General features: G+C 47.7%; 1 protein-coding gene, 3 long non-coding RNA genes and 6 pseudogenes across 10 annotated transcripts; 4 read left to right on the forward strand and 6 right to left on the reverse strand.

Annotated features, from left to right (window-relative positions):
- The first annotated feature begins 12,579 nt into the window (after window positions 1-12,579).
- On the forward strand, window positions 12,580-27,529 carry LOC147350808 (uncharacterized). Of its 4 annotated transcripts, none has more exons than XM_086362307.1 (7): window positions 12,580-12,696; window positions 13,491-13,567; window positions 15,886-16,056; window positions 23,978-24,080; window positions 24,550-25,912; window positions 26,135-26,334; window positions 26,956-27,529. In XM_086362307.1, the coding sequence occupies exons 5-7, from the start codon at window positions 25,878-25,880 to the stop codon at window positions 27,213-27,215; spliced, it is 495 nt and encodes a 164-aa protein (XP_086218433.1). In that variant the 5' UTR covers window positions 12,580-12,696; window positions 13,491-13,567; window positions 15,886-16,056; window positions 23,978-24,080; window positions 24,550-25,877; the 3' UTR covers window positions 27,216-27,529. The 4 variants fall into 4 exon arrangements, with proteins under 4 accessions (XP_086218433.1, XP_086218435.1, XP_086218432.1 ...); XM_086362309.1 differs by having other exon boundaries at window positions 25,814-25,912; XM_086362306.1 differs by lacking the exon at window positions 15,886-16,056 and having other exon boundaries at window positions 24,550-24,763; window positions 25,814-25,912.
- A 589-nt stretch (window positions 27,530-28,118) lies between these two features.
- LOC147350809 (uncharacterized) lies at window positions 28,119-51,577 on the reverse strand. Its single transcript, XR_015149046.1, has 3 exons — window positions 51,325-51,577; window positions 30,524-30,646; window positions 28,119-28,254 (listed from the first exon to the last, which is right to left on the reverse strand). It is a non-coding gene; the product is annotated as an uncharacterized LOC147350809 (long non-coding RNA).
- A 103-nt stretch (window positions 51,578-51,680) lies between these two features.
- Window positions 51,681-66,412, forward strand: LOC147350810 (uncharacterized). Of its 3 annotated transcripts, none has more exons than XR_015149057.1 (3): window positions 51,699-51,915; window positions 61,644-61,975; window positions 64,854-66,412. It is a non-coding gene; the product is annotated as an uncharacterized LOC147350810 (long non-coding RNA). The 3 variants fall into 3 exon arrangements; XR_015149056.1 differs by having other exon boundaries at window positions 51,732-52,007; XR_015149058.1 differs by lacking the exons at window positions 61,644-61,975; window positions 64,854-66,412 and adding an exon at window positions 55,856-56,159 and having other exon boundaries at window positions 51,681-52,007.
- A 411-nt stretch (window positions 66,413-66,823) lies between these two features.
- LOC147350811 (uncharacterized) lies at window positions 66,824-82,147 on the forward strand. The gene is made up of 3 exons (XR_015149052.1): window positions 66,824-67,080; window positions 69,271-69,356; window positions 81,024-82,147. It is a non-coding gene; the product is annotated as an uncharacterized LOC147350811 (long non-coding RNA).
- Window positions 76,403-79,555, forward strand: LOC147350812 (liprin-alpha-1 pseudogene; annotated as a pseudogene). The gene has a single exon (XR_015149028.1). The product of XR_015149028.1 is annotated as a liprin-alpha-1 pseudogene (transcript).
- A 10,718-nt stretch (window positions 82,148-92,865) lies between the features above and the next one.
- On the reverse strand, window positions 92,866-92,985 carry LOC147350813 (5S ribosomal RNA; annotated as a pseudogene).
- A 3,441-nt stretch (window positions 92,986-96,426) lies between these two features.
- LOC147350814 (5S ribosomal RNA) lies at window positions 96,427-96,546 on the reverse strand (annotated as a pseudogene).
- A 3,441-nt stretch (window positions 96,547-99,987) lies between these two features.
- Window positions 99,988-100,107, reverse strand: LOC147350815 (5S ribosomal RNA; annotated as a pseudogene).
- A 3,436-nt stretch (window positions 100,108-103,543) lies between these two features.
- LOC147350816 (5S ribosomal RNA) lies at window positions 103,544-103,663 on the reverse strand (annotated as a pseudogene).
- Window positions 103,664-107,095: 3,432 nt separating this feature from the next.
- Window positions 107,096-107,215, reverse strand: LOC147350817 (5S ribosomal RNA; annotated as a pseudogene).
- Window positions 107,216-110,312: the final 3,097 nt, after the last annotated feature.

Here is a 110,312-nt window from a genome sequence, read left to right on the forward strand (position 1 = left end):
CCAAAGTGACTCAGCATGCATGCACCACACATATATACAGAATCTAGGAAAACAGTACTGATGAACCTATTTACAGAGAAGAAATGGAGATGCAGATGTAGGGAATGGACTTGTGGACACGGCGGGGGAAGGAGAGGCTAGGACAAATTGAGAAGGTAGCATTGATGTATATACACTCACTCACTCTCAAAGTCACTCAGATGTGTCTGACTCTTTGAGAACCCATGGACTGCAGCCCGCCAGGCTCCTCTGTCCATGGGATTTCCCAGGCAAAAATACTGGAGTGGGTTGCCATTCCCATCTCCAGGAGATCTTCCTAATCCAGGGATCAAACCTGAGTCTCCTTCATTGCAGGCAGATTCTTTACCATTTGAACCACCAAGGAAGCCCCATGTATGCTCATAACTTGTGGGAGGCTGCTATATAGCACAGGGAGCCCAACCTGGAGTCTGTGATGACCTAAAGAGGTGGAATGCAGGCCGAGGGAGGCTCAAGAGGGTAAGGGGATATATACATATATATCATTATGACTGATTAATACTGATGTATGGCAGAGAGCACCACACCATTGTAAGGCAATTACCCTCCAATTTAAAGATATATATAAAGAGAGAGAGGCAGGTGGAGGGTGCAGGTGAGAGCAGCCTGTGTGGGGCATCTCTGTGGAAGGAGAGGGACCCAGTTCACTGGAGACAGCAGTCATGGCTGAAGCAATTTCAGATTCAGTGAAAGCCTAAAGTAGGACTTTCCCTAGATTAATGGAAACCCTGTGTGTTGCAAACATATCCATCAGAGCATTAGAGGGAGGTAATGGATGACCTGACTCCTGGGGCCTGCCAGCTGAATATGGAGTCAGGAGGGGGACAATGTTTGGAGAGGCTCAGCCTCTGTACATCTGCTTGCTCTCCTGTGTTGCTCTGCCCAGTCAGGGCTGAGATAAGAGTGCATGTGCCCCTTCCTGGTCCCCATAAACTCAGCTCGTATTAGGTCTTTCTCTCACTCTCTCCCTTCCTCTGCATTTTCTGCTCACAGCCAGATGTTGAGAAGTCCTTCCTCACTGTGAGTTTTGGATGGAATGTCCACGTGTGACATCAGTCTTTAGTGCACATGCCCAGATTAGCAGGGAGGGTAAACGATGGGAACTCTATCAATACCCACCTGGTCTGAGGATCACGAGTCTCCGGGCCCAGGTCTAACACTTTTTAGCTCCTTGAATGCTGGCATTTCAACTACCTGCTCTTCAGTTTCATTTATTTGTAAAATGGAGACATTAATACCTCCCTATCTACCTCACACAATTTCCTTGAGGCTCAAATGAAATATGGTTGTGAAAGTGCTTTGGAGACAAAGAAATGTATTTATTAGGAGTAACTCAATACTTGAGGGGTGAATGAGGCGGAAGGTGGTAAAACTGGGACATCTCAATAAATCCCATCCCATCCTATGATTTTATAAAATTGTTTTACACTACTTTGTCGTTGGTCAGTAACTAGGTTCTGTCCGCCTTTGGCCAACCAGCCTCTCTGTCCATGGATTTCTCCGGGCAAGAATACTGGAGTGCAATGCCATTCCTTTCTCCCAGGGATTTTCCCAACCCAGGAATTAAACCCACATCTCCTGCTTGGCAGGTGGATCCTTTACCACTGAGCCACTAGGGAAGCCCTTTATATTCCTTCAATAAGTTGAATTAAATAGCTTTTTCTGCTGTTCTAACAACTCACTGTAGCGGTATCTTTTTTTCCTCCCTAGATCTCCTTAAATGCAGAACCCAGGGCCTCCCTACATGTTCCAGCTCACCAGCCACTGGGTCTCCCAGCCACTGAAGCAGCAGCAAAAACTCTCACACAGCATCTCCAAAAGCTCTCTGGACTTCAGTCATCACCCCAGGCCTTCCAGCAGCAGCTGATGTAAAAAATGTGAAAAGATTTTTCCTAAAACGACAAGATGCTCCACACAGAGACTTGGATGTCACTTGGCTCCTCGCTTAGAAACAGCTTAGGAACCTTACTGTGAAAGTAAGTCCTGCAGTATTTCAGGAACAGGTATTCACAACACAAACGTTGACATATTTATAAACTTAGGAATGTGATGATAGATACCGTGGAGTGGATAAAGGGACATATGATAAGTGTCCTTGGTGAGGTTGGCTGTGTGAGACCAGGTCCGAGAAGGATATAACCAGCACATCCCCAGGGCTCCACAAGTGGTTTAGTGATGGGACGATTGACCATGGTGTCATAGTTTGCTGGGGCTGCTGTAGCAAAACCTTAGTCCGTTTAGGCTGCTGTAACAAAAGTACCATTGATAAGTGGGCTTCCCTGATGTCTCAGAGGTAAAGAAACAGCATGCAATGCAGGAGACTTGGGTTTGATCCCTGGGTTAGGAAGATGCCCTGGAGAAGGAAATGGAAACCCACTCCAGTATTCTTGCCTGGGAAATCCCATGGACAGAGGAGCCTGGTGGGCTACAGCCCACAGGTTCACAAAGAGTTGGACACGACTGAGTGACTAAGCTACCACCACAATTGATGAGTGGCTTAAAAACAACAGACATTTATTTTCTGGAGGCTGGGAAGTCCAAGATTAAGATGTGGGCAGGGTTGGTTTCTTTTGAGGCCCCTCTCTCTGGCTTGCAGACGGCTGCCTTGCCCACAGACTGTCTTCCTTCTCTGCTTGTCGATGTCCTAATCTTCTCTTACTGTGTATATGCTAAGTTGCTCAGTCATGTCCGACTCTTTGGCACCCCATGGACTGTAGCCCGCCAGGCTCCTCTGTCCATGGGATTCTCCAGGCAAGAATACTTGAGTGGGTTCCTATGCCCTCCTCCAAGGTGATCTTCCAGACCCAGGGATCGAACCCACATCTCTTGTATCTCCTGCATTGGCAAGCGGGTTCTTTACCACTAGTGCCACCTGGGCCTCATTATATGGACACAAGTCAGATTGGATTAGGGTCCACCTGTATGACTTTGTTTAACTTTAATTACCTTTTTGGAGACACTCTCCTAAGACAGTCACTTAGGGGGTTAGAACTTCAACATAGGTCTTGGGGGGGTTAGAACTTCAACATAGGAATTGGGGGCAGGGGTTACAACTTAACCCTTAACTCACACTGTGGGCAAGGTAAAAAGAATCAAGATGAATGGAGAAGCCACTGGGAACTATTAACAGCAGAAGCTTCCATCATCCTTGGGCCTGGAGAAACAAAAGAGAAAGGGTGTGCTATTCCTAGAACCCATCCAGAGCTGTGGTCATAGGAGAGGGGCCACCCGGCATGGGTGCTATATGACAGAGGAAGGCACCCATGGTGGAGACCAGGCTCTGGCAAGGAGGGAGGGAGGGAGAAGACCCACCCCTCTCTCTCCCCGCCCTTCACACTCCTCTCTTCACACTCTAATAGTGCTTCCCTTTGGTCAAGAGCCTAGAAAGAGGCGCTGAGAACAGCGAGGCCTGGGGGCTGCAGCTTGTAGATGTCAGGATTTGAGGCAGGGAACAGGATGACAAGTGTGGCCAGGGGTGGGAGGGGAGTGGTAGGATTTGAGTGGGACGATGAAGAATCACCAGCTCAGTGGAGAAAACAAAGACATTTCCAAAGGAGGAATTAATTATGCATACTCAGTAACACAAATGGGCTTTAAAGTATCATTGGAAAACAGAAAATGCTACTTAGCTGCAAAAAATATTAGTCATACATTTGAAACTGAACCACGTATTCATGTAACCATTTCCAGTCCCAGAAGTTACTATTCTAAGATACTTGTTTGCAGAAGTAAAGCAGAATGATAGAAAAATAGGTTTGTCAATCTTGACATGTTGAACACTTATGTTCTTAAAATGGGATGGGAAGTATTATTGGAAGGGTTTTGGAATAGAAAGCAGCTCTCTGACTCAGGAGGGTACCTGTGTGACCACACCCATCAATCGTCACAGCATGGTTATATGAACTCGGTATGAGCCCTGTGTTATCGCGCTGGGTGTGCCATAACAAAATACCATAGGCTGGTGGCTTTGACTACAGAAATTTGTTTTCTCACCACTCTGGAGGCTGGAAGCCTGAGACCCAATGTTGACAGGGTGGATGTCTGCTGAGAGCTCCCTTTGGGAGCTCCTTTTCAGTGTGTGCTCACACGGTCTTTCCTAGGTGACTCTGCAGGGGGAAAAAGTGAGGGGGATGGAGGGAGGGGGAGAAAGAGCGATCTCTTGGTGTCCCCCTTTTTTTTTTTTTTGCTGCTGCTGCTGCTAAGTCGCTTCAGTTGTGTCCGACTCTGGGCGACCCCATAGACGGTAGCCCACCAGGCTCCCCCGTCCCTGAGATTCTCCAGGTAAAAACACTGGGTGGGTTGCCATTTCCTTCTCCACTTCTTTTTTTTTACCTAAGTTCAAATCATCCTGACTTTATGATCACAGAAATACTATAAATATCCACAGTTGGTGAACACTGTTATAACAAATACAGATAGAAGGATGAATAGAGAGCTACATAGATAGAGTGACTGTAACAGGAATAGGCTCAATCTGCACATGCTGTTTTTAAAGTATAGTGTTGAATTTAGGGTTACTTCAATTTTTAAAAAAATTTATTTAATCACACCAGGGCTTAGTTGCGGCATGTACAGTCTAGTTTGCTGACCAGGGATCAAACCCAGGCCCCCTGCATTGGGACACAGGCTTGATCCCTGACTCAGGAAGATCCCCTGGAGGAGGAAATGGCAACCCACTCCAGTATCCTTGTCTGGAAAATCCCATGGACAGAGGAGCCTGGCAGGCTACAGTCCATGTGGTCGCAGAGAGTTGGAGACGACTGAGCGACTTAGCACACACTCATGCATTTCCCTAAAGGATCCACGTCCAAATACAGCCGCTCTGGGGGTTAAGACTTCAACATATGAGTTTTGGAGGGGACCCAAACATTCAGTCCATAACATCCCATGTAGTCATATGAAATAGATGACACTTGATATGTTGATACTGATAGTCATTAAATCAATAAAACTTCATTGCACACCTACTGTGCACCAGAATCTCTGCTAGGCTCTGAGATTATAGGTAGAAGGGAAAAAAAAAACTGCCTCAGTCTTTAATGAGTTTATAACTTGAAGAGAGACAGAGAAGCTGTTAGAACACAGTGGTCACTGCCAGGAGAGCCTGAGCATTTGTGCTAAGTCACTTGGTCATGTTCAGCTCTTTGAGACCCCTTGGACTGTAGCCCGCCAGGCTCCTCTATCAATGGGATTCTCCAGGCAAGAATACTGGAGTCGGTTGCCATTTCCTTCTCCAGACCCAGGGATCGAACCCATGTCTCTTGGGTCTCCTGAACTGGCAGCGGGGTCTTTTCCACTAGCACCCCTGGTGACTCAGATGGTAAAGATTTCACCTGCAATGCGGGAGACCTGGGTTCTATCCCCAGGTCAGGAACATCTCCTGGAGGAGGGCATAGGTACCAGTATTCTCGCCTGGGATTTCCATGGACAGAGGAGCCTGGCGGGCTGCAGTCCATGGGGTTGCAAAAGAGTCAGGACATGACTGAGCGACTAACACTTTCACTTTCTGTTCAGTGCCTCCTGGGAAGCCCCAGAGCGCCTAGATAGGATGAATAAACCACTCCCTGGGGGCAGCAGAAGTGATGTGCAAGCAGAAACGGAGGATGAGGAGTATTGGAGAGTAAACACGGGATGGGACCGACAAGGGGGAGCATTCAGGATTGAGGAAGATGATACACAGAACTAGGGTGACCAGGATCCTGGTTTGCCCAGAGCTGTCCTGGTTTTAGCACTAAAAATCCCACATCTGGGAAAGCTCAGGGTTGCTGAGCCTTATATGCTGCTGCTGCTGCTAAGTCGCTTCATTCGTGTCCAACTCTATGTGACCCCATAGAAGGCAGCCCACTCAAATGAACTTGAAATGAAAAAGGAGACGTTTCAACAGACAACACAGAAAGAGAAAGGATCATAAGAGACAACTAGAAACAACTGCATGACAATAAAATGGATAACCTGGAACAAAAGGACAAATTCTTAGAAAAGTACAATCTTCTAAGGCTGAACCAGGAAGAAATAGAAAATATGAATAAGTCAAGCACCAACACCAGTCACAAGCTCTAACTATGAACAGATCAATCACAAGCACTACTAACTGGGATCAAAAGTCTCCAACAAAGAAATGCCCGGGACTTCACAGATGAATGCTTTCAAATGGTAGAGATGTGATAATACCTATGCTGGTCAAACTGTTCCAGAAAAATGTGGAGGGAGGAGCATTCCCAACTCATTCTGCGAGGCCACCATCACCATGAACCAAAAGGAAACAGAAATGCCACACAGAAAAGAAAATTACAGGCTAACATCACTGATGAACATCAATGCAAAAATCCTGGGGAAAAATTGTAGCAAAAACCAAACAAAAACACATGAAAAGGATCATACACCAAGTTGAAGTGGGGTTTATCCCAGGGATTCAAAGATTCTTCGCTATCTGCAAATCAATCAATGTGATACACTATATTAACAAACTGAAAGATAAAAAGCATATGATAATCTTGATCAATGCAGAGAAAGGTTTTGACAAAACTAAATACCAGTTTAAAAAGCACTCCATAAATGGGCATGGAAGATACCTACCTTAACATAAGAAAGGTCATATAGGAAAATCTCTCAGCAAACATTATTTTCAATGGTGTCAAAATGTAAGCATTTCCTCTAAGATCAGCATCAAGATCATGGGGCCCACTCTATTCCTATTAATCAATATAGTTTTTTTTAAAGTCATAGACATAGCAATCAGAGAAGAAAACGAGAAAGAACACATATTGGAAAAGAAGAAGTCCATCTGTCATTGATTGCAGATGACCTGTTTCTATTCATAGAAGACCCTATAGATAGAACCAGAAAATTACTAGAGCTAATCAATGAATTTAGTAAAGCCCAGGATACAAAATTAATACACAGAAATCCTTTGCAGACTTACAGCACAACAAGAAAAATCAGAAAGAGAAACTAAGAAAAAAGTGCCATTCCCCACTGCAACAAGAAGAACAGCATAGCTAGGAATGCTGCTGCTGCTGAGTCACGTCAGTCACGCCCGACTCTGTGCGACCCCATAGATGGGAGCCCACCAGGCTCCCCCATCCCCGGGATTCTCCAGGCAAGAACACTGGAGTGGGTTGCTATTTCCTTCTCCAATGCATGAAAGTGAAATGTGAAAGTGAAGTCGCTCAGTCGTGTCCGACTCTTTGGGACCTCATGGACTGTAGCCTATCAGGCTCCTTGTACATGGGATTTTCCAGGCAAGAGTACTGGAGTGGGTTTCCATTTTTCTTCTCCAATAGCTAGGAATAAAGTTATCTAAACAGACAAAACACATGTATGCAGAAAGACAGGCTGTATGATGAAAGATAGCCAAGTTGAAATAAACAGATAGAAAGATATGCCTTGTTCTTGACTTGAAAGAAATCAATGTTGTGAAAATGTCTATACTACCCAAAGCAATCTGAAGATTCAATTCCTCCCTATCAAACAACCAATGACATTTTTAAAAAGAACTAGGACTAATAATTTTACAATTTATATGGGGGGAAAAAAGACCCAGAAGGGCCAAAGCAATCTTGGAAAGAAAGGTGGAACTGGACGAATCAACCTTCTGACTTCAGACTATACTACCAAGACACTATGGTACAGACACAAAAGCAGAAACAGAGAGCAAAGGAACAAGACACAAAGCTGAGAGATGAACCCACACTCCTATAGGCATCTTTTCTTTGACAAGGGAGGCAAGAAGCTACAATGGAGAAAGGACAGAAAAGAGAGCCTCTTCAGTAAGTGGTGCTGGGAAACTGGACAACTACATGTAAACGAATGAAATTAGAACACTTCTTCATACTATACACAAAAATAATTCACAATGGATTAAAGACCAAAAGTAAGGCCAGAAACTATAAAATTCTTAGAGGAAAACACAGGCAGAACACTCTTTGCCATTTATCACAGCAAGACCTCCGAGAATGACTGAAATAAAAATAAAAATAAATGGCATCTAGAGAAACTTCAAAGTATATAAGCAGCAAAGAAAACTATAAACAAGATGAAAAGACAACCCTCAGAATAGGAGAAAGCAATTGTAAATGAAGCAATTGACAAAGGATTATCTACAAAGTACACAAGTAGATCATCGAGCCTAATATCAGATAAAAAGCAACCAACTGAAAAGTGACCAGAAGACATGAACAAATTTATCCAAAGACGACATTAAGAAGGCCACCAAACACATGCAAAGATGCTCCACATCACTCATTATTAATGAAATGCTAATCAAAACTACGTGAGGTATCACCTCACACCAGTCAGAATGGCCATCATCAACAATTCTACAAATAATAAATGCTGGACAGGACATGGAAGAAAGGGAACCCTCTTGCACTGTTGGTAGACATGTAAATGGATACAGCCACTATGGAGAAGGAATGTAGGTTTCTTTAAAAAGTAGGAATAAAGCTACCATATGATGCAACAATCCCCTACTGGCCATATACCCGGAGAAAACCATACCTCTAAAAAGACACATATACCCCAATGTCCACTGCAGCACTATTTAAAATAGCCAGGGCATGGAAGCAACCTAATGTCTATCAAGAGAACAATGTATAAAGAAGTCGTGGAACATATACACAATGGAATATTACTCAACCACGAAAAGGAACAATACGAGTCAGTTTAACTGAGGTAGATGAACCTAGAAACTGTGATACAGAGTGAAGTAAGTCAGAAAGAGAAAAATAAATATAGTAAATGAACGCATACACATGGAATCTTGTAAAATGGTACTGGTGAATATTTGAAGAGCAGAAACAGATACACAGATGTAGAGGAAGGACTTGTGAACTCAGCTGGAGAAGGAGAGGGTGGGATGAATTGAGAGAGTAGCACTGAAACATCACCTACTACCATATGTAAAATAGCTAGCTAGTGGGAAGTTGCTATATAACATGGGGAGCCCAGCACTGTCCTCTGTGATGACCTAGAGGGTGGGATGGCGGGAAGTGGGAGGCAGGCTCACCAAAGAGTGGATAATATACTTATGGCCTATTCATGTTGTTGTATGAGGAAAACAAACCAAACAATGTAAAGCAGTTATCCTTCAATTAAAAATTAATAAATACAATCTAAAAACTATCATTCAACACATTTGTACTGTCATCTAAAGCTATATGGGATCATCTTCTATTCCTAGCTATTTTTCCACTATAAGTGCTTATAAATGTCATTAAAGGTTTTGAAAATATGATTTTAAAATATGATTTTAATAGCTACACAGTATTGCTTAATATCTCACACATACATAATAACATTTCAGTCTCAACATAGAAACATAATACCAAAAAAGGTTTGCATTTTAAACTAAAGCTTGCATTTTAATTCAGTTCAGTGAGAATTCCTCTGAAGATCTAAAATTCTTATGAAAAGTACATTATGTCGAGTCCTTCTTGCTTTCATCTGTTATGCCATATTCTCATTTACTTCTAAGGACTCTTGGACTTTTGACATTTTTGCCTTAGGCTGTAATTTTTGACTGAGATAAAATCTTAAATTTAGATATTAAGAATGTCAAGAAGCACTCTTGTAAGTGTGAGTCACTCAGTCATGTCCAGTTATTCGTGACCCATGGACTGTAGCCCACCAGGTCCTCTGTCCACAGAATTTTCCAGGCAAGAATATTGGAGTGTGTAGCCATTCCTTTCTCAAGGGGCTCTTCCTGACCCAGGGGTCAAACCCTGGTCTCCCGCATTGCAGGCAGATTCTTTACCATATGAACCACCAGAGAACCCTAACCCTGGTGTACACGGATGTAAAAATCCTCAAAAGAATATTAGCAAACCAAATTGAAGACACATTAAAAAGAATCATACACTATGATCAAATGGAATTTATTCTGTGCCTGCAAGCATGATTTATTATTTGCACATCAATCACTGTGATACACAATATGAGCAAAATTAAGAATGAAATCATGTGATCATCTCAATAATTGCAGAAAAAGCTTTCAACAAAGTGTAACATCAATTTTGGTACAATCTCTCAATACAGTGGTTAAACATGGAACATCCTAAAGGGTATATAAGACAAGCCCACAGCTAACATCCAAGTCAGTGGTAAAGAGGTGAAAGATTTTCCTAAAAGATCAGGAATAGTACAAGGATGCCCACTCTCCCCAATCTTGTTCAACATAGTAGTGGAAGTGTCCTACCCAGAATAACTAGGCAAGAAAAGGAAATAAAAGCATCCCCATTGGAACAAATGAAGTTACACTGCCATTATTCGATTATGACAGGATTTATATGAAACCATAAAAACTCCACCAAGTAACAAGTATTAAAACTAATAAACTCAGCAATGTAGCAGGAAAATGAGCCATCAGAGAGAGAACAGAACAGTACCATATACAAATGCATCAAACAACAACAACAACAACAACAACCATGAAATAAAATTTACCGATGAGCAGAAACACCTGTACAGTCACAGGCTCCAAGACATAGAGTCTGGATTCAAATCCCACCTTACACTGACCTGCAGAGTGACCCAGGGCAAATCACACAATGATCTGAGGCTCAACATATTCAACTGTAAAATGGACACAAACCCAGTATCTCCTCCCAGGGCTGTGAAACTCCAAGGAAATGCTTATTTAGGCCCGGGCATTGGAGTGTCTCCTGGAGCCTCTCCCTGTATGAAACTCTTCTAGAACTGGGCTCTCCTGATCCTGTGGGTGAGGGTCAAGTGTAGAGCCTGGGAGCCAAATGGGACTAGACAATGACAAGGACAAAAAAAATACTAGTTCTGTGTCAGGGAGGGAAGCCACCTCCTTTCCAGATCTCAGAGTGGGGCCTGCACCGAAGGCCCGGGGGATGCACAATCAGATGTGAACCCCGACCCCACCCCACCCCCAGCAGGGATGGAGCCTTCCTGGCAAGAACCTTCTCTCTGGTCCGGGCTCCAGTGTGATGTGGGGCTGCTCCCTGAGTTCTCCAGGTCTCCACCAGGCAAAGAGCTCTTGGGACTTGGAGGTCTATTAAACCACAGGTGCCTGAGAGTCAGAATGACACAAGGACTAACAACATTGAAAATTAGCTATATTTAAAAAAATGACAGAAGTACAGACAGGTCAGGGGATGAGAAGCAGGAGGATTGACTACCTCTCAAGCCTTTAGCAGAAATATCTCCACAGCAGCTCAGCAGAGCCCACAGGAGGAAAATATAATGGAAAAGCAGGCTATGGGTATATCTCTACACTGCTGGACCCAGGGACCCATGTCCCAATCCACCAACATCCTTTTGCATATCCAGACAGCAAGAGGGAGAAACACAGACCTTGCCTTAGGAAGTCTCAGCCAGACTTAATATTGAGGTTGCTGAGCATGGTTACGTGGTCACTAGGGTCACTCAGTCCCTCCTCTGTGCTCACATCCTCTGTCCTCACAGAAACATACATGGTTCACTACAGAGAACCCTCTGAGGGTACTTGTGTATACTAGAAACAGGCAATGGTGAAGTGTGAAGAGAAGACACAGAAATGGAAACATGCTTCTGGGGTGCTGTACAAATTTCCAAAGATCTGAAGTTCTTGATACTTGGCATTGTTAAAAGAAGCTTCTTAATGTGTAAACGCAGAAAGGATATTTCCAGGAGAAAGGACAAAGGAATCGTCCCATTGGGACAATTTGGTATCCATGTGGGAAAGTAAGTTGGATCCCTTCCTCAAAAGACAGCACCAAATCAATTAGACACATACTAAAAACCAACAATTGAAGGAAAAGCTTTACAAAATTTCGAACCATTTTTGATGAGGGAATATCTTTTCTTTAAATTGAGGTATTGTTGATTTACAATAATTTGTTTAAGGTTTACAGCAAAGTGATTCAGTGATTCAGCCTCTCAGGTACTTCCTTGGAAAAAATTCATTCCCTTTGGGAGGCCCCTAGGCCATGCCCCTCTACTCAGAACAGCTAAGAATCCTGAATAGGCAAAGCAGCATATGGTGGTGCTCAGTGAGGGTTTTTAGACTGAATCAACTATTCTAACATGATACAAGGAACAAGCCCAGAGTTTAAGAGAGGATCTCCAAACCTACCTTCCAAAAGGAGGTCATGCTCCCTTGAATGTCAGTGCGTGAAACAGCGCTTGGGAAGGGAAAAGGTATGTCATGAATATTTGGTCTGCAGAGGAGACAAAGTGGTGTGTAGAGATGATGTGCAGGCATGTCCCAGGACACTGAGCACACGGACAGAGTGACCGGACTCTCAGCCCTGCTCTGGGGGCATTGCACTCTCTCCATCCCTGCCAGAGCGTGAGCAGCTCACACGTGTCTTGGAGAGTATGGTCACATGACCTGGACCTGGCCAATCAGTGTGCTCCATCCCTGGCCACCATGATTGGCACTGACCAATCGGGACCCAGGACCAGGCCTCAAGGGGGATTCAAAGGAAGAGGAGGGCTGGCTCTGCCGGAAGGGGTGGGGCCCTGTGAGGTCAGGCTGCAGCAGTGGGAGGGGGCGTGAGTTCACCTGGGGCAGTTGGTGACCTTCTTGCGCCCGTTAGGGCAGAGCCGCTGGCCTGATAAGGAGGGTGCTGCTGAGCCCAGGGGTTGAGAGCGCCAGTTCCTGCTGTGGTCCCGGAGCTCCACCTGAGACCGGAGGGAAGCCGTCTGCCCGTGAGTCCTCTCCTGCTTGACTGTCAGCTTGTTTGGACTACGCTGGGTTTTCTGTCCAGCTGGCTACGTGAAGACCCTGGAAATGCACCTGTGTGGGTTTTGGCTGGCTTCAGGGAAGAAATGCTAGATGACACTGGGAGACTCCAGTTTAATCTGGATTCAGGTCATATCTCTTGAAAGTGAAGTGAAAGTCCCTCAGTCGTGTCCACCTCTTGGCAACCCTGTGGGCTATACAGTCCATGGAATTCTCCAGGCCAGAATACTGGAGTGGGTAGCCTTTCCCTTCTCCAGGGGATCTTCCCAGTCCAGGGATTGAACCCAGGTTTCCCGCATTGTGGGCAGATTCTTTACCAGCTGAGCCACAAGAGAAGCCCAAGAATACTGCAGTGGGTAGTCTGTCCCTTCTGTAGCGGATCAGCATTCCCGACCCAGGAACCAAACCGGGGTCTCCTGCATGGCAGGAGAATCCTTTACCAGCTGAGCTGTCAGGGAAGCCCAGTATCTCTTAAGGCCAGCTATTCATTGTAGTATCACCCTAATTAGTCTTCATGGGATTAAGGTAGCAACCTGCTAAGGTAGCAATCGATGTCCTTTTTCTACAGGACAAAACTGGGGCTCAAAGAAGGGGGTAACACAGCTAGAGCAAGGAAGTGTGTACCTAAACAAAACCCCCAGATCCTGCTGTTAGAACTCAGGGAAGCCATATGGTGTGGCTTGTCCATGTGATGGGGGCTAAGACACCCAGCCCACACCGGATACTGTGGGGACCTAACTTGGTAACTGCCTTCTTGCAGCTCTGAGACTCAAAAAAGCGATTTTCACTGGAGAGAGGAAGGATACGTCCCTCCATCCAACCCACCACATCCTCCAGGTACTCCCACACCCTGCCCCCTTTCTCTTTCTTTGTGAGGGAATAAGCGTCACGCTCATGTGACCACATTGGCTGTCCACTGTTCACGAGCTACCACCTGGAGCTGCTACTGGAGAGGCCAAGTGCCTTTGCCCCCGAGTACCCCTCTTTCCTTTGCACTGTGGGGGCCTTTCTCAACACCTGCACACCAGAGGCCGTTTCTGAGACATGCAGGGACCCTCCTTCAGTTTGCAACAGATTGCATCCATCACTGTCCTTTCAATGCTTCCTTTGACACTCAGCTCCTGAGCTCCTTTGTCTGCATTGTGACCCACCTGGCTGCCACGGAGGGACAGAGCTGACCATGAATCCAAAGCTCAGATCTGACAGGCAGGAATCTGTGTGTAAAGGGCCTGATTAATCATGCTGTAGAGGCTGTAGTGGGCTCCAGGGATCCGTAAGTAGGACTTGGGCCAAAGTGACTCCACAGCTGTTTTAATGCCTGGGGAGGGTCTGGCTATAGTGGGGGTGGGGTGAGTCTCCTGAGGTTCTGAAGGCCCACTGTGTGCAGATTCATGGTGCATAGAGAAGAGAAGGCAGAGTCCTTTCCTGGAGGTGGTCAAAGCTCATGGATGAGCCAGACAGGCAGGCAGGGCACGAAAGCACCTGAGCTGCCATTATGAGTGAATGGTGTGGGGGCAGAGGAAGAGAACCAGGTTTGCTCGCTTATTGGAGCCCAGGGCAGGTTGTCCCCAGACTAAACACTTACTATGGTGATGACCGTCACTGCTGTCTGCAAAGGGTTTACGTTGGTGTGTGTCTTCATCGAGTGGTCAGGCCGTCTCTAAGCTACACTGGCCATGGGCATTGCCTCTCCTTGGAACTTGACATGTTTCGTGTCTTCCCTATGGAACATTCATTTCTGAGAGGGTTTTTGGACCACAAGGATGTTGGGTTTTTCTCTAGCTTTGTCTCATGAGGAACGCTTTTCCACTTGTTGATCTGGTTTGTTTTCCCAGCTCTCTTTCTTGCCTTATTTTGTCAATTTGTTTCTGCCAGAGGAAGAGCTCAGAATTTGCCTCTGGCTGATATGTGACACTTACAACAGCAACACCTACCTGGATATAATGACCACATTTGCCGAAAGGGCTTTGTTTTGCAGAAGACATCTTGAAAGTACCTACACTGTCCTTTCAGATTCCCAAAGGCTATTTGAAATGAAATAAAAACACGAATTCTCAAGTTTAGTCTTACAATATGTGGGGAGTCAGAAAAATCCCCTGGAGAAGGGAAACACCACCCACTCCAGTATTCTGGCCTAGAGAATTCCATGGAGTGTATACTCCGTGGGGTCACAAAGAATCGGACAAAATCTGATGACTAATCAACAACACCGAAGCTTCACCATTTGTCAGAGATAACAACAGTATTTACACGACTGTGTGCATGTTCAGTGGCTCATACGTGTCAAACTCTTGCAGCCCTGTAGCCCCTAAGATCCTCTCTCTGTGGAATTTTTCAGGCAAGAATACTGAAATGGGTTGCCATTTCCTCCTCCAGGGGATCTTCCCAACCCAGGAATTGAACCCAGGTCTCCTGCATCTCCTACATTGGCTGTCGGGTTCTTTTCTGCTGAACCACCTGGGAAACAAGTCATTACATAACTGGGTTATCCTAAAGTACTTAACTTGGAGTCTGGCACTCGGGAAATTCTCACTGGTGATGTGAATATTCAGTCATATATCATTATTGCTCATATGATAATGAAATGGCCATGCTCATGAAGGAGAAAGAAGAGCCTTTCCAAGTCCAATTAAATCCTTTGCCACACATATCTTTTTAAAAACTTCTGACTTTGAAATGAACATCAAACATAAAGACATTGGTTATGGCCTCCAGAAAAGATTGAGCTGTACCAATAAGTGACGAGGATTCTTCTCCCAGTTCCAAAATGCATGCGTTGTTTCCCGGGCACCAGCGAGCACTTCTCCGGTGGGCTCAGAGAGGCTGAGTCACTCACCAGAGACAACACAGCAGCAGACCAGGACTCCGACCCAGGTCGCTGAAGCCACAGCTCCCTCCTGTGCCCATCTGACCTGCCCCTTGAGGGCAGCAGGAAGATCTGGGCTCCCCTGGCCTGAGCCCCCGGGCCTGCCTCCCCTTGTCTGCGCTGGGATGTGTCCATTCCCAACCATGCACTGTGTCCCCCAGCCCTGGGCCGTCATATCAGGCTCCGGGCTCCCTGCAGGTGAGCCCCACGCCCACCAGCACACCTCCGAGCCCTGCCCATCTGGTCTCTGTGCCCGAGTGTCCTGATCCTAACTGTTTTCTTGAGGCAGCCCCAGGACTGAGCCCTGCTTCTTCGAAGCTCCCTTCACCAAGCCCAGTGAGGCTCTGCCCTGTGGCTTCATGACAAGTATGGTGGGCTGAGTAGTGGCTCCGAAAGCCATCCATCCTTCTGCAGCCTCCAGAGGTGGCCTTATTCCGATGAAAGGTCTCGGCAGATGGAAGTAAGTTCCTGACCTCTGCACCAGATCACCCGGGATGCATGTGGACCCTAAATCCAACGACAGATGTCCTTGGAAGAAAAGGGGGTGATCTGAGGCACAGAGCCACCCAGGGGAGAAGGTTTGTGCAGATGGACGCACAGGTCGGGGTGATGTGGCCAGAAGCCCAGGGTGGCCTGGCGTCCCCCAAGGACTGGACCAGGCCAGAGGGACCCTCCGCTGGAGCCTCTGGAGGGAGCTCAGCCCTGCCCACACCTTGATCACAGGTTTCTGACTCCAGAACTGGGGGGAGGGGGGATGAATTTGTGTTAAAGCTGTCCAGTCTGTGGCCAGTGGCTGCAGCCACCCCTGGACACTGAGAGTGAACTTGCTGGCTCCAAGGTGAGAACAGTGGCAGGACCCACCCCCTACCCCCCAACCCCAACACACAATCTTGTCATGAGGTTAAATGAGTTCATACACACAGATGGCTGAATCAGGGACTGACATTTGGATCTCAGCCCGCTTCACTTCCTCCTCCTCGTCACCATCACCGTCATTGTGAGGGGCCCTCATCCACTCATTCAGTGGACATACAAGGCCCTGATGCGGGCAGTGAGGCCAGCGAGCTGGGAGGCTCCACACAGGGCTCACCCTGCCTGCTGGGGCCGCATGGAGAAGGCTTGTGCAGTGACACGGAGACCCCGGGAGAGGCTGGATCCTCCGGTCGTGGGAGGCATGGGCGCCTCAGCATCAGAGGTGGAGGGTTGATCCGGGTTCATCCTGGGGGGGGTGCAGCCCTTCACTCAAAGTGGGGGAAGAACCCCATGTGGCACCCAGTGTCCGGTAGCCTCCCCTTGCCATGGCAGGCTGCGGGCAGAGCCATGGATGACAAGGAGTCTGCATCTCACTAGGGGCCGAGGCTGGCACTGAGGGAATCCTCAGTGAGGATTTTTTTTTTAAAAAAACCATCATAAGTGACTTCAGCTCCATTGCTTTTTGCCAAAAACCTACAATGATCCCAAGAGCTTTGTACACTCCAAGGGTGGTGACTTGGACATGGAGCCCAGCACAGACCCAAGTCAGTCCTGCCCTGAGTCCCACGGGCCGGCCACACCATGCCCCTTCCTTGGCCTGGCTTTCTTCTGCCAGGACCCCCAGAATGGTGGAAAGGCAAGTGTGGCCTCAAGCTGAGGGGCCCAGCCTGGGCTCCAAACCCCTGGGGGTCCCCTTGGGACGTCTGGTGGACCTAGTTCCCCCTGCCATGGGGCAGCTCTCTCTCGGGGACTGTCGTGTTTCTTTGCTTTCTGTTGTGATGGGGCACTCCAGTTATCTCGGGGTGATGGGAAGTCTGTTGGTGTTACATGCTCCTGCCTTAGATGGGGAAACGTTATTGCTGCATTGACACTGCTCACTCGATACTGGGAATCTGTTAAACACAAATGGCAAGGGGAACAGAGCAAAACAGAAAAAGAAAAATAGAGAGTTGCTGGGTTGCTTCAGGTCTCACCTGTGATTAAGAGTGTGTACAGCCTGCATGTGAACCTGGGTTCCCACACCTGCCAGCTACCAGGTGCCAGGCCCTGATTTTAGACCCCCAGCTTCACTAAGGAGTCATTGACAGATACAGTTTGTGTGTATTTCAAGTCTACATTGCGATGACTTGATGCCCATAGATATCATGGAATGATTGCCTTACATACGCATCACCTCACACGGTTAACTCTGTGTGTGTGTGTGTCTTTTATGTTGTTCTTATAATCCGTGAACACAATATAGATAGCTCTCCATTTTTTAAGATCTTCTTTAATTTATCTTAGAAGTTTATAGTTTGCCGTATGTCTTGCACATGTTTGATTAGATATCTTGATATTTTCAGTGCCATTATAAATTCCTAATAGATACAGAATTTACTTTTCTATATTCACTTGGTAAATCCATATATTTCAAATCATTCTAATTGTATTTATTTATGTACACACAATTATGTCTGCAAATCAGTTCTTTTTTCCCCTTTGAAACTGTGATAACCCTTTACTTTTTCTTGCCTTATTGTATGGACTAGGATCTCCAGTCCTGAGTACATTGGTGAACAGAAGTAGTAAGAATAAGTATCCTTGTCTCTTTCACATTATCAGAGGAAAAGCTTTCAGTATTTCACCATCACACATGATATTAGCTTTTTTGTAGATAGTTTAATCAAAATATGTAAATTCTTCTCTGTTAGTTTACTAAGAGTTTTTTCTTAGTTGTGAACTAAAATTATTACATTACATTTTCTTGTTTATTTTCTGCAGATTTTGAAACAGGTAATTTTTCTTTTATGTGATTATTTTTCTTTTATGTGATTTAACTTTAAAAAATTTTTGTGATTCTAAAACGACCCCAACCTGATCTCAATGTATTCTCTTTCAGTTGGACTTTATTTCTTAGTGTTTTATTTAGGGTTATTTCATCTATACTCAGAGTCTGTAATTTTACTTTCTTGTACTTCTTCCTGGTTGGATTTAGTATCAAGGTTATGCTAGTCTTATAAAACAAGGTTGGAGAGTGTTCCTTGTTTACTGCAAGAATTCCTGTGAGATTACTGTTTTCTTCCCTAGAATTTTGGAAGAATTGATTGGCAAAACCAGTTGGTTTTATTGTGGGGAGGCTTTTAATTTCAGATGTAATTTTTTTCATGCAAATAAAATTTTCTGATTTTGTATGTCTTCTTGGGTCTATTTCAGTAAAGCATTTCGCTCCTGCTAGAAAGTTATTGAGGCGAGCAGACTCTCCAGTTAGTAAGTGAACTGTGGTTCATAGTATCTTTCTTATCTGCAAGATGTGTTGTCTCCCCTTTTAAAAACCCCTGATGCTGGTGATTTGAGCTTTGTCTCTTTGTCTTAATAAGTCTCTCTAGGGGTTTATCAGTTCTTTCAAAGAGCAAACTTTTGGCTCTGTTTTTAAAAAACTTCATATTTGCTTTCTGTTTGCTTGTTTTCTGCTCCTTTTTTTTTTTTTTCCCCCATCTACCTTGTGTTTCGTTTGCTATGTTTTTTTCCTGGTTTCTTGGGAGAGAGGCTTAATTGATTTTTAGCCTTCCTTTTTTTCCAGTGTATGTGTTTAAGACTTTAAGTTAGCCTCTAAACACAGTCGCTGTGTCCCACAGGTTTGAATAAGCCAGATTTTCATTATCTTTTATGGAAAAGTATTTTCTAATTTTCATTGTGTTTTTTAAAATTATTATTCATGAAATTCTTCAAGCAGTGTGTCATTTAACTTCGCAATGTTTGGGGAGCTTTTTCCAGTGACCCTTTTTTGATTTCTAGCTTAATTCCATGAAGAGCCCCATTGTAGGCTTTTGGGGTTACTGTTATAAATCCCGTAGACTAGCTGATAAACAACAGAAAGTTGTTTCTTGTAGTCTTGAGGCTGGGGAGTCCCAAGATCACCAGCAGGTGCCACATCTGGTGAGGCCTGTTTCCTGGTTCCTAGACTGCCTCCTGCTTCTCCCTGTCCTCACAGCACAGGAGCCCATTCCCTCCTGGCCTGACCCTTCGCAGGGTGCCTGCCTCCTCGGATCATCACCACGTGCTGGGTGAAGTTTGAGGGCCCATAAACTGTCAGCCCATTGCAATCCCTAAGTATCCTCTGCATTATTTCAGTCCTTTGAAATAATTCAAGCTTTCCTAATGGCTCAATACATATTCTTTCTGTTATATGTTCCTTGGGCTCTTGAATATGTATCAGTGGGAATGCAGTGTTCCATGTATATCAGTCAGATCAGGCTTGTCACTCATGTAATTCAGATTCCGGTAGCCACGTTGAATAAAAGCAGAAGTAGGTGAAATTACCTGTAATATATTTTATTTTAACACACCCCAAATATTATCATTTCAGTGTGTAATCAACATGATAAAACCTAATGAAATAGTTCACGTTCTTTTTTTCATGCTAAGTCTTTAAAATCCAGTGTGAGTTTCATGCTTGCAGCGCATCTGATTGTAGAGCCAGCCGCATTTCAGGTACTTCATGGCTGCAGGTGACTACATACCAGGGCCCAGTTCCACGAGAGATGTGTCTTTAACGTCTCCCACTGGGATTATGAACTTGGCTGTTACTCCTTTTCTATTTCTATTGGTTTTTATGTATTGATATTTTGAAGTTATGTCATTAGGTACATTCAAGTTTAGAATCCTCATCTTCTTGCTAGATTGAACTTGTATCAGTATGAGATGCTCCTTTTTATTGCTAGAAATGCTTCTTTTTTAGAGACTATCTGACAGTGATATTGCCACATCGGTTTTCTGTCCTTGTTGGCCTGGGTATCTTTTAGGTTCACCTGTCTAAAAGATATTCCATCTTAACATGTAGCTCTGTGAATAGTGTACAGTTTTCATTGGAATCAGTTTGACACTTTATCTTTTAATGAGAGTGTTTGCTGTGTTTATAATGTTGATATTCAGTGTGTAGACACCATGTTGCTGTGTGTTTTCTGTTTGTCCCACCTAGTCTGTGTTCTTTGCTCTTGCCTTCTTTTAGAAGTTTGAAGTGTTTCTCTAGTTCTGTGCTCCTCTGTCAGGTTGTTGGGTGCACATTCAGAGACACAGCGTGTGTTTTACATTCAAGTCTAACTTAGTACTTTTACTGCCTCCCTGACACGACTGTTTCCTCCTTGTCACTGTTACACTTTAAACTGTTAGATGTATATTTGGCGTTAACATCATTGTTTTGTAAAGTTAGTATTTACCCTCACAGTTACCTCATTGTTGGTCTCTACTTGTTTTTTATATTTCCATCAGAGACTACTTTTCTTTTTCCCAAAGCACTGCCTGAATATTCTTTTAGTGCATGTGTGTGGGTGATGAGTTGTCTCATTTCCACTTGCCCTAAAAGTCTTTATTTTGCTTTCATTTTCAAAGAGTGTTTTTCTTGGGTATAGAATTCCAGGTTGGTGGTTATTTGTTTTTCAGCATTTTACAGATGCCAGTCCATTATTTTCTGACTTCCTTGTTCTTGAAAAGTCAGCTCTCAGTGTTGCTGTGCCATTAAAAGCCACACCATTTTTCCTCTGAGTGCTTGAACATGTTCTTCTAGCCTTAGGCACCCACAGAGCTGCTGAAACCAATGGGTGGTTATCATTTTTGAGTCAGTGGTCTGATTCTTGAACCAACTCTTACCACTGTCCCTGTCAGCCAGTTCAGTCGCTCAGTATCTGCCCCGTTGCAACCCCATGGACTGCAGCACACGAGGCTTCCCTGTCCATCACCAACTCCGGAGCTTGCTCAGACTCATGACCATCAAGTTGGTGATGCCATCCAACCATCTCATCCTCTGTTGTCCCCTTCTCCTCCTGCCCTCAGTCTTCCCCAGCATCAGGTTCTTTTCCAATGAGTCAGTTCTTTGCATCAGGTGGCCAAAATATTGGAGCTTCGGCATCAGTCTTTGCAGTGAATATTCAGGTCTGATTTGCTTTAGGATTGGCTTGTTGGATCTCCTGGCAGTCCAAGGGGCTCTCAAGAGTCTTCTCCAACTCCCCAGTTCAGAAGCATCGATTCTTTGGCATTCAGCCTTCTTCATGGGGCAACTCTTACATCCATACATGACTACTGGAAAAATCATAGCTTTGACTCAGTGAACCTTTGTCGGCAAAGTAATGTCTCTGCTTTTTAATATGCTGTCTAGGTTTGTCATAGGTTTCCTTCCAAGAAGCAAGCATCTTTTAATTTCACCATCTGCAGTAATTTTGGAGCCCAAGAAAATAAAGTCTGTCACTGTTTCCATTGTTTCTCCATTTATTTGCCATGAAGTGATGGGGCCGGATGCCATGATCTTCATTTTTTGAATGTTGAGTTTTATGCCAGCTTTTTCACTCTCCCCTTTCACTTTCATCAAGAGGCTCTCTAGTTTCAACCCCTGGAGGCATTTCTTATTCCCCTTTCTGTCTTTTCTCCACCATGAGGGTCCCCATTTATACTTTTTAACAACATAGTTTAACAACAGACTCCTTCAATATAGTCTATCCTTTTTTTCTCTCTCTTATATATATTTTTTACTCGACCAGTCCTTCAGTTCACTGATCCTCTCTTCAACTACGTCCAATTTGGTGTTAAGCCCAGAGACTGAGTTCTTAAATTCAGTCACTGTTATTGTAAAGTTCGAGAGTCGGTTTTGATTCTCAGAAATTTTTCCTTTTGTCAAGTATATTTTTGAACAGGTGACATTTGCATCTGATACCTCTAGCACACTTCTGATATGCTGATATACATCTGATACCTCTGGATCTGGTTCAGCTCTTTTTCTCTTGGTCTTGTTTGTTGTTACACCCTTTTTTGCTTCTTTGGTTGCATGTTGGACATTATGTTTGGAAAACCCTAGAGGTTCTGAGTGATGCTGCCTTCTCCAGAGTTTCCTCTGACACACACGTCCAGTGGGGACAGAGCTGTCTGTTCACTTAGGGCCTGAGGGACTTGAGGCTGGGGAGGGGGCAGTGTCCTTGTAAGCTCAGTCTCAGCAGCCTTCACCTACCTTCCACCACCACCCCAGGGAGGAGCTTTCCAGCATCTCGGTCTGGAAGCCTGGGCTGCCCCATAGGTTCCCCCCCCCCTCTCGGCAGGTCCTGAAGTCGGGGGCTGCCCCCATCCGCAAGAGAGTGTAACCAAAGGGCCCGCCTGTGGGCACTTTTTCAGTGTTGCAACCCCAAGGCAAAGACCAAGACCAGGAAGAACTTGGCCTCGGCCCAAGTCCTGGAAGCAGAGTGGCCTGAGGTGAGAGCAGCCAGGGGCTGGGCCCATCAGATTGGGCCTCACCCAGTGAAGTTTTGGGGTTGTGTTTCATTTTGTTAGCATAGTTGTGGGCCCTGCCGGCCAGGGCGCTTTGGCCTTAGTGGGCACGATCGACCCCAGCAGGATTACCTTGTAAGAGGTTGTGCAGGTGCCACGTGGAGGACAGGTGGGGGCCCCACAAGAAGGGAAACACTGCATGGAGGAGTCACTGGGGCACGTGGACTAAGCTATAAAGTCAGTCCTTGAAGCAGAAAGGCTAAGCCCCTTAACGTCTCCCTTCTTCCAAAGAAAGGATACACTGGCTGGAGGAGTCTCTGGGGCATGAGGATCGAGCTAGAGAGTCAGTCCTTGAAGCAGAAAGGCTAAGCCCGTTAATGTCTCCCATCTTACAAAGCACAGACCAGTGTGTCCAGTATTTTAATGTCAGGTACCTACTGCTTACATGTGTGACATACACCCTCATAGCTACACATGTCTACTACATGCCTCTTACAAGTGCTGGGCATTGTTCTGGGTGCTGGACACTCAGTATGTAGTAGGGGATATGTAGCCCAGGATTTTTTTATTTCTGCAAAGAAAAATAGAAGAACGAAAGATTCCATGTGGTTCAGTTTGAGAAAGTTCACCATGTGGAGGGCCCCATGTGCACGCAAATTGTGGTAAAATACATATAACATAAATTTAACATTTTAACCACTTGATTGAATGACTGGGTGGCTTCAGTGGAGTCAGGCTAACAGATGGCCCTGAGGTGTCATCCACCTTTCTCCCAGAGGAACACTCCAAAGCTTGGTGGCCTTGTAGACCTTCCCTTTATTCTTCACTCTCCCCAGTGGCTCTAGGTCATTGGTCTGTGTGTCATTTAAGAATCTCTTTATCCACTTTGTTGTTAGGTTTATATTTTGGAAAGCTTCTCAGATGCCCCTGGGTCTTGAGAAGGTAGGCTTGGATTCTACGTTCTCCCCTGCCACATGCCTGCCAGGTTGAGGTGGAGGCCGAAGGCTGGTCTGAGTTGTGGTGGTCTGTGTGCTCGTGTGGTCAGTGGACCCCCTCTTCTCTGGAGGGGCAAGGAAATCCTTTGTGTGGAGCCTGGAGAGACTTGACAGCGTCAGTCTTCACAGTCTCTCTCTCTTTTTAATTTATGTTTGCATTTAGTTTCTCATTTAACTGTTTTCTAGGAGATTCCAACTCCTACTGAAGAACTAAAAATATGCATGGAGCAGCTTCTTGAAAGAATAAGAAGAAATCACTGAGCTTAGAGTGGAAAGAAGCAATACCAGGGTCAGTAGGGGGATTCTCACGTGTTGACATTTGCCCCGCGGGGGTCACCGCTGGCCTCCGTGTGCTGTCTTTAAACTCTGTCTGATTTCCAAGTCATTTTTCACACCTTCCCACTGAGCAAACCAGGGTGGATCAGTTCGGGGTTCTCATACCTTGCTTCAAATTTATGATGAGAGCTAATGTAATTTTAGAACATTTGAGGGGGGAGTTCTCTTAACTTACATTTTTGTCCATGTTACACTTTGTGTGGGATCTTAGTTCCCCGATCAGGGATTAAAACCAATGACCCCTGCAGAAGTGTGGAGTCTTGACTACTGGGCCCCTGGGAAAGTCCACTCTAACTTTAGCCTGAACTGGCGGGATTCCGATGTGCCTTAGCATGTTTTCCGCTATAGGGTGAGTCTGAGAGGAGTTATTGGGCCTGAATCAAGCATGAGGTTGAAGGTGCTCCTTTGGCCCTGCCCTGCAGCTGCTACTGGAGCACCTGGAGTGCCTGGTTTCCTGGTATGTGTCATCCCTCCAGATGACGGTGGGCAAGCAGCAGGCGCAGTCCCTAGCCGGCATGACCAGCGACGTGGAGGTGCTCAGCGCACTGAAATTGCTGTTTGAGCACCACAAGACCCTGGACGAGAGGGTACCAGCCACCCAGTCGTCCTGGATTTGTACACTTGCTGTCTTGTTAGGTGGATGATGCATGTATTTATGTAACTACTTGACTTTTGAGCTTCTTGAATTCTTGTATATATATTTTTTCTGTAAGAAGTCAGAGTTTTATATAGTTAAAAAGCGTTGCCTGTGTACATGCTCAGTCATGTCCAAATCTTTGTGACACTGTGGACTGTAGCCCACCACGCTCCTCTCTTCATGGGGCTTCCCAGGCGTGAATACTAGAGTGGGTGTCCATCTTCCACTCCAGGCAGTCTTCCCAACCCAGGGATCGAACCTACCCTCTTGTATTGGCAAGTGGATTCTTTACCACTGAGCCACCTGGGAAACCCCCAGTTAAAAAGTGTTAGTTGGCATAAATGTCTCCAGATTTATTACATTCTGTATATCAACTTGCAGTTAAAAACTGGGTAATAGAATTAATTTAGGATAACATTTTGTTCTCTCAAATTTAGAATTTAAAGCTGTTAACAAGCAGATTTACTTGACGTTAAGATCAATGAGAGACATTAAAGGTATTCTGTGACAGTATCTATGTATTAGGGTGAGTATACACTAAGAAGTGTACTAATGTATATACACACATCAACACACAGTGACTTGGCCCCTTTTGTTTGAGTTGAGAGCGTGATTACGAGTAGCACTCGAAAGGTGTAGTTTGTTAGAAGAAGAATTAGGTGCCACACATAAAGAGGTAAGTTTGATCAGTCATTGTGTAATTTCCGTGAAGGGTTTGTCATTTGAATCCTTTCATTTTAAAAAAGAATGAAAGCTGTAGTGGTGGGCATCAGATGTTATTTATCGTTCTGATTGAGGACCTGCCCACCTGGGTTATTTTAATGACTAGTAAACTAGACTTGTGGCTCAGAGTTGCAGGATCTCTTAAGTACCCCCTTTTCCAGCAGAAGACAAATTCTGACTCTAATCACCTGGTGGTATTCGGGATGGATAGTATCACCATGTATTTTCTTTTTATGTTGCGTTTTCAGTTTAGACTTGAATTTTTCCAGGTGTTTTGCTGTCTTTACTTATTTCTTTACTCTAATTCAACTTTTTGGTTTTAGCAGATGATTCTTAAAGAGGAGAATAACCAGGAAAAGATACTAATGCACAGGGTGCTTGATGTAAATCATGAGCAAGGAAACATGCCAAGCGCCAATGGAAAGGCAAGTCCTTGGTCTCACTCTCTGTCTGGTTCTTGTCTTACCATCCAGTCTGTGTGGGGCTGTCAGGACCTCTCACCAACATACCATGTAGGTCTGAGTGGCTGTGAGGGTCTTGTGAGCTCCCAGAGAGCAGAAGGCAGTTTTGACCTCACCGATTGCCCGGAAGTGCTGTGGTCCCTCCCTCTCAAAACAAGGCTGTCTAAGGCTTCCTTTCCCCCTTAGAGACCCTCTAAGCCACGAGGAAGACCTGGCTAAGGTGATCGACCTCCAGGAAGTCATAGACAAGCAGGAGCAGAGCCAGATGGAGGAGCGCCTGGCAGCCCTCTTTGCCCATGTGACTGAAGGAGGACCTGGACATGGCCAGGAAGGACCTCCTCAAGTCCGAGGACGTGAACAGGAAACTGCAGCAGGATGTTCACGAAGTGAGTGACTGCAGCTGTGTCTGTTGTCCTGAGGTGGACTGTGAGTCCCTTGTTCTCCCGGTGATCTCAGCCTTGGCATGGCTGTGTGAGCAAGAGCAGAGCTCTGGTGAGACTGCAACTGGCTGCCTCCCCGCCTCTGCATTGAGATCTCTGGGGTAGAAGAGGCTTGGTCCAGGCATTCCGTTGGCAGTGAACCAACATTAGGGCAGCCCTAGCGCTGTGTTGCACCCTGGGTGTGGACTCCTCATTTCTACAAGTTCTAGGGTGCCCAGTGTGTTCCTTTTTTAAAAATTCATTCATCCATTTTTTGGCGTATAGTTGCTTTACACTGCTGTGTCAATTTCTGCTGTACAGCAAAGTGAATCAGTCATCTATCTATCTATCTACGTATCTCCCTCTCTTTTAGATTTCCTGCCCATTTACTTCACCACAGAGCACTGAGTAGACTTCCCTGTGCTATGCACTAGGTCCTCACTCGTTGACTTTATGTGTAGTATCAGTGCTGTATATATGTCAACCCGAGTCTCCCGGTTCTTCCTCCCCCACCCCCACCCCCACCCCCCGCAACTCCCTGTCAAATGTGTTCCTGATGATGCTGAAATTTCCTTCTGATTCACTCAGGCGAGTCTGGTGACGTCTGTGGAGCCCGTTCTCTCGGAGAGATGGGAGCATGCTGTGTGGACTCTGCTGAGGCAGTTTGCCTGGCCATCTTCTCTGGTTTTCTGAGGTTCCGCTCCTTGAAGGGATGTGTGACAGTGATACCGGCGGTCAGACAAGTCAAGTGGCATTTGCTAACCCTCAGATCCTCAGGCCCGAGTTGTGTAACCATGTGGAATCATGATGTTTCTGGCGGTCGTGTCTGCGGGTGTCATGATTTATAAGAAACTACCTAACGGTCACCGTGAAAACAGAAGAGTGCTGGGGGTTCAGGCCTCCTCCTGTGAGCCTCACCTCTCCTCTGTGCACAGACAGACAGCGCCCACCCTGCCCACCCCTCCCCCTTGAGACCATCTCAGAGAGAACCCCTCCAACATGTGGTACAGCAAGTGTCCTTGTTTAGTAGCTTGGTGTGAGTAATTCTGCATAAGAACTCAAAAAAGAAATATTTGCACAGGTTTGTATAAGCTATTCACACTACTCTTTGGCAACAGGAGATTAGGTGGCAGAGTTTAATACATACAGAATTCTGGAAAAAGCGTTTTTAAGACCTTTCACTTTTAATGTTAGGACTTTGCCCACATTGGTTACTTAATGACCAGGGAGGGACCTGAAATGGATTTTGAACTGGCACACAGGAGTTGTACCAGCAGCAAGTTCTGGTCCTGGTTTGAGCGTTTCATACATGTGGTGTAACTCTGCTTTAGAAGAACTAGGCTTGAGAAATCTGTGCCCAGTTGTGTTACACTTTGATCTGCTTGCCTCATTCACAAGCCAGGTGATTCCTCCCACCATAGTCGATGACAAGTCATGTCTCAGTCTCCATTCATGTAAAAAAGACTACAGGTTATTAACCTTCTGCAACTCTTAAGAAATGGCAGTGTCACAGTCTGTCAGGCCCCTCAAATAAATACACCCAAATATCAACTGGTCGCCCCCCCCCCTCACCCAGTTCCAAACCTCTGCCTGTGTTTTTGAGTGTTGTCAATCCTGTGACTACCACTCCGTGGTACCAAGTTTGACCCTAAGGAACAATGTTTGTCTCTTCTCTCTCGCTGGCCACGAAGCTACAGGCTCCTTGAGGTGCGACCATGAGCAACACCCAGTCATACTGTCCACACACCAGAGAGGCCCTTGTCACACTCGACAGCGCTGAGGGGAGCTGCTTGGGGGAGCGGCCTACCCATGGTGGAAGGGAGCCCCTCGTAGCCTCGTCTGGTCCAGTTCGGCTCTCAGGGTCTCCAGGTTTAGAATCAGCTGGGCCTATGAAAAAGCAAATGACACAGCCTGCACCGCTTGCTTTCTGGATGTAAAATGACTTGCACCAAAATGTGTAGAACAGGTTATAGGAGTAGTTATCAACTCCAAATATTTTAATTGTGAGAAAATATTCTCTAAGTGTCCCATAGCAAATAGAAGCACTCAGAACAGTATTAAACCCTATAAACCATAATGAATAAGAAGTTCCATCTCAGGTGTAGAAAAGCTTCTGGAGGAAACACGGCAAGCCATTAACAATGATGAAGTCTGTAGAGAGAAGCTGGACTTGGGACGGGGCTTCGGGTAGGGGGGCAGGACTCACTCTATTGCCCTCGCTCCTCTCATTGCTTTAAACTGTATCCATGGAGCTCACCTGCATTCCTGGGCATTCCTCACATTCATTCCTCTACACCCCACTTCTTCATGGGGTAAAACGAGTCAAACGGGCCAAGTTTCTGAGTCACTTGACTCAACCTGGCAGCTCTGTGCTGTCGGCCATGGCAGTCACTCGCCTCCTGCAGCCCCTGAGCACGTGAGACAGGCTGGTGCAAACCTCGATGTGGAAATCACACAGGATTTCAAGACGCGCAGTGAAAAAAGGACGTCAAATAGCCTGTTGGTTTTTAAGAAAGTTTAGATTGCATATGTGGCTCATATTATCTTTCTAACGGACAGCACAGTCCACGTGAAAGGCTCACGCTTTGTCTCAGCTTTCGGGTGAACCCAGAAAGGACTACTCAGAATTCTGAACCACACACAACGGCCACACACTCTAAATCCATCTATAATGCAAACACATTCAGTGTTCAAAACCAGAAATGCTATACATGTTACAGCAGTGGATTAGCCATAAGGAAAATGTAACTCGACATCTCCTAAGCATCTTTAGTGACTGGAACAATGAACCCAGCTCAATTCAGCTCTTAACAAATTGCTAAACGATTTAGAGATTTAAGTAGCTTGTTGTTTTGCATTTCTTCTAATTGCTTTTTAACATTTTTAGCTTCCCATAGGAGAGAATTCTGAAAAAGATACAAACAGCTTTAGTGTCAATTCTTACAGATGTTGCATGGACTGCGGGATGGCTACTCTTCTGTCTGAAAGCATAAAGCACCTTGGGATGAGTGGCGGACCTCGCGCCCAGAGTGAAGTGCCAGCAAGAGGCTGGATGACAACTTTTAACATTAACTTGTACACAGACAATCTCCTCCTTCCCTGACTGATCTTTTAGATACAAGGAGGCCAGGTCCCGGCAGAAGTGAAACTGCTTATAGCTTTTTGCAGTTCAGTGGTCACTCAGGAAACTGGCACAGGTTTCACATGCCAAATTCAAGCCTGAGACAAAACTATCCCCACCTCAGGGCCAGCCCACAGTTCAGGGTGAAGTGAGGGGACCACACTGTGTGGTCTCTAGTGAGGTGTGTGTTTCATCTTGGGTTTTGTGGGGGGAAAACGTGCCACAGAACTTGTAGTGACCATTGGTCTCTCTCAGACAAGCGTTGCCCAAACGCCAACCTCGGGGAAGGTTCTGGGCCTCGTCTTTAGGGCACTGGTGCAGGTGGGACAGGTTTTCACCAAACCTGAACCAGAATGTTGCCCACTGAGCTGCTCTGGTAGAGGTTCTCAGCCATTTTTCAAAGCAAATGAAAAGAGAGAAGGCTGGAGTTGGAATATGAGAATACTTGCTTTTAGTTGATTCAGTCTTTTCTATCACTTTATGTAAAAGATCCTGAACTAAACTTATTGATTTGACTGTGTCAGGCCTTAGCTTAGCTGCATCATGCGGGATTCCTTTGTCATGGTTGCCACGTGGTCTGTGGGATCTTAGCTCCCCAACCAGCCATCGAACCTGTGTCCCTGACCTTGCAAGGCAGACTCTCAGTCACTGGACTGCCAGCAAAGCCCCAGAAATAAACTTCTAAGAAAGAAACGAAAGGGTGAGGGTGGACCTAGAAGAAAGTTCTAGCATGGTGGCTGGTAACACTGGGGCCATCAGTGGATCCGGCTCTCTGACGCTTTCTGTAAAGGTTGCAGGCACACATCTATGTCTGTTCCTTTACACACTGCCTGTGGATGCTGTCACGCTTATTCACTAGCATGAAATGCTGCTACTCAATTATTCATACCAGTAAAGACATTCACTCCGGGGCCCTCTATGGGAAGAGTTTTCCAACTCCTAGGCTGGAGATTTCCCCCACACACAGGCCGGGCCAGGCCGGGCCAGGCCAGAAGCGCCTCTTTCTAAAGAGGCCATGGGGCTGGCTCACCTTACCCTCCAAAGCTGCCATTCTCTCCTTCAGATGAAGCTGAAGTTTCTCATCTGATTCGCATAGAAGCTTATCCAAGGTATCTGATAAGCATTTATTGTGCTCTTCATTTTTAGTCTCTGCATCGCCTAAAACAGGAAAAACAAAAACTCATAAACTTCAAGAGCAAGTATGGTCTTTCTTTTAAAACACCAGGGAGCCGCGACGTGAGCGGCCTATGTCTTGGTTCCCGAGGCAGTCCCCTCCCATGGCCACCTCTGGTGGGCTCTTAAGCATCACCAGAGCAGATGGGCAGGTGCAGAGGGAGGCAGGGACTTCACTTGTCAAAGGTCACTCCCAATGCTTCTCTTTGGCAGAGCACCTGGTGGACCTTACTGGCACCAGATATTACTCGTCGCAGGGGCTTGGGGAGCAAGCAGATTTACACTCAGAAACAAGCAGACTTTAAAGGGGATCGGCTTACACACATGTTGGTGGAGGAATTTCCCAGTATACAAACAGAATCTTGAGTCTGGATTAAGGGGGTAAAATGAATTCAATTTATAAAGCAAAAGGTGAGAAAATTCATTTTGGAAAAAAAGCCAGTGGAGATAGGCTTTCACATATTTGTCTTTACATGCAACATCACTTGAATTCTTTGAAATAATTGCTGTTGTTCAGTTGCTCAGTCGTGTCTGACCCTTTGTGACCCCATGGACTGCAGCACGCCAGGCTTCCCTGTCCTTCACTATTTCCCAGAAGTTGCTCAAACTCATGTCCATCGAGTCAGTGATGCCATCCAACCATCTCGTCCTCTGTCACACCTTCTCCTCCTGCCTTCGCTCTTTCCCAGCATCAGGATCTTTTCCAAGGAGTGTGTTCTTCGCATCAGGTGCCCAAGTATTGAATCTTCAGCTTCAGCATCAGTCCTTCCAATGAATATTCAGGACTGATTTCCTTTAGGATTCATTGGTTTGATTGCCATACAGTCCAGGGGACTCTCGAGTCTTTTCCAACACCTCAGTTGAAAAGCATCAATTCTTTGATGCTCAGCCTTCTTCATGGTCCAACTCTCACATCCGTACATGACTACTGGAAAATCCGTTTCTTTAAGTAGGTGGACCTTTGATGGCAAATGATGATCTTAGTTTTTTTTTTTTTTTTTAATGTTCAGTTTCAAGCCATCTTTTTCACTTTTTTTCACCTTCATCAAGAGGCTCTTCATCAAGGTCCTCATGGCTTTCTGCCATAAGGATGGTGTCATCTGCATATCTGAGGTTATTGATATTTCTCCTGATAATCTTGATTCTAGCTTTTTCTTCATCCAGTCCAGCATTTCTCATGATGTACTCTGGATATAAGTTAAATAAGGAGGACGATAATATACAGCCTTGACTTACTCCTTTCCTGATTTTGAACCAGTCTGTTGTTCCATATCCAGTTCTAACTGTTGCTTCTTGACCTGCATACAAATTTCTTAGGAGGCAGGTCAGGTGGTCTGGTATTCCCATCTCTTGATGAATTTTCCACCGTTTTTTTGTGATACACACAGTCAAAGGCTCTGGTGTAGTCAATTAAGCAGAAGTATGTGCTTTTCTGTAAGTCTCTTGCTTTTTCAATGACCCAACATATGTTGGAAATTTGATCTCTGATTCCTCTGCCTTTTCTAAATCCAGCTTGAACATCTGGAAGTTCATAGTTCACATACTACTGAAACCTGCCTTGGAGAATTTTGAGCATTACTTTGCTACCGTGTGAGATGAATGCAATTGTGCAGTAGTTTGAGCATTCTTTGGCATTGCCTTTCTTTGGGATTGGAATGAAAACGGACCTTTTCCAGTCCGGTGGCCACTGCTGAGTTTTTCCAAATTTGCTGGCATATTGGGTTCAGCACTTTCACAGCATCATCTTTCAGGATTTGAAATAGCTCAACTGGAATTCCATCACGTCCACTAGCTTTGTTCGTAGTGATGCTTCCTAAGGCCCACTTGACTTCACATTCCAGGATGTCTGGCTCTAGGTGAGTGATCACACCATCGTGAATATCTTGGTTGTGAAGATATTTTTTGTACAGTTCTTCTGTGTATTCTTGCCACCTCTTCTTAATATCTTCTGCTTTTGTTAGGTCCATACCATGTCTGTCCTTTATTGTGCTATCTTTGCAGGAAAAGTTCCCTTGGTGTCTCTAATTTTCTTGGAGAGATCTCTAGTCTTTCCCATTCTATTGCTTTCCTCTATTTCTTTGGATTGATCACTGAGGAAGGCTTTCTTATCTCTCCTTGCTATTCTTTGGAACTCTGCATTCAAATGGGTATATCTTTCCTTTTCTCCTTTGCCTCTTGCTTCTCTTCTTTTCACAGCTATTTGTGTGGCCTCCTCAGAAAACCATTTTACCTTTTTTGCATTTCTTTTTTTGGGGGGATGGTCTTGATTACTGTTTCCTGTACAATGTCACCAACTTCCGCCCATAATTCTTCAGGCATTCTATCGGATTTATTCCTTTGAATCTCTTTTATCACTTCCACTACATAATTGTAAGGGATTTGATTTAGGTCATACCTGAATTGTCTAGTGGTTTTCCCGACTTTCTTCAATAGAAGTATGAATTTAGCAATAAAGAGTTCATGATCTGAGCCACAGTCAGCTTCCGGTCTTGTTTTTGCTGACTGTATAGAGCTTCTCTATCTTTGGCTGCAAAGAGTATAATCTGTCTGATTGTGGTGTTGACCATCTGGTGATGTCCATGTGTAGAGTCTTCTCTTGTGTTGTTGAAAGAGGGTGTTTGCTATGACCAGCGTGTTCTCCTGGCAAAACTCTATTAGTCTATGCCCTGCTTCATTCTGTACTCCAAGGCTAAATTTGCTGTTACTCCAGCTATTTCTTGACAAATTAAGGTGCGTGAGTGTAAAGTCACTTCATTCGTGTCCCACTCTGTGCGACCCTATGTGCTGTAGCCTGCCAGGCTCCTCTGTCCATGGTATTCTCCAGGCAAGAACAATGGAGTGGATTGCCATGCCCTCCTCCAGGGGATCTTCCCGACCCACATAGTGGCACCTGTGAAGCTGCACAAATTAGGGGGGGGGGTCATATGTATTTTCATTTTGTAATCTATGGCTTTGTACTATTAAAAGACTCTTAGTTCTTGGAGGATCTCTTCAGTATTGAAATGTTGCTGCGATGAGCTGTGACAGATGCCAGGATACTTGGCCTCTGGAGGAAAGGAATTCGATCCAGTGCCAGTGATGAGGCTTGATTGCTCAGAGCTTTTTATGTAATAAAGTTTTATTAAAGTATAAAGGAGACAGAGAAAGCTTCTGATATATGTCAGGAGCCACCACGAGAGATCCCAACCATGACAAACGTCATGTGGAGAGGACCTGACAGACAAAGGCGAAACAGGACTCAAGGGATTCTCTGGATCTGCTCCAGCATCTACCCCAAAACTAAAATCTGTGTGTCTACTGTTTATTATATTATGCTTTTCACCAACTTTTTTGACATTTACAGGGGGCTATCCCTGACCACCTTTTTCTGAAACAAATCAACTTAGGGCTATAGTTACTAAGTCTCCTGGGCTTGAAAGGAACATTTTTCCTGTAACCCCTCTGTTACTATTTTAGCTTGTTTGGCAGGTTTATCCACATTCTTACAACTAATGCACATGATTGTTCACAACACCCCAAGCATAACCTTCGAGCGATAAAAAAGCTTTATTAAAATAATACTGCATTGTTGAGCCAATGTTTGCTGCTGAGTTTCCTTGTCCTTTACCCAATGTGCGCCTGGGAGTACATTAACAAAAATAGTTGGTATGCAAGAAAAACAAGCAGTAGCCTTGGCATTAGCAACATAAAACCCTTGAGTTAGTAAGTTCTTTCTTTGTTGTAACCCACTGTGCCTTTGTTCCATAAGAATGTATCTCTGTTTCTTGAGGGGGACTGTAGACCAAAACGATAAAGGGAAAACAGGTTTTCTGGGCGACCAACCTTTATCAAAAAAGAGTTACAAAATGTTAACAGGCCACAGGGCCAGAAGATGGTGTGCACAACATAAGACCCTTGTTTATAAAAAGCTATACAAAAAATGTCCTGCTTTTGATAAGGGTGAAACTGATGTAATGTTGAGCTGACTCTATATAACTCTGTATCTTTCACTTCTGGAAATATGCAACTTAGGGTATAAAAGCTCCTTTTGAAAATAAAGCTACAGACCTGGCTTCATCAGAGCTTGGTCTCCCTGTGTCATTTTTTTTTTTTTCCTTTTCATGCTTTTTTCCTCTCTGTTCTTTTTTTAGGATGACTACTTAAAACACAGGGGCTCTCTGTTCACTTTTTGCCTGGGCTTCTAAGAACCTATCGGGAAGGCGCCCTGTGTCTTCACCAGGGAGAGGGCGCCCTGCGTCCTAACCCCATCTAAGAGGGCGCCTGCGGACTCTGTGAACAGAACAAGTTCTGTGTCAGGAACTTTATTGGCTTTCTGTGTAAACCAAGGAAGATTAAGCCTATTTTTCCCCCCTTTTATCTATCTCCTTTACTTTCTCTATTTGCCGACACCGTTCTCCTGAGGGAATCCCTGGATCCAACTGGGGCTGGACCCCGCTAAGTGGCACCCGAAACAGGGTCCCGAAGGTAAGTCTCCCCCATTGTACAGTTTTTCGAACAGCTAGGACCCCACTCAGGATGCCGCAGACCCCCCTGCATAAAATAGGTAAAGTAAAAAACAGTGGGAAGTAAAAATCTTTTCGATGAAGAGATAAAAAAGATAATTTTCTGACACGGGTAACAGTGAGTCAAAAGAATGACAACTCTTTATAGGAGTAATCTTACAACTGTTAAACAAAAGAGGAATTAAGTTTAAGAAAGCTAATGTTCAATCCTTTTTACATTTGTACAAGAGCAATGTCCTTGGTTTCCAGAAGAGGGCACTGTTAACCTAGATATCTGGGAAAAAGTAGGGAAGCCCCTAAAAACTTATTACACTTTACATGGCCCAGAAAAGGTCCCCACTGACACCTTTTCTCTATGAAATATGATTAGAGACTCTTTAGATCCTGCTCATGAATCTGGTTAATCCACTACATTAATTGCCAATGTGATTTAGTAATAAAATATATAAATAACTTACATTAATTTATTAAAATGTATTATTATTATTTTGTAATTAAATAATATAATTTTAATATTAATAAATGTTTATGAATCTAATAATATATAAATGTATTACATTTATTACATAATGCTATTATTACATTATTATATTATATATTATATATATTAATTATACTTATGTATATACACATACATTATATATGATTAATATTTAATATTAGCTACGAATTACATTATAATTATTTACATTACATAAATAATATTACAAAAATTTATTGTAAATACTTATATTTACAGTATATTACTTTAATTAATTAAAATGTACAATTATATAAATACATATATTTATTTATGACAACGCGTAAATAATTATAAATTATTAATACAAACAATTCGTTAATTGTTTATAATTAATATACTTCACCTCAAGATGAAAAAGATTTAAAAGAGGCAGCAGCCCGATACCATTCTAATAAAGATTGGTCTTTTTTAGCTAAAAATGCTCCTAAGAGCTTAAGAGAAACATCCCCAACCAGACCATCCATAAGATTCAGTCACCAAACAGTTAAAAGATCTCCGGAACAGGGAAAGAGAAACATGAGCCAAAAAGGGTTCCTGTAGATGCTTTTGCTCTGTGGAATGTGATTAGAAATGTCCTGGACCCCCGTCATGAGGCTGTTAGATAGCCTGTGGGGGAGGCTATGGCGGTGGATGGTGGTGGGTCTCCACTTTCTGCGCAGATCATATTTTTCTACCATTGATGAAGAAAAGGAGGGAGACTGTGCTCTACCTCCTGAGAAAGGAGGGGGCTTACAGGGCACTGCAGCTGGGCGCCCTGGCGAGCCCCCTGCCCCTCTACGCAAACCTTTAAAAACTTATCCACCACTTTCTGATTTAAGGCGATCGCCGCCGCCTCCGTTTGCGCCTCCCAGGGCCCTCCCGATCTCTGAGTCGGGAGGCACCTAACAAGTCAAGAGTCTTCGGAATAGTGTTTTATGTAGTGGTATCTGAGCCAATAACGAAACTTGTAACAGTAGTTGCCTGGATTCTTCAAAAAAAAAATGATAATAATCCTGGCTTTAAAATCTGTCTTATCTCCTGGTAGGCCTTATCACACCTCATCACTGGACCCGGCTTTTTTCCCTCAGGCTTTCCTAGGTATTCTTGCTCATTTTTCATGTGAAACTTAGAATCAGTTTATCCTGAAAATCAGTCTGAATGGCTGTTAATTAGGATTGCATTAGATGTTAGACTAACGAGAAGTGACATTTATATGACATTCAATCTGATCATTGAGAATACTGTGTGTCTTCACAATGACCCAAGTGCTTGCAGGTGTGTAGTTTCCTCCAGATGGTGTTGAAGTTTCCTTTATGTTCCCTCTGGAAACACTGGGCATCTGTACTGGAGATGCGGCATGAATGCAGCAGACACAAATTCCTGCCCTTGGACTTTTGGCTACCTGAGGTCATGAAGATATTCCCCTATGTCATCTACCGGTTTTTCTTTCCTTTCCACTTAGGTTCACTATTCACTTGGAACTGACTTCTGTTGGATCGATTTTATTCCATCTAGATGGGCAGTTAATTAAGCAGCATTTACTTTAAATCTACTTGCCTGCTCACTGGTACTGAGTCAGTGAGTGAATGAATGAAAGTCACTTAGTCGTGTCTGACTCTTTTCAGCCACCTGGACTGTACACTCCATGGAATTCTCTAGGCCAGAATACTGGAGTGGGTAGCTTATCCCTTCTCTAGTGGATCTTCCCAAGCCAGGAATCGAACTGGGGTCTCCTACATGGCATGCAGATTCTTTACCATCTGAGCTATCAGGGAAGTCACTGGTACTAGTAGTGTAATAAAGCAAGTACTCATGTATGGGCAGAACTAGATATATCTCAAAGACAGAATCAACTTTATTTTCTTCAATTCATGTCTGGAACTGGTGGAAGGAAGGACCCAAGAATGGAATCGTTGTTTGGGCCTGAGAAACAATAAGCAGTGATTACTATGGGGGGAGGGGTGGGGGGGGCATCTGCAGGAACAGAGTAGAGGCAGAAAGTCATGGCTGTGGCCCTGCTGATACTGAGGCAGATCTTAGACTTCAGAATGAAGATGGGAGGTAGGCAGGTGGAGATGAAAGTATCAAGTTATATCTCTGAGCACCATTCCCTTTACAAAATTAGTTCTCTGAAAGCAAAAAAGTATTAAGATCCTCCATGTAGTCAAAAATCTGTGTACACTTTACAGTGAGCCCTCTATAACCTCGGTTTAATGTCTGTGGATTCAAAAACCATGGGACATGCCATAGTATATATTTATTGAAAAAAATACAGGTGTAAGTGGACCTGTGCAGTTCAAATCTGTGTGGTTTGAGGGGTAACTGTGTTTGTAATGCATTTTGCTTATCCATTGCCCATGGATGAACGTTTGGGTTGCATCTCCCTTTTGTCTGTTGTGAATGGTGCTGGTATGAATATTCGTGTACAAGTATCTGTTGGAGTCCCTACTGGCAATTCTTTTGGGTTTAGACCTAGAGTAGTTTTGTTTCAGGAAGGAGGACCCCTTCCAGGGCCCGAAGCTGGGCTCTTGTCTAACACTCAGAAATGAATTGTCCAAGGAGACACATGTGCTGACAAATCAAGAGATTTTATTGGGAAAGGGCACCCGGGTGGAGAGCAGTAGGGTAAGGGAACCCAGGAGAACTCCTCTGCCACGTGGCTCGCAGTCTTGGGGTTTATGGTGATGGGATTAGTTTCCGGGTGGTCTTTGGCCAATCATTCTAATTCAGAGTCTTTCCTGGTGGTGCACGCATCGCTCAGCCAAGATGGATGCTAGCGAGAGGGATTCTGGGAAGTGGATGGACACACAGTGTCTCCTTTTAACATTTCCCGAACTCTTCCTGTTGGTGGTGGCTTATTAGTTTCCTATTCCTTATCAGGATCTCCTGTCATAAAACAACTCATGCAAATGGTTACTATGGTGCCTGGCCAGGGTGGGCAGTTTCAATTAGTGTGCTTCCCCTAACAGTTTTGCCAGCTCATAGGTCAATTTTAACTTTTTGAGGAATGTGTGAATTTTTTTCCACAGTGGCCACATCATCTTCCATTCTCCCCAGCAAGATACAGGGTTCCAGTGTCTCCACGTTCTCCCACCACTTGTTAATCCTGTGCACTCTTGTCATATTCTGTTGTTTCTGATCTTTACATTGAAGCTATCTTAGATGTGAGATGTTTCTCATTGTGGTTTTAACTTGCATTTCTCTAGTGACAAACCATGTTAAGTATCGTTTCATGACCTTAGTATAATCCACATGCAGTAAAATTTAAGGGTATAGTTTTATGTTTTCTGACAGATAAATACACCCATGTACAGCCACCACAAGCAAGATACAGAATGTTTCCATCACCACAAATCTTCTCTTGTCCTTTTCCCAACCATTTTGATCAACACCAGGCAGCCAATGATTTGCTGGTTTCGAGAGATTAGATCTATTTTCTAGGATTTCATAAAAACCGGATCTTGTGTTTGCATTTGTGTCAGACTTCTTTTGTTTGGCATAATAGGTTTTCTGTTGTTGCTTTTTGTTTGTTTTTAAATTTCCTTAATTTATTTCTAATAACCATCAGGGCTTTTCCTGAAAAGGAAATGTCCCCATTTTTTATAACATTTATCAGAAATATATGGATACTATTTTATTTTTTATGCTGTCTGTGGCATTCGTAATTTTTCGTTTTTTTTACAATTTGGCTACGCTGGGTCTCAGTTGCAGTTTGTGGGATACAGTTCCCTGACTATGAATCAATCTGGGCTCCCTGCTTTGGGAGTGCAGAGTCGTAGCACCAGGACCACCTATATGTTTTCTCTTTTTAAAATTGTGTCATAGTCATTTTACAATGTTACATTATTCTCTGCTGTACAATGAAGTAAATCATTTATATGTGCATATATATCTGCTCCCCTTTGAGCTTCCCACCCACCCCCTCATTCCTCTTCTTTAGGTCAATGGAGAGCACCAAGCTGAGCTCCGTATATTAGACAGCTGCTCTCCACTAGCTGTCTGGTTAAAGACCTGAGGATTATTAGAAATAAATAAAGGAAATTTAAAAACAAACAAAAGCAACAACAGGAAACGTACATCTTAACAGGGCATGCATGTCCCTGCTGGCCTCTCAGTTTGCCCCTCCCCCCTCTCCTGCTGCGTCGTCAAGGTCCTTCTCTGTGTCTGTGCCTCTACGTGGGCTCTGGCGATAAGGGCCTCAGCACCATTTTCCATATACGCTGTGCTTAGCTGCTCAATCCTGTTCATTCTGTTGCCTGCAAGGCTCCTCTGCCAAAGGGGATTCTCCACACAAGTATACTAGAGTGGGTTGCCATGCCCTTTTCCAGGGTGTCTTCCCAAACCAGGGATCAAACTCAGGTTTCCCACATTGCAGGCAGATTCTTTACTCTCTGAGCCACAAGGGAAGCCCAACAATAGTGGAACGGGTAGCTTATCCTTTCTTAGGGGATATTGCCAACCCAGGAATTGAACCGTGGTCTCTGGCATTACAGGAAGATTCTTTACCAGCTGAGCTACTATGGAAGCCTACAGATAGACAGAAAAACGTATAAATTCATATATACAAATATATATATATATATATGAAGATATATATATATATATGAAGATACAATATATGTTTTTGTTTTTCTGTCTCATTTCACTTTATGACTGACCGTCCATCCACATGTCTTCAGAGGACCCACTTTCATTCCTTTAACGCCTACATAATATTACACTGTATATATGTAGCACTCTTCCTTACCCATTTCGCAGTTGATGGACATTTAGGTTGATTCCATGTCCTGCTGCTGCTAAGTCACTTCAGTCGTGTCTGATTCTGTGCAATCCCATAGACGGCAGCCCACCAGGTTCCCCCGTCCCTGGGATTCTCCAGGCAAGAATACTGGAGTGGGTTCCCATTTCCTTCTCCAATGCATGAAAGTGAAATTGAAAGTGAACTCACTCAGTCCTGTCCGGCTCTTCCTGTCCCCATGGACTGTAATCTACCAGGCTCCTCCATCCATGGGATTTTCCAGGCAAGAGTACTGGAGTGGGTTGCCATTTCCTTCTCCAGATTTCATGTCCTAGTTATTGTAAATAGGGCTGCAATGAACATGAGCGTGCATCTATCTTTTTGAATTATGGTAGTCTCAGCAAACCCAGTGGGATTGCTGGGTGGTATGGTAGTTCTCTTTTCAGTTTTTTAAGGAACCTACATACTGCCCCCCAAAGTGGCTATGTCAATTTACATTCCCACCAACAATTCATGGGGTCACAAAGAGTCAGACATGACTGAGCGACTGAATTGAACTGAACTGAATAGTGATAGAATAGTGAGTGATGTTGAGATTCTGTTGTGTTTGGTATTCCATCCTATGACTTACTTATACAATGAATAAGTACATTTGAATAGATTCTGATCGACCCTTTGCACTATATAAAATGACAGGCTTAGACAAATGCATATTGACAGGTATCCATCCTAAACGATCACTTCCAATTCCCCACTCCGTGATCTGCTTATCATCTATGTAGCTTTACCTTTCCAAGAATGTCACAATGGCGTCATACTGGGTGCAGCCTTTTCAACTGGATTCTTTCACTTAGCCATGTGCATCTAAGATTTATCCCTTTCAAGGTTGATGTTTCATTCCTTCCCACTGTTGAGTGTTATTCCTTTGCATGTATATAGGAGGAAAATAAATTTCCCTCTCCCCTTCCAGGTTCTTGGTTGAGCCCTCCTTCTCCATCATTAAACACAAATTATCAGGAGAAAGAAGTTTAATGAACATGTATACCTTTTGCATAGAGAGGAGATGCCAAGGAAAACTGAGTCCTCCCTGAAATGACCAAAGACTTCACCATAAATAGCTCTTCAACCCCAAACAGAAGAAAGACCTTGAGGGGAAGGCAGAGGCCATTTATGGCAGGTTATCATGCAAAGCACAGTAAATAAACAGAAGATTGTTTGCAGATTTAAGTCCTGACTTCCTCACTGATAAGTGTTCCTTCCTTGAGATGTAATTATTCCTCTCCTAGGTTCAAAGGGGGACACCCTTACAAATGGAGATTTCTCTCATAAATGTAAATGTACCTCACAAAAGGGTAACCTCAGTCTTCCCTGGCGAGCTAGCTGCTAAAAATCTGCCTGCTAATGCGCTGGACACAGGTTCTATCCCTGATCCAGGAGTATCCCACATGCCTCAGAGCAGCTGAGCTCATGCACCACAACTACTGAGCCAGCGCTCTAGAGCTGGGGAGCCACAACTACTACATGCAGGCGCCACAACTACTGAAGCCTGCACACCTAGAGCCCACGCTCTGCAACAAGAGCAGAACCAGCTCTCCACAGCTGGAGAAAGGCCTCTCAAAGCAACGAAGACACAGCATGGCCATAAAGAAATGAACACATTTAAAACAAAATAGGGGGCAACCTCTACTCAGGTTTTTATTATTATTATTTTAAATTAAACTAAACTAACTCATGTCAGACATAATTTGGGGTGGTGTGTTCTGGTCCCCTTGATATCTGTGTACACCAATTTGCTTGCACATTCATCTACTGAAAGATATCCTGATTTCTTCAAGTTTGTAGCCATTGTGAATAGAACTGCTGTGCAAAACTGCATCCTCATTTGCATTTGGATGTAGAATTTCAGAGCAACTGTGTAAATACTGAAAGCATGATTGTTGGATCCCAAGGTGAAACCTGTGAGCTTTGGGGAAAACTACCAGACTGCCTCTCATGGGGACTGTACATGCATTCCACCAGCAATGAGGAATTGCTGTTGTTCCTCACCCTCCAGCAATTAGTATTATCTTATATTTGGCGTTTAGCAGTCCTAAGAGGTGTGGTGTGATATATCATGATTTTCATTTGTAATTCCCTGACTGTACATGATGGTGAGCCTGTGTGCTATTTATTTTTAACAACTAAGGAAATTCTGACATGTGTTGCAAATTGAGTAAAGTTTGAAGTCATATGCCAAGTGAAACAAGCTAAACAGTAATGGACAAATAATCTATGATTCCACTGTGAGATGTCCAGATAAGTCCACTGCAAACACAAAGTAGAATAAGGCTGCCAGGGGATAAGGGGAGTTGGACCTGTTGGACTTGAACAAGGGCCAGTGACCGTGCACGATGATGGTGGTGGTCAGTCAGTCAGTTCAGTCGCTCAGTCGAATCTGACTCTGTGACCCCATGAATCACAGCACACCAGGCCTCCCTGTCCATCACCAACTCCTGCAGTTTACCCAAAGCATGTCCATTGAGTCAGTGATGCCATCTAACCATCTCACCCTCTGTGGTCCCCTTTTCCTCCAGCCTTCAATCTTTCCCAACATCAGGGTCTTTTCAAATGAGTCAGCTCTTCGCATCAGGTGGCCAAAATGTTGGAGTTTCAGCTTCAACATCAGTCCTTCCAACGAACACCCAGGACTGATTTCCTTTAGGATGGACTGGTTGGATCTTGTAGTCCAAGGGACACTCAAGAGTCTTCTCCAACACCACAGTTCAAAAGCATCAGTTTTTCTGCGCTGAGCATGAGACACAGGACACAGCCAGCAGTAACACCTTCTCACACAGATTTCCAGTCAGTGCCTGTCAACCTTCTACACCCTTGGTTTCTCTCCTTTGGGTCTGAGAGCTCAAGGCCTCATGAAATTGAGGTGTTCTCCTTCTCAGAAAATGGAACTTGGCACACAGCGCCATGCCTCATTCTGCCAGCCAAGGCTATCAGCTCCTCTTACTGAAGAGCCATGTGTCACACGTGTCCTATAAAAATCCTCAAATTAACAACAATGCCAACAAGAAGACCTAGGGTGGGGGAGGGCTGAGCTTAATGAAATTATCACCAGATGTGCCAGACTGCCAGCTGCTAAGGTATGTGGCATCAACTTCCCACTGGCCTGACATCTTGGAGGTCATATCCTCAAACTGGTGACAAGACACCTATGAGGGACACTGTGGCAACATGATCAGCAGGTAGTGAAACCTGGAGGGAAAAGTGGAAGTGGACAGAAGGTGGATCCTGCAGCAAGAGTAGGTTCTCCGAGTTGCTGTGCTTGGCATGTGCTATGCTTAGTTGCTCAGTCATGTCTGACTCTTTGCGACCTCATGAACTGTGGCCTTCCATGCTCCTCTATCCATGGGGATTTTCCAGGCAAGAATACTGGAGTAGGGGATCTTCCCAACCCAGGGATCGAACCCACGTCTCCTGCATTGCAGGCAGATTCTTTTACCGTCCAAGCCTTCCCAGAAGAGAGATTGTAAATGGAACTGAGTAAAGGTCAGGTTATTTGACCAGAGACCAAGCCCTTGGCCTCTGAAAGCTCTTGAATTTTTATTTGCTTTGCTCTCACTACTGTTTCTTGACTTTCCAAGAATTTCAGAAGGTTAGGGGGTAGGGAGAGGAAAGCAGTGAATGATCAAGGAGAATTGTAGTCCTACAACTAAACTATGATCCTAAGATATTGTCTTATATCTTATATAAGACATATATAAAAAGACTTCCACCTCCACGAACCCAACTCAGGAGATATTCAGAGTTTGAATGTTGCCAAAGAAATTTTCATTTCCTTCTTTCATATTGCATAATGCATCCTCCTTAATTTTCAGTCTCTAAAATCTAAATTAATGGGGACATCTGCTTCTAGCAAATGCAGTCAGTGTTGTCTTGCCACCACCAGTATGCAATCATAAAACCAAAAGAAGAAAAAGAGGAGTAAAAAGGACAACACGGTACAGCTTCCAGAAACCAGACCCTTTCCCAAATCACCCCCTTTCCACACCCATCTTGCTTCTTCCCATGTGTCACAATCTGCTGTCATAATTCAACTGCAAATACACATGTGTGCTCAGTCATTTCAGGCATGTCCGACTCAGTGCATCCCTATGGACTGTAGCCCACCAGGATTCTCTGTCCATGGGATTCTCCATGCAACAATACTGGAGTGGGTTGTCTTGCCCTCCTCCAGGCGATCTTCCTGACCTAGGGATCAAACTTTTATCCCTAGTCTTCTGTGCGTCCTAAATTGGCAGATGGGTTCTATACCACCAGAGTCACCTGGGAAGCACCCTGCTATAAATATACTTAACAGGAAATGCACTCCAGGCCTGTTTGGTCTCTCGTCAATCAAAAACCACCAAGATTTGGTCAGAACTGAAAAATTCAAACAATAAAATCTTTGTAAAGACAAACTCACTCAAGGAATCTATATGCCCCTGACCAGTTCAGCTACAAACGACTCCAAAGGGGAGAGTCTAACTCTTTCTGGGGAGAGGGGTGCCCCACTCCCAGCCCGATGGTCGTTAGGTCCCCCAGCATTGCTTTTGCTCTAGGCCAAAGCTGTCCAGTGAAGTGTACTATGGACTACAAACTCAAGCTCCATATAATACCTTAAATTTTCTAGTAACCACATTTAAAAACATAAAGAAGCAGATGAAATTAATTTTCAAATTATATTTTAATCCAGTAAACAAAAAGTATTATCATTTCAACATGTGATCAATATGTCACAAGTCATGGCTGGCGTGCAGGTAAGTCTGACCTTATTTTGATGACTAAATACATTCTTTTCTAAGACAAAGTGCCACTCCTAGGATGGGAAGCTAAAATGGGAACCCCTTTACCTTGGGAGTAAGCCTGTCAGGTAAAACACAAGACATCTAGTTAAATTTGGTTTTCAGTGAATAATTTTTAGTATAAGTACATCCCAAGTATTGCAGGAGATGGACTTCTACTAAACAAAAGAAAAAAAAAAGTTTTCATTGTTTCCCTAAAATTCAAATTTAACTGGGATTCGTGTATTTCTGTTTGGTAAATCCAGCCACCTAAAAAGCATGATTAGAATGGATTCCTTCTTTAGCTAAAAGAGAGTACATCAGTGGTGGGTGAACACAGCTCTCTCCCATCAGGGCCAGAGTTAACGATCACGGGAGGATGACGTGTCATCAGGTGGCCAGTAGGGTTCAGAAGTGCAAAGGTGCGTCTTCCTTGGCCCAGCACAGACCACAAGGTACTGGCACCCCCACAAAAGACCAGGCGATAAAGGCAGAGGAGATGAAGGCAGAGGGAGAAAACATGGCCAGTTCAGGAAGCAGCAGAAGGTGATGGTGCCCAGGAGGTCACAGGCCAGCCTGCTGGGGAGCCTCACAGTTCAAGGTGTGAAGCGCTCTTCCCAGGGTTCAGTGGTGATCACACCTGCAGGAAGGTGCACAGCTAAGCAGTAGGGGGTCACTGAAGCCCAGTGGCTACTCTGCTCCACCCTTGTTTCTTTTCCATGAAGGTAACAAACTATCTGTACATCCTGTACTCCCATGAACCTTGTACAAGACCTTGATCTTAATGCAGCATCTGCACCTTTCCAACATGCTGTAGGATTTTCTTTACCAATCAAATTGTTCTTTATTTTTACTTTATGTACTAAGAACTCTCACAATGGGTGACGAGAGAGAAGTATCGTGTCCAACTTATTAGATATTCCTTAGTATCTTCCAAGAGAGAGTGGTGAAACATGCCCCCCCCCAAATTCCTAAATTTCCTCAGAATTGCAAAACAGTAGTACCTGGTTAAAGCTAAGGGGCACGGTGGGCCCAGAACCTTGGGGAAGATGTGTTTCAGGTTAATTTAGTATTGAGCATGTGTATGGCTAGGAGGAATGATTCAGAGCGTCTCATACAGTAGATCAGGGTGGACCTTAGGAAACTCCAGTTTTAACCACTTCCCAGGTGATGCTAACACGGCTGGTCCAGTGATGGCACTTGGAGAACCACTGACTTACGCAAGGAGACAGCTTCCACAGAAACTGAAACAGCACTTTTTGAGACACTTACTCTATTTTATTCTGAGAGCTTCCTCACATGGAGAACCCAGATGCCAACTTGAAAATTAGCAGAGTAGCTCTTCCACAACTAAGGTTGTAAAGAAAAAACAATATGGAGATGCATTGGAAGGGAGAGATAGAGTCTAGTCAGGACCCATACTCCTGATGGGTAACCCAGAATTAGGAGGGGACATTACCAACTTGGTATCTTCCCTGGGAGGACATGCTGAGCACCTGAGCCCTGGTGACCTGGATGAGGAAGACAAGCCCCCATATCTTGATTTGAAACCAGCAGAGCTACATCTGGGAGAGAGCTGGGGGCTGTGGTAAGCCAAGACCCCATGCTTAATAGGTTAGTGCCAAACTTACTGACGCTGAATGTTGTCAGTAATGACGCTCAATGTAGCCACAGGTCACATGGGAAAGAGAATTATATACTAATTTTAGGACACGTGCCAAAGGGGCAAGGATTTCTTGAAACTTTATCCAGGGATGAAATCACTTGACATTTAAAAAAATCTTCCCTGTACCCAGCTGTCCCAGTGCTAGAAGGAGACTTTTCTGACATTCCTCACTTACCTTGCTAGCACTGCTTGCCCTGCTATGTCTCTGTGTTCCCTGTGGAACAGACATATCCAGCCCAGCCATGCCCACAACGCTCCTCCAAAATGGCTTTGCCCTCAAGGGCCTGGATTCCCACACAATCGCCTCCTTTCCTACCATTCACGGTGGGTGGACTCAGCTGTGACTTGCATCCCCTCAAGTTGATTCCCACTTCAGGTCAGCTCCAGCCAGAACTACACCTGCAACTGTTGAGGTGGGGCTTACATTCAGCTGCACTGGGGGCCAGCCAGACCCACCAGCATGCCCAAAGCAACGCATGCACATCTAACAGAACACCAAACTCAGCCTACACAGGAGACACCCTGGATTTCCTGTCTCTGGTGACCTGGGGGAACTGTTCCTTTGGGCCGCATAGGAGACACTCTACAAAAATCCACTTATTCAGACATAGTTCATCTACCTAATATTAATGCATAGAAACAAAAAGGCAAAATAAAGAGACAAAGAATCTATGCTAAATGAACAGCTAAGACATAAACTCAGAAAAAGAACTAAACAAGATGGAGATAAATAATCTACATCAAATGACTGCAAAGTAAGGGTCATAAAGATATTTACTGGGTCTTCCCTGCTGGTTCATTTGTTAAGATTTTTCAGACAATGTAGGCAACAAGGGTTCAACCCGTGGTCTGGGAACTAAGATCCCAGGCTGTGGGGCAAGTAAAGCTGCATGTCACAGCTGTTGAACTCATGTACCCTAGAGCCTGTGCTCCACAAGAGAAGACAGAATGATGGGAAGCCCACGCACCATAACTGAGTGCAGCCCCCACTCTATGCAACTAGAGAAAGCCAATGACACAGCAAGCCCCAGTGGACCCATTAAATAAACGAATAAAAGATATTTACTTGTATCAGGGGAAGCATGAAAGAACAGAGTGAGAACTCCACAAACAGGCAATAAGTATAAAAAAGAACTGATTATAATGGAAGAATACAATAACTGACATGAAAAATACAGCAGATGAGTCAAGAGATTGGATGATTCAGAGGACAGATCAGTAAGCTGACATACAGAGCAGTGCCGGTGCACTGGGCTGACCCAGAGGGAGGGGGCGGGGCCTCAGGATGGGGAGCACATGTGCACCCGTGGCGGATTCATGTCAATGTAGAGCAGAACCACTACCGTACTGTAAAGTAATTAGCCTCCACTTAAAATAAATACATTTATATTTAAAAAAAAGACAAAGAAATACAGAGTAGTGGAAATCACCCGATCTGAGCACCAAAAAGAAGAAAATAAGCCAAAAAATTGAGGATAGTTTAAGGCATTTGGTGGATAATATCAAACATACTAACATTCACATTATAGGAATTCAAGGAGAAGAGAGAAAGATAAACTCTCCCTTGAAGAAACAATGACTGAAAATTTCCCTATATTGTTGAAGGAACCACACCCAGGTCCAAGAAGCACAGAGAGTCCAACACAGAGTAAACCAAAGGAGAAACATGCCAAGACATATACTAATCAAACTAAGAAAAACTTAGCAAAAAGAGAAAATATTAAAAGCAGAAAGGGAAAAGCAACAAAGAACAAGGGAATCCCCATAAGTTTAACAGCTGATCTTTCTGAAGAAACGCTGCAGGCCAGAAGGGTGTGGCATGATATACTTAAAGTTATGAAAGGGAAAAACTTACCAGCAAGACTACTCCAACCAGCTATGACCTCACTCAGATTCAAAGAACTCAGTACCTTTACAAATAAGCAAAAGTTAAAAAATTCAGCACCACCAAAGTAGCTTTACAAAACAAATATTAAAGGATGCTCTCTAGGCAGGAAATAGAAGGGAGTGAATAGACATGGAAAAAAACAGAATAATAAAGTATATAATAGTATCATGCATAGCAATAATTACCTTACCTATAAATGGATAAAATGGTCCAACTGAAACACAGACTGGCTGAATGGAAACAAAAACAAGCCCCATATAAATGTTGTCGATAATACATGCACCTCAGACCTAGGGACACACACAGACTAAAACTGAGGGCCTGGAAAAAAGGTATCCCATGCAAATGGAAATCAAAAGAAAGCTGGAGTAGCAATTCTCATCTCAGATAAAACAGACTTTTAAATAAATACTATTACAAGAGACAAGGAAGGACACTACATAATGATAAAGAGATCGATCCAGGAAGAGGATATTGCAATAATAATACACACGCATCCAACACAGGAGCACCTAAATACGTAAGACAAATACAAATAACCAAAAAACAGGGAATCGACAGTAAGAAAATAATACTAGGGGACTTTAACACCCCACTTATACCAATGGACAGATCATCCACAAAGAAAATTAATATAGAAACATAAGCCTTAAATCACACATTAGACTAGATGGACCTTATTGATATCTTTAGCATATTCCATCACCAAACAGCAGAATACATTTTTTTTTTTTCTCAAGTGCACATGAAACACTCTCTGAAATGGATCACGTCTTGGGTCGCAAATCAAGCCTTGCAAATTTTAAGAAACTGAAATCACAGCAAGAATCTTTTCTGATCACACTGATACATGATTAAGGATCATTTATAGGAAAATTTGTAAAAAACACAAACACATGGAGAAATCAAACAGGTCACTGAAGAAATCAAAGAGGAAATTTAAAAATACCTAAAAACAAATGGCAATGAATAAATGATAACCCAAAACCTATGTGATGCAATAAATCAATGCTAAGAGGGAAGTTTATAGCAATACAAGAAGCCTACCTCAAGAAATGAAAAGAACATCAAATAAACAACCTAATCTAACACCTAAAGAACCTAGAAAAAGAGGAAAATGGCCACAAAACCTCCAAAGTGAGCAGAAGGAAAGAAATCATAAAGATCAGAGCAGAAATAAATGGAAATGAAGGAAACACGAGCAAAGATCAATAGAACAATAAGATACGTCTTGGAGAACATAAACAAAATTGACAAATCATTAGCCGGACTCATCAAGAAAAACAAGGAGAAGACTCAAAGCAACTTGAAATGACAAAGGAGATGTTACAACAGACCACACAGAAAGACAAAGGGTCATAAGAGACAATTAGAAATAACTGCATGACAATAAAATGGATATCCTGGAACAAAAGGACAAATTCTTAGAAAAGTACAATCTTCTAAAGACTGAACCAGGAACAAATAGAAAATATGAATAAATCAAGCACAATAATTGAAATATTATTTAAATTAAAATAAATTAAATATTAATTTAAATAAATCAATTTAATAGTTAACAGTTAATGTAATCAATATAATAAATTACTTTATAATATTAATACAATAAATAATTTAATATTTAATAATTAAATTAACTCAATAATTTAATTTAATAATTTCCATTATTAAATTAAAAAATATTCAATTATTCAAGTACAAAGGAATCGTCCCATTGGGACAATGTGGTATCCATGTGGGAAGGTAAGTTGGATCCCTACCTCACAAAACACCACCAAACCAATTAGGCACATACTAAAAACCAACAATTGAAGGAAAAACTTTACAAAATTTTGAACAATTTTTGATGAGGGAATATCTTTTCTTTAAATTGAGGTATTGTTGATTTGCAATAATTTGTTTGTTTAAGGTGTACAGCAAAGTGATTCAGTGATTCAGCCTCTCAGGTGCTTCCTTGGACAAAATTCATTCCCTTTGGGAGGCCCCTGGGCCATGCCCTCAGAACAGCTGCTGCTGCTAAGTCGCTTCAGTCATGTCGGACTCTGTGTGACCCCATAGACCCACCAGGCTCCCCTGTCCCTGGGATTCTCCAGGCAAGAACACTGGAGTGGGTTGCCATTTCCTTCTCCAATGCATGAAAGAGAAAAGTGAAAGGGAAGTCGCTCAGTCCTCTCCGACTCTCTGCAACCCCATGGACTGCAGCCTACAAGGCTCCTCTGCCCATGGGACTTTCCAGGCAAGAGTACTGGAGTGGGTTGCCATTGCCTTCTCTGTCAGAACAGCTAAGAATCCTGAATAGGCAAAGCAGCAAGCATATGGTGGTGCTTGTGGGGGTTTTTAGACTGAATAAATTATTCGACCAATATAAGAAACTGGAGAAGGCAATGGCACCCCACTCCAGTGTTCTTGCCTGGAGAATCCCAGGGACCGGGGAGCCTGGTGGGCTGCCGTCTATGGGGTCGCACAGAGTCAGACACGACTGAAGTGACTTAGCAGTAGCAGTGGTAGCAATACAAGAAACAAGTCCAGAGGTTAAGAGAGGATCTCCAAACCTACCTTCAAACAGGAAGTCTTGCTCCCTTGAATGTGGGTGTGTGAAACAGCGCTTGGGAAAGGAAGAGGTGTGTCATGAATATTTTGTCTGCAGAGGACAAAGCGGTGTGTAGAGAGGATGTGCAGGCACGTCCCAGGACACTGAGCACACGGACACATGGACTGGACTCTCAGCCCTGCTCTGGGGGCATCACACTATCTCTACCCCTGACACAGGGTGAGCAGCTTGCACGTATCCTGGAGAGTATGGTCACATGACCTGGACCTGACCAATCGGTGTGTTCCATCCTCCCTGGCCACCGTGAGTGGCTCAGGACTGGGGTGGTGACCAATCAGGGCCCAGGGCCGGGCCTCACACTGGAATCAAGGGAAGAGGAGGGCTGGTTCTGCCGGAAGGGGTGAGGCCAGGTGAGGTCAGGCTACAGCTGTGGGAGGGGATTGAGGTCAGCCTGGGGCAGTTGGTGGCCTTCCTGCGCCCGTCAGCGTAGAGCCGCCGGCCTGAGAAGGAGGGCACTGCTGAGCCCAGGGGTTGAGAGCGCCAGTTCTTGCTGTGGTCTGGGAGCTGCCCTGAGGCCAGAGGGAGGCCGTCTGCCCGTGAGTCCTCTCCTGCTTGTCTGTCAGCTTGTTTGAACCACACTGGATTTTCTGTCCAGCTGGCTACGTGGAGACCCTGGAAATGCTCCTCTGTGAGTTTTGGCTGGCTTCAGGGAAGAAATGCCAGATGATACTGGGAGACTTCAGTTTAATCTGGATTCAGGTCATATCTCTTGAAAGTGAAGTGAAAGTCCCTCAGTCATGTCTAACTCTTGGCAACCCCATGGGCTATACAGTCCATGGAATTCTGCAGGCCAGAATACTGGAGTGGGTAGCCTTTCCCTTCTGTAGTGGATCAGCATGCCCAACCCAGGAATCAAACCAGGGTCTCCTCATGGCAGGAGGATTCATTACCAGCTGAGCTATCAGGGAAGCCCAGTATCTCTTAAGGCCAGCTATTCATTGATATCTCTTAAGGCCAGCTATTCATTGATATCTCTTAAGGCCAGATATTAATTGTAGGATTACCCTAATTAGTCTTCATGGGATTAAGCTGGCAACCTGCTAAGGTAGCAATTGATGTCCTTTATCTAGAGGACAAAACGGGGGCTCACAGAAGTGGGTAACACAGCTACAGCAAGGAAGTGTGTACCTAGACAAAACCCCCCGATCTTCTGTTAGAACTCAGGGAAGCCATGTGGTGTGGCTTGTCCATGTGACGGGGGCTAAGGCACCCAGCCCACACTGGATACTGTGGGGACCTGACTTGGTAACTGCCTTCTGGCAGCTCTGAGACTCACAAAAGCAATTTGCACTGAAGAGAGGAGGGACACCTCTCTTCATCCTCCCCACCACACCCTCCGGGTACTCCCACACCCTGCCCCCTTTCTCTTTCTTTGTGAGGGAATAAGTGTCACGCTCATGTGACCACATTGGCTGTCCACTGTTCACGAGCTACCACCTGGAGCTGCTACCGGAGAGGCCAAGAGCCTTTGCCCCCGAGTACCTCTCTTTCCTTTGCACCGTGGGGGCCCTCCTCCACACCTGCACACCAGAGGCCGTTTCTGAGACATGCAGGGACCCTCCTTCAGTTTGCAACAGGTTGCATCCATCGCTGTCCTTTCAATGCTTCCCTTGACACTCAGCTCCTGAGCTCCTTTGTCTGCATTGCGGCCCACCTGGCTGCCACGGGAGGGACAGAGCTGACCATGAATCCAAAGCTCAGATCTGACAGGCAGCAATCTGTGTGTAAAGGGCCTGATTAATCATGCTGTAGAGGCTGTAGTGGGCTCTAGGGATCCGTAACCAGGGCTTGGGCCAAAGTGACTCCACAGCTGTTTTAATGCCTGGGGAGGGTTCTGGCTACAGTGGGGGTGGGGTGAGTCTCCTGAGGTTCTGAAGGCCCACTGTGCAGGTTCATGGCACACAGAGAAGAGAAGGCGGAGTCCTTTCCTGGAGCTGGTGGGCTGCGGGCACAGCCATGGATGACCAGGAGTCTGCATCTCACTAGGGGCCGAGGCTGGTGCTGAGGGAATCCTCAGTGAGGATTTTTTTCCTTAAAAGCCATCCTAAGTGACTTCAGCTCCATTGCTTTTTTGCCAAAAACCTACAATGATCTCAAGAGCTTTGTACACACCAAGGGTGGTGACTGGACATGGAGCCCAGCACAGACGGAAGTCAGTCCTGCCCTGAGTCCCACGGGCCAGCCACACCTTCCCCCTTCCATGGCCTGGCTTTCTTCTGCCAGGACCGGCAGAATGGTGGAAAGGCAAGTGTGGTCTCAAGCTGAGGGGCCCAGCCTGGGCTCCAAGCCCCTGAGCGTCCCCTTGGGACGTCCGGTGGACCTAGTTCCCCCTGCCGTGGGGCAACTCTCTCTCGGGGACTGTCGTGTTTCTTTGCTTTCTGTTGTGATGGGGCACTCCAGTTATCTCAGGGCGATTGGGAAGTCTGCTAGTGTTACATGCTCCCGCCTTAGATGGGAAAACATTATTGCTGCATTGACGCTGCTCACTCGATACTGGGTATCTGTTAAACACAAATGGCAAGGGGAACAGAGCAAAACAGAAAAAAAAAATGGAGAGTTGCTGGGTTGCCTCAAGTCTCACCTGTGATTAAGAGTGTGTACAGCCTGCATGTGAACCCCGGTTCCCACACCTGCCAGCTACCAGGTGCCAAGCGCCGATTTTAGACCCCCAGCTTCACTAAGGAGTCATTGACAGATACAGTTTGTGTGTATTTCAAGTCTACATTGTGATGACTTGATGCCCATAGACGTCGTGGAATGATTGCCCCACATTCGCATCGCCTCACACGATTAACTCTGTGTGTGTGTGTGTGTGTGCCTTTTATGTTGTTCTTATAATCCATGAACACAATACAGATAGCTCTCCATTTTTTTAGATCTTATTTATCTTAGAAGTTTATAGTTTGCTGTATGTTTTGCACATGTTTAATTAGATAACTTGATATTTTTAGTGCCATTATAAATTCCTAATAGAGATAGAATTGACTTGTCTATATTCCCTTGGTAAATCCACTTACTTCAAATCCTTCTAATTGTATTTTTTTTTTTGTATACACAATTATGTCTGCAAATAAGTTCTTTTTTTTCCCCTTTGCAACTGTGATAACCCTTTCCTTTTTCTTGACTTATTGTACGGACTAGGATCTCCAGTACAGTGGTGAACAGAAGTAGTGAGAATAAGTATTCTTGTCTCTGTCCAATTATCAGAGGAAAAGCTTTCACTATTTCACCATCACACAGGATATTAGCTTTTTTGTAGATATTTTTATCAAAATATGTAAATTCTTCTCTGTTAGTTTACTAAGCAGTTTTTTCTTAGTCATGAACTAAAATTATTACATTAAAAATTCTTAAGTTTATCTTCTGCAGATTTTGAAACAGGTGATTTTTCTTTTATGTGGTGATTTAACTTTTAAAAATTTTGTGATTCTAAAACAACCCCAACCTGATCTCAATGTATTCTCCTTCAGTTGGACTTTACTTGTTAGTGTTTTATTTAGGATTATTTCATCTATACTCAGAGTCTGTAATTTTACTTTCTTGTACTTCTTCCTTGTTGGTTTTAGTATCAAGGTTATGCTAGTCTTATAAAACAAGTTTGCAGAGTGTTCCTTGTTTACCCCGAGAATTCCTGTGAGACTACTGTTTTCTTCCCTAGATTTTTGGAAAAACTGATTGGCAAAACCAGTTGGTTTCATTGTGGGGAGGCTTTTAATTTCAGATGTAATTTTTTTCATGCAAATAAAATTTTCTCATATTGTATGTCTTCGTGGGTCTATTTCAGTAAAACATTTCCCCCTCTGCTAGGAATTTATTGAGATGAGCAGACTCTCCAGTTAGTAAGTGAACTGTGGTTCATAATATCTTTCTTATCTGCAAGATGTGTTGTCTCCCCTTTTAAAAACCCTCGATGCTGGTGATTTGTGCTTTGTCTCTTTTTCTTAATAAGTCTTTCTAGGGGTTTATCAGTTTTTATCATTCCTTTCAAAGTGCCAACTTTTGGCTTTCTTTTTAAAGAAACTTCATATTTGCTTTCTGTTTCCTTGTTTTCTGCTCTTTCTTTTTTTTTTTTTTTCCATCTGCCTTGTGTTTCATTCGCTATGGTGTTTTTTCTGGTTTCTTGGGAGGGAGGCTTAATTGATTTTTAGCCTTCCTTCTTTTCCAGTGTACGTGTTTAAGGCTTTAAGTTACCCTCTAAACATAGTTCGCTGCATCCCACAGGTTTGAATAAGCCAGATTTTCATTATCTTTTATGGAAAAGTATTTTCTAATTTTCATTGTGTTTTTTAAAATTATTAATCAGGAAATTCTTCAAGCAGTATGTCATTTAACTTCCGAATGTTTGGGGAGGTTTTTCTAGTGACCCTTGTTTGATTTCTAGCTTAATTCCATGAAGAGCCGTGTTGTAGGCTTTTGGGGCTACTGTTATAAATCCCGTAGACTAGCTGATAAACAACAGAAAGTTGTTTCTTGTAGGCCTGGAGGCTGGGGAGTCCCAAGATCACCAGCAGGTGCCTCGTCTGGTGAGGCCTGTTTCCTGGTTCCTAGACTGCCTGCTGCTTCTCCCTGTTCTCGCAGCACAGGAGCCCATTCCCTCCTGGCCTGACCCCTCCCAGAGTGCCTGCCTCCTTGGATCATCACCACCTGCCGGATGAAGTTTGAGGGCCCATAAACCATCAGCCCATTGCAATCGCTAAGTATACCCTGCATTATTTCAGTCCTTTGAAATAATTTGTGCTTTCCTAATGGCCCAATATATATTCTTTTTGTTATATGTTCCTTTGGCTCTTGAAAATAATATGTATCAGTGGGATGCAATGTTCCATGTGTATCAGTCAGATCAGGCTTGTCACTCATGTAATTCCGATTCCAGTAGCCACATTGAGTAAAAGCAGAAGTAGGTGAAATTACCTGTAATATATTTTATTTTAGCACACATAAAATATCATTTCAGTGTGTAATCAACATGATAAAACCTAATGAAATAGTTCACATTCTTTTTTTCATGCTCAGTCTTTAAAATCCAGTATGTGTTTTAGGCTTGCAGCGCATCTCATTGTAGAGCCAGCCATATTTCAGGTACTTCATGGCTGCAGGTGACTACATACCAGGGGGGCCAGTTCCACGAGAGAGGTGTCTTTAATATCTCCCACTGGGATTATGAACTCGGCTGTTACTCCTTTTCTATTTCTGTCAGTTTTTATGTATTGATATTTTGAGGTTATGTTATTAGGTACATTCAAATTTAGAATCCTCATCTTCTTGCTAGACTGAACTTGTGTCAGTATGAGATGCTCCTTTTTATCACTAGAAATGCTTCTTTCTTTAGAGACTATTTGACAGTGATGTTGCCACATCAGTTTTCTGTCCTTGTTGGCCTGGGTATCTTTTAGTTTCACCTGTCTAAAAGATATTCCATCTTAACATGTAGCTCTGTGAATAGTGTACAGTTTTCATTGGAATCAGTATGACACTTTATCTTTTAATGAGAGTGTTTGCTGTGTTTATAATGTTGATATTCAGTGTGTAGACACCATGTTGCTGTGTGTTTTCTGTTTGTCCCACCTAGTCTGTGTTCTTTGCTCTTGCCTTCTTTTAGAAGTTTGAAGTGTTTCTCTAGTTCTGTGCTCCTCTGTCAGGTTGTTAGGTGCATATTTGCAGACACAGCGTGTGTTTTACACTCAAGCCTAACTTAGTACTTTACTGCCTCCCTGACTCGACTGTTTCCTCCTTGTCACTGTTACACTTTGAACTGTTAGATATATATTTGGCGTTAACATCATTGTTTTGTAGAGTTAATATTTACCCTCACAGTTACCTCGTTGTTGGTCTCTACTTGTTTTTTATATTTCCGTCATAGACTACTTTTCTTTTTCCCAAAGCACTGCCTGAATATTTTTTTAGTTCATGTGTGTGGGTGATGAATTGTCTCATTTCCCTTTGCCCTCAAAGTCTCTATTTTGCTTTCACATTCGAAGAGTATTTTTGTTGAGTATAGAATTCCAGGTTGGTGGTTATTTGTTTTTCAGCATTTTACAGATGCCAGTCCATTATCTTCTGACTTCCTTGTTCTTGGAAAGTCAGCTCTCAGTGTTGCTGTGCCACTAAAAGCCACACCTTTTTCCTCTGAGCGCTTGAACATGCTGTTCTTGCCTTAGGCACCTGCAGAGCTGCTGAAACCAATGTGTGGTTTCATTTTTGAGTCAGTGGTCTGATTCTTGAACCAACTCTTGCCACTGTGCCTGTCAGCCAGTTCAGTCGCTCCGTATCTGCCCCGTTGCGACCCCATGGACTGCAGCACACCAGGCTTCTCTGTCCATCACCAACTCCCCGAGCTCGCTCAGGCTCATGACCATCGAGTCATTGATGCCATCCAACCATCTCATCCTCTGTCGTCCCCTTCTCCTCCTGCCTTCAGTCTTCCCCAGCATCAGGTTCTTTTCCAATGAGTCAGTCCTTCGCAGCAGGTGGCCAAAATATTGGAGCTTCGGCATCACTCTTTGCAGTGAATGTTCAGGTCTGATTTGCTTTAGGAGTGACTTGTTGGATCTCCTGGCAGTCCACAGGTCTCTCAAGAGTCTTCTCCAACTCCCCAGTTCAGAAGCATCGATTCTTCGGCGTTCAGCCTTCTTCATGGGGCAACTCTCACATCCATACATGACTACTGGAAAAACCATAGCTTTGACTAAATGACCTTTGTCGGCAAAATAGTCTCTGCTTTTTAATATGCTGTCTAGGTTTGGCATAGCTTTCCTTCCAAGGAGCAAGCATCTTCTAATTTCACTGTCTACAGTAATTATGGAGCCCAAAAAATAAAGTCTGTCACTGTTTCCATTGTTGCCCCATTTATTTGCCACGTAGTGCTGGGGCCGGATGCCATGATCTTCATTTTTTGGAATGTTGAGTTTTGCCAGCTTTTTTACTCTCCTCTTTCACTTTCATCAAGAGGCTCTTTCGTTTCAACCCCTGGAGGCATTTCTTATTCCCCTTTCTCTTTTCTCCACCATGAGGGTCCCCATTTATACTTTTTAACAACGTAGTTTAACATGGGGCTCCTTCAATATATTCTATCCTTTTTTTCTCTCTTATATATATTTTTACCTGACCCATCCTTCAGTTCACTGATCATCTCTTCAGCTATGTCCAATTTGATGTTAAGGCCAGAGACTGAGTTCTTAAATTCAGTCACTGTTATTGTAAAGTTCGAGAGTCAGTTTTGATTCTCAGAAAGTTTTCCTTTCGTCAAGTATATTTTTCAACAGGTGACATTTGCATCTAATACCTCTAGCATACCTCTGATATGCTGATATACATCTGATACCTCTGGATCTGGTTCAGTTTTTTTTTTTTTTTTTCTCTTGGTCCTGTTTGTTGTTACACCCTCTTTTGCTTTTTTGATTGCATGTTGGACATTATGTTTGGAAAACCCTAGAGGTTCTGAGTGATGCTGTCTTCTCCAGAGTCTCCTCTGACACAGACCTCCAGTGGGGACAGAGCTGTCTGTTCACTCAGGGCCTGAGGGACTTGAGGCTGGGGGTTCCTTGTAAGCTCAGTTTCAGCAGCCTTCACCCACCTTTCCCCCCGAGCCCAGGGAGGAGCTTTCCAGCGTCTCCATCTGGAAGCCTGGGCTGCCTCCCAGGGCCGCCCTCTTCTCAGCAGGTCCTGAAGCCCACCATCTGTCTCCTGAGCACCACGAGGTGACAGATAGTGCTCAACCAGTTCGGGCAGAGTGTTGGGTACATTTTCTGATATCCGAACTGATTCTCTAGGCCTGCACACAAATTTTTGTCTTCCCAGCCCAAGGAACCATCCAGAGCTGTGTTATCCAGTCCCCTCTGCTTGACTTTTTCCCTGCCTTTTCTTCGCAGAGTCGGCTTTGTTCAGATGGCCCAAGGGAAGGAGCGGGCCTCTCAGTCTTCAGTTCCCTCACTGGGCTTCCCTTTTGTTTGAAATCTTGGATTGTGGCTGCCTAAGGACCTCTTTTTAAACTGTATTTAGCTTTTCTAGTTCTCGGTAGGCTGACCTACAAGCTGCTTGCATCTGTCACTGGATGTGGGGACACCCTGGGTGTAGTCTGTCATCTGAAGCCACATGCAACAGTCACAGTACTTGTATTGATCAACTTTGATACTGGGGAAAACAAGAACCAGGTGTCCTTGCTAAGTACCCACGGTTGTGTTTCTGGTCAGAATCCCCAGCTTGCCCAGGCTGTTTCAGTGCCACGTGAACTTGGGAAGGAGGTGGAGCAAGCAGCCGACGTGGCCTGGAGACAGAGGAGCCGGTCTCCCCTCTTCCCTTGCCCCTGCCGGCCCAGGGCAGGCCTTGCGACGACGGGCTGCTGGTGGTGGAGGCCAAGGCTGAGGAGGGAGGGGTTACGTGACCTGTATTCTGTGACATGGTCACATGTGGGTTTTCTTTTTCAGTTTGAAAAAATGACTGCTTTTAGTTTTCCCTCCAGTTTTACTTTAAGGTGGAAAATGAAGATTTTATTCTTAAAGTTGAGCACAGTGATTTTACAGTCTTTTTGAAAGCAACAGTTGAGGTTTTAAAAACACATCTCAGAGAACTCCAGTAGATAAAGCCAAAAAAAGAGAACGTGTTCAGGGTGAACTGTGGGCAGGACCCCAAACTGTACTCTGTCTCTCCCAGAGTGTGTAATTGGTGAGATGGGTGGATATAGGACCCCAAGCACCCTGGGGACTGAGGCCCTCAAGTGACAGCAGAGGTCCAGGCTGAGCCAGGAGCAAGTGGCCTGTGCCCTGGCAAGTGGAGAGCCGCAAGGGTGGGAGTGGGGCCAGGAGAGGGGTGGGAGACTCGGGGGCGGAGGGTGGGGCAGCACCTGGTGGCGTCTGCGAGGCACTGGCTGTCACGGCTCGAGGCAGGGACATCCCTGAACCTCCACCTTGCAGCCCCCACGGAGCAGAGTCATCTGACAGCCCAGGGTTGAAGTTAAAAGGATGAGTTCACAGCAGGTTGAATGAACCCCTGTACCCACTGTGGGTTCATTTTAAGTACCTGGAGCGAGGTTGGTCAAGCCCTTGCTGAGCTTGAGTGAGGGAGTCAGTCAGGGAGGACTGAGCTCAGGGTGAGAGTGAGGGGCAGCTAGCGTGGTGAGTCCTCCTCAGCCGGGTGGATTCTGGGGACGCCCTTGAGTTCATGGGTGCCCTTTCAGTAGCCTCACTGGAGGCTTGTTTGGGGCTTAAAGGGGTGCAGAAGCCCACTTAGAAGACGTGCTCATTCCCAGGGGTGGTGGTTTCTGAAAGAATTTATACTGGTCGGTTCGACTGTGACCCAGTACCTTGCAGGGTCATGTTTGACAGGGGGCCTGAGCCATGGGCACGGCCTTCCTTCTCCCGCACCCCACACTCACCTGTCATCTTTTTGGCAGCCCGTCCCCCCTCTCTGTACCCTTGACGGTGGGCCTGAGCCCAGCCCCCCTGTTACGACAGAGCCCCTTGTGACTGAGTGGGTTCCGGTTCTGGGCTCCTGGGAGACGTGCTGGAGGCAGAGCCTTCGTGCCATTTCTCCTTGAGACAGTGGTGCTATTGGTCATAGTGTGAGAGCAGTGGTCATAGTGTGGGAGTGGTGTGTGTGAGAGCAGTGTGTGTGAGAGCGGTGGTCATAGTGTGAATAGCAGTGGTTGTAGTGTGAGATTGGTGGTTATAGCTCAGGAGCGGAGGTATCCTACCGTGAAACAGCAGTTGCCCCCGAGTGGGGGGCTGCCCCCATCCGCGAGGATGGGTTGCAGAAGGGCCCGGCTGTGGGCGCTTTTTCAGTGCTGCAACCCCAAGGCAAAGGCCAAGACAAGGAAGAACTTGGCCTCGGCCCAAGTCCTGTAAGGAGAGTGGCCTGAGGTGATGTCAGGATGCATTTAACAGGAGGCTTCCTGTGTGCTGTTTTGGATCTGTCAGGAATTCTCTGCTCCTTATTAATTCCTGAATACTCAGGAATTAAGAGGAGAGGCAAGCCTCTCCTGCTGGCCGAAGAATCCAGGCATTGCCTTCATTAATTTTTCTATATAGTGATAAGTACCCTCTTCCTTCTTGTGAACCATACGGTAAAAGTGACTGTTTACAACTCTCTCTCTCTTTAATATGGTTCGCCTATGTTTTGTAAGTCTGGAATTTTAATCTTTATCTTTGCTGAGAATAACTACCTTGTAAGACAGTATATATTTCCACACCATGTTGATTAAAACACCTTTGTTCCATCAGAGCTCTGGTCCCCGTGTCTTTCTCTCTCTCTCTCTCTATCTCTTTTTCAGGCTGATCCCTTGGAGCTCTGCAGAGGCTCTCTGAATTCACTTTCCTGCCTGGGCTTCTAAGACCCTCTCGAGAAGGCACTTTGCATGTTCACTCCATTGAGAGGGCACCTGAGGCCTCTGTGAACAGAGCAAGCCCTGTGTCGGGGGCTTTATTGGCTTTCTGCATAAGCCAAGGAATATCAGCCTCTTTCTGTCCCTTACCTTCTTGTCGTCAACTCCGGACCACCAAGTTCCGGTCCATTAAAGGACCTCAACAAGTGGCACCCAGAACAGGGACTTGGTGCACGTAGGCAGATTCTTGGACGGAGTGACCCCAGGGCCTATTGAGGCCGGTAAGTACTAAGACATGGGTAAAAAGGCTGGAAAGCCCCATCACTTTTCTACTTTAATTCATCACTTATTTAAAGTTCAGGGATCTAACGAAATGCATGCTGATTTTTTAGCTAGATTAGAAACTGCTATTTCCCGTAGTGTATTTGGAGAAGCCAAAAGGCAACTAGAGAAATTATTTGCTTTACAACTCTCTCTCTCTTTGATATGGATTGCCTATGTTTTGTAAGTCTGGAATTTTAATCTTTATCTTTGCTGAGAATAACTACCTTGTAAGACAGTATATATGCCCACACCATGTTGATTAAAACACCTTTAATTACTTGCAAATTACCTGCATTATGTGATAATGCAAATCAGGGATGTCAAAAAGCTATGGCTCCAATTCGTGAGAAAGGGACTATTGATTATTTGAAGGCTTGTCGCAATCTAGGATTAGAAACTCAAAAGATGCAAATGGTAGCTGAAACAATAGCTGCTGCCTTAAGAAAGGGAAATAAAGGATGCTTTACATGTGGAAATAAGAACCATTTGAAAAGGGACAGCCCTAAGAAAGCTTAAAAAAAAAAGAAAAGAAAAATATATAAAGATAAAAGACCTCCAAAAATCTGCCCTCGCTACAGTAGAGGAATGCATTGGGCAAAAGATTGTAAGTCTAAATCTGACATTGAAAGGAAACCTATTCCAGAAAACTGCAAGCAGGGACCCCCCAGGTCCCCTTCAGCAAAAACCTGAGACAAATTCCATCTTTTACCTGAAACCCTCAACATCTGGCAGTGCTGCCATCGATATACCAGCTTTGGTTTTAGATACTATGAAGTTAATGAGCTCTATTTAAATTCAAATTCACATGAACTGAAAAATATTAAATATATATAATTATTTACATATGAGTATAATTTAAATATAATTGTTTGCTAATCTAATTAAGACATGTCTTAAATCATCAACATTATATAATACTTTTATTATGCCTAGGTTTAAGGTAAACTAAATTTGTCAAAAAGGTAACTCTTCATATATATATATATATATATATATATATATGAGATAAAAACTTTTGGATAAACTATTAAAAGTTATTATATTTTTAATAGAATAATCTATTATTGTAATCTGTTATTATAATCTAAAATAGTCTCTTAGGATTGGAATAACTTAAATTTCTAGAGTTCTACTAAACTAAATAATAAAAGTTTATTAAATAGCTAGGTCATTTCCAAATAAAATAAGATTTTAAAACATTAATTACTAAACATTAAATTCCTCTTACAAAAAGTTTTTCTTACAGAAAGACTAAAGAGATTTTAAACTATTAATAAATATATTTTATAATGTATAATATATTGATATATATAAATATAAATATATATTTATATGTAATAAATATATTCACCAATCTATAAAATGCTAATGTACAAGACACTTCATAGTTGCTAAGGAAAAGTGAGATATATGCTTTTAATAAAAAGATATAAGATATGACATACTCAGATATACATTCCACATTTTCCCTGGGGGCCCCTCCTCATTTAACAAACAATACAATTATTAAAATAACTTGGAAGAATGACGAGCCTATTTGGACAGAGCAGTGGCCCCTCACGAAAGAGAAATTACAGGCAGCTAAGGAACTTATAGATGCACAACTAGAATTAAAACATATTGAAGAGTCTTGTTCTCCTTGGAACTCTGCTATCTTTGTCATAAAAAAAAACAACAAAAAACCTAACAAATGGCGTCTCCTAACAGACCTTAGAAAAGTTAGTGCATCTGTGAAACCTATGGGTGCATTGCAACCAGGACAAGATTGCTTTTTTAATAAACCTTTACACCCTTTAGACCAATAGAGATTCGCTTTCTCTCTCTCTTATCCTAATCATATTAGACCTCATAAACGGTACCAATAGACTGTACTGCCACAAGAGATGATGAATTTGCCCACCATGTGTCAGTACTACGTAGCCAAAACCCTTGAGCCTGTGAGAAAGCAATTTCCTAACTTTCTTGTTATTCAGTATATGGATGATATATTGTTTTCGGCTCCATCTATCTTAAACACTGAACACATGTTTGATATAGCTCAACTATGCTTTAAAAACTCTAGATGAATCATTGACCCTGAAAAAATTCAAACCTCTACACCATACTATTACTTGGGGTTCGTTGTTAATAGGCAACGCATTACTCCCCAACTAACTCAGATCCGTGCTGATAAATTATCAACCGTAAATGATTTTCAAAAGCTCTTAGGGGATATTAATTGGATTAGACCTTCTTTAGGCATTGCTAATTATCAACTGAATAGTCTATTTAGTACTTTAAAAGGAGATCCTGATTTAAATAGCCCTTGTTCACTTTCTCAAGAGGCACGAGAAGAACTCTGTTTGGTGCAAAATAAATTAGAAAAACAATTTCTTACTCGCATCAAAATAGATTTACCTCTAGAATTGTTTATACTCCCCTCTCATTCTCCCACAGGACTTATTGCCCAACAAGAAGACCCAGTAAAATGGATCTATATCCGTTTTATGGAAATAAAGTCAGTTACACCCAACCTTGATTTAATTGCTCTAATCGTTATCAATGGAAGAATTAGGACTAAAACTCTAATTGGCTCCGATCCTCATAAAATTGTAATACCTATCAATAAATACATATTACAGGTATTCCTTATAATCCACAGACACAAGACATAGTCAAAATAAACACATCACACACTAAAGTTACAAATAAAAAAAATTAAAAAGGGGAATACACAGGTACACTACTGTCTTCCTTATCTAAAGCAGACTTTACTAGCTTCTAACATATTTTCTAAACCTATAACTATTGTTACTACAGCTTTATTTGTTTTAAATTTTTTAACCTCTTCTTAAGATTCAACCCAAGGGGGCCCCCGGCATTCAAAATGGAGATGAAATAAGAACCCCAGGAAGAAGAAATTCCAATACGGGCCATGTCTGCTCCAAAGATCTCCAGAAAGCACCGCCTTCGACGGCATCACCCCGATGATCTCCTCACTTGGAGACAAATAAAAGCCCTACTAATCAAGCTGAAAATTTGGTCTCTCAACAGGGGTTGCCTCCGAGTCCTGAGTACATTCTCCCGGCAATGCTCAGTCTTTTGGCCTGTACCTCCCCCTGCTCAAGCTCAGACTAACACCCAACCCCCCTCTATTGCAGGTGGTCGAATGGACGGAGAGAGGACCAATCATTTCAACTAATGACTATACATATGCTTTCTCCCTAGTACATGAAAGGGCCTTCATACCCTGGGCAGGAAAGAAAACTAATTAATATTTCTTTAGGCTATGAAGTCCTTCCCTTGTGCACGGGCCCAGCAAAATTGTGCATAAACGTCAGCCGACAAATTTGGGCTGACAAATTTAGGCTTTCATCCTACCTCCAAAAGAAGACTTTCAGACACTGCTTGGATTATTTACTGCCCTTTCGTTGTCTGTAAACCATGTTTATACTACTGAAACTTTCGGGAAAGAGTTAGGGAAAGAACAAAGAACTTTATGCAAAGGGTTTACTTATAAAAACTTTACTTATACTCCCATTCCTTGGGACAAATGTCAAACCAATCAAGAAAATCAATGTTTGTGGCTAATCATACAATTGTTGCTTGGGGACCCCATGGTATGTGGTTATCTGACTGCTCAGATGATATTAACAACACTGTGTGTGATATGGAAGGTCACTGACACTATGATGGAACATTACTATGACAAACGACTTCTTGAGTGACTTGACCATGGATTAGCCCCACCTCCTCCTAAGATCGTCCTCCATAAACAGAGTGGGCCTGAACAATGGGCCATTTGGAAACTTGCTGCAAGCATCAGAGCACAGAACAACTTGGAACTTGGACCGGACATTTCATAGGGACCAGTCGTCACAATAACTATTTCTTTCGCTACAGTCAGTCATATTTTATACAGGCCTGTGTCCCACTTCCTTTTGTTATAGCCATAGAAAATTTACAATTTAATAAGACTTTTACATTCTGTAACTTGTATTAATTGCAAACTATATACTTGTATTAACACCTCTATTTCTTTAAGCTTTTTGTGTTATTCCTGTTCACGTCAATCACAGTGCCTACAACTGGGAACAAATCAAATTTCATTTAATAAATATACGTGATAATGCCTCTCTGAATGTACAACTACTATAAAAGAAAATCTTTAAAACTTTTTTCTAAAAATCTGCCCTCTTCCCCTAATTTGGAAACTTTAGCTGAACAAATTACCTGGGCTAGACCCACGAGGATGGTTTCAAAGTATTACCCACAGTATCGGGTCTGGAACTGTAGCTTTGGTGATTGTCTTGATAATTTTATTTGTTGTTTACCGTCACCTTTCTATAAGGTTGGTTAATACTAACCAAATTCATTTGGTCAAGACCTTTTTTTTTACAAATATAATAAAATAGAGGGAATTGTCAGGAAGCATTTAACAAGAGGCTTCCTGTGTGCTGTTTTGGATCTGTCAGGAATTCTCTGCTCCTTATTAATTCCTGAAGAGGAGAGGCAAGCCTCTCCCACGGGCTGAAGAATCCAGGCATTTCCTTCATTAGTTTTTCTATACAGTGATAAGTACCCTCTTCCTTCCTGTGAACCATATGGTAAAAGTGATCGTATACAACTCTCTTTCCCTTTAATATGGATCACCTATGTTTTGTAAGTCTGGAATTTTAATCTTTATCTTTGCTGAGAATAACTACCTTGTAAGACAGTATATATTTCCACACCATGTTGATTAAAACACCTTTGTTCCATCAGAGCTCTGGTCCCCATGTATTTCTCTCTCTCTCTCTCTCTCTCTCTCTCTCTCTCTCTCTTTCAGGATGATCTCTTGGAGTGCAGAGGCTCTCTGAGTTCACTTTCCTACCCGGGCTTCTAAGACCCTCTCGAGAAGGTGCTGTCCGTCTTCACTCCATCGAGAGGGCACCTGAGGCCTCCGTGAACAGAGCAAGTCCCATGTCGGGGGCTTTATTGGCTTTCTGCATAAATCAAGGAATATCAGCCTTTTTCTCTCCTTTACCTTCTCATCATCGACTGTAGACCACCAGGTTCCAGTCCATTAAAAGACTTCAACAAGGTGAGAGCAGCCAGGGACTACGCCCGTCGGATTGGCCTTCACCCAGTGAAGCGTTGGGGTTGTGTTTCATTTTGTTAGCATAGTTGTGGGCCCTGCTGGCCAGGGCATTTTGGCCTTAGTGGGCAGGATCGACCCCAGCAGTTTACCTTGTAAGAGGTTGTGCAGGTGCTGCATAGAGGATGGGCGGGAGCCCCACAAGAAGGGAAACACTGGCTGGAGGAGTCACGGGGGCATGTGGACTGAGCTATCAAGTCAGTCCTTGAAGCAGAAAGGCTAAGCCCCTTAACGTCTCCCTTCTTCCAAGGAAAGAATACACTGGCTGGAAGAGTCTCTGGGGCATGAGGATCGAGCTAGAGAGTCAGTCCTTGAAGCAGAAAGGCTAAGCCCGTTAATGTCTCCCATCTTACAAACCACGGACCAATGTGTCCAGTATTTTAATGACGGGTACCTACTGCTTACGTGTATGACATACACCCTCATAGCTTCACATGTCTACTACATGCCTCTTACAAGTGCTGGGCACTGTTCTGGGTGCTGGACACTCAGTATGTAGTAGGGGATATGTAGTCCAGGATCTTTCTATTTCTGCAAAGAAAAATAGAAGAACAAAAGACTCCGTGTGGTTCAGCTTGAGCAAGTTCACCACGTGGACGGCCCTGCATGCATGTAAATTGTGGTAAAATACATATAACATAAATTTAACATTTTAACCACTTGATTGAATGACTGGGTGGCTTCAGTGGAGTCAGGCTAACAGATGGCCTTGGGGTGCCATCCACCTTTGTCCCAGAGGAACACTCCAAATCTTGGTGGCCTTGTAGACCTTCCCTTTATTCTTCACTCTCCCCAGTGGCTCTAGGTCATTGGTCTGTGTGTCATTTAAGAATCTCTTTATCCACTTTGTTGTTAGGTTTATGTTTTGGAAAGCTTCTCAGACGTCCCTGGGACTTGAGAAGGCAGGCTTGGATTCTGGGTTCTCCCCTGCCACGTGCCTGCCAGGTCGAGGTGGAGGCCAAAGGCCAGTCTGAGTTGTGGTGGTCTATGTGGTCTTGGGGTCAGTGGACCCCCTCTTCTCTGGAAGGGCAAGGAGATCCTTTGTGTGAAGCCTGGAGAGACTTGACAGGGTCAGTCTTCACAGTCTCTCTCTCTTTTTAATTTATATTTGCATTTAGTTTCCCCTTTAACTGTTTTCTAGGAGTTTCCAACTCCTAGTGTAGAACTCAAAATATGCAGGGAGCAGCTTCTTAAAAGAGAAGAGGAAATTGCTGAACTGAAAGCAGAAAGAAGCAACACCAGGGTCAGTAGGGGGATTCTCATGTGTTGACATTTGCCCCACGTGGGTCACCGCTAGCCTCCGTGTTGCTGTCTTTAAACTCTGTCTGATTTTCAAGTCATTTTTCACATCTTCCCACTGAGCAGACCAGGGTGGATCAGTTCGGGGTTCTCATACCTTACTCCAAATTTATGATGAGAGCTAATGTAATTTTAGTACCTTTGAGAGGGGAGTTCTCAACTTACATTTTTGTCCACGCTACACTTTGTGTGGGATCTTAGTTCCCCAATCAGGGATTAAAACCCATGACCCCTGCAGAAGGGTGGAGTCTTAACTACTGGGCCCCTGGGGAAGTCCACTCTTAACTTTAGACTGAACTGGCAGGATTCCAACGTGCCTTAGCATGTTTCCAGCTGTAGCGTGAGGCTGAAAGGAGTTATCGGCCCTGAAGTCAAGCATGAGGTTGAAAGTGCCCCTTTGGCCCTGCCCTGCAGCTGCTGTTGGAACACCTGGGGTTACTGGTTTCCCGGTACGTTCCATCCCTCTGGATTACAGTGGGCAAGTGGCAGGCACAGTCCCCAGCTAACATGACCAGTGAGGTGGAGGTGCTCAGGGCACTGAAATTGCTGTTTGAGCACCACAAGGCCCTGGACGAGAAGGTACCAGCCACCCATCCATCCTGGATTTGTACACTTAGTGCCTTGTTTTGACCTCACCGATTGCCTGGAAGTGCTGTGTTCCTTCCCTGTCAAAACAAGGCTAAGGCTTCCTTTCCCCCTTAGAGACCCTCCTACGGCTCTCTAAGCCACGAGTAAGACCTGACTAAGGAGATCGCAGTCAGGAAGTCATAGAAAAGCAGTCACAGGAGGAGAGCCAGTTGAAGGAGTGCCTGGCAGCCCTCTCTTTCCACGTTACAGATCTGGAGGAAGACCTGGACACGGCCAGGAAGAACCTCCTCAAGTCCAAGGACATGAACACGAAACTGCAGTGGGACATCCGCGAAGTGAGTGATGGCGGTCCTGTCTGCCTGAGGTGGACTGTGGGTCCCTTCTTCTCCCGGTGATCTCAGCCTTGGGATGGCTGCGTGAGTAAGAGCAGAGCACTGGAGAGACCACAACTGGCTGCCTCCTCACCTCTGCGTTGAGGTCTCTGGGGTAGAAGAGGCCTGGTCCAGGCAGTCCGTTGGCAGTGGACCGACATGAGGGCAGCCCTGGCGCTGTGCTGCACCCTGGGTGTGGACTCCTCCTTTCCACAAGTTCTAGGGGGCCCATTGTGCTCCTTTTGTAAAAACTCATTCATCCATTCATTCATTAATTGGTGTATAGTGGCTTTACACTGCTATGTCAATTTCTGCTGTACAGCAAAGTGAATCAATCATCTATCTATCTATCTGCCTATCTATCTGCCTCTCTTTTAGATTTCCTGCCCATTTACTTCACCACAGAGCACTGAGTAGACTTCCCTGTGCTGTACACTAGGTCCTTACTCATTGACTTTATGTGTAGTATCAGTACTGTATATATGTCAACCCCAGTCTCCCAGTTCATCCCCGCCTCCACCTGCCTGTTGAATGCTGAAATTTCCTTCTGATTCCCTCAGACGAGTCTGGCGACATCTGTGGAGCCCGTTCTCTCAGAGAGATGGGAGCATGCTGTGTGGGCTCTGCTGAGGCAGCTTGCCTGGCCATCTTCTCGAGTTTTCTGAGGTTCCGCTCCTTGAAGGGATGTGTGACAGTGATACAGTCAGACAAGTCGAGTGATGTTTGCTCACCCTCAGATCTTCAGGCCCGAAGAAATGTGGAATCATGATGTTTCTGGCGGTCGTGTCTGTGGGGGTCATGATTTATGAAAAACATTCCAGGGATGTGGTGCTGCTACGGGAATCGTCCCCACTGCCAGTCAGCCAGCCAGTCAGCCACCTTGTCCTTCTGGTGGGAAAGTGTTGCCCCGCACTGCCGGTGGGCACTGGCTGGTGATGAAGAGTCAGGCGGGGTTGTGCTGGCGTGGCTGTTGGGAGCGTTGCCCGGAGCTCAGTGAGCAGCTGAGGGGCCGTCCATCCGTTGGTGGGCGGTGGGCGGTGTCGGGTGCTCGCAGACCCTCCCAGAGCAGGGTCACTAACAACCGCCAGGGGGCGCCCTTCTGCCTGTGATCTTCTCCAGGCTTGGTTTCTCCTCCCCGCTGGCATCTCTGCTGTCCTTCCCCGGTTGGCCTCGTAGTCCGACCTTTTGTCTTCCAGAAGCTCTGCCACTAAGGAGGCTAAACGGTTCAAACTTCCTTCCCAGCTTAGGAAGGTAGAATGTGTGCCTCGCGCGTCCTGCTGCCTGCACTGGCTTGCCACATGCAGTCCGAGGAGGGGGCGCAGTGGCGGCGGTTGCGGCGCCCAGGGCAGAGGGGAGCACGTCTTCTCTCACGAGCCGGTCACCAGCACCCTCCGTGAGCCACGCGTCACACACAAAACTGCACAGGCTGCGTGAGCAGGCATGCGGGCATGCCCCCCACGAACCTGGGGCCGGTGGTCCACACAGAGCATGGTCTGCTTGCCGCCCCTGCGGTCACAGCCCGCGTGCCGTCGGGACAGGGTCGTTGAGAGCGGAGCTGATGCTGTTCTTGGCGGACAGGCGGGAGAGAGTCATGGCAGCATGGAGAATAGGCTGTGCCAGATGGAGGCCCAACTGGAGGAGAACAAGGAGCTGCAGCGGGTGCCTGTGCTGACGGGGAGGCGGCGTCTGGGCAGGAGACACGGCTTGGGCAGGGGCCAGAGCTGCCTTTCTCCGCCGCTCCCTTCTCTGCCGCCGAGTGTGTGCATGTGTGGCCCCATCTGCTGATCCGGGCACCCACCTCCTTGGGAGCAGGGCCAGAGGTGGTCGCCCATAGGCAGTGGGCAGGAGCCAGGGCGTCCCCACGTTCAAAGAGGCTGCTTGTTGCTCTGACCAGCCAGTCTGGGAGCTGCTTGGGATACAGGTGGACCTCCCAACTGCCCCTCAGACAAACCTGAGGGTGCCAGCCCAGGGCCCATGAAACTGAAGGCATGGTGCCCAGGTGTGGAGCCTGCTTGCCTCGGACGTGGCGCTGGAGTCCCACATGCCAAACTGCTGGTCCAGACACGGTGTATGTGTAGGATGGCTGCTCCTAGGCAGGACGAGAACCGTAGTTGCGCTGCGACAGAAGGTGCGTCAGGAAAGGGTGATGGTGGAGGCTCACATCACCGAGTCCTGAGAGAGGTTTCCTGGAAAGGTTGGCCACACGGCGATACAGACCATTCAGGAAATGGAGTGGGGATCCCAGGTCCAGCCTCACATGTTAGTACTGTCCCCACTATGCCTGTGTTCTTGGGCCTGGACTGCAGAGCCTCAAAGACGGGCTCCCAGGGGGCAGTGGTTCTGACTCCCATTGTGAGACCTGTGGTGAGGCGCCTTCCCGGCTTAGGCAGAGAGCTCAGTGGCTCCCGATCAGGGGTGCTCTTCCTTACTTTCAGAACTGCTGTTCAGAGGCTGTTGAGATCAGGATGCTGTTTATGACTAAGCCAATTCAAAGTCAACTTTTGTTTTGCTTTAAAAATCTTTGAATGCCGATGCCTTATTGTGGAAGCTGTGACAGGTTTTATTTCCTTGGGCTCAAAAATCACTGCAGACGGTGACTGCAGCCATGAGATTAAAAACTGCTTGCTCCTTGGAAAGCTATGACAAACATAGACAGCATATTGAAAAGTAGAGACATCACTTGCTGACAAAGATCCATATAGTCAAAGCTATGGTTTTACCAGTAGTCACGGATGGGTGTGAGAATTGGACCATAAAGAAGGCTGAGCCCTGAAGAACTGATGCTTTCGAATTGTGTTGCTGGAGAAGACTCTGTTCTAACAGAAAATAAACTGTTTTTAAATGTATTACAATAGAAAATTTCAAACATGCACAAAAGTGGATGGAGTAGTATAATAAATACCCATGACCCATCAATTAATCTCAGCAATTTTTAACACAAAGCCAATCTCAACTAGATCATTCTTCTCTCCATTTCTTTATACAGTAGATTCTAAAACAGCTTTTTAAACCTTGAAATTGAATTGATGCTCATTTTATAAAACACAGCCTTGCCAACTTTGTTATTACATTTAAAAAATGCTTGAGGTAATTATTTCCAGTTTTTTAATATGAATTTTCATATTGGAAAAGACCCTGATGCTGGGAAAGATTGAAGTCAGGAAGAGAGTGGATGACAGAGGATGAGATGGTTGGATGGCATCACCAACTCAATGGACATGAGTTTGAGCAGATGCTTAGCAGAAGTCAAGTTACATTTTCCTTATGCTAATCCACTGCTGTAACACGTATAGCATTTCTGGTTTTGAACACTGAATGTGTTTGCATTATAGTTGAATTTAGAGTGTGTGGCTGTTATGTGTGGTTCAGAATTCTGAGTAGTCCTTTCTGGGATCACCTGAAAGCTGAGACAAAGCGTGAGCCCTTCACGTGGACTGTGCTGTGCGTCAGAAAGATAATACGAGCCACCTACACAATCAAAAATTTCCTAAAACCCAATGGGCTCCTTGACATCCTTCTTTCACTGTGAGTCTTGAAATCTTCTGTGTGATTTCCACATCTAGTGTTGCACCAGCCTGTCTCACGTGCTCAGGGGCTGCACGAGGCGAGTGACTGCCATGGCCGACAGCACAGAGCTTCCAGGTTGAGTCGAGTGACTCGGAAACTTGGCCCGTTTGACTTGTTTTACCCCATAAGGAAGTGAAGTGGGCTGTAGAGGAATGAATGTGAGGAATGCCCAGGAATGCAGGTGAGCTCCATGGAGACCGTTTAAAGCAACGAGAGGAGTGAGGGCAATAGAGTGAGTTGTGTCCCCCTGACCCGAACCCCCGCCTGAAGTCGAGCTTCTCTCTACAGACTTCATCGTTGTTAATGGCTTGCCATGTTTCCTCCAGAGAAACCTTTTCTGCGCCTGAGATGGAACTTCCTCCTCATTGTGGTTTATGGGTGAATATTGTTCTGAGTGTTTATATTTTCTAGGGACTCCTAGAGAACATTTTCTCAGAATTAAAATGTTCGGAGTGGATACCTACTCACATAACCTGTTCTGCACATTTTGGTGCAAGTCATTTTACATCAGGAAAGCAAGCGGTGCAGGCTGTGTCATTTGCTGTTTCGTAGGACCAGCTGATTCTAAACCTGGAAACCCTGAGAGCTGAACTGGACCAGATGAGAGTGCGAGGGGCTCCCTTCCACTATGGGTAGGCTGCTCCCCCGGGCAGCTCCCCTCAGCGCTGTCGAGTGTGACAAGGGCCTGTCTGGTGTGTGGACAGTATGACTGGGTGTTGCTCATGGTCGCACCTCAAGGAGCCTGTAGCTTCGTGACCAGCGAGAGGGAAGAGACAAGCATCGTTCCTTAGGGTCAAACTTGGTACCATGGAGTGGTAGTCACAGTATTGACAACACTCAAAACCACAGGCAGAGATTTGGAAGTGTGGGGGCGACCAGTTGATATTTGGGTGTATTCATTTGAGGGGCCTGACAGACTGTGACACTGATGTTTCAGAAGAGTCGCAGAAGGTTAATGACCTGTAGTCTTTTTTACATGAATGGAGACTGAGACATGACTTGCCGTTGACTGTGGTGGGAGGAATCACCTGGCTTGTGAATGAGGCGAGCAGATTACTGAGCATCCTGATTTTTTCTTCCTCATTGTTCGAGGGGTGGTAATTCTTATTAAGTATTTAAATGTTTCTTTGGCTTCTTCACGGAAAAATGGTCACAAGTGAGAGACAAACTTTAGCAAAGGTCATTAAGTGCTTAACTGGTGACATTCATTCATCTGTAGGAAATCGACTACTGCTTGAAGCCTGACTTAGGAGACAGTTTGGAGCCCATACGCATATTTCTGTGTTTGTGTACTTAGGGGATCCTCACAGTCCAGGGCCCCAACCCAGCCTTCTTCTAGAGTAAGGGGATATCATTTGAGACAAAGGCAGAGCCAGAAACTGGCAGGTGGAGTCCGAAACCACAGTGGGTGGAGTTCAAGGAGAGCACGTGCCCTGCAATATGGATAGGGGACATGGCTGGACTTGCTGGTAGAGCTCCCCCAAGGTGAGAGGCTGGTGCTGTCAGAAGTGGGGAACCCCTGCTCCCGGGATGGACAAGGTGAGTGTGAGGCAGACTGTGTAGACAGTGGAGAAAGAGGAGGTGGACATGGCCTCCTGCTCTTGGGGGTTTTTGGGTAATGAGGAGGGCCCTGGTGCCAGGATCCGAGGCCTGGCATGGTTGGGGGGCTCAGATGGAGAAACCTGGGGCCTGGTCACCAGTCCCCTGTGTGTCAGTGAGTGTGAGAGACAAGAAGAGGAAGCAGCCGCGGGGCAGGAGGGCCCGCTGTGCTCTGAAGACAGTGGGCCACAGCGGCTGGTGAGAGGGAGGGGTGTCTCCAGGAGGCAGCTCTCGAGGGGTCACGGCAGTGACGTAGCAGCACAGGTGGGGCTTCGGAGTGGGGCTTGCGGGCACTGTGGGCTGGGTGGGGAGCACTATGCTGGCTCAGGAGAAAGGGAGTGGGGACTGAAAACCTGGCTCACAGGCAGGGCAGGCACAGCATATTTAGTGGGCCTCCCAGAGGAATTGGTCACCTTGTCTCTGAGACCTTCTCCGGGGGGGATAGAGCTTCGGGTGATGAGGGGGAAAGAGATGGAGGCTGCATCCCGCGAGGGGACTGGGAGGTGATGGTTGGGTGGCGACCCAACCCGGAGGCCTCTGTGGCCCTCAGAGGACCCTCGAGGGTCCGCAGTCCACAGTGGGACTGTGTCGTACCCCCTACCCAGTTCCCAAGTGTGTTCTGGCCCCAGGCCCTTGGGTGCAAGTGGGGCAGAGAAGGGAGCAGTTCTGTCAGGAGGGAGAGGAGACAGGAGGGAAGACAGGTGTGGCTCCGGGAGATTCCAGACTTCCATCTCCTATGCAACACAGTATTCCTTGCAAAACCGTCAAGCAGAGCAGCGGGTGACCCCGAGCAGGCTGAGCTGGTGGTCGGCCCTGGCCACTCTGCAGACGTATGGGGTGTCCTGTCCTCGGAGGAAGGTCCTGTCTCCCAGGTTTAGGGACTCCTGCACATGAAGGCACCACCCTCTTCCCAGGGACAAGACTGAGCACAGCCCGGGCGGTCCTGCCGTGCAGGTGGCTCACAGTCAAGGCGGGGCCACCCTGCCTCTCAGCAGGCCCCTGCTGAGTGAGCTCCTGGCACCTGCAGGCCCAGGCCTTAGTGCTCAGGGCCTGAGCATCTGTGCTGGGCCTTGTTCAGCCCAGAGTCCAGTGACACGCTCACCTTTGTTCTAATGGGAGACACCAGTGGTGCTCAGCTCCGAGGTGTGGGTCCGAGCCCTTTCTGCTGCGGGTTGTTTGAGACACCTTTAAAAACAATGAGAGCAGTGCAGACAGTGTTCCAGGCAGACTGGTGATTGTGATCCACAGACTTCCCGTGGGAGAGGGAGGTCAGAGCAGGCGTGGGCCGAAGGGGAGGTGGGGTGCCAAGGGGAAAGCAGAGCAGGTGCAGGCCCCGCCCTGGGACCTGAGAGTGGGCTCCAGAGGGACCCTGGATGCCCCAGCCTCAGACAGCCGATCCTGTCCTAGTCAGCTCCACACCCTCGCGTCAGCACTGCCTTCCCCACATATGGGAGTTTTCCAGCTGCTGGGGATGAGCCCTGAGTGTCTGTGGAGCAGCGGGTGGCCTGTTGCTGTTGGAGCCAGAGGGCAGTGCCCTCCCGGGGGCCCTTTTGCTGTGAAATTGCCAATCTTCCAAATGGACAGGCTCTGGCTCGACTGACAGAGTGAGCTCTCTTTTCTTCTAACAGCGCTGCTCTTTGCCGTGTGTTTCAGCTGACCCCACTTGGGCAGTGCTCTGGACCTCAGGTTCCCTGTGGCAGACTGGTCAGCAGACTACTCAGGAGATCGGGCAGTGCTACAATGCCCCCAGAAAGGCCAGCTGGCAGCGTTGCACGATGAGCTGTCAGAGGCAAGGACCCCGCGGCCCTCTTCCCGTCCCTGGTGGGCACCTTGTGAGGCACCTGCCCCCTCACACTGTGGTCCTGAGGTGGGTTTGGAACAAAGCGCTGATAGGTCGCTTTATGTCTTCCCATTTTCCTTTTTCTGGCTAAGAGTTTACTTTTAAGGCATGCTTTTTTTTTTTCTTAAAATAACCAATTTGGATAACTTGTGGCCTACTGTGAGCTCCAGCATGGTACTAATTACCACAGTTTTGAAATCATCCTACGAGTAAATGGATACACATATCCATCAGCTTATAGTGAGAAGAATTCTCATTGGGAGTTTAAGTGCCTTTATCTTTTCACCTCATTCATGCCATGTATTTGTTCATACATGTCTGTGTTTTGAGCTTCCATATTCAGTGAGCAGTTAGTTTGGGCCAGACATGGTCAGAAGTAGGACTCCAGCAGTGAATTAAAAACCGTGTGTGTCCTTTATCCACTGCTACGTAACGAATCATTGCAAAGCTTAATGACTTCCTAGGGAGCAGCTCACAGTCCACAGTGCCTGTGCATTGTAGCAGGCAGGCCTGGTTCAGGGCCTCCTGAGGGCACAGACACAGGAAGGCCCCCCAGGGCTGGATGGCAGGCTTTCAGATTCACTTGGCTGCTGGGGACAGGCCCAGGTCCCTGCCGTGTGGCTTTTCCGTATGGCCTGACTCTCCTCGGAACACCCTCTAAGAGTGAGAGCGTGGGGTTTAGCCCGGGGCCTTTTGCACCCTGATCCCGAGGCCGCACACCTTCACTTCTGTTTGCAAGAGTGAGCTGCACAGTCCTGCCTCGCTTAGGGGCTGAGCAGGAGTTGCCCCTTCTGCCGCTTGAAGGGAGGAGGAGGGAAGAATTTGTGGACCCCTTTTTAAACCCGCACAGCCTGTCGAACTGTAATGAGCAGGGAAAGGAGACCAGAGTGCCCGAGTTGTCCAAGGAGGAGGGGACGATTGTGTGTGAACAGGGTGGCCAGCAAGGTGACACCAGGAGGGTGACCTTGAACCAGAGACCCCGAGGCAGGAAGAGAAGTAGCCACTTGGAGATAGAAAAAGGGTCGTGTCAACCAGTGGGGACAAGGGAGAGAGCGGGCCGCATCAGGGAGGAGCCCGGGCTCAGGCCTCAGCAGCTTGAGGCCAGAGCCTGTTTCCTGAGGTGAGGAGGGCTGCCGGGACGGGGAGCTAAGAGCTGGGCCTCGGCCCTGTTGAGGTGGACAAGCCCATGGGGTGTCCCAGGGACTTGTGAGGAGAGCAGCTGAGTGTTCCGGCCTGCATCCGGGAGAGGACTCACTCAGCTCAGGGTGGACTTGGGGTCGTGGGCATACAGATGGCATTGAAAGCCACGAGCACGGTAAAGTCATCAGGTGGGTGCCCGTGGAGAGAGATGGGGTGCAAGGGTAGAGCTGTGGGGAACCCTGCATTCCAAGGTTGAGAAGAGGTGCAAGCGACAGGAATAACTGCAGGGAGGGCAGGGCCTGGATCCCAGGGAGAGACATGCTGGGGCGGGTGTGGGGGAGGGCAAAGAGGGGAGGGGGCTTGGTAACATGGGTTCTTCAAACCCCCGGGGAGCTGCCCTGCAGGTTGGGGCACACCCACCGCCTGCTGGCAGAGAGCTAGGAACCGGGCGGGAGGGGACCATAGAGGCTGCTCCCAGGGAGCTTTCAGAGACCCACAGTGGGTGCTGCAGGGAGCCCTGGAGGAGGAATCTGCTGGTTCCCCTTGTGCTATTGGAAGGCGAGAGAAGGGAGAGGATTTGCTGACCGGGCTGATGGGGGTGAACCCATAGGCAGCTGGTTTGCTAGAGCGGAGCAGGAATGATGGCAGGTGGTCCTGGAGCCAGCGAAGGGGGTAGCCCAGGCCTGGGGTGGGGTTGTGATGAAGACAGGAGGCGAGGGCACTGGCCACAGGGGACAGGGAGCCAGCAAGCCAGCACCTCGAGGCTGCCCCTCAGTTCCTTTGAGGTCATGTTTGGGAAAGAAGGCAGGACCTGGGTGACAGTGTGGCAGAGGGGACGTTTTCAGAGAGAAGGGTGTGAGGTGTGAGAGCCGGAGGGTGGGACGGGGCCCCGTGGGCCCTCTCCCGTGTGTCTCTGATGACAGAGCCACACTTGTGGTGCGAGGGGCCGTCCCCCAGAACAGCCCGAGGGCCTGTGCCCAGAGAGGAGAGCCGCAGGGGGGCTGGCCCTCCTGTCTCCTGGCTGACCCTGCTCGCTCCTGTCTGTGGGTGTTCAGACCAGCCTGGGAAATGGAGGGCTGGAAGCCTGCGAGGATGGCACTCTCTGGTGAACTGGTACCAGAGGTGACCGCTGATAGGGACCCAGTGGCTGCCGAGCTGAAGGGTTCTTTTTTCTTATTTTCCTCCAGCCTGGCTGATGGAGGCATGGATGTATTTTTGTAATTTTCAGTTTCTGTCTCTGACTCCATCAGCCCACCCTTTTGAATAACCTCATAGAATGCCTACCGTCCTGGGTGTCACCAGGCCATCTAGGAACTGGATTCTCCCCCTGCCCGTTTCTTCAGTCCTGCTCGATTAAGAGATGGCAGTGTCTCATGAACATGGCCCATTTATCCACAGTCAGGGTTTCCATGTAAAATTGGGTTCAGTTCCTGATAGACTTGAGCTGCCCTGAATGTTGCTGACGAGACGTGGTCCTCTCGTGCCCAGATGCAGACCCTGAAGGAGCAGAACTGGGAGCATGCGGAGCAAGCCAGCATGCTGGCCGACGTGGCCCAGGCATTTGAGAGTGACGAGGGCGTGTCTGACGACGAGGGCGACAGGGTCACCCTCTTCAGCTCGGCCACTCAGCTGTCGCCCAGCGGGCAGGCCAATGCCAAGACTCTGACTGTGATGCTTCAGGAGAAGCTGGACACCATCAATGAAGAGATTCAGTGGGTGATTGCGAACTCGGCTCCCCAGAAACTCGGTTTCTCTGAGGAGCTGTCTTCTAGGGACATCTGAGTGTTCCATAGCAAGAAACCTGACCTCAGGTCTGCTTCAAGAATTTTCAGTTTTTAGATTGCCCTTGCTTATAGAGCTCGGTCAGCCAGGGCGTTCTATCCACGGTGTGGTGTCAGCACTCTGTGGGGGGGCGTTGTGGGGTGTGCCCCATCAGCTCTGAGCCCCAAGGTGGGTGAGGTGCCGAGGCGGTGTCCCCTATGGCCCTTGCACCCTCCTGTGTCCCTCGGAGCCCCCCACGTTCTGGTGAAAAGCCACCTGGTGAAAGCTGGAGTTTTGGGGTTGGCAAATTCCCACTCAGATCTGCATTTTCCTTTTTAACTTAATGCAGTGTGAAGATTGGCTTGTTGTAAGACAGTGGTCCAAGGACATGTGTTTGAGTTTTTCACATCTCATCAGTATATTTAAGATGTTTTCTTTAGACACCATCTTGGCAGTTATAACAATTTTCAAAATGGGATAGAATCCAAAGGCCTCCCTCGTGGTGAGCAGGGGGCCTTGGGTCTGGGTGCGGCCGGGTGGCTGGGGGCCCCGAGGCCTGCCTGGTGCCACACCCGCACAGCTATGCCCGTGTCCCGAGTCCACGTTCAGAGTGGCCGCAGGCTGGTGACCCTGCACAGGACCAGGCAGAGCTGCTGCTCAGACTGTTCTCGCCACGTCAGCCCAGGCTGAGGTGCCCTTTCCTGTCGGCCGAGTGCGGGGATCCCGGGGAAAGGCAGGGGGTGAATGGGACAACCAGCAAACGCAGGTGGTGTCGCCTGCCCATTTGACGCCAAGACAGACAGCTTTGTGGGCCGTGTTTGAGCAGAGACGAGCTCAGAAAGATGATCTTTCTGCATCCCTGCAGGAAGTATGGAATGGTTATATATTAATATTTTTATTTTTACAGCAAGTTGTCAGGTAAAAGTGATTTTTCCTTATGCGACAAGTTGACTTGATGTAAATGGTAAATTCTGTCCATCAACTTGTAATCAACAGTGAAAAACTTTCAAGATGTATGAGTAGAAGTGAAGCTGGAGAGTTTACTGTCTGTAAGAATCTTGTATTTTAATTTGAAAGTCATTTTATTTGCATAATCGTGTATTTAAACTGCTATATAAAAACATCCACCACACATTAGGGGAGAAGAGCAGAAACTGTGAATTCTAGGTTAATGCAGCACATTGACATGAACCCAGAAACTCACACAAAGCTGGTGGAGAACTTCATCAAGTGATGCGTTTGTATATACACAACCTTAAAAAAAAAAAAAAATCAACTCAGCACTTCATCTGGTCTGGAGACTTGTGTTTAGAAACTGCAGCTTGTTTGTGAATTGCTGTTTTGATTATACAGAGTTCCTGATTCGCAGTGGAAAAGACTTGAGGCACTGACATGCATCTCTGCCCTGAGAGCAGGGGAAGTAAGGGTTGTCAACTTGAGGTATCTCCTCAGAGGAAGAGAGTTGCCACCAGGGTCCCTGCAGAAGGTTAGAGTAAATAAGTGAAATCAAGCGTGAATGATCAGGGGCCAGTAAGACTCAACGCTAAGTCATTCTAAGTTTGAGAATATTCAAAAGAGGAAACGTAGAACCTTTTGGCTGAGATGTTCATTGAGCAACTGTTTCTGGAATTTGCTAATCATGACACAGAATGCCAGCCCAAATTTATTGTCCAGACAGGTTCCTCTGCTGACAAAGGCAGGTGATGCATTTTATTGTATTTTAGGTTGATCGAAGAAGAGAAGGAGAACACGGAGCAGCGGGCCGAGGAGACTGAGAGCAGGGAGGGCAGGGGGAGCTTAGGCAGCCTCTGTCGTTTTAAATCAGTGAGCTCCCTCAACCTGCTTCCCACCTCCTCGCATGCTGGCTCCTGCCCGCCCCTGCCCAAGCCCAGAACGAGGCGGCACAGCCCGGCACAGGAGGGAGACCAGCTGGGCATCATGACTCTGGTATGTGTCTGCCTCCTCCCTGCCGCATCCCTCCCCCAGCACGCTGTTTTTTGTTTGTTTTTTGATTTTTCTCTTTATACCCAGAAGAAAATCAGGTACATTTGCTACGCTCAGAGGTCTAAAAGTTTTTAAACCGCCTAGTCTTTAATCATTCCACAATGGCACAGTGACAAATTAGTCTTGATATTTGGACCACCAACTTAGCATGTCATCATGAACTCAGCCAGAGCCTGCCTCTGTAACGTTGGGCCTGGCCTGTGCTGGGCACAGCAGCTGCAGGGAAGTTTCTGTTCTCAGGGAGCAGACAGCTTTGTGAAAGTAACTATAGGCAGCTGTCATGGCGTGGGAAAGTCGTGCAGCACATTTTCCATTGGGAATGCCTGGCTACAGGGTACAGGGCATGCGGTGGGAACAAAACCAAGAATCTACACTGGTCTGCTTGCTGATGGACCTGGCCACGCACTCCGGCCAGCTCTGCGTGTGAAACCAGGTTAAAAGCCCAGTGCCCCAGGGCCCCAGGGAAGATGTCAGGCTGCCTCACTTTTCCAAGTCTAAAACTGGGATGACGACCTAGGGCTTTTGGTGACAAAGTGTGTGGCTCTAAAGCACATGTTCCAGCTTTCTTGGGTGTTTAGCTTAGGTGTTGTGAGTGCATTGCTGTTTACCCCATGAAATCACGTGTACAACACTCTGCTTTGTAACTGGACTTGTATTATCTCTTTTTTCTGTTACCACCCATTTCATGTTAGCTGCATTGTTAGTCAGCTTATAATTAAATTAACCGTGAATCATTTTAGAGGCCTGTGAAGTGGTAACTAGTCCATTTTGTGGTCTTTTGACACTGTTTTTATAATTTGCATCATTGGCTAATTAGTTGATATTTAAAATTCTTTGACGATTTCTCTGTGGTTTCATGCTTGATTTCTTTCCGAATATTTATGAAAAGAACAGTTCTGTATGTTTTCCTTGCTGTTGGAGTTCTCTGACAGTGTGTCTGCTTTCATCATTGGTTTTGATTTCCTGTCTCATCCTGTTGTCTGCTTAGTCGTCCTCAATCCAGATCCCCCCCCCCAGCCCCCGAGGCTGTAGTTTACTCATCCATCTCCCCTCCCCCGTCCCCCCACTTCCTCTGGTCATAGCAGTGCTGTGGTCCACAGCGTGAGTCCCCTTAGTCGGGTTTGTGCTTTGTCTTCCTGTCTCATTAAATGGTGTTTTTCCCCCATAGCAGTAAGTTGAATTGGTGTATCACTATGCATTTACAGGAGAAGGCAATGGCAACCCACTCCAGTACTCTTGCCTGGAAAATCCCATGGATGGAGGAGCCTGGTAGGCTGCAGTCCATGGGGTCACACAGAGTTGGACAGGACTGAAGGGACTTAGCAGCAGCAGCACGCAGGTATAAGCATAATGTAGATGGATCCTAAACTACATATCATGTGTAATTCATAAATGAGATTGTGCTTACATGAAGAAATGATCCTCTTAAGTGTAGAATTAATGGACTTTTAGATATGCAGATGACACCACCCTTATGGCAGAAAGTGAAGAGGAACTAGAAAGCCTCTTGATGAAAGTGAAAAAGGAGAGTGAAACAGTTGGCTTAAAGCTCACCATTCAGAAAACTAAGATCATGGCATCTGGTCCCATCACTTTATGGGAAATAGATGGGGAAACAGTGTCAGGCGTTATTTTTGCGGGCTCCAAAATCACGGCAGATGGTGATTGCAGCCATGAAATTAAAAAGACGCTTACTCCTTGGAAGGAAAGTTAATGACCAACCTAGATAGGATATTAAAAAGCAGAGACATTACTTTGCCAACAAAGGTCCATCTAGTCAAGGCTATGGTTTTTCCAGTGGTCATGTTTGGATATGAAAGTTGGGATGTGAAGAAAGCCGAGCGCTGAAGAATTGATGCTTTTGAGCTGTGGTGTTGGAGAAGACTCTTGAGAGTGAGTCCCTTGGACTGCAGGGAGATGCAACCAGTCCATTCTAAAGGAGATCAGTCCTGGGTGTTCATTGGAAGGACTGATGCTAAAGCTGAAACTCCAGTACTTTGGCCACCTCAAGTGAAGAGTTGACTCACTGGAAAAGACTCTGATGCTGGGAGGGATTGGGGGCAGGAGGAGAAGGGGACGACAGAGGATGAGATAGCTGGATGGCTTCACCGACTCGATGGACATGAGTTTGGTTGAACTCCAAGTGTTGGTGATGGACAGGGGGGCCTGGCGTGCTGCGATTCATGGGATCACAAAGAGTCGGACACGACTGAGCGACTGAACTGAACTGAACTGACACAATATCCTTTCTGTGTTGGTGCTTGTATTTAAGACTGTAAATCTCATCAGCTTTTGCACAGTTAATGTCTCTATTAGACTCGTTAAGAAAGTATCTTCTATAGTTAATAAAATGTAAAGACTGCACCTGCTATTATGCTAGCTTTCATTCTTACATATTATCACAGGGAACTTGCTTTAATGAATTTATTCTGAGAAGTTTTAAATCAAATTCTATGTCAGGATTTTACATTAATGTCCAAGAGCTGGTTAGATTTGTTCAATGTTAAAATAGATATTATGGTAACTTCCTCATCAGTTAAATTACTAATTTAAAATATAACATGTTTTTGATTAAGAGAAACTAACTTATAGAGAAATTTGGCTGAGAATAGACACGTGTTAAGGCCCTTTGTTGTACAGAATGCTGTGCTTTAATAAATCATGATGTTCTAATAGAATGGTATCTTCCTGAGTAATAATTTATAGTGTTTCTCTAGTAAATCTTGAATAGCTTATTTATCTTCTGTGGTCAAAAAAAATGTTCTGCTTCCAGTCATATGTTCTGTAAATCTTCATGTCACTTACATGTTTGCCGTCATTTTTGCTTTACTGTATTTGCCTCTACGGATTCTTGAAATTTTAGCTTCAGAGTCGCAATGAATCTGGTTTCTCTTCATTTCTTTGCATGCATCTATCAGCCTAGTGATTTAAGGAAGCAGTGTCGAAAGGTAAACTATTTAGTAATGTAGCACGCCTTTGTTTCTCTGTGAAGTATTAAAGAGTCCTTATCGTTTAACATGAATGAACACTGTGTGATTATGTCCTGGTGAATAATTGACGTTTTAATGGAAGTGATGAAACTCACCCACCACTTAAAATGTGCTGATGGTTCTGTTGGAAATAGGTCATTCGTTGGGACAGTTGTAACAGTGTGCCTTTCTCCCACTTGTTTGCCTTCTGATCATCTCATGCATGTTTATAATAGACATAGTATTATTTCTTATTTTTAAAATGTTCTTTACTTATGTTTTTGGCCATGCTGCACAGCTTATGGGATCTTAGTTCCCCAAGCAGGGATCAGACCAGTGTCCCGGCAGTGAAAGTGCCAAGTCTTAACCTCTGGACCACCATGGAATTTCCGCTTGGTGTTTTCATGTAAGAAATGACTGAATCAGAGCCATAGATGTTAGATTTGCGGGAAGCCAATTTAATGATGGTGGGTAGCAGTGTGCAGGAGACTCTGTGTGCCAGGCACGTGCTTTCCGAGTCTGTCATCTCAGCCCCAGGTGAGATCCAGATTGATGCTATCCCCATTCAGCAGACATAGACACTGAGGCTTAGCGAGGCCGGGCACCCTGCCCAGGCTCTCACACCCAGCAGCACGGTGCGGACTGGTCTGATCAGAGCCTGGACACTTAACCATGGTGCTGTCCAGCCACCTTTCCTCCAGAGGCTCTCGTGTCCATCACGGCATCCCTGATGGAGGGAGCATCAGGAGGGAGCTCGCTGCCTCTCCCCTCGGGTCACTTGGATGAGCCCCTGTTGTTGGAGTCCAGTGCCCCAAGGGATGGCCTTCCTTGTCCCTCTCCTGCTCCCAGCCCACTGACCGAGTACTCCTGGGCCTTCCCGCAGGACTGGGGTGGCTGTGCTCCAGTTCAGGCAGCTCAGTGCCCAGGAGCCCTTCTCCTGGGCACAGCAGACCAGCGCTGTCCCCCTGGGGTTGGTGACCTGGGTGTGCCATTCGCCTGCTCTGTGGCCTGCTTTGCCCTCCTGTTAAGTGGACACGGTGCTGCCCATCCTGGCCATGTGGGCACCAGTGGTGTGGCTCCCATCCTGGGTAGGGCAGCCAGGCTGTGGACCCAGAGGCCTTCCTCAGGAGAAGGCCCAGGCGAAGGGGCTGGCCACAGTCCCTGACTTTGAGGCAGGTGTTTGTCTCCACTGAGTCTGTAGTCAACCCAGGTGTGTCACTTCCCTGCTCTGTTCGTTGCTGTTTTCTGATTTTTATAAATGCTTATTTTAACTTGAATTTGAGATCGATCCCTGTTCAGTTCCATGTGGATAATTTCTAGCCTTTGTAGCCTTCTGTTGTCTGAGGGTTCTTGTTAGAGCTCAGGAGAGGGTGCCCAGTTTATCCAGCTGCTGTTAAACGAGCTCAGCTGTATTTTGCACTGTCACTTTGCTGTCACCAAGCTCCCGTGGGACTGCACGGGATCAGTATTCTTTACAGAATCCCACTAAAAAGGCACAGGTTAGTTGGTTAAAACAACACACTCATTGTTTATAAAAATACATGCCATGCATGTCTCCTAAAACCTCCCCTGGCTTAACCACACACCCAGATGTGTCAGTGAGACCTGTCTGGACCCTGAGGGGTTAATCTGTTCCCCACACTGTTGCCACCACTGTCTTTCCTGTCCTCACACCCAGGACCAGCAGAAACGCTGGGAGTCCAGGAGAGATCATCTCTCTTTTTTTTTTTTTTTTAATTTGTTTATTTTTTAGTTGAAAGATAATTGCTTTACAGAATTTTCTTTTCTATCCAACCTCAACATGAATCAGCCATAGGTACCCATATATCTCCTCCCTTTTGAACCTCCCACCCCACTAGGGTGATACAAGATCATCTCTTAGTGAAGACCTGGGGGTGCCTTATGGAAACCACTGTGAGCGAATGACACTCGAACTGCGTGTAAGTACTTCAGTGAGTAGCCCCGAGTCTGTATGTTACCGAGAAATACGATCCAGGCACATGGTGTTCGCGTGGAGGGGTTAGGTACCTTTTCTGTGTTTCTCTTGTTGTCATGGGTTCCAGTAACCTGCATCATCATTACAAATGATCTTGGATGGTGGCACAAGCTGTGTCTTTTTCTCCTTCAAACAGAAAGGTCTGGACGGCTTTGCTGAGAGGTTTCGTACTCTAGCTGTGGTGCTTCTGAGCAGCATCTGGCAATGAGCACAGTCCTTTCATCAGGGCAGTTCATGCCATGCAGGGTCCACGGTGCTGGCGTCGCTCTGCTGTCCTGCCCGGCAGGGCCATCTGGTCGCTGGATTCCAGAGAGGGCAGAGCCCAGCTGCAGGAAGGCTCCCATCCATGGTCTCTGCACTCAATCGGATGCTCTCGCTGCCCCATAGCCCTGCTTCTCTTGAACAAGACAGTCCTTTAAGATGGCATTAAGCTAGAACAAGGGGGTTTTTTTGTACTTGGGGGAAAGCATAGCTAATAGATTTTCACATAAGTTTCTGGTTATAATGTAACGCCTATGTGATTGCCATTTTCAAAACAGTCTATTGTTAGCCAATTGGACACTTACCTCACTCCCTCAGCTGCCAGCTATACGGGAAGAGGTAGGAGATGACAAGACCACCATCAAATGTGAAACCTCGACCCCTGCCTTACCGCTGTCCCTTCGGCTGGGCCGCCTGCACACGGGGGCGCTGCACACAGCCACCCATGAGGACCTCAGGGACGCCCACAAGTAAGCGGCCTGTGTGCCCGTCATCAGTTTCAGGAGCCCTGCGCCTCTTGTCTTGAAGGAGTTGCAAGGATGATTTTAAAGGAATACCCTCGGGTTTAGTGCCTGTGTTTAGTGGTGAACTTCAGGTGCTGGGGAAGAAGAGCTCAGTGACCTCAGTGATTTTAGAAAACGTCCTTCTCTACAGATTGACTCCTGTGGGAGCTTTCTTCCTGATCTTGGTAGAGGTCTGCCCGGCCAGGGGCATGTTCCTGACAGTGATGGCCCTGTGCCTCTCAGGTTCGCTCTTGAGGGTCCCTCCCTTTTCCTCAGGGGTCTCCTCTCAGGAGACTCTGTCCCCTCCTGTGACTGACACTGTCCTCATTGAGACCACCACCTAAGCTCCCGTCCTGAGCCAGGCAGCACTCGATGGAGGACACATGTGGTCACTTGGCCAGCAGACCTGCACGGTGACCGTCGCTCTCCTGTCATGGCCGGGGACAGTCACCCTGCAGGAGGTGGGGGGAACTGCCCAGAGCAGGGGAGCTTGCCTTCTGCTTGAGCGTTTTCACCTGCTGAGCAGCGACCCTGATGGAGGGTCGGAGTGCCCTCTGCACCAGCTGGCCTGGAGTCCAGCCCTCCTCGGGGGAGAGCTCGGGGCAGAGAATCTCAACTTCCTGGGGTGGTTCTCTGTGTCTCGGAGCCTGCATTGCTTGTGTGGAGTGTGTTTGGTGAAGGAGACTCCACTGTCTGCTTCGAGGTTGAGGTGTGGGTGTTGCTGGGTGCCCATTTCTATCAGTAGATCTTGTGGAGGGGTGTGTGTTTGTACAAGGGTGCCAGTTAAAGGTCCTTTTCTCTCCCTAAAGCTCGACAGGCTCTCAGGACAGCCTCAGGAACAACCCCAGCAGCGGCACCAGCAGGCAGGACTCGCTGCACAAAGCCCCAAAGAAAAAGGGCATCAATTAAGTCCTCCATCAGCCTCTTGTTTCGCAAGAAGGAAAAGGGCCGGCCTGAAGACCCCAACAAGGAGGCATTAGGACCAGGTGGGTGCTTCACCTTTCAGAGGGAGGAGGGCCTGCAGGCATCTCCCTTCTGTGTCTCCCCTGTTGTCCCCACAAGGCTCCAGTCACTCACGCTGGGGGTCCTCCTAGGAGCAGGAGTGGAAGAGGCGTCTGTCTTCTCAATGGGTCTGAGATGATCAGATGAGTTAATGAGTGGATGGATGGATTGATTAGTGAGTGGATGGTTGGATGAACAGATGGCTGGCTGGATGGGTGGATGGACGGAGCATGGAATGAATAAAGCAGATGATTGTACTCCAATGCTAGAAACATATTGTACGAAATCAATTGAGTAGGAGCTAGGCAATGATTGTTTCCTCCTAACAGTGACATGTGTTTGGAAACTGCCTAAGTGCTCCTCAGTGAGGGGTGAAGTACAATCTGTGGACACCCCACAAGGAACAGCCCGCCCTCCTTCCTGCCACCTCCCCATCCAGGAGCTCATCTGCCCATGCCCCTACCCCACCCCACAGCCATGCAGGTCCTCCTGAGGTCCCCTCATCACACAGGGTTATCATTAGGCCCTCATCTCGCTTGGCTTCATCTCCTTGAAGACAGGGTATGTTCCTGCCTCTTCAGCCACAAATTTGTTGAGTCTTGTTTGTGCTGGGTGTGGGATTTACGGGGGTAAGTAAAGCAGATGTGATCTGGAGCACAGTTAAGTGACAAGAGAGAAAAAGGAGCAGGTTATTAAATGTGATCCCTGTTATTAATATATACAATGCTGCGATGGATGGTGCATTGATTATATACAAGATGCTGTGTGTGCCCCTTCCCAAGCAGGTGTTGCCCCCTCCAAATTTACAGAGGAGGACACGGTGACGGTCACACGGTCAGGGAGTGGTGAGGGCAGGTTCACACCCACGCAGCAAGACCAGGCACTTTGCCAAACCCCAGCCACCTCTCTGGTGGATGCCACCGGAATGAGATGGTTCTATGGCATGATGATTCAATGGACATGAGTTGGAGCAAATTCCAGGAGATACTGAAGGACAGGAAAGCCTGGAGTGCTGCAGTCCACGGAGTGGCAAAGAGTCGGACACACCTGAGTGGCTGAACTAAAACCTGAGTGTGTGCTAACCTGCTTCAGTCGTGTCTGACTCTGCGACCCCAGGGACTGTAGCCCACTAGCTCCTCTGTCCATGGGATTCTCCAGGCGAGAATACTGGAGTGGGTGGCCACGCCCTCCTCCAGGGCATCTTCTCGACCCACGGATCAAACCCACATCGCTTGTTATCTGATGCACGGGCAGGCAGGATCTTTATCCCAAGCACCACATGGAAAGCCCCAGTGAACGGTGACAACTAGAAATGCAGAAAATAAGGGCTGCTTCTAAGTTAAACTGTAAGAGCAGCAAGCACGGGTTATAAAGAGGAAAACACATGCCACCCCGCGGAAACTGCGACAGCCAGACAGAGGCGGTTGCTGTGGGGTGCCCTAAGAGCCTTGCTCGTCGCCACCCTTTCACTCTGATCTGCAGGTCAGGCCAACAGGCCGCACCTCTCCTTGGGGGGCGTGCTGTACTTGAGGTGCACTGCCTGCGAAAGGACACCAGCCTGCTGACGCCAGCCCGCCACCAAACACCGCCAAAACCAGACCAGGAATCGCCAGGCCAGGCCCGGGGGCCCAAAGGGCTTCCAGGACATCCCAGTGACGGGGAGGGTGGGCGTGTTTGCGCGTGGGGCCTGGGGGGTAGGCTGAGGGGTGTGGAGGTCTTGGCCCATTCCCACCCCCAGCCACTCCAAGCCCGGCTGCGTTCGCTGAGCAGGGCCTGCCCCCAATCCGTTTCTCTGATCAGGGCCACGCCGCCCTAGAGGTGTTGATCTTCGGGACCTGCCGTGACCTGACTCCCGCGGCCCGCTGGACTCTAAACCTCCTTCGGGACTATGCGCAATGAATCTTGAGCGCCCATCTTGCTGGGCACCTGCCTGGTGCTGAAACACACCTGGAGCCATGGAGGCGCAGTCCACTGGAGCGCGTCAGCCCCGCCCCTTCGCACTACCGAGGCCCCCCTTTGCCCCCACGCCGCCCGCCAAGCACTCGACCTTCCTGAGAGAGCAGATGAGCCACAGGCAGGCGCACAGACAGACACACAGACACTCGCACGCACCCATGCCAAGGGAGACAGCTGGCCTGCGCAAGCTCCTCAGCCAGAGCCAGAGCACCTGGCAGAGGCCGGGGCCAGACGAACGGGCCGGCGGCCGGCTGTCAGAAGATACAGAGGCAGAAATACATGAAGATTCCGAGACAGACTCCAAGACGGCGAGAGGAGATACACAAGCACACACACACACACACACACACACACACACACACACACTTGAGTGTGGTCTTTGGAAATACTTCTGTTCCTAGTTGCTGGGTTGAGCCCAACTTTGATATGACCCATGGACTGCGGCCCATCAGGCTCCTCTGTCCGTGGCATTTCCCAGGCGAGAATACTGGAGTGGGTTGGCATTTCCTTCTCCGGGGGATCTTCCCAACCCAGGGATCAAACCCGAGTCTCCTGCGCGTGGATGCCTTGCCATCTGAACCAGGACATTGCTAATTCCCTAGGCAAAATACAAAGAATAGAGCTCGTGTTCTACTAAATGGAAAGATGATTTCAGAAACAGAAGCTGTCCTTTGTTGGTATCTGTCAATCTTTATGTGGTTTTTGTTGATTTTTACTATTAAGGCTACTGGAACAAGGCAAGAGAGAAACCCCAGAATTGAAAAGCAACTGGCATTTTTGAAAGAAACATGTGCAGGCGAAGCTCTCTTCCTTTTTGAGAGGTGGTTAAATGCAAAATCTTGATTCAACACATAAGACTTTTGTGAACTTTATTTCAAATCTCCATGATGAACCCCTAAGGCATCCAGGAAGAAAGGAAGAGGGGCAGACAGAAAGAGCAGCCTTTCCCCTTGGAGCCATCTCAACAAGCTGCTTAGTTCCTTCATCTCAAGGACTACCATCTGGGCTTCTCTGGTTTGTCTGATTCTTGTTTCGGGACCGTTTCTAGTCACAAGGCTGTCAACAGAGGGGGTGGTGTGTGTGTGTGTGGGAAACCCTTCTCTCCATTCCACATGAGACCCAGTGGATAATCTAGGCCCTGCCCACTGCATTGAGTGTGCAGCAACAGTATCAACGGTGATGCTGGTTAACAACGCATATTCCTGGAATTCACTCCGTTGGCTACTGACTGTGTGTGGTGGTGGTCTGGAACCTAGACCTGGAAGCTGTCTTGATGATTGCAAATGACACCAAAGTCTGAGGACGATGGAAGACCTTCACATTTCTGCAAGAGCCACACACCTCCAGAAGGAACCACAAGACTTGCCTGAAATGGTCAAGGTATAAGTATTGGACTCAACGTTGGAAGGTCTCCACCTTTGCTATGGAAGTCAAACGATCTTTCTTTGAAATGAAAATGGAGCATACTGAACGTTCACATTCTTCTAGAGCATTTGAAAACCCCCACCTTGTAGAAATCTGCGGTACGAGTTCCTTGAAAGCAAGAACCTATATTTATGGATGTGTCTTAATGCCGTAGATTGTGCCTCAAATATAGTGTACACATCAACCCAGGAAAGGAAAGAATTGAATCGCCAAATATACAAAGAGATCAAAAGTGCCGAGCCAAGTGACCCCTTGAGGCTTCCAAGAGCTTTTCTGTCTTTCACACACTAAGTAAATACTGAGCACCTACGATGAGCTAGGAGGCATGTAAGAAGTTTCAGGGAATAGAAGGCGGAGAGAAGAAGACACAGAGTTCCTGCTTTCACTGAGACGACTCTAATGATACATCACAGGCAGATCCTTTGAGAACCTATAGAGGGGCCTCTTCCCTCACCACAAAACCTGGGTGTCAGGGAAGGCTTTCCAGAGGCACCATTTCGTTGAGGTCCATAGGTTGAACCTAGGTAAACCAGGGTTGAGATGCAGGAAGAATTTCAGGCAGGGAAAATAGCATCTTGGAAGGCTATGTGACCAGGGAAACTTAGGACATTCAAGAAACGAAAAATGCCCTATGGGATGGAAGCCAAAGAGTGCAGAGGGCATTCCAGGCAAAAGACATCAGAGAAGAACGTGAGGAGCAAGCCTGAAGGGAAGTGGTCGTATCTTCAATATGCTGGGAAAATACGAGAGCCGTTGGAGCAGGGAGGTGACAGCATTGCATCTGCATTTCCAAAAGGTCATCTTGCTCCACGTCACTAATGATTGGAGAGGCTCAACTCCAAACTCCAAGGAGGGACCACTTCACATGAGTCCGGCTGGGCCTCACTGCGATGTCTGTCAATAACCGATGCTGGAGAAGATGTGGAGCAAAGGGAACTCTCCTCCACGGTGAATAGGAATGGGCGTGGGTAGAGCCGGTATGGAAAAGAATATGGAGGTTCCCGAAGGAACTAAAAGTGGAAGTAGCCTATGGTCCAGCAGTCCGACTCCCAGGCATAGATCCACCCACGGTATAAGTGAACAAGATAGATGCCCCGTTTGGGCACATCTATCTGTGCGTGCGCGCGCACATGCGCATGCGCGACCGCCTCGAGGCAGGGGGTGGGGCGGGGGCCGGGGCTCTGGCTGGAGTCGGTGCAAGCCCCGGGATTGCCTGAGGCAAGCCAAAGGAGCCCCAGGTGGAGACGGGACTGCCGGTCGTCGGGTGTCCTGGAAGCCGAATGCGAATGCGGAGGGGCTCGCGGGCCGCGCGGAGGCAACCCAGGTCTGCAGCGGGAGTCGGGGCCCCGGCCACCCGCTCCCCGCGGCCCGGGAGGGGCTGGGGCTGCGGGGGGCATCCAAGAATCGGGACGCGCGGCGGGGGCTAAAGGACCTCTTCTGGTAGGCAAAAAGCCTCGAGCACCCGGGATTCCCAGGTGGTCTCCCATCCAAGATACTAACCAGGCCGGACCCTGCTTAGCTTCCGAGATCAGACGAGATCGGGCGCCTTCAGGCTGATACGGCCTGAGACGGTGGCGGTTGGCTCGGGGCGCCCTAAGAGCCTTGCGCTTCGCCTCCCTTTCGCTCTGCCCTGCAGGTCGGGCCAACGGGCCGCACCTCTCGTCGCGGGGCATGCTGTACTTGAGCCGCACGACCCGCGACCGGACTCCATCCTGCTGACGCCGGCCCGCCCCCCCCCCACCCCCCGAACACCGCCAACACCAGACCAGCAAGCGCCTGGCCGGGCCCGGGGGCCCGAGGGGCTTCCAGGACCCCCCATTGACCGGGAGGGCGTGCGTGCGTGCGTGCGCGCGGGGCCTGGGGGCTGGGCTGAGGGGTGCAGAGGTCTCGGCGCCCTCCCACCCGCGGCCACTGCAGACCGGCCGCGCTCGCTGAGCCGGGCCTCCCCCCGATCCCATTCGCTGCTCAGGCCCGCGCGGCCCCAGAGGTGTCGGTCTTCGGCGCCCGCCGCCTCCCAACCCCCGCGGCCCAGGGGCCTCTGAACCTCCTGCGGGCCTAGACGCAGCGAAACTTGAGCGCCCAACTTGCCCGGCACCTGTCCGGTGCCCAAACCCACCAGAAGCCAGGGAGGCGCGGTCGACCGGAACGCCTCAGCCCCTCCCCTTCGCACTACCGAGGCCCCCCCTTTGCCCCCACGCCAAGCCCTCGACCTTCCTGAGAGAGCAGACGAGCCACAGCCAGGCACACAGACAGACACACAGACACTCGCACGCACCCACGCCAAGGGAGACAGCTGGCCTGCGCAAGCTCCTCAGCCAGAGCCAGAGCGCCTGGGAGAGGCCGGGGCCAGACGAACGGGCCGGCGGCTGGCTGTCAGGAGATACAGAGGCAGAAATACATGAAGATTCCGAGACAGATTCCAAGACGGCAAGAGGAGATACACACACACACACACACACACACACACACACACACACACACACTTGAGTGTGGTCTTTGGAAATACTTGTGTTCGTAGTTGCTGGGTTGAGCCCAACTTTAATACAACCCATGGACTGCGGCCCATCAGGCTCCTCTGTCCGTGGCATTTCCCAGGCGAGGATACTGGGAGTGGGTTGCCATTTCCTTCTCCGGCGGGATCTTCCCGACCCAGGGATCAAACCCCAGTCTCCTGCGCGCGGATGCCTTGCCATCTGAACCAGGACATTGCTAATTCCCTAGGCAAAATACAAAGAATAGAGCTCGTGTTCTACTAAATGGAAAGATGATTTCAAAAACAGAAGCTGTCCTTTGTTGGTATCTTTGAATCTTTATGTAGTTTTCGTGGATTTTTACTGTTAAGGCTAACTGAACAAGGCAAGAGAGAAACCCCAGAATTGAAAAGCAATTGACGGTTTTGAAAGAAACATGTGCAGGCGAAGCTCTCTTCCTTTTTGAGAGATGGTTAAATGCAAAATCTTGATTCAACACATATGACTTTTGTGCACTTTATTTCAAATCTCCATGACAAAACCCTAAGGCGTCCAGGAAGAAAGGAGTAGAGGGGCAGACACAAAGAGCAACCTTTCCCCTTGGTGCCATCGCAACCAGCTGCTTAGTTCCTTCATCTCAAGGACTATCATCTGGGCTTCTCTGGTTTGTCTGATTCTTGTTTCGGGGACCGTTTCTCGTCACAAGGCTGTCAACAGTGGGGGTGGGTGGTGTGTGTGTGGGGGGGGGGAGGGGGGGAGCCCTTCTTTCCATTCCACATGAGACCCAGTGGACAATCCAGGCCCTGCCCACTGCATTGAGTGTGCAGCAACAATATCAACGGTAATGCCGGTGAACAATGCGTATTCCTGGAATCCACTCCGTTGGCTACTGACTGTGTGTGCTGGTGGTCTGGAACCTAGACCTGGAAGCTTTCTGGATGATTGCAAATGACACCAGAGTCTGAGGACGATGGAAGATCTTCACATTTCTGCAAGAGCCACACACCTCCAGAAGGAACCACAAGACTTGCCTGAAATGGTCAAGGTATAAGTATTGGACTCAACGTTGGAAGGTCTCCACCTTTGCTATGGAAGTCAAACGATCTTTCTTTGAAATGAAAATGGAGCCTACTGAACGTTCACATTCTTCTAGAGCATTTGAAAAGCCCTAACTTGTAGAAATCTGCTGTACGAGTTCCTTGAAAGCAAGACCCTCTATGTATGGATATGTCTTCATGCCTTAGATTGTGCCTCGAATATAGTGTACCCATCAACCCAGGAAAGGAAAGAATTGAATCGCCAAATATACAAAGAGATCAAAAGTGCCGAGCCAAGTGACCCCTTGAGGCTTCCAAGAGCTTTTCTGTCTTTCACACACTAAGTAAATACTGAGCACCTACGATGAGCTAGGAGGCATGTAAGAAGTTTCAGGGAATAGAAGGCGGAGAGAAGAAGACACAGAGTTCCTGCTTTCACTGAGACGACTCTAATGATACATCACAGGCAGATCCTTTGAGAACCTATAGAGGGGCCTCTTCCCTCACCACAAAACCTGGGTGTCAGGGAAGGCTTTCCAGAGGCACCATTTCGTTGAGGTCCATAGGTTGAACCTAGGTAAACCAGGGTTGAGATGCAGGAAGAATTTCAGGCAGGGAAAATAGCATCTTGGAAGGCTATGTGACCAGGGAAACTTAGGACATTCAAGAAACGAAAAATGCCCTATGGGATGGAAGCCAAAGAGTGCAGAGGGCATTCCAGGCAAAAGACATCAGAGAAGAACGTGAGGAGCAAGCCTGAAGGGAAGTGGTCGTATCTTCAATATGCTGGGAAAATACGAGAGCCGTTGGAGCAGGGAGGTGACAGCATTGCATCTGCATTTCCAAAAGGTCATCTTGCTCCACGTCACTAATGATTGGAGAGGCTCAACTCCAAACTCCAAGGAGGGACCACTTCACATGAGTCCGGCTGGGCCTCACTGCGATGTCTGTCAATAACCGATGCTGGAGAAGATGTGGAGCAAAGGGAACTCTCCTCCACGGTGAGTAGGAATGGGCGTGGGTAGAGCCGGTATGGAAAAGAATATGGAGGTTCCCGAAGGAACTAAAAGTGGAAGTAGCCTATGGTCCAGCAGTCCGACTCCCAGGCATAGATCCACCCACGGTATAAGTGAACAAGATAGATGCCCCGTTTGGGCACATCTATCTGTGCGTGCGCGCGCACATGCGCATGCGCGATCGCCTCGAGGCAGGGGGTGGGGCGGGGGCCGGGGCTCTGGCTGGAGTCGGTGCAAGCCCCGGGATTGCCTGAGGCAAGCCAAAGGAGCCCCAGGTGGAGACGGGACTGCCGGTCGTCGGGTGTCCTGGAAGCCGAATGCGAATGCGGAGGGGCTCGCGGGCCGCGCGGAGGCAACCCAGGTCTGCAGCGGGAGTCGGGGCCCCGGCCACCCGCTCCCCGCAGCCCGGGAGGGGCTGGGGCTGCGGGGGGGATCCAAGAATCGGGACGCGCGGCGGGGGCTAAAGGACCTCTTCTGGTAGGCAAAAAGCCTCGAGCACCCGGGATTCCCAGGTGGTCTCCCATCCAAGATACTAACCAGGCCCGACCCTGCTTAGCTTCCGAGATCAGACGAGATCGGGCGCCTTCAGGCTGATACGGCCTGAGACGGTGGCGGTTGGCTCGGGGCGCCCTAAGAGCCTTGCGCTTCGCCTCCCTTTCGCTCTGCCCTGCAGGTCGGGCCAACGGGCCGCACCTCTCGTCGCGGGGCATGCTGTACTTGAGCCACACGACCCGCGACCGGACTCCAGCCTGCTGACGCCGGCCCGACCCCCCCCCCACCCCCCGAACACCGCCAACACCAGACCAGCAAGCGCCTGGCCGGGCCCGGGGGCCCGAGGGGCTTCCAGGACCCCCCATTGACCGGGAGGGCGTGCGTGCATGCGTGCGCGCGGGGCCTGGGGGCTTGGCTGAGGGGTGCGGAGGTCTCGGCGCCCTCCCACCCGCGGCCACTCCAGACCCGGCCGCGCTCGCTGAGCCGGGCCTCCCCCCGATCCCATTCGCTGTTCAGGCCCGCGCGGCCCCAGAGGTGTCGGTCTTCGGCGCCCGCCGCCTCCCAACCCCCGCGGCCCAGGGGCCTCTGAACCTCCTGCGGGCCTAGGCGCAGCGAAACTTGAGCGCCCAACTTGCCCGGCACCTGTCCGGTGCCCAAACCCACCAGAAGCCAGGGAGGCGCGGTCGACCGGAGCGCCTCAGCCCCTCCCCTTCGCACTACCGAGGCCCCCCCTTTGCCCCCACGCCAAGCCCTCGACCTTCCTGAGAGAGCAGACGAGCCACAGGCAGGCACACAGACAGACACACAGACACTCGCACGCACCCACGCCAAGGGAGACAGCTGGCCTGCGCAAGCTCCTCAGCCAGAGCCAGAGCGCCTGGGAGAGGCCGGGGCCAGACGAACGGGCCGGCGGCTGGCTGTCAGGAGATACAGAGGCAGAAATACATGAAGATTCCGAGACAGACTCCAAGACGGCAAGAGGAGATACACACACACACACACACACACACACACACACACACACACACACTTGAGTGTGGTCTTTGGAAATACTTGTGTTCGTAGTTGCTGGGTTGAGCCCAACTTTAATACAACCCATGGACTGCGGCCCATCAGCCTCCTCTGTCCGTGGCATTTCCCAGGCGAGGATACTGGGAGTGGGTTGCCATTTCCTTCTCCGGCGGGATCTTCCCGACCCAGGGATCAAACCCCAGTCTCCTGCGCGCGGATGCCTTGCCATCTGAACCAGGACATTGCTAATTCCCTAGGCAAAATACAAAGAATAGAGCTCGTGTTCTACTAAATGGAAAGATGATTTCAAAAACAGAAGCTGTCCTTTGTTGGTATCTTTGAATCTTTATGTAGTTTTCGTTGATTTTTACTGTTAAGGCTAACTGAACAAGGCAAGAGAGAAACCCCAGAATTGAAAAGCAATTGACGGTTTTGAAAGAAACATGTGCAGGCGAAGCTCTCTTCCTTTTTGAGAGATGGTTAAATGCAAAATCTTGATTCAACACATATGACTTTTGTGCACTTTATTTCAAATCTCCATGACAAAACCCTAAGGCGTCCAGGAAGAAAGGAGTAGAGGGGCAGACACAAAGAGCAACCTTTCCCCTTGGTGCCATCGCAACCAGCTGCTTAGTTCCTTCATCTCAAGGACTATCATCTGGGCTTCTCTGGTTTGTCTGATTCTTGTTTCGGGGACCGTTTCTCGTCACAAGGCTGTCAACAGTGGGGGTGGGTGGTGTGTGTGGGGGGGGGGAGGGGGGGAGCCCTTCTTTCCATTCCACATGAGACCCAGTGGACAATCCAGGCCCTGCCCACTGCATTGAGTGTGCAGCAACAATATCAACGGTAATGCCGGTGAACAATGCGTATTCCTGGAATCCACTCCGTTGGCTACTGACTGTGTGTGCTGGTGGTCTGGAACCTAGACCTGGAAGCTTTCTGGATGATTGCAAATGACACCAGAGTCTGAGGACGATGGAAGATCTTCACATTTCTGCAAGAGCCACACACCTCCAGAAGGAACCACAAGACTTGCCTGAAATGGTCAAGGTATAAGTATTGGACTCAACGTTGGAAGGTCTCCACCTTTGCTATGGAAGTCAAACGATCTTTCTTTGAAATGAAAATGGAGCCTACTGAACGTTCACATTCTTCTAGAGCATTTGAAAAGCCCTAACTTGTAGAAATCTGCTGTACGAGTTCCTTGAAAGCAAGACCCTCTATGTATGGATATGTCTTCATGCCTTAGATTGTGCCTCGAATATAGTGTACCCATCAACCCAGGAAAGGAAAGAATTGAATCGCCAAATATACAAAGAGATCAAAAGTGCCGAGCCAAGTGACCCCTTGAGGCTTCCAAGAGCTTTTCTGTCTTTCACACACTAAGTAAATACTGAGCACCTACGATGAGCTAGGAGGCATGTAAGAAGTTTCAGGGAATAGAAGGCGGAGAGAAGAAGACACAGAGTTCCTGCTTTCACTGAGACGACTCTAATGATACATCACAGGCAGATCCTTTGAGAACCTATAGAGGGGCCTCTTCCCTCACCACAAAACCTGGGTGTCAGGGAAGGCTTTCCAGAGGCACCATTTCGTTGAGGTCCATAGGTTGAACCTAGGTAAACCAGGGTTGAGATGCAGGAAGAATTTCAGGCAGGGAAAATAGCATCTTGGAAGGCTATGTGACCAGGGAAACTTAGGACATTCAAGAAACGAAAAATGCCCTATGGGATGGAAGCCAAAGAGTGCAGAGGGCATTCCAGGCAAAAGACATCAGAGAAGAACGTGAGGAGCAAGCCTGAAGGGAAGTGGTCGTATCTTCAATATGCTGGGAAAATACGAGAGCCGTTGGAGCAGGGAGGTGACAGCATTGCATCTGCATTTCCAAAAGGTCATCTTGCTCCACGTCACTAATGATTGGAGAGGCTCAACTCCAAACTCCAAGGAGGGACCACTTCACATGAGTCCGGCTGGGCCTCACTGCGATGTCTGTCAATAACCGATGCTGGAGAAGATGTGGAGCAAAGGGAACTCTCCTCCACGGTGAGTAGGAATGGGCGTGGGTAGAGCCGGTATGGAAAAGAATATGGAGGTTCCCGAAGGAACTAAAAGTGGAAGTAGCCTATGGTCCAGCAGTCCGACTCCCAGGCATAGATCCACCCACGGTATAAGTGAACAAGATAGATGCCCCGTTTGGGCACATCTATCTGTGCGTGCGCGCGCACATGCGCATGCGCGATCGCCTCGAGGCAGGGGGTGGGGCGGGGGCCGGGGCTCTGGCTGGAGTCGGTGCAAGCCCCGGGATTGCCTGAGGCAAGCCAAAGGAGCCCCAGGTGGAGACGGGACTGCCGGTCGTCGGGTGTCCTGGAAGCCGAATGCGAATGCGGAGGGGCTCGCGGGCCGCGCGGAGGCAACCCAGGTCTGCAGCGGGAGTCGGGGCCCCGGCCACCCGCTCCCCGCGGCCCGGGAGGGGCTGGGGCTGTGGGGGGGATCCAAGAATCGGGACGCGCGGCGGGGGCTAAAGGACCTCTTCTGCTAGGCAAAAAGCCTCGAGCACCCGGGATTCCCAGGTGGTCTCCCATCCAAGATACTAACCAGGCCCGACCCTGCTTAGCTTCTGAGATCAGACGAGATCGGGCGCCTTCAGGCTGATACGGCCTGAGACGGTGGCGGTTGGCTCGGGGCGCCCTAAGAGCCTTGCGCTTCGCCTCCCTTTCGCTCTGCCCTGCAGGTCGGGCCAACGGGCCGCACCTCTCGTCGCGGGGCATGCTGTACTTGAGCCGCACGACCCGCGACCGGACTCCAGCCTGCTGACGCCGGCCCGACCCCCCCCCCCCACCCCCCGAACACCGCCAACACCAGACCAGCAAGCGCCTGGCCGGGCCCGGGGGCCCGAGGGGCTTCCAGGACCCCCCATTGACCGGGAGGGCGTGCGTGCATGCGTGCGCGCGGGGCCTGGGGGCTGGGCTGAGGGGTGCGGATGTCTCGGCGCCCTCCCACCCGCGGCCACTCCAGACCCGGCCGCGCTCGCTGAGCCGGGCCTCCCCCCGATCCCATTCGCTGTTCAGGCCCGCGCGGCCCCAGAGGTGTCGGTCTTCGGCGCCCGCCGCCTCCCAACCCCCGCGGCCCAGGGGCCTCTGAACCTCCTGCGGGCCTAGACGCAGCGAAACTTGAGCGCCCAACTTGCCCGGCACCTGTCCGGTGCCCAAACCCACCAGAAGCCAGGGAGGTGCGGTCGACCGGAGCGCCTCAGCCCCTCCCCTTCGCACTACCGAGGCCCCCCCTTTGCCCCCACGCCAAGCCCTCGACCTTCCTGAGAGAGCAGACGAGCCACAGGCAGGCACACAGACAGACACACAGACTCTCGCACGCACCCACGCCAAGGGAGACAGCTGGCCTGCGCAAGCTCCTCAGCCAGAGCCAGAGCGCCTGGGAGAGGCCGGGGCCAGACGAACGGGCCGGCGGCTGGCTGTCAGGAGATACAGAGGCAGAAATACATGAAGATTCCGAGACAGACTCCAAGACGGCAAGAGGAGATACACACACACACACACACACACACACACACACACACACACTTGAGTGTGGTCTTTGGAAATACTTGTGTTCGTAGTTGCTGGGTTGAGCCCAACTTTAATACAACCCATGGACTGCGGCCCATCAGCCTCCTCTGTCCGTGGCATTTCCCAGGCGAGGATACTGGGAGTGGGTTGCCATTTCCTTCTCCGGCGGGATCTTCCCGACCCAGGGATCAAACCCCAGTCTCCTGCGCGCGGATGCCTTGCCATCTGAACCAGGACATTGCTAATTCCCTAGGCAAAATACAAAGAATAGAGCTCGTGTTCTACTAAATGGAAAGATGATTTCAAAAACAGAAGCTGTCCTTTGTTGGTATCTTTGAATCTTTATGTAGTTTTCGTTGATTTTTACTGTTAAGGCTAACTGAACAAGGCAAGAGAGAAACCCCAGAATTGAAAAGCAATTGACGGTTTTGAAAGAAACATGTGCAGGCGAAGCTCTCTTCCTTTTTGAGAGATGGTTAAATGCAAAATCTTGATTCAACACATATGACTTTTGTGCACTTTATTTCAAATCTCCATGACAAAACCCTAAGGCGTCCAGGAAGAAAGGAGTAGAGGGGCAGACACAAAGAGCAACCTTTCCCCTTGGTGCCATCGCAACCAGCTGCTTAGTTCCTTCATCTCAAGGACTATCATCTGGGCTTCTCTGGTTTGTCTGATTCTTGTTTCGGGGACCGTTTCTCGTCACAAGGCTGTCAACAGTGGGGGTGGGTGGTGTGTGTGTGGGGGGGGGGAGGGGGGGAGCCCTTCTTTCCATTCCACATGAGACCCAGTGGACAATCCAGGCCCTGCCCACTGCATTGAGTGTGCAGCAACAATATCAACGGTAATGCCGGTGAACAATGCGTATTCCTGGAATCCACTCCGTTGGCTACTGACTGTGTGTGCTGGTGGTCTGGAACCTAGACCTGGAAGCTTTCTGGATGATTGCAAATGACACCAGAGTCTGAGGACGATGGAAGATCTTCACATTTCTGCAAGAGCCACACACCTCCAGAAGGAACCACAAGACTTGCCTGAAATGGTCAAGGTATAAGTATTGGACTCAACGTTGGAAGGTCTCCACCTTTGCTATGGAACTCAAACGACTTTGAAATGAAAATGGAGCCTACTGAACGTTCACATGCTTCTAGAGCATTTAAAAAGCCCTAACTTGTAGAAATCTGCTGTACGAGTTCCTTGAAAGCAAGACCCTCTATGTATGGATATGTCTTCATGCCTTAGATTGTGCCTCGAATATAGTGTACCCATCAACCCAGGAAAGGAAAGAATTGAATCGCCAAATATACAAAGAGATCAAAAGTGCCGAGCCAAGTGACCCCTTGAGGCTTCCAAGAGCTTTTCTGTCTTTCACACACTAAGTAAATACTGAGCACCTACGATGAGCTAGGAGGCATGTAAGAAGTTTCAGGGAATAGAAGGCGGAGAGAAGAAGACACAGAGTTCCTGCTTTCACTGAGACGACTCTAATGATACATCACAGGCAGATCCTTTGAGAACCTATAGAGGGGCCTCTTCCCTCACCACAAAACCTGGGTGTCAGGGAAGGCTTTCCAGAGGCACCATTTCGTTGAGGTCCATAGGTTGAACCTAGGTAAACCAGGGTTGAGATGCAGGAAGAATTTCAGGCAGGGAAAATAGCATCTTGGAAGGCTATGTGACCAGGGAAACTTAGGACATTCAAGAAACGAAAAATGCCCTATGGGATGGAAGCCAAAGAGTGCAGAGGGCATTCCAGGCAAAAGACATCAGAGAAGAACGTGAGGAGCAAGCCTGAAGGGAAGTGGTCGTATCTTCAATATGCTGGGAAAATACGAGAGCCGTTGGAGCAGGGAGGTGACAGCATTGCATCTGCATTTCCAAAAGGTCATCTTGCTCCACGTCACTAATGATTGGAGAGGCTCAACTCCAAACTCCAAGGAGGGACCACTTCACATGAGTCCGGCTGGGCCTCACTGCGATGTCTGTCAATAACCGATGCTGGAGAAGATGTGGAGCAAAGGGAACTCTCCTCCACGGTGAGTAGGAATGGGCGTGGGTAGAGCCGGTATGGAAAAGAATATGGAGGTTCCCGAAGGAACTAAAAGTGGAAGTAGCCTATGGTCCAGCAGTCCGACTCCCAGGCATAGATCCACCCACGGTATAAGTGAACAAGATAGATGCCCCGTTTGGGCACATCTATCTGTGCGTGCGCGCGCACATGCGCATGCGCGATCGCCTCGAGGCAGGGGGTGGGGCGGGGGCCGGGGCTCTGGCTGGAGTCGGTGCAAGCCCCGGGATTGCCTGAGGCAAGCCAAAGGAGCCCCAGGTGGAGACGGGACTGCCGGTCGTCGGGTGTCCTGGAAGCCGAATGCGAATGCGGAGGGGCTCGCGGGCCGCGCGGAGGCAACCCAGGTCTGCAGCGGGAGTCGGGGCCCCGGCCACCCGCTCCCCGCGGCCCGGGAGGGGCTGGGGCTGCGGGGGGGATCCAAGAATCGGGACGCGCGGCGGGGGCTAAAGGACCTCTTCTGGTAGGCAAAAAGCCTCGAGCACCCGGGATTCCCAGGTGGTCTCCCATCCAAGATACTAACCAGGCCCGACCCTGCTTAGCTTCCGAGATCAGACGAGATCGGGCGCCTTCAGGCTGATACGGCCTGAGACGGTGGCGGTTGGCTCGGGGCGCCCTAAGAGCCTTGCGCTTCGCCTCCCTTTCGCTCTGCCCTGCAGGTCGGGCCAACGGGCCGCACCTCTCGTCGCGGGGCATGCTGTACTTGAGCCGCACGACCCGCGACCGGACTCCATCCTGCTGACGCCGGCCCGCCCCCCCCCCCCCACCCCCCGAACACCGCCAACACCAGACCAGCAAGCACCTGGCCGGGCCCGGGGGCCCGAGGGGCTTCCAGGACCCCCCATTGACCGGGAGGGCGTGCGTGCGTGCGTGCGCGCGGGGCCTGGGGGCTGGGCTGAGGGGTGCGGAGGTCTCGGCGCCCTCCCACCCGCGGCCACTGCAGACCGGCCGCGCTCGCTGAGCCGGGCCTCCCCCCGATCCCATTCGCTGCTCAGGCCCGCGCGGCCCCGGAGGTGTCGGTCTTCGGCGCCCGCCGCCTCCCAACCCCCGCGGCCCAGGGGCCTCTGAACCTCCTGCGGGCCTAGACGCAGCGAAACTTGAGCGCCCAACTTGCCCGGCACCTGTCCGGTGCCCAAACCCACCAGAAGCCAGGGAGGCGCGGTCGACCGGAGCGCCTCAGCCCCTCCCCTTCGCACTACCGAGGCCCCCCCTTTGCCCCCACGCCAAGCCCTCGACCTTCCTGAGAGAGCAGACGAGCCACAGGCAGGCACACAGACAGACACACAGACACTCGCACGCACCCACGCCAAGGGAGACAGCTGGCCTGCGCAAGCTCCTCAGCCAGAGCCAGAGCGCCTGGGAGAGGCCGGGGCCAGACGAACGGGCCGGCGGCTGGCTGTCAGGAGATACAGAGGCAGAAATACATGAAGATTCCGAGACAGACTCCAAGACGGCAAGAGGAGATACACACACACACACACACACACACACACACACACACTTGAGTGTGGTCTTTGGAAATACTTGTGTTCGTAGTTGCTGGGTTGAGCCCAACTTTAATACAACCCATGGACTGCGGCCCATCAGCCTCCTCTGTCCGTGGCATTTCCCAGGCGAGGATACTGGGAGTGGGTTGCCATTTCCTTCTCCGGCGGGATCTTCCCGACCCAGGGATCAAACCCCAGTCTCCTGCGCGCGGATGCCTTGCCATCTGAACCAGGACATTGCTAATTCCCTAGGCAAAATACAAAGAATAGAGCTCGTGTTCTACTAAATGGAAAGATGATTTCAAAAACAGAAGCTGTCCTTTGTTGGTATCTTTGAATCTTTATGTAGTTTTCGTTGATTTTTACTGTTAAGGCTAACTGAACAAGGCAAGAGAGAAACCCCAGAATTGAAAAGCAATTGACGGTTTTGAAAGAAACATGTGCAGGCGAAGCTCTCTTCCTTTTTGAGAGATGGTTAAATGCAAAATCTTGATTCAACACATATGACTTTTGTGCACTTTATTTCAAATCTCCATGACAAAACCCTAAGGCGTCCAGGAAGAAAGGAGTAGAGGGGCAGACACAAAGAGCAACCTTTCCCCTTGGTGCCATCGCAACCAGCTGCTTAGTTCCTTCATCTCAAGGACTATCATCTGGGCTTCTCTGGTTTGTCTGATTCTTGTTTCGGGGACCGTTTCTCGTCACAAGGCTGTCAACAGTGGGGGTGGGTGGTGTGTGTGTGGGGGGGGGAGGGGGGGAGCCCTTCTTTCCATTCCACATGAGACCCAGTGGACAATCCAGGCCCTGCCCACTGCATTGAGTGTGCAGCAGCAATATCAACGGTAATGCCGGTGAACAATGCGTATTCCTGGAATCCACTCCGTTGGCTACTGACTGTGTGTGCTGGTGGTCTGGAACCTAGACCTGGAAGCTTTCTGGATGATTGCAAATGACACCAGAGTCTGAGGACGATGGAAGATCTTCACATTTCTGCAAGAGCCACACACCTCCAGAAGGAACCACAAGACTTGCCTGAAATGGTCAAGGTATAAGTATTGGACTCAACGTTGGAAGGTCTCCACCTTTGCTATGGAAGTCAAACGATCTTTCTTTGAAATGAAAATGGAGCCTACTGAACGTTCACATGCTTCTAGAGCATTTGAAAAGCCCTAACTTGTAGAAATCTGCTGTACGAGTTCCTTGAAAGCAAGACCCTCTATGTATGGATATGTCTTCATGCCTTAGATTGTGCCTCGAATATAGTGTACCCATCAACCCAGGAAAGGAAAGAATTGAATCGCCAAATATACAAAGAGATCAAAAGTGCCGAGCCAAGTGACCCCTTGAGGCTTCCAAGAGCTTTTCTGTCTTTCACACACTAAGTAAATACTGAGCACCTACGATGAGCTAGGAGGCATGTAAGAAGTTTCAGGGAATAGAAGGCGGAGAGAAGACACAGAGTTCCTGCTTTCACTGAGACGACTCTAATGATACATCACAGGCAGATCCTTTGAGAACCTATAGAGGGGCCTCTTCCCTCACCACAAAACCTGGGTGTCAGGGAAGGCTTTCCAGAGGCACCATTTCGTTGAGGTCCATAGGTTGAACCTAGGTAAACCAGGGTTGAGATGCAGGAAGAATTTCAGGCAGGGAAAATAGCATCTTGGAAGGCTATGTGACCAGGGAAACTTAGGACATTCAAGAAACGAAAAATGCCCTATGGGATGGAAGCCAAAGAGTGCAGAGGGCATTCCAGGCAAAAGACATCAGAGAAGAACGTGAGGAGCAAGCCTGAAGGGAAGTGGTCGTATCTTCAATATGCTGGGAAAATACGAGAGCCGTTGGAGCAGGGAGGTGACAGCATTGCATCTGCATTTCCAAAAGGTCATCTTGCTCCACGTCACTAATGATTGGAGAGGCTCAACTCCAAACTCCAAGGAGGGACCACTTCACATGAGTCCGGCTGGGCCTCACTGCGATGTCTGTCAATAACCGATGCTGGAGAAGATGTGGAGCAAAGGGAACTCTCCTCCACGGTGAGTAGGAATGGGCGTGGGTAGAGCCGGTATGGAAAAGAATATGGAGGTTCCCGAAGGAACTAAAAGTGGAAGTAGCCTATGGTCCAGCAGTCCGACTCCCAGGCATAGATCCACCCACGGTATAAGTGAACAAGATAGATGCCCCGTTTGGGCACATCTATCTGTGCGTGCGCGCGCACATGCGCATGCGCGATCGCCTCGAGGCAGGGGGTGGGGCGGGGGCCGGGGCTCTGGCTGGAGTCGGTGCAAGCCCCGGGATTGCCTGAGGCAAGCCAAAGGAGCCCCAGGTGGAGACGGGACTGCCGGTCGTCGGGTGTCCTGGAAGCCGAATGCGAATGCGGAGGGGCTCGCGGGCCGCGCGGAGGCAACCCAGGTCTGCAGCGGGAGTCGGGGCCCCGGCCACCCGCTCCCCGCGGCCCGGGAGGGGCTGGGGCTGTGGGGGGGATCCAAGAATCGGGACGCGCGGCGGGGGCTAAAGGACCTCTTCTGCTAGGCAAAAAGCCTCGAGCACCCGGGATTCCCAGGTGGTCTCCCATCCAAGATACTAACCAGGCCCGACCCTGCTTAGCTTCTGAGATCAGACGAGATCGGGCGCCTTCAGGCTGATACGGCCTGAGACGGTGGCGGTTGGCTCGGGGCGCCCTAAGAGCCTTGCGCTTCGCCTCCCTTTCGCTCTGCCCTGCAGGTCGGGCCAACGGGCCGCACCTCTCGTCGCGGGGCATGCTGTACTTGAGCCGCACGACCCGCGACCGGACTCCAGCCTGCTGACGCCGGCCCGACCCCCCCCCCCACCCCCCGAACACCGCCAACACCAGACCAGCAAGCGCCTGGCCGGGCCCGGGGGCCCGAGGGGCTTCCAGGACCCCCCATTGACCGGGAGGGCGTGCGTGCATGCGTGCGCGCGGGGCCTGGGGGCTGGGCTGAGGGGTGCGGATGTCTCGGCGCCCTCCCACCCGCGGCCACTCCAGACCCGGCCGCGCTCGCTGAGCCGGGCCTCCCCCCGATCCCATTCGCTGCTCAGGCCCGCGCGGCCCCGGAGGTGTCGGTCTTCGGCGCCCGCCGCCTCCCAACCCCCGCGGCCCAGGGGCCTCTGAACCTCCTGCGGGCCTAGACGCAGCGAAACTTGAGCGCCCAACTTGCCCGGCACCTGTCCGGTGCCCAAACCCACCAGAAGCCAGGGAGGCGCGGTCGACCGGAGCGCCTCAGCCCCTCCCCTTCGCACTACCGAGGCCCCCCCTTTGCCCCCACGCCAAGCCCTCGACCTTCCTGAGAGAGCAGACGAGCCACAGGCAGGCACACAGACAGACACACAGACACTCGCACGCACCCACGCCAAGGGAGACAGCTGGCCTGCGCAAGCTCCTCAGCCAGAGCCAGAGCGCCTGGGAGAGGCCGGGGCCAGACGAACGGGCCGGCGGCTGGCTGTCAGGAGATACAGAGGCAGAAATACATGAAGATTCCGAGACAGACTCCAAGACGGCAAGAGGAGATACACACACACACACACACACACACACACACACACACACACACTTGAGTGTGGTCTTTGGAAATACTTGTGTTCGTAGTTGCTGGGTTGAGCCCAACTTTAATACAACCCATGGACTGCGGCCCATCAGCCTCCTCTGTCCGTGGCATTTCCCAGGCGAGGATACTGGGAGTGGGTTGCCATTTCCTTCTCCGGCGGGATCTTCCCGACCCAGGGATCAAACCCCAGTCTCCTGCGCGCGGATGCCTTGCCATCTGAACCAGGACATTGCTAATTCCCTAGGCAAAATACAAAGAATAGAGCTCGTGTTCTACTAAATGGAAAGATGATTTCAAAAACAGAAGCTGTCCTTTGTTGGTATCTTTGAATCTTTATGTAGTTTTCGTTGATTTTTACTGTTAAGGCTAACTGAACAAGGCAAGAGAGAAACCCCAGAATTGAAAAGCAATTGACGGTTTTGAAAGAAACATGTGCAGGCGAAGCTCTCTTCCTTTTTGAGAGATGGTTAAATGCAAAATCTTGATTCAACACATATGACTTTTGTGCACTTTATTTCAAATCTCCATGACAAAACCCTAAGGCGTCCAGGAAGAAAGGAGTAGAGGGGCAGACACAAAGAGCAACCTTTCCCCTTGGTGCCATCGCAACCAGCTGCTTAGTTCCTTCATCTCAAGGACTATCATCTGGGCTTCTCTGGTTTGTCTGATTCTTGTTTCGGGGACCGTTTCTCGTCACAAGGCTGTCAACAGTGGGGGTGGGTGGTGTGTGTGTGGGGGGGGGAGGGGGGGAGCCCTTCTTTCCATTCCACATGAGACCCAGTGGACAATCCAGGCCCTGCCCACTGCATTGAGTGTGCAGCAGCAATATCAACGGTAATGCCGGTGAACAATGCGTATTCCTGGAATCCACTCCGTTGGCTACTGACTGTGTGTGCTGGTGGTCTGGAACCTAGACCTGGAAGCTTTCTGGATGATTGCAAATGACACCAGAGTCTGAGGACGATGGAAGATCTTCACATTTCTGCAAGAGCCACACACCTCCAGAAGGAACCACAAGACTTGCCTGAAATGGTCAAGGTATAAGTATTGGACTCAACGTTGGAAGGTCTCCACCTTTGCTATGGAAGTCAAACGATCTTTCTTTGAAATGAAAATGGAGCCTACTGAACGTTCACATGCTTCTAGAGCATTTGAAAAGCCCTAACTTGTAGAAATCTGCTGTACGAGTTCCTTGAAAGCAAGACCCTCTATGTATGGATATGTCTTCATGCCTTAGATTGTGCCTCGAATATAGTGTACCCATCAACCCAGGAAAGGAAAGAATTGAATCGCCAAATATACAAAGAGATCAAAAGTGCCGAGCCAAGTGACCCCTTGAGGCTTCCAAGAGCTTTTCTGTCTTTCACACACTAAGTAAATACTGAGCACCTACGATGAGCTAGGAGGCATGTAAGAAGTTTCAGGGAATAGAAGGCGGAGAGAAGACACAGAGTTCCTGCTTTCACTGAGACGACTCTAATGATACATCACAGGCAGATCCTTTGAGAACCTATAGAGGGGCCTCTTCCCTCACCACAAAACCTGGGTGTCAGGGAAGGCTTTCCAGAGGCACCATTTCGTTGAGGTCCATAGGTTGAACCTAGGTAAACCAGGGTTGAGATGCAGGAAGAATTTCAGGCAGGGAAAATAGCATCTTGGAAGGCTATGTGACCAGGGAAACTTAGGACATTCAAGAAACGAAAAATGCCCTATGGGATGGAAGCCAAAGAGTGCAGAGGGCATTCCAGGCAAAAGACATCAGAGAAGAACGTGAGGAGCAAGCCTGAAGGGAAGTGGTCGTATCTTCAATATGCTGGGAAAATACGAGAGCCGTTGGAGCAGGGAGGTGACAGCATTGCATCTGCATTTCCAAAAGGTCATCTTGCTCCACGTCACTAATGATTGGAGAGGCTCAACTCCAAACTCCAAGGAGGGACCACTTCACATGAGTCCGGCTGGGCCTCACTGCGATGTCTGTCAATAACCGATGCTGGAGAAGATGTGGAGCAAAGGGAACTCTCCTCCACGGTGAGTAGGAATGGGCGTGGGTAGAGCCGGTATGGAAAAGAATATGGAGGTTCCCGAAGGAACTAAAAGTGGAAGTAGCCTATGGTCCAGCAGTCCGACTCCCAGGCATAGATCCACCCACGGTATAAGTGAACAAGATAGATGCCCCGTTTGGGCACATC

Source organism: Bos grunniens, chromosome 20 (assembly GCF_055505025.1).
Source record: "Bos grunniens cultivar Pamir isolate PY7600 chromosome 20, Bosgru_T2T1.0, whole genome shotgun sequence".
Taxonomy (NCBI): Eukaryota; Metazoa; Chordata; class Mammalia; order Artiodactyla; family Bovidae; genus Bos; species Bos grunniens.

What these genes read in the sequence shown, in the direction of transcription:
- LOC147350808 (XM_086362307.1), top strand. Translation starts at nt 25,878, where the DNA reads ATGAGCAAGGAAACATGCCAAGCGCCAATGGAAAG. An exon ending in TGCCAAGCGCCAATGGAAAG is followed by an intron (nt 25,913 to 26,134) that starts GCAAGTCCTTGG and finishes TTTCCCCCTTAG; the next exon opens with AGACCCTCTAAGCCACGAGG. An exon ending in TGCAGCAGGATGTTCACGAA is followed by an intron (nt 26,335 to 26,955) that starts GTGAGTGACTGC and finishes TGATTCACTCAG; the next exon opens with GCGAGTCTGGTGACGTCTGT.